This window comes from Copidosoma floridanum, unplaced genomic scaffold (assembly GCF_036245765.1).
Source record: "Copidosoma floridanum isolate Cflo_tuat_1 unplaced genomic scaffold, Cflo_Japanese_pri ptg000030l, whole genome shotgun sequence".
In the NCBI taxonomy this organism is placed as follows: domain Eukaryota; kingdom Metazoa; phylum Arthropoda; class Insecta; order Hymenoptera; family Encyrtidae; genus Copidosoma; species Copidosoma floridanum.
The window spans coordinates 3,229,303-3,354,561 of NW_028321907.1; the positions used below are offsets into that span (position 1 = coordinate 3,229,303).

Genomic DNA, 125,259 nt, shown 5'->3' on the forward strand with positions numbered 1-125,259 from the left:
GTCCAACCAGTTGTTAATTTTTAAGACTTTGATGTGAATTTTGTGAATTTTTTCATAATATTCGTTGTATGAAATAGTTAAAGATTCTTTAGGCTAAAGTATAAAAGTTCAGAGCAATAAAATAAAACACAATCAAACGGTAGATAAGAATTTCCTTTCAATCCTACAAGTCGCAATTAAGTGATGTGAAGTAAATGTGCATAAAAGCTCAGCGTGAAATTCCGTGCTCCTCTACTCTCTCACACCTGATTTTACAAATTCCGAAACTCTGAGTCTGGAAAATTCCGCAAAAAAAAAAAAAAAAAAGCTTCTTATCGAACAGCTACGGGCAACACGCGAGTGTGTGCTGTTGGACAGCCGAGCGTCTCCCCTCGTATTCTTCGAGTCCTCCCATGTCACGTTACCAAGTCTGATCAGCAAAGTTGGCCAAAGTGCACACGCGCGGGGAGGTACATGTATATGGTGTAAGGTGGAAGTTACAGTCCAGCGGCTATAGCCACCCCTTAGCCACTGGCCAACTTTGCCCCACTGCCTCTTTCTCTCTCTCTCATGTTTTCTTCTTCCCGCCGCTCCTCCGAAGATGGGCCAACTTTGATAAGATACTGCTTGACTCTTGTCGCGATTGATTATCTTCCTTCGAGAGGAGGAGCCTCCCTCGTCCACCCATAAGTACATATATACATGTCCTTCTTTGTTATCTCTCGCTTCTCGTCTTACTTATTACCCTATTTTCATCCTTACCTATATGGATTCCGAATATCTTGACAATGTCCCGGAATGTCAAGTGGAGGATGAGACGTCTGTAGTACCTATTTGAAATTTTTCTTTTTTTTTCCCTCTTGATTTATAGTTGTGTATAAGTGTGTTGCTATTGACGTGAGAAAATCAAAGTTAATATAGTCATTCAAATTTTTCAGCGACTTGTAATCGAAAAAAGTTTCATTAAGGACTAAATCTTCCGTAGCGCAAAATCTCTGCATCGACGCAAATTGGCTCGATTACCTGGACAAATTTTTCACGGGTCAAGCAAAAGTGGTAACCAAATAGATCGAGAGAAAGGCTACATAATTACATACAAACACACGTGTGTAATGTATGTAGTTATATGCAGAGAAGCCGAGGAGTCACGAGCGGCGGGGGAGGAAAGGGTCGGGGCATCAGAAAGCCGCGAGGCTTGGCGGTGAGTTTGCGATTAAACGCGATTATAATCACTAATGATGGTGCTTGCAATATGCGAGAGTATTATGCTGGCATGCGAGGGACCTGTACTGTAAGTAATCGTACGTTTTTTTTTTTAATCACTATAGGTTTATTCCAAGTGGTGGATGCTCCTAGCCGTTTTTGCTGGAACTTAACAGCTTTTTAATGGGATGTTGATACAAGTTGCTGTAAAAATAATGCTATTTTTCGAAACTGTATACTTTTAGCTCGAGATTTTCGGGGTTTGTAAAAAATTTCCGAGAAGATTATCTACATTTTTCCTTAAAAAAAATCTCATATCCTGATACCATCTCATAAAATTGACGATGTTATTAAAGTATGAAAATTGAAAATCTAAAAGGCTCGAAACATGCATGTCACACGTGTTTTTACGTTTTTTTAGTTCTCATTTAGAGGACAAAAATTGATTTTTTTTTCAATTTCGGAGTACTGTTTAACGAGTACTTTCTTGAAAGTACTCACATCCTGTACAACTTTATTTTCCACCTGATGGCCATACGTTATTTTCAAACCATTAAATATATTGTGTTATCCTACAACAGACAACATTATCCACGAGTAGCGATAAATTTTTTTTCAATTCTCAGTTTTGACAACATCCGTGCACGGCACCCTTTCCAAAGGACGTAATGCACATTTATATGATGAATGATTGGCACGCGCATTCGCCAAAATTCAACAAAAGTACTGCAACAGTCAATTAATACTTTTGTTCGGCGGGTTTCTCTCGAAAATAACATGAAACGAAGCTCGAGGATCCGTGCAATGTAGTTCGCTTTGATAAATTACGAGCACTAATAACAATCGAGTCGGGAAATGGAATGAGGAATTGCGCAACTGCAGCAAGTGCCACGAAAAATAGTAGCCCTTAATTAACGAATGCGCTACGGGAGCGCGACCACGATGTTGATGGAAAAAATTAATTTTAATGCATTTCGTTTTGTTTGCGTTTGATAAATTGTCGTTGTATTTTTTGAGCTTTTTTTTTTTTTTTTTTTCAAGTTCATTCTAAAAACAGATGGTTAAAAATAGCGGTTTTCAGAGTGTTGCGAGAGCTTATCAAGCCACGCCAAGGATTTTAAATTTCAATTTTAATTTCACCGACTAATTGAGCTACCCGCCTCTTTCTCATTATTTCCCCCTGTTGGACGTAGTATACAGCAGGAAAGTGAATTTCGTTGGCTGGAAACATTAGGCTACATTTACAGGAGACGGGCAGAGCGAAGGAAAACAACAAAATCCCGTTATTTCCTTAAAAGTAGTAATATTCGAGTTTGGTCGGACGCAAAAGTTATACATATACATTCTGTTGATGGAAATTATGTGCTAGTTGTAAACAGTTTTAAACATGTGTTTAATAACCCTGATTTCCCTCCTAAAAAAGAACAAAAAAAAAAGAAAAAAAAAACAATTTTCCAGTAAAATATTTCAGTATTATTGTAAGTATGCCATCGGCGAATCAGCAAATGTTTTAATGATTATTTCCTTCCACTTATCGCCAAACTTAAAACACACAAACATACACGATTTCTAAAAGGAACAGAAAAAAAAAAAAAAAAAAAAAAATGAAAAAACCGTACTAAACCAGAATTTGAGCCTCTACTTATTTTCCATTATTTTTATCTGCCCTTTTATTTTCATTGTTTGGAGGGGAACTTTGCATCAAAAAAATAGCCCATTGTACTTTTAACGAGGATGTCCTACTCTTGGCTCCTCCTTGCTAACATCAGCCCTGATAAAATTTGCTGTAACGAGACAGCCCATCCACGTGGGAAGGCACTCGTGGGAGGCGTCGATCGATTATAACTGTCCGTGCACTGGTAACGCTCATTTGCAGTCTGATCGTGTATCCAGTGTAGCCGAAGTACGAACCTTTTTCTATTATACGGTGCCAAGTCTCCGACCACCGAGGAGGGAGGGAGAGACAAATATTTTTACTTAGTTCATTAAATTACTACGGCAATGAAACGGTGTTTTAGCAACGCCGCGTCCCCCCAATGCTTGCTCTTATCCTCTTGGAGTGGTGTGGTTGACACACCTCTGGAATGAATTTCTTCGTATGTAAAAAAAAAAAAAAAAAAAAAAAAAAAAAAAGAGTTGGGTGAGCTGATGAACTTTTTGGCTGTCGTTGCTGGCACGGGCCCTGAACGCTCCTTTTTAAAAATTTAGACGCCGTACTGCAGTTTGTCCTCTTTATTTATTGGACTCATTGGTATATAGTACTTGAGCATTCCTTGACGTTCCCTTTGTTTTTGTTTTTTTCTATTTGTTAATGGATATACCACAGAGAACAGAGATGTTTTTAATTCAAGTCATTGTTGCTTTCTCGTGAGGGCACATGAAAATAATTAAAAAATCGTCAATGACTTTTACTAACAAATTAATACTTTTATATGAGAATTATTTTGTTTTAGTATAATGAAATGTAATAATTTCTAAATGTAGCTTATTTATTTGTACAATTTTTCATATAATTTATTACATAAAGTAAATAAAAAATAAATGCCGGCAGTAAATTTCAAATTACACGGCAATACAATTACTTAAATTAGCATGTGTTTACATTTATCGTACAAAATTATCACTATCCTATGACATAGAAAAGAAAAAAAAAAAAAAAATTACATCTCACGCGCAAGTTGCAATTACGTTAGTCGTTGTCTGTTGATCAAACAGATCCGACTGCACAGCATTGAGGAACATTGGTACGCTGTGCTGAAGTTTCAAGTGACGTTCAATGAACGTGGTTAAAGTGGAGGAAAATGGCGTTTCAATCATGTTGACGCCATCCTCGTTGACTATAAAGAACAAGTAATCATCCGGTGATTCTGCATACTGGCTTGACAATTTGTATTGGCCTTCCTTCGTCCTGTCGACTCGCCATCCGAACAACTGATAACAGGCTTGCCGGTACTCGTGCGAGGAAGCCTTGAACGCCTCTTTCAGACGTTGTATTTTGAGGTCGTGTTTTTGCTGAAGTTCCGCGATTTCTATAATTAAAATAAAACAAACGTATTATTCGGTCAGCGGAGGCTTGAGGATTTGTAATCCTAAGTTTTCACCTTGAGCTTGGAGGGAGGAAGTAGGAGCTGTACCAGAGTAGGATCCGGAAGACACGATTATGCGAAGACGCTCGACTTCCTCCAGCAGGGCTTTTTGTTTTTCCTCGGCTTGTTGCATGGCTATGGCTGCTGGATTCATTTTGAAGTGTAAGATTTTCGAGTTTATATTGAAATCGCCTTTCAGTGCACGGTACTCGAGTTCGCCTTTAAGTTTGTCGATCTCGTCTTTCAACTTTTTAATTTCATCCTTTTGACTCCTTCCTTCTAGGGCTTCCAAATCAGCTTCATACTTTGACACCAATTCCTTGTAGCCTTCTATCGCGCGTTCCAGAGCTGGAATCCTCTCGGTTGATATATTGGGAGCAACTTCAGTGTTTTGGTATGCAGTTATTTCCTTTTCATATGTGTCCAGCTGCTGCCTATAGCTGTCTCTTTCTCTGGTTACTAGTGACGTTTTTTTCTGGAGCCTGCTGATGAATCTTGACAATCTTTCATTAGAGCCGACTGTTTCTGCGAGTTGTTTTTTTGTTTCTTCAATCTTTCTCTGGGCGTCTTGCAATTCTCTTTTGAGGGAATCCACTTTTGACCTCAATTGGCCTTCTTCAGCGGTTAAAGTGAGTTCGGCTAACTGCAACCGGTTAATTTCTCGTTTGACTGCAGTTGGTCCCCCCGAAATTCCAATAGCTTCGTAATCAGAAATTTTCGCAAGAAGTTCACCTCGCGTGACTTCCAATTGGGTTATTTGTCTTTCAAGATTCTCAGTGCGCTGCAGTCTATGCTCTATCGTTGCCATTTGTTCTTCTAAAAGCAGCTTTCCTTTGACAGATTCGTTCAGTGATCGTATGATTTCTTTTGCGTGCTGAAGCTCCTTCTCAAGTTCAGATGCTCTGGCTGCTCTGTTTATGAATTTTTTACTCTCTTCAAAGATGGTTTTTTCGGACTCCAGAGTCTCAACTTTTACTTTCAAAGATTGTATTTCGGCATTCTGCACTTCGATTGTTTGTAAATTCTTACCAGCTTCCCTGAGCTTCACTTCGAGTTCAGAAACTCTCTGCTGAGTGGCTTTTAGTTGCTCCTCCAGAGCCAAAGTCTTATTTTCTGTTCTTAAAACATTGAAATCAGGTTTGACATCATTATTTGCACATTTTTTGAGTTCCTCTGAAAGTTTTGAATTATCCTCCATCAGTGTCAATATTTTTTTTTCCATTTTCATTTTCATCTGAAACAACCATTTAAATCATGAAAAATGTATTATCATCAAATATGTTGGCAAATGATGAAAATCTAAAAACCTCGGATAAATTTTTTTCAGCATGTGCATGTGCGACTTTGGCTTCTTGAGCCGACTTTCTGCTGAAGTCGAGCCTCAGCTCCAACTGCTTTATCGTGTCCTTATCCCTTGCAATTTCTATTTCCAGCAGCCGCTTTTCTTTGTGGCAAACCTCTTCCACTTCACGACGGACTTTGTGCAAATGCTCAATAGTGTCCTCTAGGTGAGACACTTTAGTTTTCAATGCAATAACCTGAAACAAATTTCATTATTTTAATGATCATTAATTAAAGTAAGTACACATTTCAACGTACTTCTCCTTTCATTCGTCTGATCTCCCAAGGACTGCACGGTATGGAGTCCACATCACTGGCAACAGAAAGCCCATCGCACGAATTGTCGACCTTCTGACGTTTCGGAGTTTCATTTACATTATCTTCTGTATCCAAACCTGTGAACGGAGATCTGCAACTTCGACTACTTTCAACACTCGACAAGCTGATTTTTCTTTTGCCATTCCGGAATGTTTGACTGACATTTGACATATTCTGTCCTTCCATCTCAATTGAGGAAAAAGAGATTTATCAATGTTATCCTAAAGCTAACCTATTTGATACAAGTATGAACTTAATTTCACCAAACAATATGAAATATTTCATTTTTTGCAAGAGCACAAACCTTGTTGAACGGACGAGACGAGACTTGATGAGTTAAACTGTTTTAGGCAATAAAAAACAATCAATACGGTACACTATTAAATAAATAAACAAAAACAACATTTGTTTGGCCATCAACTTTACATGGGGATTCGTGAATGCATGGGAAAAGGGGAAAGAAAGACTGAAGAAGAGAATTCAAAATCCGTCGTCTGCGCTGCGCACACATACATATATACAGTACGTGCAGTCGTGCACTCAGTATATATATATATACTCACTGTAAATAATGCACTGCTGCAGACTACAGTACCGCCGTAATTTTACGTCGTCCCGAATTGTTTAATTCAAAGTAATAAAAGCTATAACCTTAAAACATGTTAAAAAGAACCAGCAGAGATTAGACAAAAAAGTGAGAGAGATCGCCTTCGTGAATCGTTCTAGTGTAAAGTTATGTTTCTAATTTGTTAGTAAATATTTTAGTTCAAACGTCAGAATATCCTAGTCTTATTAGTCGACATGTCTCCGTACTACCAGTCAGTGTTATTATTCCTTAGTTCATTTTTACTGGCATCAGCTGTGAGTATTAAAAATTTTACAGTCAATGTTATCATAGTATTTTTTACCTATATCGTTGTTAATTTTTTTCAGAGCGAGTTAGATTACGATGGTTGGCTGCAAATTAGACTGTCCCATGCTCTGAGTTCCAAAACACAATCAGATTTCACAGAGAGGGGTAACATTACAGTTTCCAGTATACGCAGTGGATCTTTTGTAATAACCCAGCCAGCGTTGACTGCCGTTGACCAGAACAAATTATTGAAACTTGCTGCTAACAATCACAAGTATTTATTACGAGCAACAATTAAGACATCAACTGGAAGTGAAACTTCTTTCTTGGCTTCTATTTTAGCTGTAAGTGTAAATTTACAATTTTACAAGTAGCAAATCGAATGATTCATTGATTTGTATTAATATGAAACTATTTTAGTGTAATTTAGTTGGCTCTGATCTTCAAGACTCCATTCATGTGTGGTTGGACAGCACAGGTGAACCTGTAGCAGTTAATATATTGGCTAAGGGTCCTTGTGTACAAGATTCAAAAGGTTCTATTAATAATAAATTTATGACTGATGTTGAAATCAGATATCCCGATGGTGGCCCAGCACCTGACACATTTTCTTATATACAAAAAATTGAAAAGGAAAAGCAGGCTAGGGAAAGCGGAGATGCAAAATACAATAATAAGACTTTCTTTGCTAAATATGTAAGTACCTAATTTGACATTGATGTATCAAGCATGTATTGTGTACTGAGCATTTTCAATAGCAATTTTTTCTCTTTTCAGTGGATGTACATAGTACCAGCAGTCATATTCTTTGTGTTGTCATCTGCTACCAACCCAGATGCTGCAGGTGGTGGTAATGGTGGTGGTGGTGCTGCTGCTGCTATTCAAAGACAGTAATCATTTACAACTTGTTTAACTTGTGTTTGGCAAGTCTTTATTTTGTACATTTTCGTGCACTTTGTGAAAAAGAGAGCAAGGCCACTAAAATGGCCATTATCAACAATTACAAGACTATTCAAAGAGTCAAGGAATATTCATTGTATTTATTTTTATTTCACCATCACAATAATGCAAGGAAAATCTGAGCTCAATTATGACTATAAACGAAATAAAGTTTATACTGTTTAATTTCGTACTTTCTTCAATGCTGTCTTTGACTTAAAAATACGTTTTATCTTTTATTGACTTGTTATTTTTTTAATTGTATGAATTACTGAGGCTTATTTTTCATTCAATTAAAATACGAATGTAATATATTTGTTCATTGCTACTGAACATGTACTTCAAATTTTGTTTTGTATGACATAAGGTCAATCACTACCTTACCGATCTATTATAATCGCGATCCAGTTTATTTTTGTGAGTTGACGACGCCACTGAAACTCAATGTTTTTTGTAAATTTTTTAACTTAAAATATTTTTTTGTTAATCAAACAAAATGTTAAAATCAGTAGTGTGCATTTTTCTATTATTTTTTACATTCGTACAAAAAGGTGAGTATATATATCATCGTAAAACGTTAATTGTTTTACTCCGATTTTCCTTAACCTAACATGGGGGCGTGGTTTTTCCGCAAAAAACTTTTATTCAATTAACAAATAACAATAGCAAGTGTTTTCAATTTTACTTTAAGTATCCAACTATCATCGTCAATTTCAATTTTTTCTCACAGAACTTCTAGTTTTTATTGTTTTTTATTCACCAATATCAACAAGTGTCATCTTATTGTTGATTCATTACAAGTCGATTTTATTTAACGTTATCTGTCAATGAATTTTATAAGAGTTATATTGAAAGAAATAATTTACAGGTGATGCCCTGAATTGTTATCGATGCACTAGTAATCAACCAGGATGTGGAACTGACTTCAACTGGCTTTGGTATGATTGGTGGGGTGAAACATGTCCAGAGCACGACGACGAATGCGTAAAAATTGTCGAAAGAAAAGGAGGTAATTTCATTTCTGTAATGCAAACGTAATCATGTTTTGATTAATACAAAAATTACTTTTTAGCCGAATCTGTCATCACAAGGGAGTGCCTTAGTGCGGTCAAAGGATTCAGAACAGACATCCCAGCAGACAAGTTTGAAGGCTGCAGACCAGCAGCTGTTGATGTTCATTTGGGCCATTACGTCAACAATTCAATTGCTGAATTGGATATTCGCAGGCAATACTACGATGAAGTGACATGGTGTTTCTGTTACTTCCACCACAGATGTAATTCCGCCACCAGCTTAACAATATCCTCTTTAGCGATAGCAAGTGTAGCAGTATTGAAAACACTCTTTTAACAAAAGTGTGGCTCAAAACACCAGTCCGTCCATTATTTATAGAGAATTTTATATATGAAGTATTTTAATGCTAGCAATAAAGACAATGCGCTTAAAATCGCATTAGACTTGGACAGCTTAAGTATAAAACAAATAAAGAGACAATTTTTTTGTATCTACTTAGGAAGTAACGAGCTTTTATACAATGACATTTACGCAGTTTGTTCGATTGTCGTAACGTACGAGATCTGACTTTTATATTTTTCTAACACTTAACATGTTAAAAAAAAAAAAAAAAAAAAAAAAAAAATACGCCTCAAGAACAAAATGAACGAATGAAATTCTTCAACGACACGCGAGCGGCCTTGTAAAGAAAAAGTACAATAAATTCGTATTTAAAGAACTCGAAACGTTTGACTTTTTTCCCCCACACCCTCCGCAAACGCTTCCCCGTACAAAAAAAAAAAAAAAAAACCACGCGATCGATAATACACAAGACCCCATATTATGTGTAAAAAACACCAAACCGGCTCACCGATCGATAAACAAAGCAAAGACCACCGCGAGTTTATTGTTGTCGCGACCACGGCGTCGCGTTGCCACGTAGCCGATGAGCCATGGCGACGTTCTCCCTGAACCTCCAGCGCCGGGTCGAAGCTGGACTAGCAGCCAGCGGTAAGTTCGACGGTAGTCACGCCTGCCTGGCCGTCGCCACGTCAGCTGGTAACGTCCTCGTGCACAGTCCCCATCGCGAGGCCCCCACCTCGAACGGGCTCAACACCGAGGCCAGGCTCACCTGGACCGGAGAGATCGCCGAACTCCAGATCGGTAGGCAGGTGCGTTTCATTTTTTTTTTTTTTTTTTTTTTTCTGTTTCAATGTAATTATATGTACACCTACTTTGGACCACAACATCGCAGGTGACGGCACTGTGCGCCGGACGCTTTGGAGACGAGGAGAGGGACGTGCTGCTCATCGGGACGTCGACCCACGTTCTCGCTTACCAGGTCGAGGACAACGCGGACTTGTTCTACAAAGAGGTATACATACTCTCGATATATCGTGCACATGGTGAATACGTGTGGCCCGTCACCTTTTATTTTTTTTTTTTTTTCCAGCTACCGGACGGTGCCTACTGCATAACGATAGGCAAACTGGGCTGGCTTCCGGGCCAGGTGGCCATCATCGGCGGGAACTGCTCGATCATCGCCCTCGACTGCCAAGGCGAGGAGGTCTACTGGACGGTGGCCAGGGACAGGGTCACCGCTCTCGCGCTCGTCGACTTCAACGGCGACGATGACAACGAAGTATGCATAATGCACCACGACTAATATATATATATATTTATGGTATAACTATGGGGTTTTCAACGTTGTGGTTTTTGTTATTTCAACAGCTGCTCTCGGGGACCTCGGATTTCACGATCATGGCCCAAAAGGCAGACGCGATCCTGTGGAAGACGACGGAGAACGCGCCGATCGTGGCGCTGCTCGCGCTGGCCAGCAGGAGATTCGCGTACGCGACTCGCATCGAGGGCAACGGGACTCTCGGTGTCTACGACTCCGGGCACATACAGTGGCGCATCAAAGTATAATTTACCCAATTTTCCTCGTGACCATATACATATATTTGTACTAGCCGAATCTGCCCATGTATATAGTCCAAGCACAAGGTGGTGGCGACGCGAACCTTCGACCTGAACGGCGACGGTACAATGGAGCTGCTGACCGGCTGGAGCAGCGGCAAAGTGGACGCCCGGTCGTGCTCCAACGGCCAGGTGATATTCAAGGTGCAGATGAACGCCCCGATCGCGGGGCTCGCCGAGGCAGACTACCGGAAAACCGGTCGATCGGACCTCATCGTGCTGACCGTTGCCGGGGAAAGTGCGTCTATACTTGGATAACTTGCTTCCACTGTTTTTCTCCCCATACATCATGGATGATGGTGAATACACGGTTGTTCTGATGCAGTTAGGGGATACGCGACGGGGACGTCGATCGAGCCGCCGGAGCCGGGGGACGTGTACCGGGAGCTATTGTTGAAAAAACACTCCTTGCAGATGGAGCTGCGCCAGCGAACTGCCTCCGAGTCCAACTACTACCTGGGCTCCAAGCTCGCGGTCAGCATAGCTTCGGCTCGCGGCGCGGTGCGCCTTGGTCTGGCTTCCGGGCCCGGATTGTTCGTGAGTGGATTTCGCTCGGAAATCGGAACGGTTTTTTCCCCGTTGTCAAAAGTACACGCACGGTTGCAGATATACTACGCGATGGTGTTCGCCGAGGGGATATTCGAGGGCGAGAGCATGGTAGCCCACCCCACCAAGCCCCAGGGCGAGCTCGAGATCCCCCTGCGCTTTCCAAAGAACGGACCGATCAACGTCCACGTGAAAACTTGCCTCGGAGCTCCAAATTCCGAGCTCCTCATGGTCCTCGAGTTGACCCACCAGTTGCCCGAGTTTTGCATGTACGAGGCCACACCCCGGCCATACAACGTCCCGGAAACCCTCCTGGAGTGCGGTCTCGTGGCTGAAGTACGTAATAATTAATTACATATATATATATATACAGGTACATCAATATATTACATATGTGAATGTATATTATACTATAACAACGTGAGATACCAGATAGCCGAGAGAGCTCAACGAGTGGCGCTGTGGCTGAACCAGTGCCTGGTCATCTCGAGCGACATACAAGTGCTGGAGATCGGCCCGGAAGCCGGGAGTTTGGAGATCTGGTTGCGTGGCTTACGGGATGAAAAGCCCCACTGTATCGAGGTCGACTCCTCTGGCAAGCTGACCTTACGCACCGAGGACCCAACCTTCGCCGGGGACGTCGTTCAGTCGCTCGCTTCGTACCTCGGGCTCCGGGAACTCGGCTCCGAGGCGAAATTCCCCCGCGAGGAGGAGTGCATGCTCGACGCCCTCCACAAGCTCAAGGGTCCGTTACGCGCTCTCGTTCCCACCCACGGGAAGTATATATGTATAACAAGTTTCTTTGTCGCGTGGTTTCAGGGTACAAGGAGGCGGAGGCGCGACTACAGGCCGAGACCGCGGGCAGCTCGAACGTGGTCAAGAGCCTGGTGCTGCAGCTGGAGGACGCGAGGATACGGGAGAACTTTGGGAGCATGAGGGCGAGGCTGGCCGAGCTGAGGGAGGTCAATGGCGACCTGTTGCGCGACCACGAGATACGCTCCGGGAGCTTTGCCGATCTCGTCGCGGCGCTTAGGGAGCTCAACGTTGGCGTGCAGAGCGCCTCGCGTCTACGAGGTTTGCCCTTTGTTTTTTTTTGTTTTTTTTTTGCCTGTTTCCTACTTACCGAGGGGAGTTTGCGGGACTTGTGGGATTTTTGGTTTCAGTGGGAAAAGCAGCGACCAACGCCGTTCAGCGCTGCAGAGCGGCCATCAAGGAAGGAGACGGGAGAGCCCTCGTCGCGGCACTCAGGCACGGCTGATGATGCCCGGTTTCGAGTGACTGTCAAAGCTATGTTATATATATACGAGCTGATAAGTGTTTTTTTTTTTTTTTTTTTTTTTTTTTTTTTAACACGAGTTGTTCATTTGTTTGTTTGTTTGTTTGTTTTTAATCGCCCTCGCGACGGAGATACGGACTAGCTTGTATTATCTTTGTGATGTGTTAACGATGTTTTGGGATCAATTTATGTATAGAAAATAACAAATAATGGTCATAAACGAATGAATAAAATGAAAATTGTACAATACACAGTGTACCTTTGGTAATCAGCCGGCGTGGAATTTCCGTAGTTAGATGGGGGGCAAGAATGTATATATTATGTACGAACAGTGAAAGTTGTTTTTCTTGTTATCAAAAGAGTAGAGAAAACAATATATATATATACTAGTAGGGCTAACGCCCCCCTGCGCGCTCAGTGCGCCAACCTCCCACTAACGGATTGAGTAGACAAAATAACGACATTACTCGTGTATTTATCAATACAGGCAGAAAATTAGTTCACAACAGCAGAATACGTGACTCACAAAGGAGTTGATAAAACATATGATTAACTTAACATAATTAAATTAACATAAATATTAATTTTCCAATAGTATTTTAAAATAATGTTAGAGAGGGTCTTCTATTACACGAATTAAAATTAAAAATAAATGATAGTAGTGTTAATAAGAACTTCAAGTATATCAGACGGTCTCTGTAGAGGCACAAGATTAAAAATAACAAAATTATTTAAGTTTAATATAGAAGCAGAAATAATTATGGGAGAAAAAAAAGCAAAGTTTATATTCCTGGAATAACATTGAATACTGGCACCTTATTATCATTACCTTTTGTCTGCTATAGAAAACAGTTTCCCTTTGTATTAGCATGTTCTATATTTATTAAAAAATCAGAAAAACAGAGTTTTGATTCTTTAGGATTGTATATTAAAAAACAACTCTTACGGACAATTATACGTTGCTTTATTAAGATGTAAGAATCCAAAAAGAATTTTTATTCAAATTGCATCCGAGAATAAATCAGAAATTAAAAATTTTGTTTAGCTATAAATTTTTCAGTAATAAAAACCATGAAAAACAAATATGTGAAAAATGTGGAAAGGGTTTTAAAAGAACAGATGGGTTAAAATGACACATAAAATGTCACAACATTAAGCTATCAGAAGGAAGTATTGTTTTAAAAGCTTAATTGTGTTTGTCTATTTAATAATACCTCCTCCTGAATTCTGTCTTTTACTTAATAAAGTCCTCAAGTAATCAAGAATTTTATATTTGGGTAAAGTAGACATGGACCAGAAAGAGATTTCAATCAAGTTAAACAAATAATGGTACTTCAGAGACACATAGTGAGTAAGGGGAAGCAAATAGATAGAGGGAGACCTATGATCAGTGACTTAAAAAACCCTAAAAACGAGGTATGACTTAGATACTAAATATTTTTTAACATTTATGATGGTAAAACATTAGATAAATATTTTATTGGGGGGGAGGTGGAGGGGGAGCGGGGGGGAGCTCACTCAAATATAATTTGATTAAAAATGACATTAAAACAAGCAAATAACTACGTAAATCGATGGGGTGCTGAGACTCACTTTCGTCAATACAACTATATAATATAGGGATATATATATAGATATATATATATATATATATATATATATATATATATATATATATATATACACACGTCTAATTAAGCTTTTCGGGACTGTACACGGGTAATGGTACCAACGCGTTCAGGGACGGTATTAACGCAGTGGAAAATCCCGGATGAAAGTCGATTGTTATCCCCTTCTGGGAGTTTCAACGATTCTCGGTACATGTCATATAGGGACTCTGCGGGGTTTGTCAATAAAATAATTATCCATACCGAGTTTTTAATATCACCGTAGGAGTCTGGTTAAGGATAAAGAGCATGTATTATATATATATACCCATACACACCGATCGTCTAGTGCAGCACGCCTTTGGACGATATGCTCGAACGGCGCTTGAACAAGGAGTGCTGGGGTCGTCTCCTGGCGTCGATACTGCCGTCGGTCGAAGCTCGCAGTCGAAATGCTGACGATGAAGGGTCCTCGGCCGAAGACGTTGGCGTAGCTGGTGATGCTCTAGGTAGCATGAGCTGCACGAGTCTTGCCGTGCTCGCGAAAACGGCCATGACCTGCGATCACAGACATTCTTACGATCACTTTTATTGGTTTTGCTTGGTTTTTTCAGAGGCGCGTTTGTTCAACGCGTTGGCTCGGGTCTTTTACCTGTTCGTATGGATATTTTTTTTTTTTTTTCGCATCAGTATACCACACAAAAATAAAATTACGCAGGCAACCATACGCTACTCTATATTACGTACTCTTTGTTATTTTTCTTGGGTATGGCATCCATACGCAAATTGTTGAGAGTCAGTTGACAACTATGCGAGAAAAATACTGCGGACCCCAGGGGCAGGCGATCGATTCATCTCTCACTTATAAGCCTTTAGAAGTGTGCCATTATGGTAAGGTTTTAATGTTGAGCCAATGAAAAATTGTAAAAAGAAATTCAACTAATTTTATAAAGTGTAATAATCAATTCTATTATGAATTTCTATGAGATAAAGAATACACACTTGCGAAAACGTGAGAGTAAAAAATATAAGTTTCTGCTCCTCTGAGTCTGTCAACATGACATAAAGATAAAACATCATACGATAATTGCCATTATTTGTATAATGATAAAGTCAATTAATTACAAGAACGCGCTACGTCTAAACCAAAAAAAAAAAAAAGAAAAAAAAGTGCTGACACGCGCGGTAACCAAGACACGTGATTTTTCACAGCCGTGTGCAAATACTTGGTGGTGAGCTATTGCTTTATCTACGCCAACGTGAACAAAGTTTAAATTGAGAGTGTTAGGAAAAAACTGATTTTCATCAAATGGACATTTTATTTTCGCATGTTTGGATTCTCTCTTTTTTTTCTATTTTTTATCATAATTATAAATAAATTTGAATCTATTAAAACTAAATAAAAATTATGAACTGTATTACATAATTTACATGAATTTACAATTTAAAAAAAAAAAAAAAAAATTTGAATTTCAAGCTCACGTACGGGCAAATTTTTCTAAACGATGAAGGCCTGAAAAATTTCAGCTGCTTCTTTCCCTGGAAAAATCGAAGTATATTTCACAAAATCTGCTCAAATATCAATACGTTTGAACAATATGCCAAGGTTCGTCAAACCCGCTACTGTAGCATTTCGTTAAAATTCTATAATTTCTTTTTGAGTTGTAGGTACGTCATCGTGTTACATAACTGGATAAGCATATCATAAATAAGTTGGAATGAAATATGCCTTTGAGTTTCACTGTAGTGGTCCGGGCTTCTTGTGATTATTTACTTGAATTCCACTAAGCGTCATTCTTACAAAAAAAATAGTGATGTACAAATTACGATTACGACCTTACTCTTTTAATCTCTGATCACACGAGTAGTTACTTCCAGTAGGCGATATCAACTATTTCAAATGCTGTTTATCTAATTTTTTTTTTTTTTTTTTTTTTTTTTTTTTATATACTCAAGTTATACCAGAGGACACAATTTATAGGCATATTTGTCTGACCTATTTGATAGAATTTTCGTGTACGCTTGTTTGCTTCTGAAATTTGTTGAAGAGATGGTAAACAAGTATGTATCGACTCACATTTTACGAAAGGGTACAAGTAGCGTAACGAAATGTTACGTTTATGAAATATTTTTCGTCAATTTTCCGAATTTTTTATAAATTTTAATTTCACGAAGACAGAGTTTTACATTTACGGAAAAAAATTGTCGTAACATTTGTTTATCAATATTTATTAACATTTTCTTTTTAGCTTCGCAGTTGTAATATTTGGATTTTTCTATTTCTCACTTGTTTAATATCTCATAAATTTATAATCAACGAAACTTTTGAAGTTTAATTTTAAGAGCGCGTCAAAATTCATGCGCATATTAACTATTTTTTCGAAAGATCTTTTGAAACTTGAATACAAAATAATAATATATGCTAAAATTATTTTGAGATATAATGAGATGAGGGTCCACATGGCGATGAACTAATCATAAAAAATTCTTATTATTGTAATTTCACAAGTATTGAACTTTAGCTTGAAAAATAAATATTGATCGGAAGCAAATTACGTATAGAACATAAGAAAAAGTATGAATATGTTTCACTGCGTAAGTGTGTGGCACCTGGTTACTTCAAATGAAACAAGTTTATTGACCCAATAGTGAATTCGCAGCTCTTTACCGATATCACAATTTTATCTTTACCCCAAGTAATTCACTGAATGAAGCCATTTATAAAACCGACATTTAGAGGTGTATCCCATGAAATTTATTTTTTGAAAGAATAAAAAAAAATTGAAATTTTTTTTTGCAAAGAAGGCCATGTGGATAAGGTGTCGAAAAAAAAGATGATATTTTTATCCAAACTCAGATAACTTCAGTTTACTGTACTGGTAGTAGCAACCCTACGACCTCTCCTTCAGATAAATTTAAAAGGTCTAACTTGGACATGTCGTATCTTTTATGGCCCTTGACATGTGCAGGTAAAAGTTCCAGAAAACTTTCATCGATTTTTGTTTCTGCGAACGATCGACTTTGTTAAAAAAAGCTACTTTTGTAAGACATTGTTTTTTTTTTTTTTTTTTCTTTTTTTTTAGGATTGGCTTGAGAAACAAAACTAAAGAGAACTGTTGAACTAAAGTGTTTTGGCCAAGCTGTAATTTTTTACATCCAAAGTAAAAGAACTCGAAAGTAATTAAACACTTGATTAAACGATAACCAAATGATTTCCATCACGAGGTCTACTCATGGCTCCTAATTATTAACAAGTGGCTTGTGCGTCCCGTTATGAATTTTTATCTTAATAAATATTCCAGAATATTGTTTGACGAGTAATTATCAATTTCAAAAATAAAAAATTAATAATACTGGCAAATCGGGGATATAAATACAGCTGCCTAGTGAGAATCGAACATTGAGTATCGTCAACATGTTCCTTAAGGCATTACTTTTCGCGATTCTTGGCGTCAGTTTGGTCTTGTCTTTTCCTGCCCCGGAGCCCAATGAAATTTCCAATGAGGTAAATAAACCACACGAAAACCATTTCCACGCGTGTAACATTAATCGTAAAAATTCAAAGTCTAAAAAAATAATAATAATTTGTTCAAGATCCTTCATCCAGATGGGAGCCCTCCAGTCATAAACATAGATAACAAATCAAACGTGCAAAAAAAAAAGTGTCCAGTCAAGCCCAAGAAAGACGATACTGCACTCCCGGAAAAACACTCTCGCTGGCAGAGAGCCAAGGAAAAGTTTTTATCGCTGAAGCAGCACTGCCACAACTTCTACGAGAAGGTGATCAACGAGTTGCATGATATCAAGGAGGGCACTCATACAATCAAGAAGAACCTCTCGAAGGCCAAAAACGAAACATTGAAACTGGTGAACGATGTCGAGGCAGTCTACAAGCGAATAATCGTCGACGGGGAGTACGCTTTTCACGAATTCGACAGGATCTACAAAGATTTGAAATTGTCGATTGAAACTTTGAAGACCGATGGTGAAGAGTTTTATCACGAGATCAAAAAGCTGCTCGATGAACTCAAACTGGAAATCATTGAAGCTAAGGTTGCTAATTTTTTATTTTTTTTATTTTTTCTTTCAAATCGTCTACATTTAAATGGTACGTTGTTTTTTTTTTTTTTTTTTTTGTGAAATGACTTTGTGACGTTTGGTCACCTTTACAGGATGCAATTGTGAGCGGCGAACTGGAAAAATTGCACAACAGTTGGCACAATATGAAAAAAAAATGGGGGCTGGTCAAAACGAAGTTCGACAGTATGTACGAGAAAGCATTAGAAATGCGCGATAAAACAAAGACAGATTATCACGTGGTTGTCAACGGTGTCCGCAAAAGTATGAGGGACGTGAAGATAGAGGCAGACGAGATCATGCTCAAAGCCAAGAGGACCTACAAGGACATTGTCGTTAATGGGAAAAATTCTTACGCGGAGTTTAACAAGTCATACGAAAGCTTGATGAATATTTTACAGGCGGTAGAGCCTGGCGCTGACAAGATCGACCAGGAATTGAAGGGCTTATTATTCGAGCTTAGTGTTAACATACTAGCACACGAACAGTTTGTCAAGCTAAAGGCGGCGCCCATTGCCATTGACAACGACGAAGAGCCGCATGTGAATCTTGTTTTGCTATCTACTGAAAATAATAACCATGGACAGTACTCGGTAGATCATTAAGATGAGATAATTACATCTGTAGAACTTTTTGCGTCGTTTCTCAATTTATAGTTTGTAAAATATGATGGTGTGATAATTTTATTTAAAAATATACTTGCACTACTAGTATATAACTGTATTAGATGATATTTATAGAAAAATAAAATATGTTCGAATGATTAATAATGCATTACTAGTAAGGTACTTTATCAATTTATGTGTGTGTAAGTATGTAACTGCTTTTAATAATTAAATACTTCACGACATTATTGGAATCGAAATTCTAAAATTCAATGCCTATTACTTTACATTATTATTCTTCAAGTGGTCGATGTTAAGAGAATTAAGTCACGTTATGTCCTTTATTTACCAGTTTTTGCATAGTTTAATATCGGCGACTCGTGTGGAAAGTTTTAGTTGTTCCAAAAAAATTATTTCGATGGAAATAATTTCAATAAAAATTGTCTCTAAGCGAGTTGTTAAAATGACTTTTGCATAATATTTAAACAACAGGGGTCTGGGCGTCTTCTTTTAATAAACCGCGTACGAGTGATATCAGTTTTGTTGACGGACTCGGCGCTCACACGAGTAAACACCATGCCCAAGTGCAATCGAGTGCAACGAGTGAACGAAAAAACACACCGATCGACTGGCAACGTAAATATTTGGCAAAGTGAATCCCTCACTAAAATACCCCCCTACCACCACCCCTAAAGTCTTTCTCACCTCGTCCAAGGACTCCCGGGCGGAAACTTCGTGAAAGTCCTGAGCCTCGATGTCCTCGCCTCGCTTCCTGCCCTCGGCCGTCGTGACCATCCTGTCCCCACCAGGTGGAGCCCCGAGATCGGTCTTGTTCCCCAAAAGCACGACAACGGGTGGTGGTACTTTTCTGCTGGACTTGCGGGCCTGATTGAGAAGAAAGCGCAGTCGCCAGGTTTCGTCGAAGCTGACGCGATCGGTTACCGAGTAGACGAGTACGACAGCGTCCGCCCAGCGTAGCCGTGACTCGGTGGGTGCCCGCGTCAGCTCGCCCGGTGGGTCGACTATCTCCCAGCTGGCCAGGTGATCCTCCACCCGGTACATCCGCTCCGCGCCACGCTCGTATTCGCCGATGAAGCGCCGGCTGGCGAAGCGCACCGCTATGGCTGTCGTTGCGTGTATGGTTCAAACGATCACTACTTTGCGTATAGGTATTTTTTTGGTTTTTCACGATTACGATGACCCTTGCATTTTTACCAGGGCAAAAAGGGTATCTTTGAAACTTTACATCCGATTGGGCTAAAAATTTTATTTGTAGCTTCATTTTCAATGACATACGACTTGACAGTTTTTCATCTAGAAAATTTTATCGCTCCCAAGACTGCACAAGTCAGAAAAAGCTATTATCAGTTGTTTGACTTTTCGAGCGGTTATTTTATTTTACATCCATACGTGGTCAAGAAAGATGTGGGACTCGAAATAATCAAACTTCTGACTGAAAAACAGTTTTTTGGGTGTATCTTAAAAAGTGAAAGACTCTAGCACATTTGGTGTCACGAAATAAAATTGTAAATTAAAAAAAAAAAAAACATTTTTTCCACATTTGCAAATTCTCTACGGTTTAATCGTGCCCATTTATATTTAAAATGTGATTATTATGGTCTTAATAACGATTATCTGTAAGAATAGCTAGAAAACTGATATAATGGTGCTAATATCAGTTAATTGAATTTTGCAGATTTATAAAAACGTGTGGTTGTACTTTTTGCTATGGTAAAAAATTTAGCAGCCACGCTTTAGATGAAAAAATTTGTTTTTTTGCATAAATTTAGCCGCTTAATTTCTATTATTATCAACATTTTAAAACTTTGATTCAGATTGCTGCCGTATACAAAACTAATAGTAATAGAATATTGTCAGACTTAAGCATGGGTACTTGTTCAAATACTTTGCATTACTCTTTTTTTAGTATGTAATGCTTTAATGTTTGCTGAATATATTTTTTTTTTCTTGTTTTACCACTTTTAACACGATTTGCTGAACTAAATTTTTCTTAGCCAGAATAAGAAATTATATTTTTTAAGAGTACGAAATTTATAAAATAAAAAGTATGTAAGTATTTGTTCAAGTGTTTTATAATAAGTTTTTATTTATCTAGATACATCACACAACCTTTTTCTAGACAGATTTTGATTGAGTAGTGATGAAAAAAAACAACTTTTTTTCTAGTATTAAAATTAAAAAAAAAAAAAAAAAAAACGGTACTTCAAAGTATTGAAAAGTCTATGTAACAATTATGCCTACTTATATCTAAACAATGGATGAACGGGTGTCACGAGTATAATGTGGTGTATGTCCAATGAGAAATACTAAAAATTATTGATCACAATCATGCAGAAGCATCATAACTTCTCCTGGTACTCTAGTTTTCATGATACAGGCAAAATCAATGCTAAGTAAGCCAATACTTGGAAATGAATATTATTAGCACTTCTCCCCATTGTCTTGTACGGAAATGAAAACATATGCCATTTCGTAAAATTGAATCACTCGTGTGCTTGAACGACAATCGAAGTATTAATATTAGACTCCTCGGATCAAGTATCTCTGAGCCTCAAAAATATGTGCTGTTGATACCTATTGTGCAATCCACAGCTAATAAAAACATTGTACAACTGCATTTCGACATCAACAGTTTATTTGCGCCATTTGTCCGATGCTCATTGTATTCCGATCTAAGAGCCCAGTGATTCATTAATTTAGAAATAAATCGACATTGATTCGCATAATACTATGCGTAATCGCGAGCAAACACGTTTCCTCGATCAAGCATTTCCGACTGTCACTTATAATTGTAAATATTATTGTTGCTCCTCACCAACTTTCAATATCATAATTCACACAGCTTTAATTCCTTCCCCTTTGCTTCTATTGTTAAAAATAAAATGAAAACTTTTATCTACGAACTACACATGTCAAAGAAAAAAAAAAAGAAAAAAAAAAAGAAAGAAAGAAAAAAGAAAACACAAAACTCGAGAGAAATCAGTTTTCAAGTACACATATTATTCAAAGAGTAAATTAATTTATCTCTCGCGTGCTGTAAGATTATTTGTTTCAGCGGTTATAATCAATTAACGAAAAGAAACATTTCTCGAAGAAGAACGCAATTGTCGCACAACAACAACAAGAGCGACTGGAATCCAATCAACACTTGTATTTATACTCGTGACAACAACGAACGCCACACACTTTTTTTTTTTTTTTTTTTTTTTTCACCCCCTTGGGATGCTGACAATACAATTACGCGCTATCATTATTTACAGTACTTCAAATCTCGCGCAGTCAGGAGTTCGTAAGTCCACTAGTCAACACAAACATTGCATGGATTTGCAACACGTGCGGATCGTCATGAAATCACAATGAAAAATCTCTCACCAGTTTTGCCGACTCCGGGGTGGCCCAAGAGCAACACGCGAATCGGTCGAGTGCGAGGGTTGGAGTCCCTGGCGCTGCCAAAATTGAACTGCCAGCTACCAAAGCTCTGCATCTTTTCGAGTAAAAGTCTTTTCCCAGCTTCCTTATATATACCCTTGTGGTTGTTGATCGATTCGTGCGTAATTATATGCAAGATTTGTCTGCCCGTTGTTGTTATTGTTGTGTGCCCACTCGAGGGGAAGACAAAGCTTACGAGGGTGCAAAAATACAGAGTAGAGCAGGTTCGCGATGATCAACATTACGTTTTATATGCTTGTATTTTTAGACTTTTCCGGAAACCTTACAATAATATGTGGTATTTTTTAAACTCATTTTCAGTATACATTACAATAGCATCTAATTAATTACTATGGTAACAAAAGTGGTGTGCACGTGTGCGCCCACAATTTAAATGTACAAATAATTAAACGTGTTATGTAGTGATTTAACAGAGACGATACCATTTCGTTTGAAATTCATTTACTTTACGTACTTAAAAATTTATTGTTCATCGATACTTCGATAGCAAAGATTTTTTCGAGGCCTACACAAATAAAGGTAACCCAGATATATCTAGGAAATTGAAATTTTTGTTTCTACCACAATGTGTTCAGTGTTACTCTGATTAAAATTTTATGCGGTTAATGGAACACAAAAAATTAGTCTGAAATACGTTGCGAGTAATATAATTATATTATACATTAAATTAAGTTATTAAATCTAGTAGACACACCTAATAGATAACTATTGTTCTGTTTGTTGGGTTGTTGACATTAAAGTGCATTGATTTGAAAATCTGTATTTTTAAATGAATAGCTTGAGTTCTTGAAACGTTTAAAGCTGCTTGAAAGCAAGTTTCAAGATAAATAGGTAAAAGCATATGTTATTGGTATGGACGAAAAATTATATAGGTAAAAAAAGCTTCAGTATTCCTTTGATTTTCCGGTTCGAACGACCAGGAATATTATTATAGTAGTTCTTACCACATCCTTCAGAACATAAGCTACAATAAAAAATTTTTTATTTTTTTTCATTGCAGTGGATTGCACGAGTGTGATAGTGTGGCACGAGCTACCGCGGACATCGGCTATACGAGTACGAGTCAGTCACACGAGTGTGGCTGGAGTTGTCGGGAACAAGGGCCAGTTATGGTCACACGAGTATGATAATATGCATATGGCACGAGCTACCGGCATCAGCCACAAGTGTAACGTTTATCATACGAGTATTGGAATCTGCGGAGTGGATGTTTCGCCGTACACTATGCGGAAAATTTAATTTCTCAAACTAAAAACAGTAAGAAAAAGTACCGCTGTACTAGATGCAAATCATTGTTTTAGTTTTTACCTCAATTTTTACTACAGCCTTTCGAACAGTCGCTAGATTAATACATTTTTATAGAATCTTTTTTCTCCACACTATGACAAAAAAAAAAAAAATTAAATAAGTAAATAAAAATTAGGTACAAAATATTTACTTCCTGTCATTAATAATAAAAAAAACATAACAAGTTTAAAAAAAGTAAGTCGATTAAACTTCAATTATTAAGTAATTTACTTTAAATCATGTAAGAATTTTTTTCTTGCAGCGTAAATTACTTTCTCTTTTAAATACTACTAAATACTAACAAACACAAATAAATTGATATTTGTCATCGAGAGCAATATTTTATAATCATCTAATTTCGTATACGTATAATTTTTATAATCTTCTAATTTTAATTTAATTTTGCACGTATGCATCCAAAGCCAATTAATGGGTACATTTTCGAAAACGTATGTACAGCACTATCCAACACTGCTACATATCGATGTATACGAATTAAATTTTGAAACAGGTGTTAGCGATCACAAATCATCTTCCGTTTAGCTTTGAAAGCTCAATATTTTTCGTTTGAAATAAATTCATAGGTAAGTCATTACTTATGGCGGTACAACTTTCTTGATGTGCGACACAAAAATATGGCAAAAAACCTTGGTATCGTTAAAACAACTCACAAACAAGTGAAAATCACGCACCACTGTTGTTTCCACAGTAAAAATTGCGTAGTACCTGTGCATATATTTATACACTTGTACATTTATATCATATATATCGTGTTTACGTTCATGTGCGCGGTCGCCGACTCATTTGTCTCAGACTTTGTCCATAACCAAGTCATAAAGTATACCTATACATAAAAGCACCGGCTCCAGGCGCTTATCCCACGGTTCGATGCGCCGACCCTGTCTCTCTGAATTATCTCTCTCGTATATACGGCGCTTTATGCTGCTGCTGTTGCTGCTTGTACTCGCTCTCCAAGCACAAGTTCGGTGCTGCCCTCGTTTAATTGAAAACTCCATGTTAAATCGTACCAAGTAAAACTAAATGAAGTTGCCACCGTCGCCGTTACTGTCGGGAATTCCCATAAGATTACGTATTTAAGTGACAGTCAATGCCGATCCTCCTCTCCAAACGAGTCTACGTACTTATACGGGAGAGACTTTTCTCTACTTTATCTAAGTAGGAAGTGTAAGTATGACTTCATAGGACAGCACAAACGTTTCATTTCCTCCGCTAACAATTTATTTTTCCCGGCATTCGGAAACTTCATGCGACTTCCTTTATTGATTACAATTATTGTCGTTCCAGTGTTCAATTGCTACTTCAGTCGTACACACACGTTTTCTTCATTTTGCGAGGATTCATAGAGCTTTTATTAAGACAGTAGAAAATTTCATCACCAATATTTGTACTTTCGTCGTTTATCATCAATTTTTTATGTAGTACCTACTCAAAGGTTGTAAAATCAACAAATTAGGCAGAAATTATTTTTAACCGTGATTAAATAACCCAAGGTTTTAGAATTGTCAAAAAATATATATATATATATATATACGTACTCTCGTTAGATGTCATGTTATTGTGCTTACAATGTAATCATATTATTGTGATATTTATAAAGTAGATTCTCAGTCCTTTGGGGTTCGTTCTCGTTTGTTCATCAATGCGTTATCTATATGGGACAGTAGCTTTCTTACATAATTTTTTTTCATTCAGTCGATTTAAATAAATCAAAAATAGTTGTCTTTGTACGCATGCAACACGTAAAATTACGCTTGTTTTACGATGCGTAATAAAACATACACAAGTGTATGTTTTTTTGGTGAAAATTTTTTTTCAATTTTTGATTCCTATTCTATTAAAAATTTAACCTACCATGTTTTTATAGCTGACGTCCCTTTTTGCTTACATAGTTTAGACTCTCTTTAATTCTAGTGAAAATTTTCCAGATGAAATATAATCGGTAGTACCTGTATTGAATCATTGTATGATTAATTTATAGGACCACAAGTGGTACAGTGAACTTTTTGGATATTCAAATAAAAAGTAGCATATGCACACGTGCGTATAGGTGGTTCTTAATACTTGACTCTCGTTTAACGTCCCCCTCGTTTCGCTCGAGGCAAAATATTGACATTATATACAGTATATTATATCAAGTATGACTCCGTTTACGCACTCGTTACCCAAAGTACTATTCAATCACAGTTACGACGAAGTAATCCAATCTCGCACTATCAACATATTAGCTTATTGCCATATCAGATCCCACGAAGATATCTTTCATAGATAAAATGTATGAGTTTAAACAATTGGTATTCCACGCGTGTTTTCAAGGTCGATGATACAGCTTTTACATTCAAGATAATATTTACCGCGACAAACCTCCCAATTGTATGTATGGCAGCACATATCTGTGATGACACGATTCCAATGTAATCAAACAAATATTACTTGCTATTCAAAAATTACCTATTCTAAAAAATTTTTACCGAAAAGTGAGAGCTTGTGTTGAAGCAAAAAGCTTTCTATCGTGATTTTAAAACACGTGGCTCCCTTTTCCAATCTCTTCTCCAATGTAACGAGCACGTGGCAGAGTTTTCTTACCAAGTGCTGGCCAAGCAATATAGCTCGTCCGATTTACGTAAAAACCATTTCTACTGGCATTTTTCGAAAATAATTTTTCAACTATTAACCGACGATGTTGGAAGAAGAGTTTTTACAAATTCATGTTTAACTTGTGCGGCTACACTTTGCCATGCATTGTGCCTTGCGATTCTTTTTTACTCCCCGCTTGTTCATTAATCTTCACTGCTGCAACGTATCATTTTTACTGTTGTACAGTTTTCTTGATAATTCTCGGTCTAATTTTAGAAATCCCAAGAGAGAAAATTAAAAAAAAAAATGAGCTACTTTGCGACTGTAAAACACTTATATAAAGAGGGGAGTGTGCTACAAGAGCGATGGGAGGAGAAAATTCTCCATGCTTGTTTGTTAAGTGTTTGCTAGGATGCATAACGAGCGCCGATAACGCCAATGGGCGGCCCGTGTTGTGTTTATTAAGCAAATATTTATATAAGCTGTTCGTGTGCTACACTCACTTGCTTACTGAAAGCCTCACATTGAAAGACTTTCGTGTTGTATTGACTTATTTTTCAACCTAGAGATGGTCCAAGGATAAAAGAAGAATAATAAGATTACAGATATGTTAAATTGTGTAAAAACTTGTCTTGTGGTGAAAAAAAAAAAAAAAAAGATAAACAAAATAAAATGATAAGTTCGATTGCATAACATGGATTTCTACGCTACAATATCGCGTCGGAAAACACATATCCATTCGAATAATATATTTTTTTGCAATTTTCTTCTTTTCTTGTTTATAAACAACTCCTTTCACGGTTGATAAATTCAGTTGAATGAATTCATTAGCTGTACAATACCATGCTTTTGTGCCACATGATAATAGTAGGCGATAAAAAAGATCTAGGTGTGAAGATAAAGTGAACGATAAAATTATCTAGTTCAATAGGTACGATTTTAGTTGCAAGTTAATTACTTTAACAGTTTTGTTTGTTGAATGAAACGGCTGACGGTATAGTTGCTCCCGGCAATGAAGTTAATCGATACTATAGACAGGGATGTTACTTATAGGATTCTTAATCGATACAATGCCATGCCTGTCGGCAGATTTAGTATACACACTTTACCGATAACGTGATAATAATGCTCTTAGGTAAAGCTATGGATGCAAACTCCTCGTACCATCAACCACAAACTTTGATGGACTTTGATCTTTTCTTACTTTTTTGCTTCGCACCATTTAAAATAAAGTATCGTACCGATCGTACATATGGGAGGTGCTCGAGTAATATTTGCAGCTTTTTAAGTAATACATTACCATCAATAATGTCATTTATCCATCCCACGTTTGTCCTTTTTGGATTGCTTGGTTTTCATACAATTTATAATTGTGCTATATACTTACATCTTGTCCTTTTCCACTAAACTTATGATACATGATATGTATATATTTATCTTCTATTAGTATGATCATGTAGGTGAGTAACAAAAAAGCCGCTATTACAGCTCGATTTAATATGATTTCTACTAATATGATATAAATATATAAATGATTTGTGCAAACTTGGTAAATAGTTTGTGTACCCTGTGTGCTCTGTTTGTAAATACCCAACACGCTAGCTGTTTCGATCGTTCAAAAGCAAATAAAAAATTGCACTTAGATATCCTTTTATGAGAGTAGAATAGATGTAAATCCTTAATGGCGAAAAAAGATCCCGACACCTAATCCTTGGGCGCAATGGGACATAAAATGTAGCAATCAGTGGGCGCAATATATACCTACTTTTTTTTTTACTCAAATAAGAGCAATCGGTTTTCTTCCAATGCAACGAAACAGTAGTTTAACGATTTATCGGTCAACCAGCCAGAGGCAAAGTGCAATTTACTCCGTCGTCGCCTGCTTAAAAAGTTGTTTACTACATGTACTTGAACGATGCGATGAGAAATGCCGATGCGTAATTGAAAATAAGATGATTTTTTTTTCCGTTGTGGCTTATCGAATCGCATTCACGTGATATCAGTGATACGTCCTGCAATGAGGGATGATTATGGAAAAATTAAAATTTTTTTATCTAACATGAAAGCTATTGAGGCTTAAACTATGCTCACCCATGTGCATGTGTGTACTAATCAAAACCATTAGTATGGCAAGTCAAACAAAATAATAATTTTTTATTGTAACTATTAATAAGTACTTCGAACATTAAAAACACAAATACTTTTAAACGCGAATTCATTCATCATCGATGTATTACTAACTATTAGTAAGAATAGCTTGTGCACATGTACAGCGATCATTGTTATTTGGAAATGAGTGGTAAATACATATAATGTATTGTTACCGGGAAATATCACAGCATATTTACTTAGATTTTTTGTACAAGAATGTCAACATCATTGTCTAGTAGTCTTACTACGATGAACGTTTAATGTAGTTTCGTGTTATACTACCAAAAACCAACAACCTTTGAGAATACAATAGTATGGATACATTGGTAGCGATGATACATGGTCACCTAACTACATTTCGCATCTAAAAGCTTTCGGTGCCTTCTATTTCAACTACAATCGTACTTAAATGTGACACAAAAATCGGATTTATGAAAATTCTGTACGTGTTGAGGAATCATGTCACATTTAGAACATTGAGAGTGCCAAAAGTTTATAGTGGTATGGTAGTATGATTTAAAAGTCATATTAAAAAAAAAAAAAAAATTTAACATGCAAAATACAATTATTGGGCAGTACATTGTTATTTATAACGAGCGTCCGTAAGTGGTGTAGTTTTGATTAGTATAACACAAAACTGTAGTATATTTACGACGTAGCGAGAACAAGTTATAATAAGTTACTAATACTAACAATATTGCAAACAAGTAAGATTATAAATGTAAAAAGTATTAAACTTAAGCAATCAACAATATACATGTTAATTTAAGCGATTTTATTTCAACCAACATACGATGGAAAATTAATCAAGTAACATATCAATCGAATCAATACACGTGATCTGTACGCACAGATCACTAGTGTCAAACAAGATTTTCACGTGTAATACTTCAGTGTAAGCGTATTTCAGAGTCTCATTTTATTATTAAAAGTTCTATCAAGATAATTATTACGAGTATGCTGACAACATATCCCTATCGGTAACTAATACCCGTATCGAAGATTACAGATCTATCGTTGAACCTTACACAGCCACGATTTTTTTTTACCTCTAGTGTGGCTAAGCGTTTGCTAATGAATGCTTCATATATTTCTTAGAACCCATATATTATATTATAGGAACGTACTTTCGTAAAATTTATGTAAAATTTGTTTAAATCATACGATTTATCAAACATTATCGAAAAACTTAAGTTGAACTGAGATAGCTGCTATGCAGCTCGAAATAAGCTTAAAAAAGTGCTGATATTAATACCGTTTAATTTATTCCCCAGTGAATTCTTAAAATAATTAATCTGGAAAAATTCTCAAGGGCTCAAAGTGTAAATTATGGAGAGTTCTTAGTAGTCGAATGCCATGAATACATTTCAAGTACATGAAAGTTTAAAAAAATATATGGGAATTTTACTCAGTTGCATAGTTGCACATAATAATTATTAATGCGAGTGTTGTCGCGTGGTACTAAGTAGTATTTAATTCGTAATTGAAGTGCTTTTGAAAATGTGTACGATAAACTTGTACTTAGTGGGAGATGGTAAGGGAGTGTAAAGTCGATTATTTTGACTAAAAGGAAGGGAGAAAAGCTGATAAAGCGATAAAGAGCTTACTTAATATTTTTAGACCCACGTTTAAGTATTTGAAGGAGATATTTTGTGTACACTTAAAAATGATTCTATTTTTTTTTTTTTTTGTAAAAAGTGTTACAATATTACTTTATCTAGACAAGCAACAGGGGAAGATGTCGTTCATCTTAAAGAGCTGCGAAAACATTACTGATTTGTTATCTAATATGTTATGCATGAATTAGAAAAAAAAAAAAAAAAAAAAAAAAAAAAAAAAAAAAGAGAAAACCGTTGGTTAGGTGATAAGAAAATCGTGACGTGTGGAAAAATCGATATGCTAATCCAGAATAGTTGAACTCTATATATTTATGGTTCGAAAGTAAAAAAAAAAAAAAAGGTATTTAACCGCTTGCGATTGTATAACTTGAGTGATGAAGTGTTTTTGATGAAAGAAATTTGGATAGTAAGATGATATAATGAATCTTTTTTTAGAACAGTGAACGTACTGTCCACTTAGTATCCAATTTGGTCAGCTTACGAATGACAAATTCTTCTGTCATGAGGAAATCAGCAAAAAGCTAAATGAACCAATGATTACTGTAATAGGTAAATCGATCATACCTTATTATCTCATTAGACGTACGAAAGTCAGATCTATACTTTCTAGTTTGCGTTTGGCACGAAAAATCGCTAAATACGTAGTAACACACACATAGGTGTATCTAAAACCGCATCATCTATAGAAATTTGGGATTACAGCAACGTTCGATTATGTTTAGCGCAAGCTAATATTTACCTTATGATATTTTTATGTCATCAGCACGCCTACATTTCTACACACTCATCAATACAAAAACAATTTTCTTATTTTTTAATTGACTAATGTGTGCTTATCTCAAGTAAATATTTTTACGTAATTTTTTTTTTACTAACATTACTTTCGCAACATTTTTTAATTTATAATGTAATAAATACGACCAGTTAATAAAACTTTTTGTGAAAGTGCGTATAAAAGATTTCAGGCATTAAATAATACATCTCTTTATGGTTGATCAAATTCATGAGAACAGCACTATGATATCTGCTGTGGTTAACATAACTTATGTCTATTGAAAAAACTTCCACGCAAGCTTTCGTCTATAATTTTAGGCATTTAATTATGTCTCTTACGTAGTATTCCACAAATATTCAGAGATGCACTTAACACTAACAAGTAATACCAGGTACAAAATTTTTTACCACTGGATTCCTTCAAAAATGTTTCTGTGGGTTGAAAAAAAAAAAAAAAAAATTATTTGTAAAAGATTTTAATTTAAAGTTTTTGAAAAAAATTTCTTATCAATTGGAACGCTGTATATTTCTCAGCGTATGAGTTTTTAATAACTTGAATATCATATAATCAATAATAAACGTGATCTTTTATGTATTTTTTTTTTTTTTTTTTATTATACTTTTTAGTTTATTATAGTAAAATTATTCTTATTTTAAAATTGGCTTAAGTAAAAAAAATTTCAACCAAGTACCCCAAAAATCATGGTACAACGGATTTTTTAAAACTTCGTACCGTCAGGTATACTATACTGCATCAATAATACGTTAGGACACAAAAAAAAAAGAAGAATCGTTATATTGGTTACTTTTTCTTTACAGATTTGCTTAGTTTTTATTAAATCCATCTAATCACATAATATGCTTACAGATTAAAACCACTTTTGCATATAAAATGTAAAAACAAAAAATCTCCAAAAATTAAGACAACTATAGGGTTAAAAAAAACAGTTCAAAATCAGCTCAATCTTGCCCCACATGCATACGTATGTATAAAAGATGACCTCCACAGTGATGACGAGCCGGTGGAAAAAACGAGACGAGACGAAAAATTCGTTGCCGAAGTAGAGATCAGAGGTACAAGAGAGATCGTGTAATCAGTGCCCTGCACCGCTCTTCGCTACGTATTTGTGTGTGTGTGTGTGTGTGTGCACAGATTACAGACATCCGCGTCAAAATTCCGTTGTAGTCACACATCGACGACGGCAACTCAAATAACTGTCCCCCGAAGCGCTATTTTCAAGGCGATTACGGATTTGTGTACCAGAATGCAACCGTGACTTATCGCAAGGGCTTAATCTTCTTTTTTTTTTGCTGCTGCTCTGATGCAACGAGGCAGAACGAAAAAAAGTTCCGAAACCCATGCCTCGATTAGGGAACCGAAGATTTCCAAATTTTTCGTTGCACGTGATCTTGCGATAGGTCAGTTCACTGCTATCAAAATTGATTTCAAAAGCGTGTTCTAGCCGAGCTAGTAGAAACGTATTTGTATTATTTTTAATTTAATTTATTTAAATTTTTTGGTTACTTCATCGCTTTTCGATACCCCCGACAAATAAATAAATTTGCTTGTTCATGCAGAGGGCACCAGACAATACTCCAAGATTTTAATCAAAGTATCAAATGTTTTCTTTCTTAGAACGATACTTTTTATTAACACAAATGTGTGCCAATATTTTTTAACACCAAGACGGCGCTATCGTATTTTGATTTTGCTATAATTAAATACAAGCCTCATAAATCACGATCTTTAATTTGTTGCGATAACCGAGGCCTTTGATGATTATTAAAATAAAATAACATTAGCGCAATGCATGGGGAATCTCGTTATCGGCCGTTTTATGGGTGCATTAACTTTTTAGAGTAATCTGAAAGAAAAACTTCGTGATTCACTACAGGACACGAATGAGAGCAGAAAAAAAAGAGGTCACGCGCGAACAGATTATTTTGGCTGAAATAAGTGATAAATTTTAATTAGCTTACGCGTACATGACAATCAACCCCCGAGACAGGAACACCATGTTTTCTCTATACGATGGTTGATGCTTTTTACGTTAATTTATAATCATCTTTTTAAATATCCCCACAAGCGATCAACATATAATATGTAAGTACTGCATAACATTACATACCAAATCGTAAAATTTATTATTGTTATTGCACACTTGCGTGTAATTGACCATCGTGTTTATTCCTTAAGGCCACAAGGTCAATTCGTATTGTTACGATGGTTTTTGCTACTTGTATGTACTTACAAAGCGATAATCACTCCGTCGCTCGTGATCAATCAATTAATACATTTGAGTCAATATTTACTTGTAAACTTGTTTTGTTATATATACATATATATATGTATGTATTTTAATCACCTATTTGCTCGTTTTGTTTTTCTTTTCCTTGTCAAATAAGTATCAGCGTATAAGCACCGCGCATCTCTCACGGACACGAGCGAAGAAGAGAAAAGAAAAGAAAAAAAGAAAAGAAAAGAAAAGAGAAGCGTCCGTATGGCAACAGTGTTGGAATACTTGGATACGTAAATGTTCGTGCACATCTTCGGGGGAGCAGCGATAAGTACATTGTAAGTAAAGCTGTGGCATATTGTTTGTCTGATGCACTCGTCTGCAGGGTAACGTGCAGGTCCCACCAACCCGAGATCTGCGAGTGTGGCGCACAGTCACGTTATCTTCTTCGGATTATACATATGTATGTATGTATGTATGTATGTGTGTATTTGCATAAAATTGTGTATACCAGGGAAATATGCTGCGGGCGGTGCAACGAGTGGCCTATGCCAATATAAGTAATATTGAAACCGAGACGGCGGAATGTCATTGCGCTCGCCGATTATACATATATATATGCCGAGCGCTTATAGTGTTATTCCTGGCGCGCGGCGCGCCGAGTTCATTCGACTCGCACATGCATTTTAAACACAATTGTGTTAAACACGTACGGTTTGTTGGTGTGCGCGCGCGTGTAATTGTATTCTATTTACAGCAGCAGCGAATCAATAAAAATTGCACGAGAAATTAATTATCACGAGAGAGAAAAAAAGAGAGAGAGAGAGAGGAGCTGTTGATTGTTTGTGGTAGAGTGAACGATCTAATCTCCCTCAGCGGTCTCTGATGCCAGCATGGGCCGTGTGTTGTGTGTGCCCGGGCCGTTCACGTGACGACGACGCTTGGGAACGACTCTCGAGTGCCATGTACCTATACGTACATTGTATGCATTAGAGGGAGGGTTCTTGTTTTCAAATGACTCGGTTCTTATATTTAAGGTGTCTTGTTTGCCCAAGCGTGCGCACACCGCGGCTTAACTCCGCTCAACACTTTGGCCGTTTGGGACCATATAAGCTGGATTTTTCCGATAAAAGGCCTAAGACGATGAAAGATATGCTCGAACCACATGAAAAACACATACTTATACCTTTCCTTCCCCCTGTTTTTCCTCCTTACGTTGTTTTTGTGCTTATGCCGTGAGATTTCTCGACTTAAGATCCGAAAACTGTACGGGCGAAAGAAAGAGTTTGCCTTGTCTGTCGGCGCGTCTGAACGTCTCTGATGTATTGTTTACTTTTGCGGGACTCCGTGTATTTGCGATGATTTTTCAGAGAAATTTCTCAACTTAACATGTTGGAGTACACATTTCACTGAGCTATTGGCATTACCAACGAGGCACACGTACTCGTACCCTCTATTGTTCTATCGATATGTCTAAAGAAAATGGCTAATAATAAAGCGTATTTTTTATTATTACTTTTTTTTTATCCTTCAAGTGAAAATTATTTGAAAATTTCTTTAATCTAATGGTTACGTATTTCGATATTTTTTTATAAATTATTTTACACTTACGGTAAAATAAGTCTAATGCAAAATGTAAAAATTCTCAGAAGATTTTAAATCAACTACCCTGGTAGTCCCGTATAAGCAAAAGTGTTTGAAATTAGTTGTACCAGTAAACATTTTGTAAAAAAAATACTATTGAAAAAATTAATCAAAAATTAGTTCTGAATTAGGAGCAAAAAAAAACTATTCATGAATTCATTACACGGAATAAAATCTTTTGAAAAATTGATAAAAAAAATCATCGAAATCAACCTTTTTGGTTTTATTATGCTATAACATACTATTATAACTTGTGCAAATTTCTATCAGATCGGGTTCGTATAATTTAAGTTGCTATCCCTTCAAATTCCTTCAAAACCCCGTGATAAAAAATTGTACCCACGCAGCTACATTTCACGATGAAAAAATTCTCACATAAAACTACGAAAAGACGCTCCAAAAAATAAACCCATATGCCTTGCGTATCCCTTATAACTAATGCAACAATCATTAGCCCGTTGTAGGAAAAATATAACCACCTAAAATGACCACCGCAGCCACAAACTTTTCGTCACACGCGGCGTACAGCATTCCCCGAGTTTTTCGTCTCCCGCTCTTTGCCACTGCGGAGAACGCAATCGGGGTTAAGTTCGCGATTTATTATACATGATGAACAGTCCAAGCGTTACATGCAAAGTACGTGTATGTGTATATATGTAACAATAAAAATAATAATAATAATAATAATAATAATAATAATAATACACGTGCGTATAGCCAGGCGTACACTGTAATCGCTGAGACAGAGACGAGAGATGTCTAGGCCGATCAAGATGATAATATCTCGGTGGCCCATTCATGCGCGAGCCTATAGCCATCAGTGTCAAAGGTTAGGCCTCCGCTCGGGGGCGCTTGTCTATTTAATGTTTATCGACCAGCTCCAACTTAATTGGCTCTCGTTCCTCCTTTTCCTTATTGTCGATGGTTTTTGTTATTGCGTTGTGTACACTCGGCGGCGAAAACCCGCCTCTCTCTCTATTGTTATTCATGTTTTCGACATCTCAATATTAAAATGTTTGTACTTAGGCCACTTCATTTTTTTTTGTTATTGATTATCATCGTCGTCCGCACCATAAGGTAAAGTACCCTGTATTCGGACAAAAGTGTTGTTCGGACCTATATCCGGACAGCAGCGATAATTACATGATTTTTTTACAATTTCTGAATGAAAAAAATTTATTTGTAATCTACAGTATCGAATTGATTTAGGATAGTTACAACATACGTCGAATTAATTTGATAATTCATTAAAAAAAATGTTTTTTCTTGCAAATCGAGGTTTTTTGTGTTTGGCTGCTGTCCGGAAATTAGATACTACGGTTGAAACTGTACCCCATATTCGGACACACAAAATCCAGCAATTCACTTGCTTACAAGTGCAAAGAAATGGTTATACTATGTAGTAAAATACAACAATAATTTGTTTTTTGCATTTGTTTAACAAATTAAAGCCATTAAAGTAAAATATAACTGTATATAAAGATCTGCCATAACCTCATTTTCTCAATGTTCACGACTGTCCGGATTATGGTCCCTACGTCGTAACAGGACCTATATTCGGACTATTTAGAAATGCATTGTCCGAATATAGGGGTTTTGAGACTGAATCTTTATAATTATTTTAAACAATGATCACACGGTCACAAAGAACTTTTTTTTTTTTTTAAGTGACAGAAAAACTACTTTATTATCTATATGTCAACCGTCTTTTTCGCAAAAACAGCTAATTTCTTTGTGAATTTAGAAATAGTGGATTACCTAAAATTATGTGTCCGAATAGAGGGTACTTTACATTATCGTTATCGTCACCCTTTCTCTCGTGCTCTCGCTTTCTCGGTGCTCTTTTTTTCCCCCGATAATTTCCGCCGCTCCAACGACTGATCTAAAAATACCCTGCTTACAGCTAACTTAAGAACGTAGTTTGTTGTTGGAAACAAAATATAGATTATTTAATCGATGTCTATGAGCTGTGCAGTCCCCAGTATGTTTGAAAACAATTATTATTGGAAGTTTACCATTTTTTTACGATTTCGTCAAACAACGCGTAGCAAACAAAATTGGACCAAGCAACGATACATTCGCAGCACCGCCGATTCAATCATCCTACATACGACGACCATCACATTATTACTATGGTGGGTTAACAAATTAATGTCTCATTTAATGCGAAGCCTTACAGAAACTCTTCGCTACCGTGTAATATGTAAAAAAAAAAAAAAAAAAAAAATGTGCATGAATAATTTATACACAACTTACTATTAGTCGTTCTTGTGCAAACTATTGAAGCTGACGAAAGTTTAATAAACGTATATCTTTTTACTTTAGAGAAACACGTGCCGTTTGTTACTTCAGCTGAAGAAGCTCGAGGAGAGCGCAAGTTGCGGAAGGTGTTTGAACGTTGGAGATTAAAACATTACATGATTTTTTTGATTATTCAGTCAAATTTTTATACAAATTTATGTGGGTAAACTCAACGAGAAATTTAATGTAGTCGGGATTCCGGTAATACATATTTTAATTATATTTTTTAAGGCTATATTATACTGTATTGCACTTTCAGCGATTTACACCTCACGTAGACACATATTTAATTATGCTCTACCGAGTGTGAACAATAAATCGTTACTAAAAGTCCCTGGCTGCAGTAAGATTTCGTGTAAGGCAAGAAAAAATACAAACAGCCATATTTACGATACTTTGAAACCTCATAATGACCAGTTCTCCAAGTTTATCTTTATTTATTAGACACCTCGAAAAAGAGGCTCGTCATTAAATTCGCACTCGACAAACAATACATTATTCCTTCGTTAAGTACTTTATGGCATGTATGTATACGTATACATACGTATATACTCTTCCACCTCGCACCATTACCCCGACAAAGTATTGTGTCTTACCAAGCAGGGGTTCCACTTCACCTTTGTGTACGAGTCGTGCCAAGACCTGTTTTACACCTGATTTATTATATTGTTGTACCTATTCTTCCTTTGCCTTTTTAAGAAAAACCGATACATTGTAGTGCCTCGCATTTCTGACAGAGGGGAGAGCGCGACCCCTTATAAAATTACTATTTCGGGTACAAACATATTTATTACTTGATTATTAGTATGGCATAAAGGTTTTCGAAACAAAATACATGATTATCATACGATGAAACGAAAATCGAACCTGATAGTTATATACGGGCTGCATTATAAGTATACATTGGTAAAAACGCTGGAACGTACGTAATTTTTTTATTATTTTAAATTATTTTCAGGTATCCAAAATAATGGTTTTACGCAACTACTCGGAGCAGATGATCCTAGATACGTCACGATACATTTTAAGGTTGTAGGGAGTTACAATTGTGCATAAATTTTATCGACTGATCGGAAAAGAAGCAGAGGAGGAAAAATAATAAGGTAGATGTATAATCCATGAGAGTAAAAAAACTGCTAAAAAAAATAATAATATATGCTCTGAATTAATCAACATCCAAATCATAAATGAAGATCTTGACTACCATCGTGTTTCCTACATTACTTTGAGCAATGAAATATAAAAAAAAAAAAAAAAAACGTAATCTCAACTGATGTAAAGTTAATTCATTGCTTGTAAAACAACTATGCCTGATTCCTTAATAGCGTAACGGGACTATACTTGTTTGTTCTTTGGAAAAAATTTTTCCGTCCGACCTTCAGTGTGGCTGTACAAACAATAAGTTCTCGTTCGATTCTTACGATACTTACACAGGTAAATGTAACGAAGGAATCTCTATCAAGAAAAAAAAAAAAAAAAAAAAAAAAAAAAAAAAAAAAAAAAAAAAAAAAAAATGGAAGATTCTATTTGACATCTTTAATATACATGTGACGCTATCGCAATTTACTTATGATAAAATCACAAGTGTAGCTGTTTTGTAAACTGGAAACGAGGCCCGAGTGTGTTTAATGTCTGCACAGCAGTTATTGGAGAAAATTTTGTCAACTCACAGATTCAGGTGCTCGTGAAAAGCCGCCTACGGATGATTTACATTGCCTAGTTGGAGGTACCAGGAATAAGAAAAGAAAAAAATTAACGATCGCGGTTAGCGAGAAAACATTAGGAAATCATCACGAATTTCGGTCTACGCGAGTAATGATGCATTCATACGAGCGTCAAAGTCGTATCAAAGAGTGAAAATTTAATATTCGCGCTGAGCGAGAAGAAGGAGCTCCTATTGAGGTCTGTTTTTCGACCTAGAAATGCATTTTTTTTCGACTCGTCTTCGTTCGTCGTTGCATTACGCGCCGCGCATGTATGCGTATACAAACATTTATGCATGTGCACGTGTCGTGATTCTTGGTTTTGCATTTTTTTTTTCCACTTTTCGATTCGACCGACGATCCGCTCTTTTATTCGCACGTGTTGTCTTCTCAATGAATGTAAATAAGTATGCGATCCTTCAAGACTCGTTGGTTTTCTCTCTTGTCGTCACGTGATGGTGACGACCGTACATCATATATACTGCTTCACTTACGTAATTGTTCACGTGCTCCATCGCAATTTGATTAAAAATACCATTGTCATTTCGATACGATAAGTCGACGTTGAAATTTCGTTGCTCGGAAAACAACATTTCGACGTCTACGTGCATTAATTTCCTTAAACGAGATTTCGAGGGGATTGGAGCGAGTTTTCAAATTTTCATTGCAGTAATTGACAATCATCGAGGCGTACACCTCGACTGAAAAACCCAAAAAAGAAAAAAAAACACACGACACCCAAAGCCGTAAACACCACACGGGACAGTATAAATAAGCCGGGCTCTCTCGGCGGCCAATCTTATTGACACCTCCGATCTCGATAAAATTGTTTTTTTGTTTTTTTGTAGTTGTTGTTGTTTTTTCTCTCCTCAGTTTTCCAATCGTATCGACTTATCGACTCGTTTCCAAAGCATCACGTGCAACTGACGTGAGAAGAAACCCCCATGGTATAGGGGGGACGAAAGAAACCAGAGTTTTCCCTGGTAGAGCGCGAAATCCGTCCGGTGCGAGGGGCGATCTCGGGGCAACCGGTATCGGCGAAAAAAAAAAAAAATCGCGGAATCGGCCGGAAACTGCTGTTTGACTTGACGATGATCGGCACCGGCCCAACACGAGCTCGCGGCGCGAAACAATCGCGCAAGTATCGACGGACGGGCGTAAAAATCGATCTGAAATAGGTCGGCCGAGCCGTAACAGCCGCACGTTACGCACATCGCAATATGCATCCACGACGCTCGTACAATTACGCGTGTACAATAATACACACCACAACAACAACAACCGGCGAGAGACGAAGCGGGTGGGGGGCGGGAGGGACTGCAGAAAACGTCGCTCAATCGCTCGCAGCTCGGATTATTAATTGCACACCGAGATAGTCCGCGGGAAGAGAAATGAGGACAGGAGGTCGCCAGCGGCTGCACAACGCACGGGCACGTACTTCTATATACATATATATATATATCTCCGATCGGATCGGTAAAGTTCGCCCGAGGCTCTTGGCTCAAAGGTCGTTGGAAAAACAATGCCTTTGACTACATGTCCACGCCTTCTACGAAGCATCTGAGAACCGATGGCCAAGAGTTATTTGGACGAAAAATTTGACAAACAATAACACGGGGCGATTGGCGGCGAGATATAAAGAAAGGTAGAAAAACCCAGAGCACGTATCGATATTGTAGATGGAACCGGTTGCGGGAGAGAGACAGAGAGAGAGACCGGTATGTTATAATAACAGGAATCGGGGGTGGGCCCCGTGGTGATCGTAAAAAGAGACTATTGGTCTAGGCGCATCTCCCCTCCCTGGCTAAATGAGGGGAACGTGAAGATCCTCGGTAGCCGAGTCTTTTTGACCGAGCGATGGGCGTATGAGGAAAAAGCAGCGGCGAGTCACCGAGGACTGCGAGAAAGAGAGACAGATTGCAGAAGAGAGAGAGAGAGAGAGAGAGAGAAGGGAGCGTGTTTACATGCCGGGGCGCAGTATCATCTAAGTACCAACTCACTCGCGCTCCTCTCTCATCTTTCTGTCGGCCGTTGGCGCTTGCAGGGGCTCTAGCGGCTGCGGCGAGGCTCAATATATAAATATTCAGGGACGAGCCACGACAGCCGGCAGAAAGGCAGAGAGTCGCTTGCAAGCCGGCCGCTACACCGCGAGTCGACAGGAGCCTCCACGAGTTGCTTTTTTTTTTTTTTTACTTCTTCATTTTTAATTTTTAGTACAACCATTGTTCGTCCAACGTGTACAAGTGCACGCGAGCATATACTCGTACGTCCAAGTTTGTATACACCAGGAGCAATAAAAGTAGCTGATAAAAGAGAACAAGAGGCGAACCGTTGGAAACCGTGCTGTGAATAAAACGAATCCTTCGTAAAAAAAGAAAAAATTAGTGCGCGAGTGTTGCATGAAATTTTCATGATTTCATCATCGGCTGTGATTGTCTAACAAGTGAGTTTGGTCGGCCAACGTCCAGTGTTCGTTTTCATCAGGATCGGCAACTGCAGATCTGTGTAGGCCACAAAAATTGGATGCATCCGATCTTTGCCGGTCAATACCAATAGACAACAGTAAAAAATAATCAAACGAGGGGTCGTCTCTTCGTTTAGTTTCCTCGAGCAACGCGACAATCGTCAAAGGGAGCGATGCTGCGAACCGCAAGCTGGAGTTGTTCCTGGGGCCTCCTGTCTCTGGTGTCATTGCTGTTATTGCTGAGCCTCGCGAGGCACCACCAGACGGACGCGGCGAGCATGTACAGAACGGCCTCGGACTCGCACGTGCAGCGCTTGTGCTCGAGCAACCTCAGCGACGCGCTATTCCTGCTGTGCAAGGGCCGCGGCTTCAACGGGCCATTCGGCAACAGCGGCGAGGTCAGCTCCTCCGACTCAAAGTCGTCCTCCTCGACCTACTCCCAAGGGGATGGCTTCCCGAGCGGTGGCCTCGTCGACGAGTGCTGCATACAATCCTGCACCCTAGAGCAGATGGAGCAGTACTGCATGCCCCCGCCGCCCAGCAAAACCGATTAACACCATCCGCCCACGACTTTGCCCTCAACGCGATTATGTAAGTTGTTTGCCTTGTTGTGTACCACCCGTTGTTTTTTGCTTTTTTCATCGGGGGTTCTCAAAAGACCAATAAATTTTAATCGATGTTTTTTTTTTTTTTTGTTGTTGTTACAGGCCAACATTGCTTCGTAGTTGCTTTTGGCGATGGCGCTTCCCGTGGGTGCCGGCGTTACGTCGGTGGGGCCATTTTGCGATTGCCGATCGAGTGTGTGATAAAAACGTGACGTTTCGATGAACGATGGACACGACACGAGATGGTTTTTTTTTTTTTTTTTGTTTTTTTTTTGTTTTTTTTTCAAAGCGCAACGGCGGTCCAGACTGAAAGCAGCAACCGAGGATTGACTAGAGTCGCGGATACGTTGTTGTTAATTAGCACATAAGTATACATATACATAGTCGACGACGATGAGAGTGAGAGTTAAAACCGAATGATTTACTTTTTGTACGGATTAATATTTGTCTTTGCACACGCTTCAATCATGCCGTGATATTATACATTTTTGTGTTGTTGGTGTTGATGTTGTAACCCACGCCAAGCCACACGCTGAGGGCTAAAACGTTAACAAAATTAATTTCAAGATGAGCACGCGTTGTTCGTCTCAATTGTGTACATAGATGTGTTCGTATATGTATGTATATATACGAAACGAATGTAAAAAATTTAATGAGGAAGGAGGAAAAAATAGCGAGAGATCGACAAATTTTATGATCATCGTGTGATATGCGACCTGTTCTCGAGCGCATCAGCAGCCCACGAGAACTTATAATTTGTCTTTTGAGACACACTTTTATTTTCAACAAGATGTACTTAGTTCATTGACATCGTTCTTTTCTTGTGTTCATAGATTGTGTTTGTCAGAAATTGTATTAAAAACAAAATAATAACAATTATAACGAGTAGAAAGAAAGTACTGTTTCAACAAAATAACAGTATATAACATGTATAGTGCGATTCAACACGTGTGATGAGAAACAATGGCTGGTGATTAATACGCAAAACTAGAATTTTGTACTGTTTTCTTTCGTTCTTCTTTTTTTTTTTTTAATTTTTAATTTTTTTTATTTCTTAGTTTGCTGTAATTAAAAACTGAAGTAAAATTACATATCTTAAAAAAAAAAAACAAAAAAAAACAAAACCAAAAAAAAAAACAAAAAAAAAACAAAAAAAAAACAAAAAAAAACAACATCAGTAGCAGCAGCGGCACACGTCGATTACCATCATACTTTATAATTATGTAGGTAGCTGTTGGCTCATCTCTTTTTCTATCTCTCTCTCTCTCTCTACCCTCTCTTTCTCTTGTAATAACCAATGATCTCATTAGTATTAATTTACTGTTAATTTACAATTATTGTGTATATTTTGTGTAATCGAAAACAGTGATAAATAACTGCGGTGGAAAATGGCACAGAAAAAGGCAGAAAAAAAAAAAAAAAAACGGAAAAGCCTTATTTCGACACCGCCTTGTACATTTTAGCGACTGCCGGCTCTATTGCTCGTACAATGTGTGCGCATGCCGTGCGAGACTTTCGTTTCAATAAATAATTGTGAATTATTTCATACAACAAGTGGTTTGGTCATTTTTAACCCTCTCTGTTTTCTCCGTACCGCATGATCCTTGAATTAAAAAACAACAAGTATAAAATGACGAAAGTGAAAATGTATAAAAACAAAAAATTTACAGTTCAATGGGAGGGAAGCGAGATGAGTGAAGGAAAAAAGAAAATCAGAATCTCGAGGTTGTTGCTCTTTAAATCGAGATTCGAATTGGTCTAAAAATAACGCACCTCTCTCTTTTTCGCATTGCGCGCACCCATTCATCAATAACTTTATGTACGAGGGAATGTTTCCTTGACTTTGTTTGTTTGAATAAACTTCAAAACATGCCTTCCCAATAAACACACATTCAATATACATATTATATAAATAGATGTACATTGTATATTTATATACGTATCAACCGTCAGCCAACGCGAACTATCGCTGCGGCTCTCAAGATGCACACGTTTATATCGTGCGAACCAGATTATAAACATATAAATACATCCACACTAGTGCAAATACCGCGATGGTAAATACTTTTATCGTTTTCTCGCGTTGCATCTATTTTTCTCATTTTCCTCGCATTGATTACACTATATGCACGAGTGCTCGTATTTATAGCTGCCTCGAGCAAATATATATCAGCGGCACCAGCAGCAGCCGTGATCCAAAAAAACTCGCTCAACCAGCCGATTATATTATATTTCCAGTGATTTTTCGACTTTCACTCTCCTCCGGTTCAGCTTTGCATACCCGTTTTTCCGCAAAACCACGCCAAAAGTGCACAACGCGCGGTAATTGTCATTCTTGAGCTCTTTTTGTTTCCATACTCCTCGCGGTTCCGTCGCAAACTCGTTTTCCTCACCTCGTGGCTTTCGAATTTCCCAACAAAAGCCCCGACAAGCCCAACTCGAAAAGTGCGCCACCCCGCGCTTGCTCAACTTTCATCAGTCAACTTGCACCATCATCCACTGTATACCTATGTACATGAGGTTCGATACGAGCGTGGGGTGTCTTCAGCAAAATGTCACAACGTTTTTCAAGCACATGGCCTGGTCACGGCAGCACCTGGGAATCAGTGTCTTTAAAAACTCTTCCTGCGCTTGGGCCCGAGGTTTCCTCGACGTCCTCAGCCCGTAGTACTCGTTGAACAGCTCCATCCACTCGCTCGGATTTGCCTGAGAATCGCATTCGTCGTCGATTTTCAAATATTACAAATATAACAAATGTTTAATTCAAAAGATATTCGTGACAAAAATGTGCCTTACTTCGGGCAGGGAAATCGTATGGATTTCGGTCTCATCGGGCGGAACGTCTGGCAAGGACGACAGTGTCATTCCCCTTATCGTCGTCGAGTGTCTCGTCTTACTCTGGGGCTGGGGGTTGGAGCTGTCCTCGGTCGAATCGCCTGAAATGTAGCCTTGTTTTTGTCAAGAGCTTCGTGACCCAGAACTGTTTTATAATTTTTATTTTTATTTATCCACTCGAGTTATTGATATAAATCAGGAAGCTTTTTTTTCAGACAAGTGATAGCTTGCAGTACATGACTTTTTTTGTACAAGCACTTACTTATTAGCAGCGCTAATAACGTGAAAACTCAGAGATTATTAATAATTATTTGTATATGTATACGTAACAAGAGCGGAAAACACGGGTTTTCGCAAAAGTAGTGATAGGTTGGAGTTATTCACACGAGTTTGATGGTACAATGCACGAGATACACCGGTATAGGCCACGAGTGTGGTATTACAATACAAGAGTTGAACTCGTCCCGCACGACTTTCGTGAGCCTGAAAAATTTGTTGTAATTACAAAATAGTAGCTTTCGTCACTGGTGCGCTTCTCCCGCAAAACTTTTGTGATCGTCCTGGATGAATATTTTATCTTTGAGTGAGAAAAAAAAAAAAAAGAAAAAAAAAAAAAGATTGAGATATAGGAAATGGTATACGATATCTACTGTTTTTTAATCATCCATATTTGTTGCAGTACCTTGAGTATAAATCTATTTACAATGTTTGAAAAACACGATTTTTACACCGTTTAAAAAAAAATACTTTTATTCACACACGGTAAGTTTAAAATTTTTTTTTTTTTTAACTCGATCCCTCCAGGAGCGTAGAAATTTTTGTTGCAGTTAATGTTTTTATAAAAACTCAATTTTTAAAAACATATGTTATGTAACTAAAATATCAGCTCTTACTTAATTATTATTGCTTGATTTAATAAATTCTGAGTCATAATTGAAGTTGATGTTTCTATGTAACCTTCCAAAATTTGAGTGGTTATGGGAAAGCTACAGAAAAACAGTATTTTCATGGAACACATATATACGTAAAACGAAATGATGTATGAAAGAAATTCAAGCAGCTGTTATGAACCTTATTTTGCTCGCTAATTAAGACGATAACATTTGTAATACTTTCATTTCAATCGAGTAAGCGAAAAAAAAAAAAACTTTATCAACCAAACTTCCAATGAACTTACGAAAAAAAGGCATGATAAAGTTCAATGCTTCAATGTCATTATTTTTAGTTAATTTCACTACATAGTTTATAAACACGTGAACAAGATTCTATACAATACCTATCACTATGTATGGATTATTACCGTACATGCTACACAAATTGACTAGATATGAGAACTTGAGGATTTTATGATGTTCCTTAAAGTCAATTATTATAGTTTGTAAGTCATTACTAGCAATCAAGAAAAATTATTTATAAAAATTCAAATAAATCGAAATTTGTCAAATTCATATACATCGAACAAGATCTGACAGTGAAAAGTATCGAATTTTCAAGAACCCAGTACATAATAATACTCGTTTGCCAATTACAACTATTTTGTAGATTATTAAACATTTCAAAAGAAAATTTTTTTTCTTGTTAAAGTCCATTCTTTTTGATGAAAAAAATGTTTACTTGTCCCTATTCATAGTATAATTGTATAATGTAACAGGAAAAAAAAAATTTTCATGGCTGGCTGATAAGTGCATTACATTTCAAACATTAAATTTTATTCTAAAGAATTTGAAACCAAATATTTCAACACTATTTCGAATACTGTGGCCCTTTTTTTTCAAATTATTTTTCTTTTCCAGTTTGCAATGCACTGTTTTTGCTGGGAAAAATCCATATTGAATAAAATATTATGGCACTTTAGCAAAAAAAAAAAAAAAATAATAATAATAAATAAATAAATGAATAAAAAAAAAAAAAGAAATCATATCCGTATCCGAGCCTGCAAGTACCGAGCATGAAACTCTAGGATAGCTACTCGCAACCAAATATTAATCTTTGAACTTCAGGTCAGGAGTGCGGTATCTCCCCTGGCTGGGATAATAATACCGAACGGTCATCCGTGGCACGTGATATGAAAATGTTTTCATCAATAAAGTCGCTCTATCGGCAGACAGAAGAAAAAAAAAGCGAAACAAACCGAAAGAAATCAAGCAGGGCATTTTCACATAAACATAAAAATTTATAAAAAAAAAAAAAAAAAAAAAGAAAAAAAAGAAGCACGTGAATGTATAGAAAAAAAGTATCCTCTCGTCAGTACAAACTATGTATGGGTGATAATTTACTTGCTGTCACCAGCGACCGCAGGACTCGATCGTGCAGCAGAGCGGGCGCGTCGCGCCTACCCCTCGAGGAGTTGCAGTGGTCCAATACCTCGCGTATGGTCTTTTTGCAGGTCTGCAAGTGCGGGACAGCCGGCCTCGGGGCAACCAGAAACGTAACGCAAAAAAGGAGCACCGGGGGACTGGCGAAGGCCCGCATCTCGTCGACTTCCCTCGGCTCCTCGGGATCCCGGCCTTTTTATTTTACTCCGCGGTATTTCGTATACGTGCTCGGCTCGCGCGCGGACAATCTCCCGCGTTCCTCCGTTGTTATCGGCGCGCGTTACTGCAAATACTTGGTGCGGCCGCGATCCACCTGCTCGACTCTCCTTGGCTATGGACGTCACGAGGCAGGAATGCGCTCCCGAGGACGCTGCACTCGCGTAAGCCATGGGACGTGTTGTTTTTCATTCTTTTTTTTTTTTTTTTTTTTTTTTTTTTCTGCTCGTATGGATGATGAACTAGTTTCTCGGGGGGACCTTGTAGACTCTCCGTCTCCCTCGTCACGATGATGCAGCCTCGTTTCGTCTTTGCATCGAGACGCGACTGAAATGGGCCAAATTTCACTCGCTCATTCGGCAATGCACCTTTTTCCTTTTTTCCAACGACGTTTTGCAACAACAATAATTCGCCGGTCGTGCACGCGTCTAAAAATAGTCGTCTGTTATTGGCCGTATGGTTATTTTCGTGTCTCGTTTCTTTTCACACGGCCCGAAATACACATCGAAATCGTTTTGAAATCGGTTTTATCTCGCTATAATGGCTGCCCTACTTCTCGTCGTGTATACGAGACGCGCGAGAAGGGGAGAAAAAAAGTACCTTCTCGTATTTTATATCGAGAGCTGATAAAAAATGTGTTATTTTGAACGTTGCGTAACTTTGGTGGACGGGGAAAAAAAAAAAAAAAAGGTACAACCGATCGCGACTATAATGCGCGCGTTAACCGTGAAATTAAAGCGTTGCCCAACACGTATCCATACGTATGTGAGCGATCTCGCGAATTTTCTTGGTTAAACGCGTGATTTTTTGCTTTAATCGATATTTTTGTGTATTGTAAGAATATTGATAGTGAAAGAAAAAAAAAATGTATTTTCGAGCTTGTAGATAGTGAAATTTGTATAGGTACACAAGAACCTAAGAAAACACAAACATCTTGACGAAAATAAGAACTGTATATGTTTTGTCGCGGGCATCGATGCTCATCAGGTATAAAGTTTCGAGCGGCTCGAAAAAATGCTGATGCGGCTTCGAAATGGCTTGTGCCCCGTTTTCTCACAAAAACAAACAATGATGTTTCTTTTCTGGCATTTTTCCTTCGTTTTCTCTTCTTGTGGGAAAAATCTCGGGGCTCGGCGATTCAAGCGTGCCCCCAAATCAACAAGCCGCTCGGAAAAACCATTTGTCATTTTCATAGGTGATCCATTAAAAATTATCTCTCAGCATCTAAATTCAGCGGTCCCGGCTAATTTCACGGTAAAAATTCTGTTTCGAGATGAATCACGTGGAAAAGATGTTGTTTGTTGTTTTCTCGCTCGAGCCATCATATGGAGTAAAATTAATTATTTTTTTTCTCTTACTAATTAACCGCAAATGATTGAAAAAAAAAAAAAAAAAAAAGTACGCTTCTATTACCAAACTTGTTTACAGATACAAAAATGTTCTCACTTAGTTATTGCTCTAATCAACGGAACCTTTATGCACACGGGCCCTACAGTCTTATCTCTTCGTTCCTGTTTTTTTCAAGGGGAACCACTTCTCGTTCCTACTCCCAGACAATTTAGAATCTAAAATTTCAATGGGAGATAAATGGTTGCCGAAAGCGTGATACCATAGGGACAAAAAAAAAAAAAAAAAAAAAAAAACATGAAAAATACTTGCGACTCAATTATCAAGCGACAAAGTATCTATGAAATTTGTACTGTAATCAAGTATGACAAATATTTTAAACGTCGAGTCCACTATCTTTTCAAGAATGTCAGAGTATGAATAATAATCCCAATAATTTTCACATTTTTTTTTTTTTACGCATTTGACTCTTTGTGGAAAGTACTAATGCAAACCAAATTTATTTCATTTTCGCTAACAATTGTTACAATAAAATATTGTATACCGCCAAAGTTTCCATGGGCCACATTTAAGTCTAAACGAATGAATATCCGGTCACTCGGAAATGTGTGAAAAGTCACCGAAAGCGAAAGAAAAACATACATCTTACACGAGTGAAATTAATCTCTCGTGATAACGAGGGAAAAAATCATTCACCATACATGGTGAGGAAAAAATTTATCTTTGTTTTGGGAATAGTAACCTAAACAAAGAAAAGAAAAACAATCCAAATAGAGTTATGTGTTTCAGTCACCTCCCCCTCAAAAAAAAAGTACGAGATGCGTCGTTACACGTGTGGAGGACGATTTTTTCCCCTTGGATCGATTCTTTCGTTCCAATCGGAGGATATCTGGTCACTAGTAAACGATTGAGACGTCACTCGTGGAAATCGAAGGAGCAATTGGAATATAGTTCATAATTAGATCAGAATAAAAATGCATTAAATCACACTTTAGCGATTAGAACGATCGTGCCATTATATCTATAAATACGCATACCTCCACATAAACGTACTTAGGTATGTATCCGATTATGCGACTATTACATCCCCCCCTCTTTGCTTTCGTCTCTTCAGTATTCGTAAACAGAGAAAGTATATATGTAATATTGCGCACTTGCACTATCAGTAGAAAAACATGTGGTATAGAGGGACTCCTAGAAAATATGACTTTTCCATAATCACGAGTTTGAAAAATCGCATTGCGCAAAAGTCGTTATTACTTTCTCTCCGTGCGGGGCGGGGGAGGGCCTGTAATTGCAAATGTGCAACGTAACATTGATTCGCTTTACGTGTATATGTATACTATATACACACCGGCTCGTACGTGCAATTATACGATACTCGTCCGTTTGGTTGAACTTGCGAGTTTACCGCTTATGTAATGTATGTAATATTGACCCGACTGTACTTACACGTGAACTGATCTGCCTGTGAAATTCCATTATTTATAAACGGCAGCTTACGGAAACTTTCCGTTACCATTTTCACTGTGACGGGGGTATTGTTTGTTGTTGCGCGACAACAATGTACACGCGATGCATCACTTTGAATTTTTATTTAATTTATTTATTTTACACAATTTTAAGGTTTTTTTTCGTCGTTCTGACATAGCCAATCAAATTCTTCTTGGCCACTCGTCACTTGTGGATCGCAGTATTTTTGTACTTCGATGGCTCACCGCATACACGTAAGGGATGATTCGTAAACAAGTTGGTGATTTTTTTTTCTACTTTTAAACTTTTTTTTTTTGTTGTTGTTGTTGTTTTTTTCTAGAAAAAACTTTTATCGCCATATTTGGCGGCTTTAGTGGGCCAAACAACACATTTTTCCGGGTTGAATTGGCGCGGTGCAAATAAATGTGGCGACCTGTCCAACACTCCGATATTGTTCGTAACATCTGCTTCGTGTCTTGGGACTAGTCCAACTAATTGGAGTAGCAACAATTTTTCGTTTGCGTGCGCGTTATACCTTTGGGTTATTTAGTACGAAGGTGAATTTGTAATCTACGTAGATTACTCAATTAAGGTGGTTAAAAAATGCATAGTCTACAGCGTAGGACTCCCACACGCCTTAAAAGATAGAAAAATCACAGAACCTGATACTTACAAACGAAGAATTTTTTATGTCAACCGGATTGGGAGCGTTTGATGAATATTTTGTACACGTAACTGCTGCGAGCCCTCCAGATCTTCTGGAAGCTTCGAGCAGATTCGCTTGGAGTATGTTTCAAATAAACCTTATGTACGCGAGTCTGGATAGTTCGAAGATACATTCCAGTAAATTTTTAGATGAAAAAAAAAAAAAAATTATTAAAATCACTTGAATTTAGAATGAAATTTTTCAATCAAGACTAAAAATCAGTCGATAGAGATTTTGGCCAACTAAAACCAAATGTTTGATGGATTCAAAAGCTGTATAATTTATCTGGACTCATTACACATGCAGTACCCGATAAAACTGTGAATGACAGAAGTAGCCTTTATGAGAAAGAGTGTATTGCTGAGCTTTTAAGAATACATGGAGGAACATAATATGCGAGCCCATGGCATTCGAATAAAATACTGCCAATGATGATTGAAAATTCCAAAAGTCAGGAGTGCTAAGAATTCACGCCATCCCTTGCTGCGATTATCTGTGGTCAGAAACGTTAGAGTCGGGTTACTATCGCACCAAGTATGGGGAGAGAGCAGTCGCCCGGAAAATTTTCTTATCTTTAATTTAAGAAAACTCCTACGGTTCAAAACAATCAATCATACGTATGCATAGGTGATGGTATACATACAAACATCATCTCATTCTTGCGACGTAAGTTTGTTGTTACTATCTTTATATGACTGTGGCTTTGAACATACACTTACCAATAATTATTGTATGATTTACATTTCTATGTAAAAGAAAGTTTAGCTTGCATTGAGTAAGTAAATATAAATAAGTAAAAAAAAAATTAAGAACTTCATTTTATTGGGTTTCTTAAGTCGATTAATTAAATTGGAAATTTTTTTTTTTTTTTATTTGATATGTGTTACAAAGTGTTTTCTACTGAAAAAGTGTAGGCATTAAAAAGAATCTGCAAGGTGTAAGTCCGATTTGTTATTGGTTTTTTTTGCAACTCGGTAAGAAACAAAAAACAAAAATTATTAAAGGTGTTTATTAGAAATTTATTGCAGAAATAAAATTTTTCACTAAACAAAAGTTTTGCTGGAACGCAGCATTCTCGAATAAAATGTTTAATAAACAATTTTGAACTAAATCACTTTTGATCATTCACCGCAATAATAAATAATGAATCTCATAGAAAATATATCTAACCAACAATGAAGCGTTAAAAGATTTTCTTGTTTTATGCCGCTTTTGACTGGCCTAGTAATACCGATTTCCTGATTGATAATCATCACAGATCGTTAATTGAATTTGACCGATTTGTACCTAGTGTATACCTATAGTACCTACCATCGCACACATTCCTTTTTAAATATTTATATATACACACAATACACACATACACACACCAAGTAAAGGGGCATTAAAATAATTCAAGATGAAGATCGGCCAATTACTTTTTTCAAATTCTAATTTTCGATGCTGAGTTCGTGGTTTTAACGATAATAATTTTAACTTTCATATTTCACGGAAATACGAAATAAGTAGCACACTCTACAGCATTTCCAGAAAAACACATTGAAGACAGAATACCGAAATCGAAAATCGGTAATCGGCAAGCATGGCAGCAATTTATAGATTACGACGACAGCGCCACTTTCGTCGTCCCGCGGTCCCAGCACCCCCGCACTCGTCCCTCGTCATACAGGAGTGTCAGTAGCAGTAGAAATCGAGTACATTGGGAGAGTTAATGACACGTATGCCGTTTCGTCAGTGCAAAATATAATAGATGTCAATACCTGGTGACAGCTTGACACCGCGAGACTCGTCCGCCCTTTGATAACGAGGTACGTGAGCCCCATAGCTGCCTGACCTCCGATTCATTGCTTGATCACGACAGCTGTTATTATTTGGACGCGAACATAACCTTTCGCTCGCGTCTCTTACACCTACCTGCTTGCTTTAATAAGAATTTCTGCCAAGTAGCTCGTTGATTTCGCGACGCGATAGTGATAAAACAACAAAAACCACGAGTAGCGCGAGACCCAAGTGCTGTCTAATCAGCGTGCATGTTTAAGTACCTACTCACTGTCGACAGGATTCCAGCTGATCCTAACCGGTTCGAGAGCGAGTCCGCGGCGACGACGCCAAAATGAGCAGCATAGCCGACCAGCCATGCTACACCCTGATCAACATTCCGCTGGACACGGAGCCGGCTAACGAGCTCCAGTTGAAGCAGGATCTCGAGAAAGGTGACGTCAAAGTCAAGATCGAGGCCCTCAAGAAGACCATCAACATGATTATGAGCGGAGAACGACTGCCTGGTTTTCTCATGATCATCATAAGGTTCGTGCTGCCGCTGCAGGATCACACTATCAAGAAGCTGTTGCTCATCTTTTGGGAGATTGTGCCCAAGACGACGCCTGATGGCAAGCTTTTGCAAGAGATGATTTTGGTCTGCGATGCTTACAGAAAGGACTTACAGCATCCCAATGAGTTCATCAGGGGCTCGACTCTTAGGTGTGTAAACGATTCCAATACTATGGAGATAAAAAATAATGTATGGTAATTTTTGGTAGGTTTTTGTGTAAATTGAAAGAGCCGGAACTACTTGAGCCACTTATGCCAGCAATAACTGCTTGCTTGGAACACAGGCATTCCTATGTCAGGCGCAATGCTGTATTAGCAATATTCACAATTTATCGTAACTTTGAGTTTCTCATCCCCGATGCACCAGAATTGATTGCGAAATACTTGGAGAGCGAGGAAGATGTGTCTTGCAGGAGAAATGCTTTTCTCATGTTATTGCATGCCGATCAGAGCAGAGCTTTATCTTATTTGGCTGCCTGCTTGGATCAAGTTCCAAGATTTGGAGATATTCTACAACTCGTCATTGTCGAACTCATTTACAAGGTGGGGCAAGATCTTTTATTCTTCAAACAATATTCAAAAAATATTTATTTTATTAGAATGTTATTTCAGGTATGCCTTGCAAATCCAGCGGAACGAGCCCGTTTTATCAGATGTATCTACAGTTTACTTAACTCATCTAGTGCTGCAGTTCGCTATGAAGCAGCTGGTACTTTGGTTACACTTTCAAGTGCTCCAACTGCTATTAAAGCTGCATCCTCTTGTTACATTGAGTTAGTGGTTAAAGAAAGTGACAATAATGTTAAGTTGATAGTTCTTGATAGATTAATTTCTATGAAGGAGAATCCAAATCATGAAAAAGTTCTACAGGATCTTGTTATGGATATTTTGCGTGTATTGGGTAAGTAAAATAGAAATCATTTAAATTAAAAGTATCGACTTGAGTTGAATTGATATTATTCAACTTAATTGTGTAGGCTCACCAGCTCTAGAAGTCAGAACAAAAACTTTGGCCCTTGCTATGGATTTGGTCACTTTAAAAACCATCGAGGAAATGGTTCAGTTATTAAAGAAAGAGATCATCAGAACTGCTGGTGGTGAACAAGAGGATGCTGGAAAATATAGACAACTCCTTGTTAGAACGTTGCACTCTTGCTCTATCAAGTTCCCAAATGTCGCAGCAACGATTATTCCAGTATTAACCGATTTTCTATCTGAAAACAATAGTGAAGCTGCATCAAACGACGTGTTGGTGTTCATCCGCGAAGCCATTGAGAGATTTGATAACTTAAGACCTTTAATTATTGAAAAACTGCTTGAGGTAAACATTTTTTTTTTCTACTGTTTTCAATACAATTGATTTTTATACTTATTTTTTAACTTTTTTTTAGGTATTTTCACAAATTCGGTCTGCTAATATTCACAGAGGAGCTCTATGGATTCTTGGCGAATACGCAACTTCCAAGGATGATATTGACTCGGTGATGTCCCGCGTACGATCTGTCCTTGGCGAGTTACCTCTCGTAGAGGCAGAAAATAAGAGACAAGCTGGAGAAAAACCTCCCGAAGAATCTGAAGGTGGCCAATCTAATCCTGCGCAATTGGTTACGTCGGATGGAACGTACGCCTCGCAAAGTGCATTCAGTACGGCTTCAACCAAAAAAAAGGAAGAAAAACGTCCAACTTTGGTTCAGTATTTGATGGACGGCGACTTTTTCATTGCTGCAGCTTTAGCAACTACTTTATCGAAACTAGCTCTTCGCTACAAGGAGATGGAGAGCGATGAGAAGAAGAGCAAGAGGATGATTGCTGAATCTATGCTAATCATGTCGAGTCTACTTCAGCTCGGTCGGTCTGGTCTCCCTACTAAAGCCATGACACACGACGACGCAGAAAGAATTTCTCTATGCTTGCGGTCCTTGGCTTGTCCAACTCCACTTGTACAAAAAGTATTTACGGAAGGTTGTAGGGATGCTTTGAGCAAAATGCTGGCTGCCAAAGCTGAAGAAGATCAGCAAACGCAAAAGGTACTTTTAATTTTTATTGTATTGTATAAATAGTCACTCATTTGAATATTTCTTATTAACTTGAAAAAAAAAAAAAAAAAAATTTCAGGCTAAAGAAAAGCCAAGCAACATAGTGCAAGTAGATGATGCAATTCAATTCTTGCAACTGAATTGCAACTCTGATCTTACGGGTGGTGTTGGCGACATGTTTGAGCAGAGCTTGAGTGCTGCAGTAGCCGGAAAATCGGGCAGCGAGAAAGAGACACCTGCTCCGAGTGCACTCAGCAAGGTTACCCAACTGACTGGATTTTCAGACCCAGTGTATGCAGAGGCACTCGTTCATGTCAATCAATACGATATCGTGCTTGACGTGCTCATTGTCAATCAGACGGAAGACACGCTGCAAAACTGTACATTGGAATTGGCAACTATGGGCGATCTCAAGCTCGTGGAGAGGCCACAGCCGATTGTGCTCGCTCCCCGTGATTTTGCCAGCATAAAAGCTAACGTCAAGGTGGCATCAACAGAAAATGGAATTATTTTTGGCAATATTGGTAAGTATTGTTATCTTGAATCGGATACATAAAGTGTGCTAGATTAAAAAATTTATTATATTTTTTTTATTTTTTTATTCATCAGTATACGATGTTACTGGAGCCGCTTCGGACAGGAACGTCATAGTTCTCAATGACATACATATTGATATCATGGATTATATTGTTCCGGCCACGTGCACGGACCATGAATTCAGACAAATGTGGGCAGAGTTCGAATGGGAAAACAAAGTGTCAGTGAACACTACCCTTTCCGATCTCAGGGAATACCTCGCACACCTTCTCAAATCCACAAATATGCGGTGCCTAACTCCAGAAAAGGTAGGTCTTGACAGATCTTTTTTAACTCTTTACAGTGTTATTTGTTAACTAAATCATAAAATTGTCAGGCTCTCTCTGGACAATGTGGATTTATGGCTGCAAACATGTACGCCAAATCAATATTTGGCGAAGATGCGCTTGCGAATCTGTCGATCGAGAAACCACTGAACAAGCCTGATGCTCCGGTAGTTGGTCACATTCGCATACGTGCCAAGAGCCAAGGAATGGCTCTGTCTCTCGGCGACAAAATAAATTCCGCACAGAAGAGCACTCAAAATAAAGTTGTTCAGGCAGCCTAATTAAGCCCCAGGGTAATGTAAGTACTTGTGAGAATCTTCAAATACAGTGACTGGTATTTCAAAGAGAAATAAAAATTTATGTTAAAAAATAAAAACTTTTCGATGAACATTATTATCATCAACATCTGCAAAATGCATCGATCCATATTTTTACTGCGTGTACTTGCGTGAGTCGTGAGTCTCTATGTGTGTGTGCATGTGTGTGTGTGTCTGCGCGATAATAAAAAGAGGGGTAGGTAGTGATTTTGACTATTGCTAAGCAAGTTTTCGTCAAAGCTTATATTATAAAGTAAGTCCTTTGTTTTGTGCAAAGAGCTGGTTAATTGTTGATGAAATTCAGTAAAAAAAAAAAAAAAAAAAAAAAAAAAAATACATGTATGTTTACTTTGAAAAAAGAATTATGAAAATATACATTTACTTGTAACTATGTTTTATTTAAAAATTTTTTATGAATAAAAATTTACATAATCATGAAATTTTTGCTCCATTCATTATGAGACTGTAAAACCTTTGTCCCTTATCGTCATTTTTTATGATTAAATAAGTAATGTATGTGAAAGCTGCTATCCTAACCCGTTCTATGCCGAATTTTATTAGCACTACCTTACTCACCACAAGTTTTTACCGTAACCTTATTTGTAAAGATAAGTTACAAATAAATAATATTATCCAGCGTATTTTAATAATCAATAATCAGTAAATAGCCGTTGGAATTTTAAATAACAACATCAATCACAGGGCAAAACATTGTATCGAACATCTTCTCTGCCAAGTTCCGCTTCCACTTTCCAACGGAAAATCAATATAACTCATCATCATCTTCACACGAACAAATATGGCACACACCTTCAGTCGATAATCTCCATGTAGGTATAACAAAGCTTGAGGCCGAACGGACAGTTTCTCTAGAGCCATCCACCAGCTTTCCTCGGTGACCTTGCCGCGGACACCTTCGGCGACCTCTTGGGCTTCATCTCGGGAGTCACGAAGCTCGGGCTCTTTGGCCGCGGCCTGACGATACCACCAGCATCTCCGTGACCAAAGCTCGCCCTGACGCTCAAATTGTTCACCGACAGTATGTTACCGCTGCTGATGTTGCTTGGATGGCAAGGACGTGGAACTGCACTGCCAGGCGCTGGAGCCTTACGCTTGACGCGCGGAGACGACTTTTGGATCGACAACAGAGGCCGCGGCTGGACCAACGAGCTCTCGTTCTCATAGTTCACCGCCACTGGGTCGTTCATCTAACACATGTTCATTATTATACCAACTATACTTTTATTGGATGATGAGACATTTCCAACTATTACGCATAGTTCTGTACACGTGTGTGGTATAACATACCTTCGAGTGGTGGGCGTCCGGAGTGACGCAGCGAGGCGTCGGGGCGTCTCTGAACTCGTCAAACTCGTCGTCTTTCAGTACCCGCAGTATACCCGAGGATTTGACGGGATCGGGTAATCGAATCGGCGACAGCGGAGGCGGGCTCTTCAGAGACAGGCGCCTGGCTTCCTCCATCACGCGCTTCAGGTTCGCCTGCTGTTTCAACGATATGCGATCGTTGCTGCGACCTATTTGTGACTTTTTCACCGTACCGTCTATCACCTGGATCATTTTGGTTTATTTTTAAATATAATAATCATGGCAGATTCAATGTAGTTTTGTGAAAACAGACAGACCTGCGACCAGCGATGCTCGGCAGACTTGAGGACGGCGAGTCGAGCTACTCGCTTCCACTTGGCTGCCATGTCCTCGTTTTCCGGGGACTGCTCGAGACTGATTTCCTCGAGGGGAATTTGAAAATCCTTCAACAGCCTTCTTTCCCAACATTTTGACTTTCTGCCCAGTACCACTGCAATGGATTCATCAGAGTGAGGAATATCGCAACGATAAAATTGTATTTTGTTGTTAAACCCACTTGAACTAGCCGAGGTGTCCGCACTGCCGGTGTCCATCCCGTTTTTCTTCAAAATTTCGAGCAATTCGCATCTCCAGGCCGACACGTCGGATTTGAGCTCGTGAATGTCGTCTTCGGTCACCGGCTCGGTATCTTGTTCCGCGTGGGCGCTCACCACGTACCTCCATTTCAGGGCGTTCATCACTTCATTATATCTGTGGATTTTTATTATTATTATTATTATTTTTTTTTTTTGCCATTTTAAAAATTGGTCAAATCGTTTGCTCTCGTTGCAATAAATTTACCACGTACTTGTGCTCGCGGGCGCGCCTCCGAATACTATTGCGCTTGAACTCGCTCTTGTGTTGGATACCGCATACCCGCAGGAGCATCTTGGGGTGTGGCAGAACATTGAATGGCGGTGGCAAGGTACCACCAGCCTCGAAGTAGCTCATCCACAGCTTGGTACGGGCAAATTTCCACTCGGTGTCCGAGTGTTCCTACGTGGATTGTTGAAACATTTTTTTTGTTGCTAGTAAAAAAAAAAAAAAAAAAAAAAAAAAAATATTTTTAAATAGAGAGGTACGTGTACTCACCTCGATGATGGTGTAACTGTTGCTCATCATTGCGATCAAGAGGTTCAGGAGGACGATTATGTTGATCACGGAGTACGAGCCAAACATCAATAGGCCCCAAAATCGGGTGTAGCTCTTGATTCCTGCATAAATTGCCCGTGAGATGAAACATTTTTTCAATGAATATAATATAACACGTACCGGTCAGTTCAAAACTGTCGATCCCGACGCCGCCGAAACTCGCCCAAAACAGGCTCTGGCAGGATTCGAACAAATTGCTGAATCTGAGCGATACAAAAAAAAAAAAAAAAATGCACCGTCAGTCGATTTTTTTATTTCCATCAAAGTATCGTTACTGTTGATTTTTTTTATTTATTTTTTTTTTTCATCGCGATTTCACACACGACAGTTGCTCACCTCCTCCATCGTATGCAGGCGTCACTCGCCGCGTCCCACGAGGGATCGTTCACATCGCTATAACACTTTTTCCTCTCCAATTCGGCAAAATACCAGAGCAATTGGTTCAACCCACAGGCAAACGCAAACAGCACGAGGGTATAGATGAAGAAAAATTTGACTATGTCTATAACCATCCGCCCAAGAGAAATCTGAAAATGCACATATTTATTATACATTTGATTATTCTCGCCTCTCTTCTCTATATGATATGTACCAGTGCGCGGTGCACGTGCAGTGCAATCGAATAACTCGTGAGAAATTTTGTTGTTGTTGTTGTTGTTTTTAACACACACATTTGGCAAACGAAGAGTAGGCGTTTATATGTACCTGCAGAGGTCCAAGGTGCGGATTGATGCTGAACAGGTGGACGAGCTTGAGGGCACTGGCGACGTTGGCCGCGGCAAAGAAGCCCTCGGAAATGAGCTGGGGATCAAAGTCGGGCCAATTCTCGCGCGGCACCATCGCCGCCGACTCGTCCTGGCCGATCTCCCTCGCCTGCTCGACGTAAGCGTAGACGCGCAGCAGAGCCACGGACACGTACAGGGTATTGCGCGTGAAATCGATGAAATTCCAAAGGTCGCGAAAATACGCGCTCAACCCGTCGGTATATACTTCGCGCATCTCCTCGATTATAAAGCCCAGCACGTAGACCGCGACGATACCCTCGAGGAAGGACGGACCGAGGCCACGTTGTCTGGCCACGCCACTCTGATCCAACTTCTGCCCAGGGCCGGGGTCGTCGCCGAACCACACGACCAATTCTTCGTCAAAGCGCTGCGACACCAGGATCAGAATGACTGCAACAACAAAAAAAGGTTTGTTTCTCACTCAAGTGCCAGATGGTACAGGTACACATGATATCGCGCGTAGAGTATAATTGCACGGACGCAAGAAGAACAGATAAGAGGAGGCGTGAACGAGGAACTTCATGAACGGGCGCCTCATCGTCTGGCCGAGCCTCGAGCCGGGGAACAAGAAGTAGATGGTGCAGTACAAAGGGAACAGCAGAGCCGTCTTGATCAGGATGCAAGCTCGCCTGGTGTTGCTCATTTTTCGAAAACCCGGGACACCCTCGTACCTGTTGAGCGGGTAAAGGTTGGTTTATACACGAGTGCCAATATAGGTACAGGAGATGAGGTATAACCAACCATATGGACGCCAAAAGTTGTTGAACGTGCGAGTGAGCAACGAACTTTTTTTGCCTGTAGCGAATGGCCTCCTCGAGTCGCGCCAGCTGTTTGCTCGGCTCGGCCGAGTGGTCGTCCGGGTCGAAGTTGAGGACTGTGTTGAGCTCGGATGAGCTGCGCGTCTGTTGCAAGAGATCCACCGCGAATCTGCCGCAAACGCATACACATAATATCGTTTGGGTATGAAAATAAGCCATGAAATTGTTTTGATGTATGTAAAAAAGAAATGGTGTGGGCATATACAGACACGTACTTTTCCACCTGTTTCTGGAGCCTCAGGTACTCGGAGCAACTTTCGGGCTCGGAGGTGGCCAGTTCCCGCAGCTCCCAGCTCAGCTGAAAGGCGGTCATCAGGGGATCCGGTGAGCTGAGTGCTATCAGACTCGGGCTGGCGAGCGCCTGGTACTCGGCTATCCGAGTGCTCGACAGCCTCAGAGGATCACCTGTACGTTATATATATACATATATTATATACAAGCATCTCAGTGACGATGGTTATACGTGTACCATCTGAGGCGCGCAGGCAATCTTCGCATTCGCACTTGATGTCGTGGGGCATGGGCAGAGTGGCGCCTCGGTCGAGCAGCAGCTTCAGGATCTCGTAGTTGTTTTTCCGGGCGGCCAGCATGAGGGGCGTCATGTCCGGTGGATATCTCGCCAGCACCGGATCCACCGTCTGCCAGCTGTGCACGATCTCCTTGTCATCGACTTTGTGGACCAATTTTGTGACATTCGGTATTTTTACACCATACGACCGAGATGAGAAAAGTAATTTGATGATCAAGGGTAAAGAAAAGCGGAGCTTACACTTGCCGGTTGCCGTCACTTCGTTGTCGTTGCTGCACAAGAGTTCCTCGTGCTCGAGCAGCAGCTCGACGGCCTCGACAAACTCCTGGTTGATCGCGTGCAACAGGGCGTCCCGCGTCTCGACGCCCATCACGACGAGCAGCTCCAGCATTTCCAAATTTTCCGCCTCTATGGCCAATGTCAGGGCACCCCGGCCCAAACTGTCCACGCAATTTACGTCTATGCTCTTGTTCTGCACGATATATACAATCCAAAGTTGGCAAACATCATTCAAGGAATTTTATCGATAAAAGGGACATTATTGTTTTGTTGCAATCGTCATGTATATTTATTGCCGTGTTTTTTGTATTTTTAATTGAAATACTATAAAGAAGTGCAAGCAATCCATATATCCAAGCCGATGTGAAACAGTAAAAGCTCGGGTAATACACGCGAACGGGCTACCCTTAAAACCTTAGGAAACCATACAAAGCCGACACACTTTTCACCCTCCCTTCAAAGTGTATACATACACACTATGTGCGCAAATACGAAGCAAAAACAAAAGTACTGTTTGCCCTTTTTGCAGTAAATAAATAAACAATATTACCGTGCCCTTGTTGGCGGCAAGGAGGATTCTCCTGACGTTGGACAAGTCCCCTCTCTCGACCGACAGGAGGTACGACTTTTCGGCCAGACTAAGCGGCTTGGGCAGGTGGAAGGCATATTTGGCCTTTTTCTCCGGTGCCGATTCCAGCTCCTTTGGGCTTACCATTTTTGCCTTTCTTTTTTGAAATATCTACACCTTGTAGAGAAAAAAAAAATCTTCGATCCCCAAGCAATGATCCTCCACGGATGAACGATGATTATCAATTAATCGTCCATTCCATTGTAAAGTGTTTCTTCCTCGTCAGAGCTCCCTCGACGATGGTCCATACACACTGGGTCCCCGCAAGGGTCGAAAAGGAAAATCAAGACACACCCAGAAAAATATAGATCTAGTAAAAAGTCGGATGGATGTATGCGTTTGGTCGCGAATCGTCGACTGCCGATGCGAGCCTCGACTCACATTGTGCATACCTGCGCCCCGAGGGGGAGCGAAATCGAATTAGTCCGACTTAACCGAGACCCTATATTGTGGATAATGTTTGCGTATGTGGACGCCCTTGGGTAATTCCTGCATGTTTCATTCTTCTTTCTTTTTTTTTTTTTTGTTTGTTTTTTTACAACGTGACTTACACTCGCCCGCGCACCTGGTGCATCACAGCTTGGATAATACGGCTTTGAGTGACGGCAATGCACATCTTGTTAGCGCGGCCCGGTATGGATACGTGCACGTCCGGGCGTTCATCCCAGTTACTTTGGTGTCTTATTTTTATTTTACTTACTTTACAGTTGCGGTGAAGGACACGTTTTCCCGACGGCACGTGAACCGGAGAGACTTGTTTGGATCAGTAGTGTGCATATTATTATATAGTATCAGTATGAAGCTTATTGCTGGGCACGTTTTTCTTTCGCGCGTCTAAGTAAGGATTCCGCGATTGTCGTCGTTGTTACTTTTTTGCGCCTCTTGGCTAGGTTTTCGTCACCTCCTTGTGACAATTAAGACCCGTTGCCGTCATTTCGATCGATCGTTACGACTTTAGTCGTTTTCCATACGAGTGATTCTTACGTTTGAGGCTGGTGCCATTTTCAGACATACACCTTTCCTTTGATTATGGTATATATGCATGGCTACTGATGATGTGCAGTACCAACACGGTTATTTTTTAACCGATCCTTTGATTTACATCTTTTTACAATTGATAATGCCTTTGATCGTTGACACTCGACGTGCTACTGAGTGACTTTTTTCTACGTGCCCACGCTGCAAAGGTAATCAGAACCTTGATAGTTTCGTCAAGTTGGAGGAAAGAAGATTTGTCCGCGATTGGCATGGACTACCATCAATCTAAAAATAAACGTACGATGTGGATACAAAAGGAGTATCGGTATGTTAAAAAAATCGGTAATGTATAAATATTCGATCAAGATCAACAAACACAGCACAGTACACAGCGATTCGATTCTCCATCGTATGTTCCTTTCTCCACGCGATGTGCAAAAAACAGAATCAGAAAAGAAAGTAAAATAAAAGGAATCGGTCGAACCGTTCCTGCACAACACGGGACGAGGGCGATAATTTTGTTTTATTCTGTTTGCACTCGTAAACAAACGCAGCAGCAAAGTCAATATTGTACCAGCTCGAGCGGAACCGAGTCAACTCCTTCGGGTGCAGAAGGGAAAAAAAAAAAAAAAAAAAAAAGCACGACGAATCGTCCATCCTCCCGGATCATCCCGAGGTTATTTATTCTCGGAACGCTTTCTTCGGCTCGCAGTCGCCCGCTTTGCCGCTTCGAGTGGTTTATCGTCGATGATGGCGAAAGATCGTCTCGTCCTTGTCGTGGTCGCGGTCGCACTGGCGTCCGAGGGATGCGCCGCGGCAGTGGGAAAGTTGTACAGCCGACCCTTGAAGTTCAGGTTCACCGGCGACGACCAGGAGACATCCGCCACCAAACACAAAGGTAAGTTTTCACAAGAGCGACTGTATATAGGTACCTACTACTTGATTCAATGCGTTTTTCAGGTGAGCAGCATCTGCCCAACAACGATAGTGGGGAATTGAGACATTACGACGAGCACCATCATCACGACAGTGGAGAAAAGGACGATAAAGTGATGAAACAATTTTTAGCGCCTATACCTATACCTATGTTTGGAAAAACATTGGAATTACCTGATTACAGAGTTACGAGGATCATCACGAGCGCGATGAGGAAGAAAAAGGGCACTTGGATAAAACCAATCGCAAGCAGCACATTGCCAAGGAAAAAGGACACAGCGATCGGGAGCTCGATGAACACAAGCACGTTACGGACGAGCACGTCGGCGAAAAAAGTAAAAAATCGGAAAAGTACGACGAAAGCTCCAAGTACCACAAGGGCCACAGTACCAAGGGTGAGCACAACGTTGTTAAAAAGGTTGGTCGTTACCCTTGATTGTTTCAAATTTGGTTGTTGCTTGAGGTGAAACTTGTGTAGGATAACTACGAAAAGAAGCACGACTTTTACGACGAATTCCACGATGATGACGAGCACGAGAGACACGAGGAGCATCACGGAGATCACGGAGCTCGCCAAGAAGGTCACTGCGAAACCGAACGCGACAGTAAGGATGTACTCAAGGTAAACGATAAACGTGATGAGTCTTTGAAAATATTCCTGAAATGTCATGAATTTTCAGGAGCAAGGAGAGAAAAGGGGAAATCACCACCTCGGAAAACAGAGCCACCACGTCGAGAGCCACTACAACGATGGCGCGCACAAACATCGTAGCGACCACAGCGGCAAGTTCGCGGGAAAAGATGGGAGCGTTGGACTCGGGAAGATATGGATTTACCGGCTCTAGTAGAGCAAAAAGCAATTACTGCTTTCATGCAACAAAAAAGATCTCGAATGTTACTATTTGTTGATTATGTATACATGTATTTGGTTGAACACGATTTTGTTTACCCTTGAATCTCATTGTAGTTTTGCTTATCCTCGCCTGCATCGTCGTTACGTCGACGACTCCAACACCTCGCGAAGCGAAAAAAGCTTCGCGATTACGTGCACTTGGCTGCGTTTTGCAACGGGACGCGCGATCCGTGCAACTGTGAAATTACAAAATCTCGTCCAACAAAGTAATTTGCGATCGGCTCCGCGTGAACGGCAAAAACGACAGATCGCCTCCAGAGTTCGATGGTCCCGGGCATACTCGTATCTGTATACGTATACGTAAAAAGTCTTCGATTGACTCGTGAATCCGTAATTGGTCAATTCTTTCGGTAGAAAGTGAAAACAGTAGGCGTGAAATTGCCCTCCTTGGCGCTGTTGCGGTGTATCTGTTTTTTTTTTCCCCTCCTCGTCTCACCTCTTTTACCGCGTGAATCCTGCTACTCGAATAGCAAAGAAACTGTTATTGTTTGAGAGAAAAGAAATTTGATGTTTTAGATATTATGAGACAAAGAAATAAAATCACGCGCTTTTTCCGGTTATTCGTGTAACCGATGGAAATAACGAACCGATGACTAAAAAGTTCTGGAAAAAATCATCTCGTTTCTTCTGCATAATCGTCGTAATGACATAACTCGTAGCCGCACAATAGACACCACGAGTCTCCCTGTACACGTAAAATAAAAGGACATGAAATCGTCACGGTGTGCGACAAACCCCGTGTTTCCAGAAAGCTTCGCCGACACGTGGATTGTGCAACAAACCGAAGGAACTTGGGGGGAGAGAAAGGAGGAAACACCCAAAGTAGTCATGTAACTCCGAGGATCAAACCGTTCCGAGGGACAATAAAACTCACGGGACGTAGCCGCGAGCAAGCTCAGTCTCCCGTCGGATCCGAAAAGGGGACCATGGCGCACCGGCGGGTGCTTCTTTTCACCCTTTCGCTCCTTGCCCACACGGTACCTTATACGTACCATATATATACTCTCGTTACATGTACCCGATGACTTGTGTGCTTTTCACTCCGTCAGGTGTCGCAATGCTCGGGAAAAACAACGACCAATCCACACAACTCCAGCCAGAACCCGACGAGCGTCCACGTATTCTCGGATGGTGTACTTCACGACGCGGAAAGCCCCCAGGGAGAGTTGTCCATCGCTGCCTACGAGCCTCAGAAACTCAAAGCGAACGAGACTACGAAAAGAAATCCAGCACTTGCAGGTAAGCCGTACTTTGAATCGCCAAATTGTCGTTTGAACCACTCCTTCTCCCCAGAACCCTCGAACCTCGGGCCGAGAAGCGACCGAAGGTCCCGACCGATCGATAGACGCGAGCCATCACCAAAGCCGAAAGTAACAACGGTTCGACGCAAGAGCCGTGGTCCTTCGAAGGATGTTACAGCTGCGTTGCAGCCCGTGGTGAGCGTCAAAGCGCCTTCTTCCGACTCCGTTCCCGCGGGCCAAACTTTGGCTCATCGAACTTCGGCAATCAAACAGCGAAGCTACGGCACTACACTGACCGGTGACTCCGGGGAGCCTTGGGGCCGTTCCAAGACACCCCCAGCGGGGAGTACCAGGGTGGACATCCCGGAAACCGTGCCCTACTACTCGACGATTGCGCTCGGGCACAGTCCCCACCATCGTCAACTGTCGGATGAGCTACCAGCTGGGTTCGACGAAAGCCAGACGGCCCACTCGATATCGCCGAGGAGAGGCGTGAGGTACGAGCAGGCACGTGGTGCGTTATCACCACCCGTTACGACGACGCGAAAACAAGCTCCGGCCGAGTCGGCGACGGCTCCTCGGCGGAACCGGTTGGAACCGGTTGGGGAGACGGCTCGTGTCGTTGCGACAACCGAGAGGCCCGAGGAAACGAGTAGAGAAGAAAGCATCACCTACGAGGATGCCAGCGGTGGGAGGGAGCCGTTTAGGATAATGGTGGCGCCCCTCGACCAGCGGAGCCGCTCATCGTACCGGGTGATGGAGGACGTTTCCGATGAGGAGGAGGATGACGCGTCGCAGGGGGGAACGGAATGGTACTCGGATTCGGAGTCGACGGAGCAGGACTCGGATTATCACGAGGATCAGTCCCTGGAGCAAAACGTGCCGCTGGCGACGAAAGTCGAGCAGCCCGTGGATTTGGCCGAGGAGGCGGACCACAGGAACGAGGAACACCTGGAGGCCAAGGAGGAAGGAAGCGCCGGCGAGGGCGGAAAGGACGAGCACCATCGGGAAGGCGAGAAAGGCGAGAAGGTCGGTGGTGATGATAGTTGTTGTTTTTTTTTTTTTTTGCTTCTCTTTGGGATTTTTTTATATCTTAAAAAAAAACAAATTGCGGTGTTGTTTTGGCACCGCAGAGCTACAGGGAGCACCACGAGCACGAGGAGGGCGAGAAGGGCCACCACGACAAGGAGAAGCACGACAGCGAGTACGAGGAGAAAAAGGGGGCCAAGAAGAAGCACTTTGAGGAGGCCGAGGCTTCCGAGGAGCACAAAAAAGGGGAGGAGAGCGAGAAAAAGTTGGGGTACAGCGAAAAGGGCAAGCACAGCGAGGGCCACAACACCAAGGGCGAGCACTCGGTCCACAAAAAAGTACACACACGTGGCACGAATTAATGTATAACCGCTCTCGTGCTAAATAAAGCTAGTGACCAAGTTGTTTTTTCCTTTTACTCCGACGCAGGACGAGTACGAGAAAAAGACCGAGTTTTACGACGAGTTCCACGACAGCGGCGAGGAGGAGAAGAACGAGGGCCACCACGTGGAGCATCACCGGGAAAAGGGCGGACGGTACAAGACAGGCCATCGAAACGAGGCCTTTGACGAAGGGGAGCATGGGAAAAAGGGCAAGTACGAGAAGGGCCATAAACACCACGACAAAAAGGGGCACAAGGAGCACGAAGGACACGAGGAGATGCACCAGCACGAGGAGCGTCACGGGAAAAAGGGATCCAGCGGTGGTGGGAAGAAGTGGACGAGCCACGGCAAGCACTCGAGCTGAGATTCTCTCGTACTTGATCGGGCAGCCTTTGGCGTGCGCGCCTAGTGTATACTTTGACGGGGCAATATTTTGACTTTGCTCTGGCGAGTATATACACATATATATATATATTTTTTTAGTTATCGATACTAATTATTTGTTGCCAATTTGTTTGTTTGTTTTTCTTCGTGATGCATATGCGTGTGAATATGAGTATGAAAATTTTTTGCTGTTACTCGTTTAGTTGTTTCATGATAATTGTACATAAACACATCAAAAAAGATAGTACCCAACTTATTCATCTAGCGACGCGTGGTTTTCGCAGTTTCGATAATTCCCTCTATACGTACGAAAAAGAAAGAAAGAAAGAAGAAAAAACAAAAACAATTTTCTCTCAAACATCGTCCCACCGGTTTGTCCAACGTTGCGTGCAAGATAATTTCATTTCCCAACTCCCATGATGCCCCACGATGATAATATCACAGCGTTTACGGCTTGTTTACAGGAAACACGGTAATATTAATAAGGCAAGGAGATTACGCGAGCGGAGTTAATAGCAACGCGCATAATACCTACAACAGGTTGGAAAACGTCCCCATTAGCGAGGGGCGCTTACGTGCACGCAGTGCCGGACTTTAGGGACTTTAATACGCCCCGAGGCCTCCGCGAGGGATATATTAAATTCAGCAAGTCTTTAGTATACGTAAAAGGATGGAAAAAAAAAAAAGAAAAGATAGCCCGGCCTGTACACGCACGAATGTGATACGGTTGCGGTCTCGCGCGCGTAATCCTCTCCGCCTTCCATTGTTGTGTGTATATACGTAAGGATAGATAGTGCTGCGGGATCGAAAGCGTTCCCCGATTGCTCTGGGCTCTGGCGAGAGTGCCCAGGACCGTGACGACCGCTCTGTGTACACATCACTGCTTACGGTGTCGCGCAAGTGGATGGATGACGAAAGTTTGATGAATCATCATCGGCTCTCTGGTGTAGGTGTACTTTTTTTTTTTTTTTTTTTTTTTTTTTTTTTTTTTCCACCCGCAGTACAGTGATTCGATGCTATATAGGTTGATGGTAATTTGTACAATCTGTCCATTCGATGATGAACCCATGCACGATAAATATAAAGGAAATCAGTGCCCGAGGAGGATTTCATGCTATTTACGTCTGATGCAGTATACAATTAAACTCATCTGATTTGAATCTAATCGGTGATACCGATGCACGTAATTATCGTGTCAATTGTGAATTGATACTTCGTTTATATGAGTAGGCGGCGCGATGTGGCGGTAAAGTCGCGGTATGTTGATTTCGATTGGAAAAAAGAAGCTATGAGGAATAATCAAGACAACATCGTCGTATTCATCGCCGTCACCCTGGCAATCTTCCCCTCCCGTATTCTTGCAGGTATAGGTATATACAACTTCTCCCTTCGATAAATATATATCCTCGTCAATCCTCGTGGGACGAAACTTTTCCGAAATAATTTTTTTTTTTTTCTTTTTCTTTTCATCCTCTGTGCACACACGCATCGGCAATCATGTGTATACATTACGTCTACGTATCACCCCCTCCCTCGAAACGCATGACACGAGCGTGACCCGATTCCTCGATAAATTCCAACGGACGCGTGGCTCAAAAGGTAAAGATCGTATCTTCCGTTTCGTGGGGTGTACTCGCTGCAGCTTCTTCTTATGTTAGACTCGGCGCGACACCTTTTCATTTTTCGCGCTTCGATGGGTCCTTAACTCGCCACGCCTCCCTTCTTTTTGTTTCTTCCGTCCGTTCCTGCATGAAAGTCATTTACTACAAAAATCCATACAATACACCTTCGTTCATAGAAAACTCATTTATTACTTCTTTTTTTTTTTTTTTTTTTTTTTTTTTTTTTGCTGCTTTTGATGAATCAACGCTGATATATTTTCGATTACTGTATAAAAGTTAGGATATGGGGGGCACATCAGGGAATAACAAGAAAAAAGGCATGGATTATTTAGATGCAAAGTTTCATGGGTAAAGTACGTGTACCCTTGCGATCTTTTCTTTGAATTTACTTTTCATAGAGTTTTTCCCAAGTGTATTCTTACGAATAAACGCTTCTTACACGAATTCGTTTTCACTTTGTGATGAAGAAATAAAATTTAAAAAATAATAAAAATAATAGTCCTTGGATCTCTAAAAATTATTGCGAAGAATATTTTAGCTGGAGAAAATTATGTTACTCAACTGTCGCGTGTTTACTGTTCGGGTGTGTGTGTACCGGTACCTTGAAGATGACAATCAAAAAAAAGTCAGTCAAGAGAATGATTGATTCGGACACATTACTACGACCCGTAAATTGCATCTAAATATATATAAGTATGTGTTCGAAAAAAAAAAAAAAAAAGTAATAACAAAATATACTCCCTACCATCAACCATATAACACGTGGAGAAAGAAAAAAACAGAAACATGTCGTTCGAGTGAAAAAAACATTTTCCGGAGCATATGCTCGATTATATACGGGTGCACTCAGTCTGATTAAGCATAAAATGGCCCTTTTCGCCAAATCAACGCCTCGGATCGAGTTTGCCTACTTTGCGTGCAATTGCGCGTGTGCTTGCGACTTCCAATACTCCTCACGTTAGCCCACGTAGTATATATACAATTTCTATCCCTAATCGATTTTTACAGGGACTTTTATGAGTAGTAGGTACCGTTGCATTGCGCAACTTTTACGACCAGTTAGGGCTGGAAAAATATCGTCTGTGCACGCGTTTGTACTCGTTTTGTTGAAAAATTTTGTTACAACGTCGTTTATTACTTTCGAAGTTTACAAGCAAATGTTATTTCTAATTTGAAATCTGTCAAAAGTACGAGCGCGCGTTTATGTATTTAATAAGCTCAAGGGTCAAGAATAAATGTCGCTCATGGGGGTTAACTACCGATGTATATATACTTGTAAAAGTCATTGGGAAACCAATAACCGAAGCCGTAGGCTTTGATGGCGTTTTTTTAATTGGACGATCAAGTAATGACGGTGGAGGAACATTTTGTGAAATATTTTTTTTTTTAAACAAATTTTTTTTATTAGGGAAGCTAATGGTCCATTGTAATATACTGACACCTGATGTTTGTTGTTTTGACATATTTTTTGTAGATAGATTGAGTGAAGGACACAAAATTTGGACATAGCAACGAAAATTATTTGTGCTAATGTCTCCAAGTATATTTTGTTATTAAAATAAATCAAACAACTATTTATCACACTATATTTTATACACGAGTGTATACTTATAATAATTAAAAATATGAGATGACATGTTTGTACTGCAAATAGGAACTTGGCCAAGTCGAATTTAATTGAAATTTATTTGCAAATCAAACTAGCTATAGTTAGATAATCCTCGCAAAAGTAATCGAGCGTTCGAGTTTTGGTGTTGGATCGCACCACAAATGAAATTCAAACGCAACGCGAAACTAAACATAAATATATATATATATATATATATATATATATATATATATATATATATATATTGCATATACTGCTTATTGCATCTGATTTCACATCAATGTCGAAATTAAATTGAGCTTATCTCAATCGTGGCTTATAAAGTTATATGAAGAAAATGCAATGTGTAGATAATATAATTGTTTGGCAGTAAAACGAGATAATCTTTCAACTAAACCCGTTTTCTATCGCATCTTGTAGCCCATGATCCAGTAATATTGCAGAATAGTTTTACGCAGTTGTATAACATTTGCACGGGGAAAATGGCAAAAAATAACGGGATCAAGAAAAATTTATTCTTTAAATACTATACATTTTTTTTTTTTTCATTGAATGTAAGCAAATAAGTTTATTTGGAATTCAGAGGCGGAATTTACTAGTTCACATATTGTAGTTTGTGAAACGCGCGAGCAAACGACAAAATGTACCACATAACTTTTCACTCGTGGGTGAGGATTTTAATAACAGGCAGTGTAGCATTTCCTTTGCAAAATTTAATTTTTCCCGGAACTAATAAAAGCTGAAAGAAAATTGCCTTTTTAAAATAAATTTTCTACACCTCGATCAGCTGTGAATTAATCAAGTCCACGTCTTATTGCACTTTGAAAAAGACTCCCCACAGTGAAATGTTATAAGGGCCTTTGTAAAAGAATTATTTTGCGTTTACATCAAACTCCGTTTTGAGAAACGCAGCTCCACTGTAACGCGTTTTTCTTTAATCTAAATTATCCTTTGTTTGATTTTAAATCAAGAAGCTTTTGCCAATACCCATCTTTATTGAGTGACATTTTGCACGCGCAATTACAAAATTACGTGAAAGCATACGTACGAAAATCACCGAATTTCCCCGTAAACGTGTTAAAAACCAACGTGACTCCGAAAAAAAAAAAAATTTTAGACCCTTAAATTAGCAAACGAATCGCAATGGTTGACATCTGCACGGCTGCCCTTAATTACCCAAAACAGATCTTACTTCTCCATCCGAGTGTAAGTAAAAATATTAGCAGCCCCCAAAGACGCGGACACGCGCTTCTTTAGTATTCATTAGCCTCGTGCTCGAAAGGGTAACGCTACACGGCAAAAATTTCAAGAAACGAGCCATCCCCCTCCCCAATTACGCGTAAGTATTATTCATAGGGTTTTTGCGTGAGTATCTCCCCGGGTAAATTCTTGGCGCTGCGCGCTAACAGTGTTCTCATGTTAGTCGGGATAAATTATGTGTAAAAAGTCCACTTTGACGAAATTTACGAAACAAGTTAGGTGTGTCCTTTGAGTAGGGAGTCTTTTCTGGTGATGAACAGGCGAATAACCAACGCACGGACCGAAAATTTCCCACGTCAGTCATTCGAGGGAATGCAGGTCTGGCGTCACAAGAGAGGGTTGCCACGATGCATTCGTATTAGCGTGGAACAATACGCATACACGTGATGGATGGCCGAGAGCGTATAGGTGCGCGGATCTGAACAAGCCGAGGAGGAGTGGATTGCACTACCGTTGACTTAGCGTGCAGGGAGGTACAAGTTGGCTCGAATTTCGGAGATGTTCGAACCCTTCGAGTACAGGACTTGTAGTTTTACAAGAGAAAAAAAAAAAAAAAATACAGGATATATATACACGCTTAGGTGCACTCGCACAGTGTTCAGCTTTCGGGGGGGTCGTCTATGGCGGTCGGCACGCGTGTGCGGCAGGGGGGTGAGCCGAGATGGTATATAGGAGGTGGAAGCAACGTCGGCTCCGTCACTGTCGCGTCGTGAGCTGTACCACGCGCACGCACCGATACGGCTGTAGCTTCTTTAGCACCTGTATACCGCGGCAATCGTATACACGGAGGTGGACCTACTCGACCGGTGTCTCTTTGGAGTAGTATACAGTGTACCGTTTGGCGAAGGAGTGGTTTGCCGGGCTAGTTGCATCGACTGGAGGAGGAGATATCACGACGAGAGCACCGGGACTGAGAAGCCGCAGCAACAGGTGAGCTGCTTCCGCGCGCTCCGTTTCGCGGGGAAGGCTCGCTTTTTGTATTTTTCATTTGGCCCTTTTTCCTTTGCTGCACTGCAGTTTTGTTTTCCTTTTTCCTCTTTTTTTTTTTTTCTTTCCACAAACAGTCCGTCGAAGGCAGAGTTTTTTTTCTTTCTGTCTTCTTATCGGCAGGTGACAGTCTAGGCCTTCCGAGTTTTTAGCGGCTAATTTACGCTAATGAGATCGGCAAGTGTTGGATAGGGTTTCTTGGCGCTTTTCCTCGTGTTTTTCGATTTTTCCCGAAATTTTGTTTTTTTTTTCAATATTCCACATTGTTTCGCGAAAAGCTCAACATTTCCTCTTCAATTTTCCTTCGTGCGACACGTATAAACTCGAGTGCTCGCAGTAGCGGCAGTTTAACGAAAAATGGAGAGCGTCACTGTCTTTCCGGCACTGTAAGTGACACCGGAGGTCGAGGCTTCCTTCTCTATTAATGTTTGATGCTGATATAATGGCTCTTTCCGCAATTATTGTCGCTGCGCTGCGGTTTTCGTGGGCGAAAATTGGGTTTTGCCAGTGCGTATCTTTGTGGTACAATTTGCCACGGATTGAAATGACAATTCCATCAGATTCTTATTGTTTGATACAAATTGAAACATCCCGTTTGTAAGTGCAACATTTCACCGAGCCCCGTTACTTTGTTGCTTCAATGAATTAAAATTCATAAAATAATAGTTATACGGACAAATTAGTTGAAACCATAATTGTAGGTACATTAACTGTAACAACTAAACGTACTCAATTCGAGTGGTTATACTTTTTTGTTTCAAACAGTAATAAACCTAACTTAAAAAGTTACTAAAAGTCAAAATGATCAAAATTCTTGGTATAACTACGACTCGTAACTGGACGACTTACAAAACGAATCCTTTTACGTCGTCCCAGTAAAAATTATCAAAAAAAAAAAAAAAAAATTCCTGTCTTTTTAAAAAACCGTCCCTTGTAAAAGAATTGCTCACAGTCGGTCCGACGATATTAAACTTTGCGGCTGACCAGTTTGAGCGTTGCACTACTTGGGCTCCAAAGACCCATAGGGTCAGCATTGCTCCCCGACCGCGTGTCCCTCGCTTAATACTTTATTATTCGCGACAATCCGAAAGTTAAAGCGGCTTACCGAGCCAAAGAGCGAAAGACAAAAAGAATCAACTCTGGACTGACGGTTAAAAAAAAAAAAAAAAAAAAAAGAGATTGTAAAAATTAATGCCCACATCGGGACCTTCGCGTGCCCACGCACTTCTGTACACCGTCATGTGTACCTTTGCCCGTATACCGTCAATCTCGAGCTTAAAAATCCGTACCCACTATACCCATCGTAGCAATGAAAACACAAACACACGAAACGGGCCATACATATGGAAAGGGGAGGAGAAAAAACAAAAACAACGCCGTCAAAGAGGGCACGCAAACGCCCCGAGGGCTTCTCTTTGCGCACTACAACGCACGCTCGGCGATCGATAAACAGATTTTAGGCTTAGCTTTGTTTGCCCCATCGCGATTTCGTTTTATGCTAACGCACCTTTACCGCGCGTGCAACCACGTGTACGGGCAACTTTTCCGTTTTTTGTTTTTGTTTTGTGCCACCCGATCGCGCGGAAAATTAAAAAGAACGGCTTATATATACCCTTCTTGCCCCACCCTCCCCCGCGCGGGCGGTGTGTTTGGAAACGAAATGAAACGACAATCTTCTCGAAAGCGATTTGGTTTTACGAACACAACAGTCGTAGGTGGGAGGGGATCATCCTTTGCATTAATTTTTCCATTTGATCGGCACGGGAGCACTTACGATAATTCAGGGATATAACGGGGCGCTTTTACCGCGTGTCGTACAAAACACACGCGACGCTCGTAACGCAAAGGGGTTTTCTCTCCACAATGTTATACCACGCGTTTCTCGTAACTCTTCGAGTATGACGGATCGTGGTTTTGGTGGCGCGCGCGTGTAAATGTCTCATTTGGAGGGAAATTCCGGCTGAAGCGACGGGACGTATCAAAAATTCAATTTTTTTTTTTAATCCCCGCAGCAGCGAGTGCGGTTTCGCGAAACCGATCGTCTCCGGAGGCACTCCGGCGCTAATGACATTAAAAAGATAACGGGTGTCTGGTTGATGAAAAAATCGATACGTGATGTGGTTACCGGTACGTACGTGGCCCCTCCTCCCCTTCCAACGAAAATCAATATTCGCTCGACTCTCCACCGCCAACGGGTGGAAACACGGTATCTTCGACTCCTCATTCACTAGAAAAGACAGTCTCATCGTTGGAGGCTAATTAAACTCCCCTGTAAAACTCGAAATCCCGACTCGCCGTTGTGTACGCATTAGCATCGGTTAATTACTATTTCCGCCTACACCCACAAGCCAAATATAGTTCTCGGCCCTTCCGGGAACACCCGAGCCTCTGTTTCTCATTTCACGGAGCGCCGGCCCGAGCAAGAAGAAACGCTAATTCCGCCCGACTCCCAAGGACGGTGGCGATGATGATGACCAAGGCGCCCTGTAAATCGACGTTAATCGCTCCCGACTGATTCCCATCAGGAGCTCCCGGGCGCGCGCGTGCGTGAAAAATGCACCGCCAATTATACACGCGCCCCCGGAGTTGTGTATATAGCTCTTTTTGCTTTTTAATTTTTCTCGTTCGGTGCAAAGTTGAGCGTCGAGTGCCAGTCAAATGTTCGTCGCAACGTTGGCTTTGTTAAATTATTCGCGCTTAGCTTGAAAGAGAAAGAAAAAAGAGCCTCCATAAATATACGGAGATGCCAGTGGCTCAGTGGTAGAGCGTTTGCCTTTTACCCGGGAGGCTCGAGTTCGATTCCCCGCTCCGTCCACTCTCGGTACCTCTGAGGGGTTTTTTCTCCACATAAATATACTTGGGCTCCTCTTCGTTTAATCCTCAGCGTGAGCTCCTTGTCTCTGCTTGGCCGTCCATTGTACCCATTGTTTGCGGATATTGTCATCCTGCGAAAAAGAGTCCTTTTGTCTCGGCGACGGATTGTCTTTCGACTTATCCGCTTTATAATTCGAGTTGGGTGTGTATACGTGCAGCGGAGCTCGATCGCGTCGATCGATCTTTTGGGAAAAAAAAAAGTTTCAGTAAATTGTCGCCTCTCGGGCAATTCGAAGCTCCCTTACTTGGACCAGTAAGTTATATATAGGGATACTGTGCGTCATTGTTATGGAGATGAAATAAAAAAAACTATCGCCAAGACCATAAGTTCTCGATGGTTGTTTACGGCACCCGAGAGCTCGCGTAGGGTAATTTTTTTCCAAAAAGTTTGTTTCAACGTACACCCAAGTGTCGAAGATGCGGGAGAAAATACGTTTTGTCAAAGTTAACGCGTCCGCGAGGAAATATACGAGGCAGACGTCAGCGCATCCCGCATAAATCTGCGATCCGAAGGAATACATGAATATACATTATTCTCTTAGGATAAAAAGGACCTTCACTGCTCGGGGGCGCGGAGTTACTCTGAACTTTGCTCCCAAGTCCGGTGGCGCAAAGGACCCGAATCATGTTTCAAGCGTTACTTTTTCCAACGCGAGACAGACAGACCGGTTAACCCTTTCACAAGCGCCTCGGTCGTTAATTTCTCGCCGAAATAACCGAGCGAATTTAATCGTGGCTGCAAATTTTTTTTTCCTCCCCCCCTGCTCGTAAACTCGCGTTGTAACTTAACGGCGTCGCGGGACGAAGTGTACGGCCGTCTCGGGGTGTAATCCGAGCCCCTCTCGCACTTGTTTGCCGGCGGGGATACGTTTCGGTGTGATGATGACCGGTTCCCCCGTACACACGGTGAGTAGCAAATGTTATCGACTTACTCCTTGGCTACTGAAATATTTACACTATCGCTTACTCGCGCGGCGAGCCTTTTTCTTTCAAGTATTTATATCAATTTCCGAGTGGCGACCGGAAGTTATCTTGTAATGTAACGAGGTGATTTTTTTTTTTTTTTTGGTGGAAGGGGGGGTTCAACTACTGCTTGATGCGTTCACATTTATTTTAGATGATTTTTCCCACCCACGGCGCAACTTGGTAAAAGTTTTTTTTTTGTTTTTAATGAAGAGTAACAAAAAAAAAAAAAAAAAAAGACGGTAAAAGCCGGTCGATTCTGTAGCCCAAAAATATAAATGGAGCACTCATTGAAGCGATTAATATGTAAGAGAGAGAAAAAAACTCGATTGCGGAGTAAAAGTAACAGCGGTGGCCCAAAAAAAGGGATTCGCACGGTGTACGTATAAGACTCGAAGGGTTGTTTGTCCATCTCGGGCGAAAATACAGAGGCAAGGGCCAATTTCAGCGATACACTTACCGGTTGATTAGTTTACCGAGCAAACACTTCGAGTCCCGCGAGATAACGCACATACACCCAGCCTCTTTTTCCGTAATTCGCCAAATGTGAAAATCAAGTAGTACAGCCTCGGTTTGGTCAGCCAAGCGCGGCTCCCTACACCGCGGGTAAAAGTATTTCGTCGAAACCACGCAATGAGGTAATGATATCCCCAAGTGTGGGTGAAGCTACCCGAGGACAAGAGCATCTCAGCGGCAAAGTAATCAGGCGCGCAGCGCCGCGCCGACGGATGGACGGGTACCCAGCTGGGACGCAATTCCGAGAGACATACTCCCATCACCCTCTCTCTCCCCCCCATCTGCGGGAAAATTTGAAACATACCCCACCTTTGTACGCGTAAACTCGTTTCATGCGATCCCGTACCTGTACGTACACGTATATAGCTCCTTCTGATGTCGACTCGCTAAGTACTCGATTGTGTTTGTACGGGGAGGGGGTAGAGGTCCACGTAGACAATTTACCGGCCGGTAAACACCGGGACACTTTTTTCTTATGGCACGCGCGTACTCGTTCAAAGAGCTCCCGGAAAAAAGGAGACCTGGCCAAAAAAAAAGAGGCGACTTTCGGTGGCTTCCGCGGATAAATAGAACAAATACGGACCAGTACGTGCCGAGCCTCTATTTTCTCGGGACTCTGGCCCTTTTTTTTCTCTTTCGTTCGGTGTTTCTTGTAATTATATACGCCGCGAGCACCTCCAAGTTCCTTCTTTTCAGAGGCCGAGTGATTTCTCCCTTTTGTGTTTGCGTTACTACGGGTATTTTTGCAGCGCTTGTGTAACATACGGTGAAACTCGGGCGTACACGTGCGCTTTTCGGGCTCCCGGTTGCGGAGTGAAAAAAACGAAAACGAGAAAGGGAATAAAAAAAAACTTTTGATTGAAACGGAGAGAAGCGCCTTATAAAACGCATACGAGTAATGTAGATAACGGACGTTCGTATCGGTAAAATGCGAGTAATTCACCCGCGCTGGTGAGCAGCATGTCAGCACTGCCAGAAATTTTTCTTTTTGTTGCTTATCCCACGTGTACGCGTATATGCACAGTCTACCTAACCGTACAACCAAGACTTGGGCACCGTACCTTTTTCAATTTTTATTTGCACTTTACATTGTTCGTGCTGAAAAAATTTTACTTCCCATTACCATTTACTACACAATTGTGTTACCAAAAATAATGCATTACAATTTAAAGTATCTAAATATTTGCTTTAAGGTAATTTACAATCAATTTCAATGAATAAAACGTACGTAGGTATGTGCTAGAAGAAAAAAAAAGTTTCTCTTCAAAGGGTTGAAAAAAATCTACAAATCAACAGTGCCCCAGTCCGGCGCCTATTTTTTATCCGTGACGTCAAGCCGAGATCGTCATCCGACGGAAATCGTCCGTGAGTTGCGCGCGTGGAAAAAATAATTTTTTTTTCCTCCTCCCTCGCCTTGCCCAAAAAATAAAAACAAATGACAAACGACACACCTGTCAGATGGATATTATCTCGTTTGACTACTCGCTGTAACCAAGAAGTAGAGAGACCGTCGCCCAGACGATTGTTTCGCGTCTCTGCACGACGGCCCGCTTAAACGGCCAAAGTTCGGTAATGTATGTAACAACGTATATATGTAGAGCGGAGAAAAAAAAAGTTCGATGACAGTGCCATTAGTTTCGGCCCGTGTCACCTACTTTATGTTCTCGCTCTGGGACCATTTCGCCGGTGGATCATACATACCTTGAGACTCGAAATCCAACGAAACTCACCCCCGACCTTATTCCCCCCCTTTTTATTATTCTAAGCAGTCCGGATACTCTCGATACACCCTCCACTTTCAATCGGCAAGAAATCAAGCACCCATAAAATACACCCCCCCCCCCTTTTGACCCGATGCTTCTTTATCCATACGAGTGGGGGGCGTCCAAAAAACCTCTATGAATTACTTATGATATTAGCATCGAAATAAGACGCGCCACGGTATTATATGGGCTGCGACTCGTGGCACGTGCACGTAACAGCGAGAACCCTCGTACTACTTCCCTGGAATAAAAATTTCGATCCGCTAAAATTGACGGTACAAAACTCGCTTCCGCTCCCTCATTCTTTTTTTTTTTTTTTTTTGCGCCACCGATCCTCTCCCACGTATCCAATTTTCCCGCAACGGGCATATTGTATATAAGTATCGTTGTTTGTTCGTCAAGATATCAAGATGAGCCCGAAGGTCCTGGCAACGAGAGTCCTGTGCCTCTGGCTGTTGAGCCTCGTGGGTGGCACGCCGTTGGACGACTCGGCGTCGTTGAAGGAGTCAGAGTCACCTGCATCGCCGGTGGCCCCAAACTCGCTGATGCCGTCGGCCGGGTCGCAGCACAAGCAGTACTACTACGCGCCCGAGGAAAAGCGGGCCTTTACCTACCGCTCGGAGGGTAAGAGGCTGCCGGTGTTCTCGTTCGGCCTCGGCAAGCGGGGAGAGGAGGAGGCCTTCCGGGCGGACGACTACCTCAGGGAGGACGCGGGACTCGTGGGAGATAAGGTTTGGACTTTTTTTAGCTTTTTCTCTCTCTCTCAGCTTATCTTGGGCGTTAAAAGTATATTCGTTATCTTTGATTTGACTGATGAATGGAGCGGATAGCCCAATGGGAGTTTTTTTTTATAGCAATAATTCAAAGCTCATTTTACCCCTTGGGAGAGATTTCCTTGACAATCGCTCGATCCGAGGCTCACTTCAGCTTTTGGTTCATGGAGAGAATGCAATGATATTCAAGTTGATTTGTCGCATGCAATTTTTAATTTATTTTAAAAGAGATGTAGAAAAAAAAAAAAAAAAAAAATTTTCCAAAATGAACAACAGCGAGGCCAGCCTTTCTCGTTCGGGCTGGGCAAACGCGCCAAGCCGTACACCTTCGGACTGGGCAAGCGTAGCAGCTACGACGAGGCGACGCGCTTCTCGCCAAAGTACCAAAACCTCATGTCCAACGTGTACACCCAGAAGCTCCTGGAAAATTATCTGGAATCCAAGCGCGCGAGCGCCGGTGGCTTCAACTTTGGCCTGGGTAAGCTCACGCAATTAACGCGATTGAAATCTCCCCCCCCCTTCCCCTTCGGTCTCTTATCTCGTGTACTCTATGATATCACGTGGCTAAGTGTGATTCGCGATACACACTCGCGTTAAGTGAAAGCCCCAATCCGCGGGATTATTCAATCCAATTATATTACGAGAATCGCGATTTTATCATCACCTTTCGTCGACAGTTGTCCCTTCGCGTGAAAAAAGCGCGCTTCTACGAAATACGCAGTGTATATATGGATAAAAATATGTGTATTGAATAAACGCAGGCAAACGAGACGTGGACTACGACATGCCGGACAGGCTAACGGTGAAGCACTCGAGGGACAACCGGTACGGGTTCGGTCTCGGCAAGAGGGACGGCATGAACCCGGAGGAGTACTACGACGAGGACGACGCCTCCGTCAACTCGGCGCAGTTCGTCTAAGGGACCGCACCATCCGATGCACGAAAGAGTTACCGCGAAACATTGTACAACTTGTTTCTTTGCTCCGCCAAACAAAGTGCGTGTTTTATTTGCATCAAGGCACACGACGAGCAGTCGTATATCTATATACATGTGTTTGTTAATTCGTGAACATTAACTCATGGCCTACGTTTTTTTTAATATGCACGGAAATTAAAATCTCACGTACACAGACACACGCACTTTGGTTGGCAGTTTATCTCGGATCGTTTGGACGCGCGAGCGAAAGTTTTTTTTTTTTTTTTTTTTTCGTTTCAACATTAAGTATACGCGAGATGCGCATTGTTTGTATAGACCCTAAGAATTTCAAGCATATTTATCTATCATATATTGTACGTTATGAAAAAAAAAAGAAAAAAGAAAAAAGAAAAATAACGAAATCTAGTCTTGGTGTCCTCCGACTGTATCGACTCGTGTGTACTATTAAATACACATACATATATATATATATATGCTACTGCTACCTATATATACGTGATGTTCAATCTTGTGCACAAATCGTGTAATTTTGCGTTCCTTGATTGTTTGTTTGTATACCCCGTGGTTTGCGCGAGGCAAAAGAAGCTGTGCGTTATTAATCATCCCTCTCTTGAATTCGCCAACTATGTACTGCACACACACTTGTCAATTTACCGACTATATTTGTACGAGCACAAAAGTAAAGACGACGAATATAGTAAGATGGGGAAAGATTACAGGAGATAAAAAAGAAAAAAAAAAAAAAAAAAAAAAAAAAAAAAAGTTGGCTCGACGAGGCTAAGGAAAGACTGAGCTGTAGGGAGATGAAAGAGCGAGTGAATGCTGCAGTGTATACACGAGGGCGATGAGTCGCTGGTTGTAAGAGAAAAAAAACTACGTTGCGCGTGGATTATATATATATATATACATCTCTGCTCTGTGTGTTTTACAATCCATATAACTACTGTACGATTCACGCGATATGTATACATGTGTATGCCCTGCGAGACGCCACGAGCTCTGTAATACGAAGGAAAATAAATTAATCTCGAGTCAAAGTGTATACCGTACAAACGTCTCTGTGAAAGCAAACAAATAAAAGAAAAAAACAATTGTGATTGTAAGCGACTCTCTTTTCTTCCCTATACATACACCTTGTATAATTTACGCGTGTGAGGTACATAATACGCACTCGGATGTCTATATAGAAGAAAAAAAAAAAAAAAAAAAAAAAAAAAAAAAAAAAAAAGCGTGCCAGATACAACCGACACTCCACGTATCACGTTCCCATAAACGCCCCCTCGTTCACGCGTCAAAAAAAAACAGCATCCCGCTCAGTCGTGCTTTTCAACCTCTTCGTGACGGTTGGAAGCCAAGAAAAAAAAAATGCCCAAGCCCTCCCTGGCCCTTCTGACCCTGGCCCTCGGCCTAGGGGCCGGCCTGGAAAAACACTGGCTGGCCGACGTCGAGTGGCAGACCTCCAGTAACTGGCTCAACAACCTACCACCCGGGCCCGACAGCCTCGTGGCTTTCCCCCTGGAAGCGAGGCACGCCGTCGGGATGCCACGCACCGCCGGGACCATTGGACTCGCGGGCCTCCGGCTCTCGAGGGACGGCCTACTCGCGCTCCCCGAAAACGGCCGCATCACCGTGAGTACGCGAAATTGATGGAAAAACCTCGTTCTTCCCCTTCCTTGCCCATGGTTGACGTTTGGCGAGGGTGCAGGTGAGCGACCACGGCACCGGCGAGTCCCACTGGCTCCGCGAGAGCCCCTACTACTGGGTGGACCCCCTCAACTGGAACGCGTCCTCGGAGGCTGTGCCCCACCTCGAGCGCGTGCCCTGCCAGTCCGACGTGGTCGTCCTCCCCGGGAGCTCGAGGACCTTCAGCGCGAGGCTGCCCTACAGCCGTGGCGTCGAGGTGCGGGGTGTCAGACTCGAAGACAGCGACGAGGCAATGTCCCGTTGGACGTGGAGGGACGCGAGGGACCGGTCCGAGTTTGTTGGTGGCCCCTTCAGCGTCGAGTATACACTCTTATTTTTTCTTTTGCTTTTCTTCCTGTGCTCTGGTCGTTTGAATGTTTGGCTCGACGTTTCGGCGACAGGTACAGTCCCGCCGAGTGCAAGGACTGCCCGTGCCAGGAGGGAGACGTGTCGGCCTACTGGGAGGAGGTGTGCAGCGTCCAGCGCCCGAGGTGTGGTCTACTCGCCTGTGATCGCCCGCTCAAGGTATCTCTCTCTCTCTCTCTCTTTGCTCATTAGACTTTAGTTCACGGTCGTTGAGCAGCACATTTTTGTCAAAGCCCTCGGCATCGAATTTTCGTGTACATCATCATATTACACAGTGGACTGCTCCGACTGTGGTTTATTTATTTTTTTTTTTTTTCATTTTGCGATGTAATCGTGAGTGCGTGAAATTGTAATCGTCAGGTGGAGGGGCACTGCTGCTTCTACTGCGGCGGTCGAGTGAGAGTTTCGGGGAAAACACTGCCGAGCACGATGGAGCGGGTGGTCGGTGAGGCTCTGAGGAAGTACGGGGACGGTCTGTTTTGGCACTCGAGGCCGACGTGGGACGGCGAGAGGGAGATCCTCATAACGGAGAGGGGCGCCTACGAGGGAACCAGCACTGTGATTGCCGTTGCCGATCTCGAGGCTGCTCTGAGAGGTAATTTTGACTCTCTTTGGACGGGGAGGGAAGGTGGAAAACTCCACCCCCGATATTGCGCTCGTTGCATCCGTGCTATGTGCACAAATGTTTACCACTTCAGTTTGATGAAACATTTTTTTGGGGTCTTTTTCCATCCGAAATTTTAGTTCTTTCAAAAAACTGCTCGATAACTTTTACTCCCATTTCCTTCCCCAAGGGCAAATCGAACGGATGATTTTCAATCTTTGAAAAAATGTTGTTCTTACAGTGTGTTTGGCCTCCCAAAAAAAAAAGGCTTCGTCACTCATAAGCAGAGTTTTTCCCGTGTTCTCCAACATTTTTCAATACACACTCAGTGATTGTTACGATCAATTCGACCGGCACTAGCTTTACGACGTGCCTTTTTGTACACACACATACATATATGTATGTATTGATAAGGTTAAAGTAATAAGAGGTACATATAAAAGAAAAAAAAAAAAAAAAACCACCTTAGGATTACGAGCAGCGTCCCTCGGAAAGGTTCCCGCCGACATAAAGTTCGTCTCGATGCCATCCCTTCTTTATACGCATTTCACCGCCGAGAGAACATATAAAAATAGCTCGCGGCCACGACAAGGGCAATCTTTGCTTTTAACACCTACACATTTTGCTCTAACGGCCTATCGAGTGGCCCCGTTAAACAACAAAAGTCAAGGAGGACGTATGATATACTCTTTTTTTTTTTCCTTGCATGTGCGATTGATCGATGCGACCCAAGAGGAGCGCGTGGAGGTGCTCTACAGCGAGACCTCGGGTGGAGCTCTCCGGGACAACCGCATCCTGTCCGCCTTGGGCCCTCTGTTCGGAGGACTCTTTGCTCTACTCCCGCTAACTCTCTTGCTCTGCCTCCTGTCCGGCTACACGATTTCTCAGTAAGTACATAATATGCTTTGCTCAAAAAAAAGAATTCCAATCAAACCCACGGGGTCAACAAGGAGGGCGCGTACAAAGTTCGCTCGGTCGACTACGAGCGCACAGGTGCGCGAGAGCGCGGTACAATAAACAAGGGCGTCTGGTGTAACTTATACGCACCGGGTGAAATGAAACTCCGACAGGAGTATACATGGTTGGGGCTCGCGTGAGACATTGTTTTTCAAAAGCTCGCGGGGCTAATTCATCCTCGGGCGCGACTGAATTTTTAATCCTTCAATCCCGCGAATTGTGCAAGTATCTACGCGCGGCGTGAGTGTGGGGAATTTTTTTTTTTTTTTTGCCGATAAGTAATGAGAACTCTCGAGTTATTAAAAATTACGTGTGCGCGCGAGTACGTTAAGTCGCGTGGTACGCCTGGGGGGGGTGACGTTCCCGTAAAAATAGCACTCCCTGCATGCGCGTGCATGGAAATTGAGTTTTGTTTTTCCACCCCCTTGTTCTTTCCTCACTCGCGTCGAGTCCTCCTATTGGTATGCGCACGCAAATCCCAAATGATCAACACTATGGGAAGAAGAAGTAGGGGTGGTCGTATACACCCGGCAATCAATTTCAATTTGCAGGGAAAAAAAAGAGTGTCGTCGGCGCGGGTGACAATAATTTTCCCGTGGCTGCAGTTTCTTGCCGGTGGTATAGGCCGGAGGGGGGTGGGGACTCTCGAGTTTCCGAATCGGCTGCGAGAGCTTTTAATTAGTTCAACTTCCCAGCGAGGGCAGTTTGTTATTTCATTCCCGGCCATCTTGCCCCCCTTATTGCCCCCATTAAACTCGATTTCTCATCTCCCCGAGTTATATATCAGATATATATATATATACGCCGTTTCTCCTCTGGATGCCTCCACCGGGGTATATACCAGCGCACCTGCGCCGCGCGACAAAACTTTACTCTCCGTCGCTTACTCTGCACTTGTAATGCGCAATATCAAGTGTATGTTTATGTATAACGTATACGAATTTGCGAGTCGACTAAACGGATGATTGTTGCCGGGGAAAATTCGATCAGTTTGGCGGGAGAGAAGACCGACCAACTCTAGAGTATTTTACAACTCTCCCCGTGGGCAGAATTTTTCGGCCAAACTTTCGCCGGCAATCCGATTTACGAGCGCTACGCCCCTCCCTGCCTGTTATGATTCTTGTGTAACAATTTGCATTAAAAAAAAAAAAAAAAAAAAAAAAAAAAAATACTAAAGCACTCTTTGGGTCAACAGGGTATGGGAGGCGTTCCGAGAGACGATCGAAGCCGTGTCCGGAAGGGACCAAGGAGTCGGGTCGCGGAAAAAATGGTCCTTCGGCTTCGCCAGGTTCGAAAACGTCTCGGAGGGTGGGAGCGTCCAGTTGGCGGACACCGCCAAGCCATCGTCGGACTTGGAAGGGACGGAGAACCCCCTGTACGATGCTGGTGGTCGAGGGCAGCGCAGGGGACTGGTAGCCGAGGAACCGGTAAGCCTCGCGGCGCTCGAGAAGGACATCGAGCTCGACCGTATGGAGGACGTCGACATGGACATTGAGGATATGTAGCGAATACAAGGAGAATTCATAATATCGTTTGTTTTATTTACTTCTGTATAAGTTGATGCTCATTGGAAATTCGTGGGTTTTTCTATACGAGCTGCCCGATGCAAAAAGATGCTTTTTCCATTCAATACTCGTTGACGATGATTCACGCTTTTTTTTTTCTTTGTTTCTTGTCGCGAAATGTATATTTTTAGCACGTTTTTGCGAAGGCTTTCCAATTTAAGCTAATGGAGCGTCGATTGGCGCCCATGTATTTTTATTGCCGCAGTTATAAAGCGTGTAAGCTCGTGATGTCTCATCGGTTTGAGGGGCTCTCGGTTTGTCAACAGGAACAATGATTTGTTGATAGGAATTTTTTTTCACTCGCGATCAGTTTGGTATTTGGGAATACTTGTAGCTTTTTTTTTGTTATTTTTTATAGGAGAACAGGCAAATGGGAAGAGTAGATGAAAATAAAAATCGAACAACGTTATATCAATGAGCCACACATTTTTTTTTTATTTTACCTTTCGTCTTATTATTGTCATACAACACTCAGTCGATCTATCCATCTAGGTATACATACTATACGCGAGAAAAAAAAAATATATAGTAGCACACGTTGGTGTGACAATTCTGGCTGCGATGCCGTTTTTATTCTCTCTCATTCTACATTCGCATTTATATACAGCAGAAAAATATGTATTCTCGCGGACGATAGATTCAATTAGTTTTTTATCGGATAAATTTGCGCTAAATTTATGCGATTTTTCCCATATAAATATATATATAAATTAATTTTTTTTTCATCATTCATCATCGCCCTTAGGCGATATGGCTTTTTTCACATAAAAATAGTGTTTTTCAGCCATCGGTGCAAACCTGAGTTATGACCAGATGTTTATACGCATAAACACGTATAAACACCAGGAAAAACCCAATCACACCTATGATCACCTTAACGAAGCGTATAAATGTGTATATATATATTATTAGCAACTCTCGGAGCAGCTCTGTCCGCTCTCTATAAAATATTTAAAATATTTGCACTCATTCGTATTTAAATATAGTATCTTTTTGGAATACTTCGATGCATTTTAAATTGAAAATGTACAATGAAGTATCTTCCGTCGATTTACCTGCTGCCTACTCATTAACGTTTGAGATATTTAATTTTAATTATTTTGTAGAGTTCAACGAAAAATTTTAGGCATAAGAAAAAATCTCGAGCATTTTTGAGGAAGGGTGTGTTAATACTATCGGTCAACGACCGACATTGCCAATTTTGCTCACCATTGGAATTATGATATAATAGGTCTGATGCTCCATGCATCTAGTAAATATCAAGTTTATTGACAGCACGAAAATATTTAGAAATAATTATCAACCTTCTGGCAATTGGTATAACACTGGATTAGTAACTTTTGCAATTTTTGTGAACAGACAATCAAATAAGATTAGAAATTTCTTAATTTAAGTTTTCATCCCATCACTCGAGAACATTATCATTATTTATTCAGGTCTACCAGAGATTAGTTAAACTACCATACGTATTCAACCTGTATGCTAATGAAAATGTATTGCATGTCATTGAAAAGTATGAAAACTTTTACTTATGAACGAGTAACGTCATCAAATGAGTGCAGCTCTCTTGACGTTAAAAATATAAAATTAACATTAAAAAACATAACCACTCGCCCTAACCATAAGTTACAGCTTAGTTTAATAGCCTATGACACATTAGAACTTGTCAATAATCTTCTGTCAAAATTCTTGATCGATTGGTTTCAGTGGTTATTAAAAATTTTTACGAACTAGCAAACAAACAAACGCTAAGACACATTTATTTATCAATCAATATATTTATATAAATTTACTCTGTATTTTTCATTTATTAATAAAAATATATTTTGCATACAAAATTATCTTATACATATCGATGGTATATATGTAATTGTTTTGAACAAGTAACAAAAACAACACGATTACAATTTTTTTTGTTTTTTTTTTTTTCCCCGTACAGCGTATCGTATTTCCAATCAAGTCTATTCCCTCTTTTGGTCCAATCGCCAGTTGCAGAAGGAGCTGCAACGTCACTATGGCATTTTCAAACAAAAGTCTTCCTAAAATTTGTCGTACTCCTTAACCAGTTTATTTTTCTTCTTCTTTAGGTGTTGATCAATTTTTTTATAATATTACTTCTACCATCAAATTCTTGCTCAATCGATGTTCGCTACATTTTTTCTCTTTTTTTCCAAAACGCTCGAGATTTTTTCCTACGCCTACAATTTTTCGTTGAACGCTACGAATAGTAAATCATACAGAACATAATAAAAATTAAATATCTGAAACATTAACGAGTAGGCAGCCGGTAAATCGACGGAAGATACTTTGTTGTACATTTTGATATTATTTCAAATGAGAAGGGTCCAATCCTATACTCGCGAAAACTGTTCACGCCTACATTAACCAATACGTATCTAATATGTATTGGTGTATAGTAGTAGTATGGTGTGTAGAGTTGTCACGGGTAGACTAGGACCGTTGCCATTTAAAATGCATTGAATTTTTGCAAAAAGGATGCTTTATTCTCAATAATGCTCAAAGAAAAAAATAGACTTATTGATAAAAACAACAATTTTTATAAGGACTGTATTTTGAACATGGCCTGGAATCGCTGCAGTTCCTTTTGCAACTGGCGATTTGAGTTCTCCAGGCAGCTCAGCCTATCCTGATAGTTGGCGTTCTCTTTCGACAAATGCGCCACCCGCCTCTCGAGCCCGTCCACGTACTCCTTTTTCTTCCTGCGGGACTCTTGGGCGGATATCTGTAAAAATAACATACACCAGGTGTTGGGAAAAAAGAAAGAAAGAAACAACAAAAGGAAAAATCATCTTGGTGATAATATTGCTGCCTACCTTGTTCTTGATTTTCCTGCGCACTTTCTTCAACGATTTCTCCTCGTGCTTGGTAAGGGGGAGCTTAGTCGGCACTGGGTAACCCTCGGCGATCAACGTCTTCTTTTCCTCCTCCGTGAGGACGAGGTCACCCGTGGATCCCTTCTGCAAAGGGGCATCGCGGTAAGACACTCGCAATAAATAATGTACCTATATACAAGGGTATATGCGCATCATGTGTATATGCACACACATACCGGCTGGCAGGATATGAGGGGGGTGTGGATGGGCTGGCGCGTGGTGGTGCTGTGCTGGCCGGCGGTGGCGCCCGTCGTCACGTACAATCTCGGCTGTAGGCAGCCTCGGAGATTCTGGTGGTGGATGGCGTGGACCGAGCCGTGCGAGTCCCTGCGCTCGGGCGAGCACGAGGCCGAGACGGTGCTTTCGCTGTCGGAGCACGAGGTGCTCGGTGGCGTCGGAGGTAGCAACTCCTGGCTCTCCTCCGTTGGCTTGTGCTCTATCGTCTCGTACTCACACGGCAAATCCACGGCCTCGACCTTCAACTCCAGCTGGAATCAACGTTTTCATGCTTCACACAGGCACATACATCGGCTTTTTTCATTTACTTCGTTTTTCCAATTGGTTCGACGGGCTATACCCACTCGTCGAGACTTTTGCATTTTTTTTTTTTTTTTTTTTTTTTAATCACCTTTAAGCTACTCGGGTTTGTTGAACCTCGAGATATTCATCATAAAACAAAAAAGCGACGCTCTTTATCGGCCCAGAAAAGAAAAAAAACTGGGGGGACTCGAGAGATCGGTCCTGTGTATACACCTCGATTTACGACGGCTTACACGCGTGGCTCAGCGAATAATCCCCAGCGTCAATAACAGCCAAATAAAAGCGTTTACTTTTTTTCCCCCCTCATTTTTAAAATACACGAAATTTTTTATCTCGAGGCGAGGAAACCGGCGAGATTCTATATATACAAATCGGCGCGTTCGCGCACCGGGCGATTAAAAATCAATCGGCGAACGATAAGATGCTTCGGTTCTGTCGTCACGTATACACAAAGATTAGATAAAGCGAAGAAAGAAAAAAAAAAAACGGAAGGAGAAACCAACAGGTGCAGAAAAGGGTGTAACGTACCTCGTTGAGCAGCTCCTCGTCGTCGTACTCGCTGTCGGTGTTTTGCTGGGCAGCAAACCTTGCGACGTGGATGTTGTGGGGCGAGATGGCGGAGATGGCGCTCTTGTCGTCGAGGAAGAAACCCGCGTCCTCGGCTGCGCAGGAGGAACTCCCGGGACTGAGGGGCTCGCCCTTCATGACCTTGGCCAGGCAGCAATTGTCGTCGTCATCGTCGTACTCGGTGACTCGCGGCCTTTTTTTGGGGTTGGTTGTGGACGCGAGCGTCGGCTCGGGGCTCGAGCGGGACGAATCCCTGCCGGATGCTCTGCTCATCGAGATCAACGCGTAACACTCTTCCTCCATGCCCGTCACTGTACACGGGCAGAACAAGCCAAACATACAAGTTGGGGGGGGGGGGAAATTCCAAATTTTTTTTTTTTTTTTTTGTCGCGTATATGTTTCACAAAACCTATGTATATTTTAACACGTAAGTACCGAGACCTTGTTTTACTTTAATTTTTTTTTTTTTTTTTTTTTTGCCCACCCGACACGTGCAGCCCTCGCATCCCTGACATTTAAGTATGAGCATACGTTTACGGTGTATGTAAACGAATCTATAAACATACACCACTCCCGTGCACACAGATATACGATAATCAATCGAGGACGGCGTACTTAAATGTGTGCACTTATAACAATATGGTAGAAAGTTGTTGATTAACACTTACGTGGATAGGAGAGTTTGTGTCTCGGAAATATTGTCAAAATGCAGCTTTTTTTACAGGTTTCGAACCGATTTTTAAATACATTTCACTGTAACGATACAACTTGGAGTACATATAGCAAAACACGCCGTGTGTATAGTACGTGCGAAAACGTGGAGGCACTTTCTGTATCGTGTATCGGCAATTAAGCAACTCCGTCAGGGCCGTAGGGCTTACGTATCGGTATGGGATGCAAACGAGACGATCATCACCGTCATTCGAAATGTTTAATAATTAGACAATTTTTAATGTTTAGCTTCGGTCACGGATTTTTAATTTTTCATCGTATTTGTCAAAAAAACGCATATAGGTGTTTGAATTTCGAGCGCTCAATGAATCAATGTGCTAAATGAGTTAACAAGTTTAAAACGCAGTACAAGTGCAGGAGAAAATAGTGTTTTTAATACACATAATTTTTTTTTCTACCTCTCGAAAGAAAAAAAAAAAAGAAAAAAAAAACAAAGTCTTGTGCGTCCTTGAACCCGTACAACCGTACAGCCCTGGAGGTGTCTGATGAGAGTTGAAAACGCGTGCGAAAGGACGTATACGAAGAAAATAAGACAGAGCCAGGTAAAGTCACGTGCATAATATTATATTCTCACGCGTGCAGTGCTGTTGCGCCACCTGTAAACATGACCGGTGGTGCGCATATTTTCGCACGATTTCTCACGAAAGTTTAAAAGTAAAGAAAATTTTTTGTTTGATTTGCGAAAAAACCACGCGCTGACGATGATACGAAAAATGTAATTGCGTAAAATTGTTACCGATTTCAAGAGATTCTATGTATAGTAAGTACACGTGAAGTAAGTATTGTTTTTTTGAAATATAACTCACCATCGAGGGTGTGGGAGTCGGTGGGACAGGTAACGTGGAGATGCCCGTCAAAGACATCAGAAGCGACGTCACCGGCTTGGCGAAGTAGCCGATGGTGATGATGATTGTGATCCTGTTGGTGCATATGGTGTAGGCTGTGGTGGCGGTGGTGGTGTTGTTGTTGGTGGTGGTGGTCGCAGTGGTCGTCGAGACGGTGCTGGTGGTCGAGGGTCCTGTCCTGCGGCCTCGTGGCGTCGGAGGTCGCGTCGCAGGTACCGGAGTAGGAAGTGAGACTGGGGTCGCGCGCCGGCGAGGGTGGACCGCAAGCGAGGAGGCTGTAGCTGTGCTCGGTCTTGATCGGCTTGGGCCCCCCGAGGGCCGCGTCTGTCATCAGACGGTCGCGCAGCACGACGTTCGTCGAGCACACACTGTCCACGTCGGTGCGCAAACTACTCGGCATGTCCTGCACCATGCCCCAGTCGTCCTCTTTGCCGCTGCACACCAACAGTGTGTCGTGGCACAGCCCCTGGAACGAGGAAAAGAGAAATTTGTTTTTTTTTTTTTTTTTTTTTTTTCTTTTGTGGTTGCGGTTACTTTCGAGCCAAGTCGCGACGACTACTTCGTGCGCGTAGCTTTTCATTTGGACCCCTTTCTTTGTAATCATCTCGGCCGTGGGACCGGCTGTTGTTAGATTTCTCAAGTCTATAAACACTTTTGCGCTATTCATCCGTGAAAATCATTAGTAACGATACTTTTCTCGCGATTACCTATACAAATGCGCGATGTGTACCGATAAGCGCTTGAAAGTAATGACGATTCTAAAAACGAACGATCGTTAAATGCGTCAGAGGTGCAATTTGTGTCTTACAATAAAATAAAACAAATTGCGAGTTGGCGAAACTCTCGAGTTTTGTCGCATCTTGGGCTTGGTAATTAACGCTAACGAACGTTTCAAATAAGTGGGTCCTTTGGAAGATGATCATTTTGACGTGCGCATCGATCGTCTCCTTCAAACAAGTAATGTACTCCCACAATTGTGGACAACTCCATTCGCTACAAAAAAATAGCGGTAAATTTATAGTAGTACCCAGTAATGTATAAACGCAATGATTGTAAACAAAACCACAAAACTATTTTCAAACAAATATGAAGGAAAAAAAAGAAAAAAAAGTAGTTGTAGGAAATATGGTGTAATTTCGTCACGTATCGCCGCTCTCTCTTTGATAATAAGTTACTCGTACACTCAAGGACAGTAGGTACCTATATGTATATACGTAAACATGTAAGGTTTGCACGTTGCGCAATAAATTTATATAGTTATGCCCGACGAGTCGCGGCGATTAACTTTTTCCTTTCCTTATCGAAACGGTGTAGCGTCAGGTAAACGTAAAAATCGAGTCCTCTCTAAAAATAGAACGCCTCTGATCCCTATACATACCAGAGTTGGGAGGAGGAGGAGGAGGGTGGCGAGAAAAGTAAACTCTCCGCAGCATCACTATATGTAACTATACTCCCTTAACCCAAAAGAGTATAGCTACAGATAGGGGGTACACCCTAGATGCAATATGTATATCATTGAGTATGTATACACTTTAACGATGACGATTCGCGCTCTGAGTGCAATACATAGACGTAATGTATATATGGCTATATGCGGAAAGTGAGGTCAAGGACCTGTGCGCCGACGGTCAAGTTGAAGGTCGGCAGCACTACCTACCCGGCTCTCCTCCTCCTCGCGAGCTCGCGCTCCTCGCCGCGTGCCTTACTCTTACATGTGTATACATATATACATATTATACACACGCCTCTTAGACATACACATTTATATATATATAGTGGCTTTACATTCGCAATTCACGGCCGAACGCCGCAAAAAACTTTTTCCAAGTCGAGCCGCGCTCGCTTGTACGGTATAATGTATACCTATATGATACATAAGCGCGTGTGTTATATCACAGCGTGTACGTATTATACACAGGTATACACGTCGTCATCGGGTTTGATGACCATATATTATATACACCTATTACGAAAATGGCCTCTCCTTGCGCGCGAGCTCCTTCCACATAACGTGTATGTAGGTGCCTCGACTCCAGTGATGCTGGGATGCCGGTTCTATATACACACGTGAGTGAATGAAATACCGGCGCGGCCGGCTGCAGCCGGGGCTGAGATTACACGGCTTGGCGGACCAGCAGGTTACGCATATATAATATATAGGCATGCATGTGCGAGTCACGAGGAAACGAATAATCCGCGCGTGAGTATATATATATATATATATTATATTATGTATCGGAAAATGTCCCCGATACCGATCTAATTGAATACTTGTGTGCTTTAAAAAAAAAAAAAAAAAAAAGCACTTGACGAAAATTAGTGCAACTCCGCGTCTCAAGCTGTACCGGTGACGATGTGTCTACACACATACACCTATACTTACGAAAGTCGCAGCGGCATTCCATTTAATTGGACGATCTCTTATCTCTCCTCTGTCATCTCGGTCTAATAGTCACGTGGAGGGGGGAAAGAGAAATATAGCATAGAGCAGACTGTTGTATACAGTCAACTTCCTGCGCGGGGCGCTTCCGCCGGAAGCTCTATCCTCCGATGTGTATGAGCACGCGAGCGATTCCTCCTTATATATACAAAGTTTTCAGTTTCGCGGCGCGCTCCGGCGCATTTTATTAAAGGTGCACCGTGTATCGGCACCGAGAGGCTAAAAAAAGCACATCGCGGGTGTATCATGGGTAACGAAAGAGGAGAGAAAAAAAAAAAAAAAAAAATAGACGGAGGCGCCGAGAACGCGTATATACAGGTACACCTGTGTTGCATCGTATGTGCACGCGCAGGTGAGCACACGCGGAACTCGGCAATTTTACGCGAGCGCGGCGAGTTACTCTTGTATTATTAGGTACTTGTTTCTTTCTCGCTGTCTCAGCGGTGTATGTATAATATAATATACCTGCACACGGTCGAGCTCTCCGCTTGTGGTTCGTCTTCGCTGGAAACCGAGCGCATCGCGAATCGGCACGCGGGGGGGGGGAAACTTTTGCGCAAACTGCACAAGTCGCGCGGTTTCTGGTGTATATATACCCGTGTATAAAAGTACACACACTCGGTGCTACGCAAGCGAAATAAAAGACGAGATTCTCATAAGCAGTTGACGGCGCGAAATGAGCACGAAAATTGAGATGTTTCCCCCCCCCCGCACACCCCAACCGCCAAGCGCGCGATTGCTCGTTTACTCGTTGTTTTTGTTATTGTTCGCGCGCCTCTATACGTTTGTGGATGTATTGTTGCACGTAACGCCAATTAAGCTTGAGCAACGCAACAACGGCAAGAGCAACTGTAAGTGCGAGTATAATTGCGCGTGTAATACGGTTAGGATGATTCAAATTGCCCCGATGCGCGGTGTATAGTGTCGCTTGAAATTTGTCATTCCGTAAACGTTAACGAGCGAAAAGTGTGAGGTCGCTCTCTGTTTTAACAGTACGATGTAATGGTTTGAGCTTTGCTGTGACCGACGCCAAGTTTTTCAAACATAATTGAGGATGATTTCGTAATAATCTTTACAGTAATAAGCGTAAACGATCCACGTGTTGCAGTCATCAAAAGAGAGAGAAAGACGACGAAACCTTTGTTAACCGCCAATAATGGATGCACTAACACGTGGATGTAGAAGTAATAATTAATCTCTGGCTATTATTAGTTGTGAAATGCAGGTAACATTTGCCCAATAGTTGGCCGTCACGTGTTTAACGACAAGCCGTTGGGTCGTTTACCTCTCACTGAGTGTCGTCTCGATTTCAACCGCGGCAGGTAGAAATTGAAAACGAAGGAGCTAACGAACCAAACGCGGCAAAGTATGTAGCGCATCAGCAATAAGTACCCGTATACATATACAATCTAAGACGCTGTGTATTCGATACAGTGTTCTGCTGACGAAAGAGTTCCTTGGCCTCCAAAGAAGAAAAAAAAAAAAAAAAAAAAAGAAAAAAAAAAAAAAAGAAAAAAGAAATCAGCTTCGACTTTAAAAGGCTGCAAAGGCGGGTGTATAGGTGCTCGTAAATACATATAGTCAGGTGAGGGAGAGAGAGAAGGACCCCCATTCAGGTGGAAGGACGCTATAACGAGTCCAAAGGAAGAGCGAGAAGGGGCCTCGAATGAAAGTCGCACGAGCAGGTGGATGCCATCATCGGGAGCCAAGTCGAGAGGAGAGTATATTATATATGTATGTGTATATATATAGGTATGAGCGCGTCGGCGACGAAGTTACGAAAAAAGGTGAACGTCCTCCTCCCGACTCGTGCGCACCGACGACGCCGCGACGACCGACCCAAGGAGAGGCCCATTCCCAAACCTCCGTACCTGTTTGGGTGTACGTTTTTTTTTCTTTTTTTTTTTCACTTCTCTCACCATATAAGCTGTGTCCTGCACCGTTTATAAGCTCAGAGACGAGAGTGTTGTATACTGGTATTCGTTTCCCCTCCCAATAACTCAGAGATCAGGCCCCTCCCCTCCTTGCTTTTCCAATGGCACTCAGTGTGGGCCTGCATACACAGCCTTTAAAAGCCGAATATCGCGCCCGGTTTATCCTATATATACCTCCCGCGTGCGTCTGTGTATGTATATGTATATGGCGCGTACAGAGGGAGAGGCTCCCCTCGACATTCCTTCCTTCCAAGAAGGCCCTTCCTTTCATCTCTCTCTTCCTTTTTTGCACCTTTGACGTTTTCATTTTCGGTTTTTTTTTTTTTTTTTTTTTTTTTTTTTTTTCTTTCTGGAAAGCGTTTTCTGGAACCTCTTTTTTTGGGTTTTCTTTTTCTTTTTTTTTTCGACTCTCCGCCCGAGACGTCGTAGGATTCTCTTTTACTTGCAACATAATGAACGAGTGCCAGTAGAGATAAGAAAACTTTTACGTCTCTCATTAAGAACAAAAAAAATTTCGAGTCAGGAGAAAAGGAAAACGAAGCGGGTGAACAACTGCTATGACGATTTGAGCGCACTATACTCTTACGGGACAATTGATCCTTATGGATCCTTTTTTTTTTTTTTTTTTTTTTTTACAGCCCATGGCGAGTTTGCAAAATCTGACTAGACGCTACGTCCTCGTTGAACTTAAACATGCGGCTGCGACGCTTTTCTATCTATATGCCTTTACACCGGTTCTCCGTGAGAGAATGTAAGAGTACTTGTACAGGCTGTATGGACATTATATAGGTACACGTGAGAAGTTCACGTAAGTACCGTGCCAGACGTCGCGGTCTTTCGAACAAAAAGGGACCGGATTTTTTGGAGGCCACCAAATTGTAGGTAATTTCACTCCGTGATAACAATAATTGTAATACGTAATAACAGGTAGCCTTTATATGACTTCGAGAAATTTATTTTCATCAGCCAAGGTCGCGTTGATGATTGATTGGGAAAAAGAGAGTGTGCATCGTTTTTTTTTTTCAGAAAATTTCGCGCGACGAGCGGGCACGAGAGCAAGCCTAGAGAAATAAATGAAACTGAGAGTCCCCTGAGATTGAAGACATTCTTTTCGGGAGCTAGTCTCTACCAACGAAGGATTTTTGTCTCCTGGAACACGGGAAAGTTCATGAATACGAAGCGATGTACAATTTTTTTATTGTTTCGCAATTTTTATCATGTATACAGGTACGGTAATTTAAGCTTGGCAATGGTTCGTGACTCGCGGTCAAATTTTTCCAGGTTTCGTTTCTCGTTTTTAGTAGTTTTTACGTACACGCCGAAATGTTTTATTGCTCTGAAACAAAAAAATGTATACAGTGCCATTGGCTCGAAAAAGTATGTCACGCCTTGTTTATCAGAAAATTACGACTTATTCCGTATATCTTTGTAGAAGATAAAAAAAATCTTTATCCCCGCGGATGTGCTTCAAAAACGATTCTCGTAACACCAGGGAATCCCTAATTCCGTTTTTTCAAGAGTAATTCACGTACATATAGCTGTGAGAGCGGAAAAACAATGCGTTGTGGATACAATACTTTCCTCTCCAACGCGTTTGTATACGTTTATTACAAGTCAACACCCCCAAGAGCCAACCCACAGCGGAATGTATCTCAATGGCAGGGCTATGACACAACCGGCGGTGCTTGTTCTTCGAGTGCCATCGGCACACCTGAAAAAAGTTCCCAGCATAATAATTGCTTGTAGCCAATAACGCCTCGCAAACGCGATGTAAACATTAACGCGTCATCCAGCTGAGCAAACATCAGATAATGCGGTAACAGTAGCGGTGGCAGAAGCTGCACTCATCAAACTCGATTGGCACATTTTTTTTTTTTTTTTTTTTTTGCCAAAGTACGCAAACACGAGGAAGGGAAAGAGAGATACCCATATGTGCCTTTGGAGGCTCATTACTTGCACTCAAGGCCGCGACGACTCTCCCCCTTTTTACGCGTATATGTAACTGTATACCTTCGATGTAACTGTAATTTACCCCTCCCGTCCTCCTGTATTGCGGCAAGAAATCGCGCGCACTCACCGAAACAACTCTCGCATTGTTAAACAAATATATATGTATATATGTGTACTCTTTTTTTTTTTCATACCAACTTTTTGTTTCGGATGGTAATTTTTATTTTCGTTCTCTTGTTTCGGGCAAAAAAAAATAAAAAACAAAACAAAACTGCGCTCGCGCATTAATCCGTTCTATTTTTAGCTCTAGCGGGTCTTATCGCTAGCTCTGCACTACATTTATGTATCACGGAGGACGACAAAAAGTTACGCGCGCTCAGACGCGGCACGGTCTATTATGTTGTGTGTACTTGTACTATTGAGCTTTTACCATGCAACATTTGACACGTTTGCAATGTTGTATTGTAATTTTTTTTTTCTTTTTTCCATTGTTATTGAAAATAAATTGGTGACAAGAATAGCGAATTGTAACAATACAAAAATGGTACAAGCCCAAAACAAATGTACAAAAAAAGGTAATTTTCAGCAGCTGGTGATATAGTATAAGGTGCAAAAATATAAATATGTAAATAAAGTTGGATACGACACCTCCCAACACCTACTGTGCATCTGATAAGCTCGTAATTACGTAACAATCCGATTAGCAGTTACTTTTCGATGTACACATAATACGTGACTCCTCGAAACCGCACGCATTCGTGTATGTATATGGAGAAAATTTAATTTTAGAACGACGACTACTCACATATATATACATATACATGTGTATACGTTCAATCGCGACGCGATTACGCTTACGCAATTCAATTTCGTTCGGTTTACGACTGATTGCCGCTGTACCGTAGATCTTACTTTTTTACGACTCCTATTGGGTCCCAAACTATACGCACCGAAATAGAAATTAAAAACCAAATCGACGATACCGAGATGTAGTAAAAAAAAAAAAAAATATCTATAATAATATGAATTCATTCTTGCTTTCATACGTGACCCGAACAAACGAAGTTAACGTTTGGGGTTTTTGCACGTTCCTATATGGCACTCGATAACGCGTACACGGCACGAAGGTTATATATAAAAGAAGGGCCGAAAGCACGTGGACACGGAAAATCGGGAGTCGAAACGCAAGCGCCGCGTACTTACTAAAAATACAATGCTCCCATCGTAAGTCGCACGCGGATAATCCCGCGGTGCATAATAAGCGTGTACTTTCCAAGAAGGTAAGTACGGCATGTGTACCCAAACGGCGCCGTACGGAGCAAACAGAGAGCCAAAGCTCGTATACCTAAATACAGGCCGAGGAGGAAAATGTACTCGCAAGCTTATAACGACAAAAACACTCGAATGAAGGAAAAACAAAAAAAAAAGAGAAGGAAGCACGAGCAAAAGGAACTGTATAGTTGCACTTACCTGTTGCAACGGAAGCGAGAAAGAGAGAGAGAAAATGCGTGTCTCTCTGTATATAATGTAACAGTAAGTGTATAGTGGTGGTGGTGGAGGTCCGACGAAGCGAGTCGTTCTGCACGACAATGCCCCGCTATACGCGTCTATTATCGCGAATCGCGACCTTATCCGCGTCGTGCACAAGTACACGTACATGTATTGGTGTGCTTGAAAATACGCCGCGTGCACATATTATATGGATGGCTCAGCCAATTGTAGATTACAACTGGCCATTGCGATATCGCTTGGGGGAATATGTGTGTGTGTGTGGATCGGCAATGGCTTTCGAGTGTATAGGTGTCGCTCAAGCCGAGGGATTTTTCCAAATTTTTTTGGTACCGATGGGAGCAGAGAGTATACTTTTCTCTTTCCAACCCTATATCAATGGATCATCCGTAATATCGCCTTTTCTTTCTCTCGCTCTATCTGTTTTCGGCGCGTGTCTTCGTCAATACAAGTTTACTTCAAGTGAGAGAGAGAGAGAGACCAAATTCTGCGGGGGGAGGAAACATTTCGTCGATCGCACGCTTACACATCGCGCATTGGCATCGATAAATATATTATATCCCAGCACGTACATATATGTGTATGTACCTCCGTATAATGGTATATAGATTCGACAAAGAATTGATATCGCGTTCGCGCCCTGAGTACATATTATGTTAAGTGTGTTGTTTCTCGAGCTAACGAATCGCACTTGCGATCGAACGCGAAAGTACTTATATGCCGGCGAAGGTCAGATAACGCGTTGTATGGTCTTTTTGGTTGTAAATTGGAGGAGGAAAACGCGGGCTCTCATGGCTTTTGTATATTTTTAATCTTTGCGTTTATTTTTTATAAAGCCAAAAAAAAAAAAAATAAATAAATACATCAACAAACAAGTACGGACTGATGCAAGCGCGTGTTATTTTGGTCGTATACGAAAAATGTAATCGTCCCAAGTTTGGTTTAGTCAGTTAGCACACACCCACACACAGACAGACAGAGATTGAGAGAGAGAGAGGCAGTCGAGACGCTCATGTGCTATACGCGGGTTTATCTCGCTTCATTTCCTTCGATAAGCGCGACGCACGCCCGTCTCCGTACACATATATCCACTTCTGAATGTACACATATACATCGATGAGATAAGAAGGGATGCGTATATATATGAAACTCGCATTGAGAGGCACGCTAGAGATGAGTTCTAAATATTCCAAAGATCATGACTATACGTAACAGCTTTTGTGATAAATATATAATGATATGTATATATATCCTACGCGTATAGTGTAAAAAGACACCGAAAAGCAGATACTTATTACATGAGTTGAGCGTTTACAGACAGAGCTGTTCCATTACGAATCGGTGGCCATTTCTTTACTGATATTCAACAATGACTTTGCACGTCCATATTGAAATGTTTTATCGTATCGATTATCCGTGGTATGAACAACATTTTTTAAGTAATAAATTTACATCCAACGGCGCAGATGCGCTCGGCCAATTGGGACCAATGTGTATATATAACTACAACGGCGAATCGCAAGAACAGGGAGTTTGCAATGCGCCGAGAAGCTGTAGACTCAATATTTCAAAGAAGACGAGAGATAAAAGATAACGCAAGGACGGCATCCCTTACCATAACATTTCATTGTACGCGTGACAGTCCGCAGCTCTGTTTACATACACTGGGATGGACTTTGAATATATGTATACAAATAGCCTGATGGTTATGGCACATTTTATAAATATATCTTCGTCTTGGGATAATATATATACCGGAAGCGGATGGCAGAAAAAAATGAGGACGGTGCTGCCGTTGCCGGTACAATACATACATATACGACGGAAACTGTATATGCAGGCGAACGAACTCCTTCCCGAACGCGAGTATATTTATATATTGTTAAAAAAAAAAAAAAAAAAAAAAGGAGGAGCAGCTGATAAGATCGAAACAGTTATTGCTTGTATCTATGCTCCTAGATTGTTGCTCGTACCCTTTTTTTCCGTTCATACTCGTCTAATCGGTCATAGGATTGTAGTTAACAGTTATACTGTTGTACTTTAAACTTGCGGAACGAGGATTGTTGAGGTGAGGCTATCTTGGCCAAATCGCGGGTTACGTTACTTGTAGTAAAAAAAATGCAACTTCAGGAACTTTTTGGACCAATTTTTTTTGGGATTTTTTTGTTTTGGTAATTCAATAAATATTCGTACTTTTATGCGTATGGCATCCTAATAGGTTGAGTCATCAGGCCTCGGGCACCGGTTTCTGTAAATAAACACGTTCATGGCAAATTTATCGTGTTCCGGCATTGATGATATTTACAAACAAAACTATAAAAACACTATCGTCGGGCACATAACGATCACGTGACGAAAACTGGACACCGAAAATAAATTAATGATTCTCCCCTGTGTGTTGTAACACCCATGCGATTAAATATGGGTCACGCTTCGCGTATCGTCATTGTCACAGCGCAGTTCGGCGTAGGTACATTGTATCCGAGCATAACATAGCGGAGAAAATTACGCTATTTTGATGAGCTAAACATACACAGACGACTCGGCAAAAGGTATAACCTTACGAAGCACATACGAAAACACACATTGTAACCACGCGCGGTTATTTCGTAAGAGGAAATTCGTGTGTCATGTTAAAATCGTTATCGCGCGTGGGTGCGCACACGAGTGCCGCTTTTTTTTTCTCTTTTTTTTTTTTTAGATATAATTTGTTTTCAAAAGCCAAGTATACTCTATCGAGAACCCCGGCGATTGCGATTGGAGATAAAGAACGAAAAACTGGAGCACGTATATACATATATGTGAACTCCCTGTACCTGCGCTGTACCTATAAAGTCAATGCCAGCACCTGTACCCACAAGCTGATAATCATGTGCTAAGAAAAAAAAAATGTTCTTCTCCTTTTTTTTAAGTCTTGTAAGAGTGCGTTCGTGTTATCGCTTATATCCTTCGATTTGTTGCTTGGAATTGTCGGCCCCGAGCAGGTAGTTTTCAAAATGTAAAGAAAAAAAAATTATTTTCTGCTCAAAGGTAAAAATGAGAGATAGTGCCGCGAAGGTCACGAGTGCAGGTAAATTTAGAACGCATGTCGCGTTTCGAATAGTCGTTATTTAGAACAAAGAATTTTCTAGCTCTCACGATGCAAAGGATACCTACACTATATATGTACGTGCAGTAATGTTGAAACGGCACTAATCGCGTGTACGTACCTACATAATTTTTTTTTTTTTCATTTTTCGATAATTACTTTTTAAACTCCAGCTTGGAATTCAATGCGATAAAATAAGTACGATTAAACTGTATACGGTAAACGAATTTTCGTATCTTTGTCTCATGATAAAGTATATAAAATTGTAAAATTGCTTTTTTTTTCATTATTTTTAATGTGGACTGTACAATTTGTGAATCCACGCAACAATAGATTAGTTGGAAATAAATAACGAATAATCTGATCCAAGTCTATTTTTATCCGATGAACTATAAAAACTTTTTATCCCCGATAAGACGAGAGCCTCTAATTGCAATTCCAGGTATACAAATTAACTCCCGATGGGCAACAATGACTTTATTGTTATTACTTGGAACGAGAAATCGAGAAAAACATGCGTACAAATTAGACTCTCTTTCCATACGACCTGTTTTCGATTCAAAAAAGAAAAGAAAAAATTGTCTCGAAACGCGGAATAATAATAGTTTGTTTGTCATTACTCGTTTTGTACACTTCAATTTTTTCGTAAGCCAATAATAATCTTGATAAAAGCGTACTACGTTATATTGTACATACGTTTGGGTGTCAACAAAAAAAGAGAGAGAAAAAAGAAAAAAGTCGAATCCATAAAAGAGGTAAGGCTGTAAGTAAGTCCCTTTTTTTTTATTGCAACAATTACTCTTTTCGACGCCAAACGTGCTTAACACCGCGACGTTTGGCTAATGTCGCGACTTTCCGGATCCTCAGCGCTGCGCTCGCACATGATTTATACTCGAGAATCGGGAGTATGCGCACAAGTTACGGGCATCGATCAAATTAACCCACGTCCTCCTCCTTGGGATAATCGAGTCGTTAGTTCATTTGTATTTTATTAACATAATTCGCCTACACTATATGATTCGCGAAAATAGCTACTCTATAACATTTGCTCGACAATCACCCTCGATTCTCGGGATATCAAAACAACACGGTATAATACTTTAAAGAAGTAGATAAGAAGAAGAAGAAAAAAAAGAAGAAATTCAATCGTTCGGCGAGCGCGTGTGTATATGTACAGCGAATCGACTATGCCAACACTTGACAGGCCGACTAATGCCTTTTTTTTTTTTGCATTTACGAGCGCTTATTCCAAAGTTAATATAATTTATTCATTCGGGCCGCGGGGAATCGATGATAAAATTTTTCGAGCCACTCGTGCTCCGTATATTATATACAGACGCGTGTGCTCGAACGAGCGATGCCGCTAATTGCAGGTCGAATCGACAATTGGCGTGTGTATCGCCAAGAGACAATTAGAGTACAAATCCATCGCGATTGTGGAATCGGTGAAAAGTAAAAAAAAAAAAAAAAAAAACTTGTTGAACATACGGCGAAATCGCTCTATAGTGGTGGTTTTTACAAAGTAAAGCAACGCATTGTCAGTATTATTGTTGCTAAAATGTACTTACCGATTCGAGGAGCAACGGATTGTCCCACAGGTCTCCCATGTCGCTTGATCCCACGTCGTACAGGTTCATCGTGTGCAGGATCCTCGTGGACTACGGTGCTTTGGCTGCGGTAAGGTATATATGTATAAATGGTCACTTGGATACTCGAGGCCAAAACTTCCTTTGAGCTTCGACGTTTGTAGGTATCAGTGGTAAGTATATGCAGACTTTGACTGAGCCAGTGAACGGTTCTGTCGTTACTAACGCATCGCGCCTTTCTTCTTCACGCTTCTTTAACTGTAATCAGAGAGGGGGGGCCTCGTTAATTAGCCGTTAACACGATTCGGGGAACATTTATTTGTCTGCGTTTAAGTATACCCCGAGGCTAATCACGACCAAGTCGTTATATTTTCACCCACACGAGATAAATATGAGAGCGTGTATGTATGTCTATACTTATACGTACATGCAATAGTTAATGGATGACCGATCGTCCTTCCAGGGAAGGTGAGTAAGGGAGAAATTATTTTGCTCGAGGCGTGCGATGGAAAACGTACAGTCCTTCGACGATTTCATCGATCGAGCTCATAACGACAACACAAATCCTCTTCTGCGTAAATGTACACGAGAGTTTTCATATAATGCATACATATGTGTGTGTGTGTGTGTACTGTAATGGGTAATGGGCACTGATGTATAACGCTTCGATGTGACTAATCAGTGATGTATGTACAGACGACGTGAATCACGTACGTACGAGCAAATCCACAAAAAATATATTCCACTTTCTTCCCCAAAGGGTTTTTGGTAAACAAATTTGTTTTCGAGCCACACCCTTAAAATTTCATCTTCATATGGATGATACGTATGCATATAACAATTAACATGTTAATTGAGAAAAAATGGTATCAACTCCATCGAAGCCTTATTTGTCCTTTAAACATGCACGTAGAAAAAAAAAGGTTTTTATTTCAAAATCGGGGACATTTTTTTGTAGATTTGCTCACGTATGCAGTACTTTTGAATCATGTACGTATTACTCGCGTGCAGGCTGCTGCAATAATGCGAGTCTGTGTAAGTATATATACGTAACAAAAAAAAAACCCTTGAATTGCTTAATACACCGCCACACGGCTCTTGAAAGCTCTCTCGGGTTTGAGCGTTTCGTTTCCAAACGCGTGATCGGCTGTGCCGTAAAAAAAAAAAAAAAGGACCCCAACAGCAGCAACACGAAAGCATCGTAATGATCATCATGTCGCGTTATACCCCGACGACCCCCGTCGTGCGGATACACATTTGTTATACCATGGCGCGTAACCGCAAAACGGAAAAACCACGGAGTAAATCCGCGTTAAGGAGAGAGAGGCCTACTTCTCGAGCCGTGAGATCATCCTTCCGCGGGAGAGAACGAAGCCCTGCTCGAGCTCGGGGTACATCTATCGCGATCATAAATGCACGCGCCGACACTCTCTCCCACGTGCGTCTCTCGCGCCGGCGCGCTCACACGTACGTGTGTATACACGTATATACACCTACGTGGAATTTAAACGGGGCCCCTCGCGACTTTCGTGTCAATGGACCTTTTGCGCTATACGAAAGGCTACACGTATACACACGTATATACCTACGGAGGTGAGGGGGGGGGGGTTATTTAAATTTCGCGTGACTTGTGCTTGGTACCCTATGAGTATTATACACGCGGTAGACTGTTGTTTCTAGGCGGAAGGAAACTTGAGCGCCGACTCCTGCCGAGGCTGCGGACGTAAACCTCGAATCGGAGTGGAAACATATAGACGGTCACAACAACCCCTTTGCACCTGAGTATATGAATAATTGTGATTTATTTTTCTTTTATAGGATTCCAAGTCGAAGCCATACTGTTTCCCGAGTCAAGAAAAGTTTACGCAAATTACGGATTGTACAGGAAACTATGCGAGTATACTCGATACGTTGACGTATGAATGTACGGGGCCTCATACGCGTATAGCAGTAATGATTCATCGTGCGAGGTTCGGGTGGGAAAATTTGTTTTCAAACACCAAAGGGTCGATAAACTCGGTGACAATAAGTTATATACTCGTACAGTGAAATAAAAAATCGACAGAGAGAGAGACAAAAACACTCCGTCGCTCGATCGGATCGAGGCTGCGGGAGTCCTCGATTCGCTGGGAGGGTTCGACTAAAAACACTAGACGAAAGCCTATCTATCCCCCCCCTGAGGCTCACGGTGCAAGTGAAATCTCAATCGGCGCTCGTATACTATAATCCCGATGAAGGGGGAGCGCGACGGAGCGGTATCGGGCAAGTGTGAGTTTACGGCTCTGAAAATAGACCGCGAGCCGGAAGTGCGCGACTATGGCTTATTGTGTCGCGGCTGTGTATACATACACACACAAACGTTTGTACACCGGGGGCCTGTGTGTTATACGTATACACGAGTAGGTGTACAAGAGATAGAGCAGGCACCTCGCATCTTTTCCTCTCACTTGTAGGTGTATACGTGTAACCTAATGCTCTAATGAAAGTATCACCGTGTAACTATAATACTGCAGCCATCAGCGAGTGGAATGGAACAACCGCGGAAGAGATGGAGGAAGGGGAATGGAAAAAGACACAAGGCGAAGAAATGCGCGGCGAACCGGTTTGCGGATACCTCCGGAGCTCTTTTTTTTTTTTCGCGAGAGACGCCGGCAACGTGCATGCAGCAGCTTCTATACACAATGTACAGTCACGTCCGAAGGATGAAGGAACTGCTGTACTTTTCGGGGGCCGAAGATGTACATTGATACGTGCTCTCGATCGTCGATATGTATACCTACACACGTACAAGTGATGTGCATACCGATCTTCCCCCCCCCCCCATATATCCTCTGCCCCGAAAAGTACAGCAGAGAGAACTCCGTTGGCCTAGTTCGCGCTCTGATGCTTTTTTTATTACGGCTCGAAAAGTGAAGGGCTGGATTCTTCGAGCTGCGGTGTATATCACACCGATTCGGCAACTGCACGTAAACTTTGGCAGGTAAGGCACAACATAAATGTACATAAATTACGTGTGGCGCTATGGCGAGTGCATATAATAGGTACCATATGCAGATGAAAGTAAACAGCTTGTAATCTGGGCCAGGGGATTTCATGATGCACAGAGTCGATGAAATATCACGCGGAAGGAGAGCTCTTCGTTGCGCAAGACCGAGTGGCTTCTTGTCAATTTTCGTCGTCGATTAAAATATTTTCCCGTCCGAAATCGTTGCGAAATACAATACCGATCTTTCCACGTTGGGTGTCTTTTTGCCTCATCGCGCGTCAACGCGTGCCAAGATACTCGGAGCGCGAAATAAAAACGCTGATGCGCGTAATGTAGTCAAAAAGAAAAGAAAAATATCCATCCGATTCAAGTGGCCCGGCCGAGCGGTGAAGGGAATGAGAATGAAAAAAAAAAAAAAAAAAAAAAAAAAACCCAAGCCGCGAGAGAGAAACGACTCGCATACCATCAGGAGTTACCCGCAAGTACAACAGAGCCGGCTCTGGCATCCGTATAAGTACCTGTGTGTACAGGCAGTCATACCGGTGAGCCGGACTCTGCGCTATAATACACGCTCGCGCGTACTTTCCCAAAGTCCCGTTCTTTACCTCGTCGGCGTCTCGTCCCCGATGTGCTCGGCCTTTTCCACCAAAGGGCACCAACACCGGCACGATCCTTCAAACCGAATGTCCAAAAATCGGCCGTCCTGAGATAAATTTTCATTCAAAAACCGTCGACGCAAGTGCCGATCACAGCGTTGAAATCGGTATGGACGCGAGCGCGCCGAACCATCTGTTAGGGCCCGTGCGGCGTCAAAATAAATAAGAGGATCAAGGGAGAGTCGGTTACGTCGAATCACTTAAACGTCGGAGCTGGGCGTACAAGTGTACAGTTTGTCGACGAAAAATAACGATCGTCACTTATATCGGCGACAAATCACAGGGAGCGCGCGTGAACCGCTAATGGCCTTTAAATCCAACAACCGTATAGTATCACCACAGAGATAGTACAGAAGAGGAGGAGGATAAGATCGTGCACGAAGTAAGGCTGTACACGTGATTCTGCGCGAGCTCCATCATCAAACCGTCGTCATCCTCCTCGTCTATCTCTTGCACAGCTCTTGGGCGCACTTGAACGCATCGGCCATGTATACATGTACATATTTAATACACCCGTCGATCGACTGGCTGTATGTACATATCAAGCTAACCGGCTAAAAATAAATTTCGGTATCAATACCAATGATATTAGCTCCGCGGAAAATCGATTTACACCTACATACATTGGGATAACGTTGTAATGCACCTATGTGTACAGACAGACCTCACGTGTGTGGGTATAAACCAGAGATTTGTGTAGATATCGTGTATATGAAATATGTATATAGGAGATGAGCGGAGGCGCGCACGAGAGACAAGCATATGCGTGTGTATGTTTGGAGCGCGGAGAGCACGCGGCTCGCGGTTAAAACATATGGCGCTGCCGAAGTGGTGGAAAATCGGCACGGCGATCGGCAAATATTAGCCAACCCCCCGAATTTACGGATCACAGGACACCTTACCTCGACTCGCGCTTTGTCCCTCACGGAGCAGCTGGTTTGGCCTATTTGCGGGTATATTAATGTTTTCCTTTCCTCTTCCCGTACGTTTGTACTTATATTGCGGCACTGACACTCGCCACGGGGCCCTTTAACAATCCGGCTTGCCTTGTTTATTTTTTACAGGTAAGTACACACGTTACCGGTACAGACCCAACGTATGGAGCACCGCACAGCACTTTGGTTATCCTTTAATCCCTAACTTACGAATTTCTTCTTATTCTTTTAACCGGCAATACACACCTCCGAATGTTCGATCGCGATTATTGTGACAACAGTACGTACAATTTGAGCGCTTCGCTCGACCAGTGGGCACACAATAAATATTTTACCACATTTATCTAGTTCAACGTACGAGAGCCCGAGGGGGTGGAGTTGTGTGATAAAAACAGCGGTCGGGTGGACGAGGGAGGGGTGAAAAAAAAAAAAAAAAAAAAAGTGTACCACAGGGCCAAGGGGCAACCGATCGATGAGCAACAAGCGGCGAACAACGATGGAATAGCGGCACACTCGCGCACACACTGCGCGCTACTGACTCTCCCTGATGCTTCCCAAGACACGATGCGCGCCTCACGCTCTCTCTCTCTCTGTCTTCTTTTCCTCGGGGGGACGCCGGTTCGTGTATATGTATATACACTCGTGTACGTATACACCCAGGGCGTGTCCTTTCGAATTTTTCGCGGCCACACTTGGGTATATCACATACCCACCCAGCTGTAAGCACGGGTGTATATGTGGACCCGCAGTGAGTCGCCGATAACGGACTGCAGTCTCTCTGTTTTGCTCCGAAACGAGAGCACAGGAGGATATAGGAAAGAAAAAGAAAAAAAAAAAAAAAAAAAACGGCTTATAGGTATATACATCAAAGTTCGTTTGCCTGAGCGTGAGACTTAAAAATGGTTTAAATTATACTCAGGGCTGTCGAACTCGAGTACATCTTATATACGCATGTAATACATGTGACATGTACACTGTGACCTGCAAGTAAATCTGTTGAGCTTTTATGTATATATGTAAAAGGAGGCGCATATATGATGGCCAATCGTAAAATTTTATCTATATGGTATATACGTAGAGTTGAGGGTATAAATAATAATAATAATTAATGTACTTAGTGTACCGTGAGTAGGTATACAAGTCCAGTGAAATCACTACGATGAGGCGAACTGCGAACGGCAGCTTATAACAACTATAAGTGCGGTAGCCCAAGCCCGTACGGCGTTATATATGTATATACATCTGCATCTGGGGGAGTTGAAGCCGGTGGGGGGGGGGGCGCGAGAGAGGAACTGACTCTCCCGCCGCCGTAGAGCCGACCAACCAACGTTAACCACCTGTTACTACCGGACCGGGTTTGCGTCGCGTCTGCCGACAGCGCTCTGGGATTCCCCGGCGGCTGACTCGGGAACTTTTGTACTCTCCTCTTCTCGGCCCCCTGATTCACCCGGTCGGCTGCACGCGTGTATATACCTATATAATGGGCGTAGAGAGAAGAGCATCGCATAGCGATCAACGCCCGCATCATTGTATATGTATATACACATGCATATGAAATGAAGCGCACCGATTTTTGGGGAAGAAAACAGAAACACCGCCCTTTTTTTTCATAAGGAATTTGGGTTGTACAGGAAGGCGCCCCCCCCCCCCACTGACGCCGAGTGGGTATAACAGTCGCTGCGGAATGCGGGTTTCTTCTCTCGAGCGCCTATAACGTATAGCACCTATATACATAAGAAGAGGTTTTTCACACGCGTTTAGTATAGAGGGTGTTTCGATGATTCCGTACGCGCTAGGGGTTGCAGGGATCATTGAGCCCTTGGCGCTTTGGGCGTGGGTCGTTGAAAAGTAGTGTATAGATGCGCGTATCGCTATGAATGTATTTATATATATTTTTTCGAGCTTTTAGACGAAACGAACAGGAATGTACCGTTGTTATCTGAAATTGGATTCAAGACGCGCCACACTCTCACGCTTGGGTGTAGATAAATTGTATATGTACACCTCGATGATTAGTATAGGTGCCAGCTTATTAACTAAACAAAGACATCATAACGACGCCCAATACCCAAAAGAGAAAAATTCATCACTAGTGTTGGTAAACTTAATTGGAATCATTTTGATAAAAGTAACGAGGAACAAAAGATATAAGAGTTTTTCGAATAGTTTTCGAAATGTACATGTTCTCGGAAAGCAATCGAAGAAGATATCTTGAGTTACGGACGATTTAACGGGGGATTCGAGAAAACACGAAATTTTCCTATAGTCTGGGTGTACGTGTACATCGACGTTTTTCCAATCCAAGCTCATCTGACCCAACTCTATTAGTTCTACCGGGGATCAAATTAACTATACAATACTTGAGCGTCCCACAGTACGAGATGTGCAACCGAATAAGTAATCGACTCCAAAAGATGCGAGACGCAAAAAAAAAGGTTTCTCGGTTCACGCTTTGACATGTACCTATTTACAATGGCGCTAATAACCCGGGGGGAGGGGGGCGTTAACGGAAAGCGCAGTCTGTCGCTGTACGCGCACATGGGGTCCGCTTACAATTCGTTTGTCAAAAGCCATCCGTATATATATATATAGGTTGCAGAGCCGGGTGAGTAAGACGAGCGGGGAAAAGGATATACATGGAGATGCGCGTTTTATGCGGGCGTGTAGCGCAAAGAGTGCAAAGTAACGAAATGCATGCGGGCGAGAAAAAGGCCCAGTTGTCGTGGGTGTGGGATGGCTTTGTGATTTAATTTTCACTCTCCTCGGCCATTTGGTCATTTTTCTGGAGATAACGAAAAGAGGGCCGATGACGAAATTGACGGGAACGGAGGCGGGCTATAGGCGTTGCTAAGTGAAAGTTACAAACGGACTTTTCCAACGAGATTTCGGTTGCCATCGGCTCTAGCTTTGTTTCGGGCATTCGTGTTGAAATATTTTAATATCTTCTTCTTCCGATGACGTTATAGCTTTTGAACGCGGAGTTAACGACTTTGTAATTGCGATTCGGTTAACTGTACGAGGCATATCTCGGTGTAACTTGGATAAGGTAGAATAGCTACATCTTATCACTACCGATTTCATTTCTGTAATTGGCCGTTGCACGCTTTGTTTATTTGTTTTTTTTTTTTTTTTTCTTTTTCCTTTCTTCACAAAGAATTTTCGGAATTTAAAATTATTTCTATTAACGGCTGTTTTTTTTTTTTCTATTCTTTTCAAAGAACTCCGGAGATTAAGAATTTTTTTCCAATAACGGCTGTTGATAAGAATCAAGCGTTTCGTTTAATGAGCTTTGGAGGGAGTGAACAGCAGAACACGGGACAGCTGCTGATTGGCTGTCACGATGCATCGATTAATTAACACGGGATATTTCATCCGTCTTTGTTGCAAAGTACACATAACTGTATTTGATTATGTTTTGAAGTAAACAATCAACTAATTGCTTAATGCATACGGCCAACGCAATCGGTTGATGCAATGTAAGGTTTTGTTCAATATGATAAGATAAAGTCGATATTAATAGTTTAATTTTTCGGAGGAGAGTCTAAAAAGTTTGAATATCGTGATATTTATCAGATAAAAATTTAACGTAAAATTTATCGACTGACGTGATTTTCGTGTTTTTAATAAAATATATGAAATTGGTTTTCACATGATTCTTTATTGTCGTATAATGACTAAAATGACGTTGGATAATAGTTGGATAACTAGTAGGCATGTATAATTCAATTTTGAATCGATGTGTAGGAATAGTGAAAAATACGTGTTAAAAATAAAAGTACAATAGTAAAATTTTTATACAAAGATTGCTTCTTTTGCTTTTTTGTGTATCAGCTGTTTGCGTTTTCTTTTTGTTTGGGATCGCATATTTCAGTTTGTATTTCGACAACTACTGTTACAATATACTACGCGTTTGAGGGGCATATTTATAATTATATTTACATATACAGAATGCTTGTAACTGTATGAATTTGAAGCGAAATTCTTAAACGTAAGAATTAATTAGTTGGCAAAACTAATGAAGCGGAGCAATACAGTTTACAGGTCGTGTTAAATCTTTATGCTTGTAAAGTTAAAAAGTATCATAAAAAAAAGAAAATTTACATGTATAAGACATTCTGTACACAGTTTATTATTTGAATTTTCAACTCTCCTCAACTCACATCACAGTCACTCTCATCACGATTTTTTTTATTTATTCATTTTTTTGTTTTTTTTTACTTTCATTATGTAGGAGACAATTTTCTGTTCAACTGAATTAAAAGCAAAGAAACATCAAAATACCTCATGAAGTTTCTTTTTATGGTTCGTCAACATTGATTTTTTACAAAAATTATATCGAATTTTTGTTGTCTTGACAATTTGAGAGTATTGGCAATGATTAAAAAAAAGATCTGGGCTAAGAAAAAGACCAACATCTTTATTATAGGGAATAAAATAGCGTTCATTTGCTCAATTCAAAGCATACCAAAGCCCTTTGAATAATTAATTGCCTTTAATAATCGATCCTGCAATTTTTCTAATGTACTGTAGTCTGGTAACAGTAAGACATTAAAACACGTGTGGGCAATTGGTAATCTGTAATTATATTTAATAATCAGTAGAATATATTAACTTTGAAAGAGAATAATCAATTTTAAGACAATGCATTTTATCAATATTGCCTTAAAAATGCAATTTAAGTTGAGCAAATACCTTACCTATCGGAATCTGGACCGTGTCTGGCTATCACCATTTTAAGGCGTGAAAGACCTCCGACAGGCACTCTATCACTACCTGTGGTAAATTGCAAGAGTTTCCTTTGACTTTCTGGTTGTAGCGAATGAGCAACTTGCCAGAAATTACGTATCGCGTCACTTTCCACTGTGTATCCACCTTCGTATTCTGTGGCTGCCTCCAACTCGGCAAAATCAAAAATTTTACTTCCACAGACCAATTGCTCAATTTCCTCGGGTCTGAACAACAAGGCAAGAGGACTTTCATCTGTCACCATTTGGAAGCCATTTTTAAATGCCTCAAATTGCCTTTCTACGGATTTAACTAGTAAAAAATCCGTATACAAATCTACAAATTCTTTTTTGTTTGTTTGCGTTACGTAAACTTCGTCACCCTTGTCGCTTAGTTCATGATATAGCAAATTACCAAATACATCTCTAATGAAAACAAAAAAAAAAATTTATCAGATTATTTTTCTCAATCACGAAGTATATCAAAAACATTTCAAAAACTCACTTATATCCAATTTTGAATGTTTGCATAAATACATCCGCCATGTCATCTTCTGCGTATTCTAGCATATCTAATAGAGTACGATAAAGTGTTGGATTCCAATCTTCCAAATCTGCAAATGTCCCTTTCCTACCAAGTAACTTTCGATAAACGACCATTGGAAAACGCACGTCAAGTATAACGTTATTGTAAATAGCTAATCCAAGAACTATGCCAATAAGAGTGAATTGTGCATCACTTTCAAATGACGTGGGATTAAACCAGGTCGTCTGTGTATCTTCCTGTGAGTTGTAAAACATTAACAAATCATAGATAAGCATATAACAAAGTTAGATGATCTAAATCTCTTACCTGTGTCGTGAACATTCCATAATCTGGATTAAAAATTTCTTCCACTACTAATTGAAAAAATTCTTTAGAAACTCCTCCTTCATCGACACCTTGCTCACCTTCAAACTCTACAACTAGTTGTTTTTTAAAGTCACTAGGATTTTCCATTGCTACTACCTCCAGTTCAACAAGAGCATCCTCAATAAGGTGATCTCTCCTTACCTACAGCAACATCAAATTGTACATGTAACTTTTTTCAAAGTCACTTAATTAAAATCAGGAAGAAAAAGTTACTTTTAATCTCAGGTACGGATTAGAAGGCCTTCCAACTACTGCTTGGAAGAAACTCATCCTACGTTCACTGTACATTCGTATACGATTATCATAGTATAAACCTAAAGTTTTTGTAGCCGGTGTAAGAATGAATGCATAATTCATGAAACTAAATTTTTTGGGCTGTTCACTCTTATAATACGCAAAATCTTTGTCCATCTCAACTGCATCACTCAATGGTTCGTTGTAAAAGTCAACAAAAGGTATGAGAGGATTGCGAGAGTCCAAAAATGAAACACCTAATTCTTCAGCCAAGTCCTAGATTTCGTTAATAAATCACAGTAAAATAAAGTCTATAAACCACCGTTTTATTACAATGAGTACGTACTGAGGAAGTTACTTCACTTGGCTTTGATTTTTCAGAATTATTTGCTTCATTGGTTCCTTCGGCGACTTCTGAAGGGTCAAGCTCGCCAGCTAAGATACTAGCATAGTATATTATTTGCATTACTTTTGTTGGTGCTGTGATGGTATCAGCATCTTGCACGCAGTAATCCCGAGTGAAGGCACCACCAATGACCTGGAACAAAATTATTAGGTTCGTGAAATATTGATCAAACGCGAGAAAAAAAAAATTTTTTTTTCCAACAGCTGTACCAACCTTAACAGTAATGAGTTGTTGCAAAGCTTGGAGTAAACTAGGTAATCGAGATTTGCAATGTCTTGCCCATATCCGAGCGAGCTTTGCTTGAGCCGAGATAGGCAGGCAGCTGGCTGCTTTACAGAGCATATGTAAAGCCATGTCTAAATATTCACTGCTTCCCAGCACAGGTATTTCAAAGACGATTAAAAACACACTTAACAGGCTGTCGGTACTTTCCGCTTCGTTCACACCAAATACTCGCAAATCTAATTCTATTTGATCAGCCAACGTGACTAGAGCATGAACCAATGCAGATTCAAATGCTTCTCCTGGGTAAACGTTTACAAATCGATGGGTTATTGATGAAGAATATTTTAAAAATTAATTTTCTCATAAATCAAGGTCTTACCTGGCAAAGACCATAGTGCTTCAAAAGCACGGCGAACAGCTGGTAAATCTACACTAGTGTCATCGGGCTGAGGAACTTTGGGTGCAGAGTCACAGCTGTCTTCTTCTTTGTCATCTCCCTGTAGGGATCTCACAGCTTCTTTGCTCATTTCCTTTGAAGAACACAGCAATGATGTAGGAGCCTTATCAAGTAGGGCTGCCAGTGCTGAATCATTTTTTTCTGACTTTTGAAAACTTTTGATTAAAGCTTGGGAGGAAGAAAAAACTTCTCCTAGTGTCCTTATAAGGAGACTGTAAGAACTTTCTGCTTTGCATTTTTCTATGATATCCACTAGTTTGGCTTCTGTAAGGTATGGCACAGATTTTCCTAAAACAAAAACAGTTTTCAAAACTTCATCTACATTGCCTTTGTAAATCTAAACAAGCTGATAAATATAATAATACAGCTCATACAGCAGTTTTTGTTGTAAAAATATTTATTTAAAACAGTACAAAACGTAACAGAGAATTTAGTTTACTTTAATGAAAATTTTTTTATCACAGAAAATTTGAATTGCGAAAAAACTGTCTAAACTTTTGACTCATTGATGGAATTTTTAGCATCAACATATTTCAAGTACAGAGCCAGCAGAATTAATTTATGAATCAGTGAGCGCTGATCGTCAGAAGATTCAGAATCATTCTCCGACTTATCGGTTTTTCTTGATTTTCTCTGATCTTTCTTTTTGCGAATAGCGGACTTTGATTTCTTATTTTTGCTTTTGGTATCTAAAATTGGCATGAAAATTGATAATATGGATAAAAATTTACTAACTGATAGTATCAATGATAAACAAATAACGAACTTTTAGCGATAACAGGCTTGACATAATCAATAATAATATCTTTATCGTCAGTCTCGCTCGAATAATCCAGATTCCGAGCCTCTGGCAAAGTGCTACTTGTTATTTCTAGATGTAAATAACAATTTTCTATTTTTATCAGCTTCCCTTGTAGCTTTTCACAAAACTATTCAAATTACTCACCTTCCACAGAGCATGTTGGATTAATGTTTTTGTTCGGTAAGCTTTTGGCCAAAGAAGCAGGGCCCGACTCCAGTGTTGTTTTTGCAACCTTGCTGGGTTGGGTGCCATCGCATAGTCTGGCGTCTTGTGAAAACAAATTGATCGCTTGAGCTGCAGCTTCGTTTGCAGTCAAATTTGCCAACTGTAAAAAATCAACCAACACTCTTTTTAGTGCTGAAAATTATCATCTTTCGTAGAAGATAGTAAAAATATCTAATTAAGAGGAATAAAAATACTCGATTTGAGAAAATTATTACGTGATGTTGGTATGGAACGCCATAAAAAGTAATTAATTATTATTGTTAATTATTGAGGCAACGTCAATTGAATCTGACATAACGCGGACAACAGAATAATGAGAGAGCATAACTGCAGCAGAGTCAAGCAATTAAATTCTTAGTACTTACCTTGCCACTGGACGCGCAATACTGATTGTCGCAGCTCGGATTGCCACATCCATCTATCAGCTGGTAAAAGTACCGCTCGATCAATTTCTTGGTCGCTGCGCGCTTCATATCACTGCAAGGGCTCTCTGCTTCTACCCTGCAAGCACGCGTGATAACGAAATAATTATTATGTGTAAATCACTCATCAACATGACAATCTTTGTGTGTTTTGCAAATTCATCCGGGATTTCAATTATAGCTGCGCCGTTATTGTTCAGTGAAAAAGAAAAAGAGATGGAGAGGGACGAAATTCGATTTTTTGGCGTTTCCCAGATGAGAGACAAAAATAACGCGCTTTGATGATACAGATACGTGACGTGTATAGGCGTGTGGGAGCGTGTAGTGTACGTACACATTCATGCAAAAGTATCGCGAAAGACAAAGAAAAGAGAGCTTATAACAAGTCGTAAGGTCGGAAATGGCCGAGTGTATTCACACAGGGGGAGGAAAAATTAATTTTGCGAACGTTGAAATTTTCATGTTTCGTATACTTTTATAAAAAATACTTAAACACAAACTGTCATCCCTCCGTTCGACAGTTGTTATTTTGTAATTGCAAGAATTCAATACTCACACTTGACGAATTAATGGGCCAACACAGTATTTTTCTTTTAACTTTATGGCAAAAATTGAAATGTATTTGAATGCGTAACGCGTGGGTGGACCTGCAGGTGTGCGTAAATTTAATATGTTGGGGGGAAAAAAAAATAAGCGACAGCCGCGCTGCGCTATAAAGATAACATAAAGAGCCAAAATGTAAACATTGGAAACGACGACGCAGAAAACGAAACTCTGCAGCATCATCGTGAATCGCGATCGCTTGGCAGAGCCGTCGTCGTTGTTGTATCAATAAATTGCAGGAAGGAAAGACAAGAAAACGATTGGCGTATGTTTCTTCAAATTTTGGGATTTGATAAATGTTATCACCACAGTCTCGAGAGATAAGTATTTACGTACGAAAAGGGTAAAAAAATACAAAGTCACGGCGTTACATAATTATATGGAAAAAAAAAAAAATACCTAGTGCACGCCAAAAACTAAGCAGTAGAAATGGGTACATGTATAAAGAAGAATATAAGTACCTGGATGCGAGAGGGCCCTCTTGGCCCTTGGCACTCATGAAATGTTGGCCGTCGTGCAAATGGTAAACACCACGACTTTACTGTCGCAGATGCTGTAGCCTCCACGGAAAGGGTTCCTCCAGGCTCCGAAGATTTCCTCGGACGGCTTTACAGGAATGTTCACCGTCAGTTCGTTTCCTTCAGTGCATTCGGGTAACACGCACACACAGTCACACACACACACGTCACCCACTAGGTGCTGTCACTTCTGATGTTCACTTCCTCAGTTCCTCGTCGTTGGTTGAGACTGTGAGAGAGAGGTTGTGTGTATACATACACAATCACGGCGACCGAGGACCGACGACTCCGCTGCGCTGAGAACGTATGAAAACTCCAAAATTTATGATAGGAATTCCAAAATAAGTGATATAACATATGTATACACACGTACGTCGATTCGAAGAAGACGACTCTGTTGGTGGACCGCTGTTGCATGGACGCCGAAAAGTATCGTCGGCATCAGCAACGTTAGCTGATGTGAACTGCGACACTACTAAAAGCACTAAATTTCCAACTAAACTAAACTAGCATCAGCAACAGCAGCATGCACGCGCACACACACAGAGCACTTACTACGTGGGTATATGAAAGCGTACTACACATCAAACATGTGGCGCAGGCGTATTTTTATACACCTATAGTCCTATACCTAGTAGATTTTTTTTTTTTAAGTCAAAGTAAGTAAAGCCAACTAAAGAAGAGAGCGTAAGAGTTGCAGCTTTTAACAGCTCAACAGAGTCTAACTTTTTGTACCACTATATGTCATGCATGTTATCGTATATCCCGCATATGCATATGTAATATTATATGTGCACATTCACACGCACGTATCACTATGTTCTTTGAAGCTTCGGTTGGACACTTGGGTACAGCTTTTCCTAACCTTTTTCTAAAATGAAGCTTTATTTTTATCGTGGGTAAATTTAAAGCATGTCGTTTCGTCGAAAGATATAGACTGCAGCCAAATTGCTGGAAAGTTTGCTATTTTGTTCCTTACAAATGTCGGAAAAATATGCAGAGATAACAAATGACTTGCGGTCCGCTTTTCTTATTTCCACCAATAAAGTTTATAAAGAAAAAAAAATATATATACACATGTACATATATATATATGTTTGATGTTTACGTGTACTTCGTTAGCAATCCATGGTAAAAAGATTTTCTATTTTACCCGACAATGCTAAAGACTAAAAGAGGACTGTCAAAAATTATATAGGCGTTTGCAAATATGTATCAATAATTAAATATTGTCCTGAGTTGGTTATCTTATTTAACTGTATTATTTTTTAAGTACATATATGTATATATATATATATATATGTTTACTCGAAAAACATCGAACTTTAAACTTCGCGCCACTGATGTGATTGAGAGCTTTTTTGCTCTCCTCCCTCTCTCTCCACACCCCTCATCATCTCAATGGTCTCGTTTTTTGCGTGCTTTGTATACTTATTCGTAAGTATATATATTCAAGAAGTTCGATTAGCATAATGACTGACTCGTGATTGCAGTTTCGCAAAAGATGCTTCATTATTTCAAGTATAAAAAAAAAAGACTCGAGATACGTGCAGATGTTTAATCGATAAAACGCTATATACTCATTAGGGAGTCCACGAAAGAATAGAACAGACACTTGGCACAAGAGCACCGCTTTAGGTACGTATAAAAATCAAAAATAACGTGTCTAACGAAAAAAAAAAAAAAAAGAAAGAAAGAAAGAAAACAATGAAACATACTTACGTATCGAGTTAATGGTAATAATATGAGCGTCTGACATACCTATGCGTGTAATCCCTGAGTTTTGAGCACATAACATGTGAAAAGAAAGATAAAGAGAAGCTGTAAACTGATCGAATAACGCAATTTAGAAAATTGTTTCGCGCTAATGGAAGGAGAGACATGAAACAAAAGAGGGATGTTTTTTTGCATTATATGTATAGATGCACGAATTTTAATACAAAGAGAGAGGGGGTATGTAGTGGTGCTCGTCGGACCAAAGAATCCGTTGTACTTGTACAGAATTGCGCTGATAAGACAGAAGCGAGTAGATACCTCTCGGTCATGAGTACGAGTGCTTCTTCTGCACCATACATATACATATATACATATTTACTACACGTGTGCTGGCCGAGGCTGGCCTTCGAATGTAGAGAGATGCCGAGGAGGGTACTCATGATATACGTCTGTGTGTGTGGGTGAAAAAAATTAGATAATGCCTCGATCGGTCCGAAAAGTGGCACGCGCGGCCTATGTACATACAGCGAGATCGATTATTTTTGATCTTTTCACTTTCGCGATTATGAATCTCGTCTCAACGACTTTTTTTTTGTTCGCAGCACGAGCAGGTACACTTTGATTGCTCCATTAATCCTCGATCTCTTAAATAAAAGACTTTGCGAACAAAAAAAAAAAAAAACAAAAACAAAGGGTTGTTCAGTCAAACAAAAGCGTCCCAATATTTTCTGCCGTAAATCACGATACGGTGGTTGCTCTGTGTTTACGCGTATGTACATATATACGCAACGTAAAAGCTCATTTGGACGATGTCTTGCTCCACAAAACTTAATATATATGAATTTCCCACTCGCCACGTCCGCCCCATCACCATTTGAGCTGATGTATTATATAACCACAGCAGTTTTTCCTGCATATGTATATATATATATATATATATATATATATATATATATATATATATATATATATATATATATATATATATGTATACGCATGTCATTAGGTGCGGATGAAAAACAGCATGGGAATAAATTTCTCTTCTTCCCCTTCGACTCTCCAACGGGAAAAATAATGTCAGCCATTTGGATGATGTATGCGCGTATACGCTTTTCCTCACAACAACGTGTAACATGCATATAGAATACACAAGCCATGTACGCCGTAAACAGTGTTGAACGACATATTGGGTGCAGCAAATACAAATACACGAGATTTTGTACAGGTCCCTATAAATAATGTATAACAATCGAAAGTTTTCCTCCGTATGTATAATAAATACCCTTTACGTGTATACATATTATATTATACACAAATGTGTATGGGTACGTCTTGATCTTCCCGACCAGAGAGACCATATCAGATTAGCTTGGACTTAATGGGATGACTGTTCGTTCCAATAATTCAAATGTGTCGCTCTCGAACTGGGCCAACTCTCTTCTTATGTTATTCCGCGCGTGCACATCATGCACGCCGTATACATACGATTCCTCACTTTGAACACTTTTGCCGATCGATGAAGAGGAACTGGAAAAAAAAAAAAAAAAAAAAAAAAAAAAAAAAAACGTATTGTTCTCAACTCCGTTCCGTAAACAACAAAGGACTGGGATACCGAAAACAGCCCACCAATATTGAGTTAAATCAGCGTCTTACCGGTAAGTACAATTATATATTATATACATATACCTGTACTGTTTAGGGGTAAGTATAAAGTATCCCCAAGGCATGCAGTTAAACGCCCTCGCGTGACATATTTGAAGCGACCACGTGCTCGGTTATACATGTACATATGTATCGTATGCTTAGAAAATATGTAAGTTGTACACGCGACGCACGTAACAATGACGGTATAATATATTATATATACACAGGCTTTTCGCGCTGCGTGTCACACACGAGGGATCCGATGGGCAATTTTGCGACGCACAAGCGCCGACGACCTTCTCGCTCCACTGGTTATCGGGTGACCCGACGATCGGCACCCCCATGCCTATCTCTTGTACGAGAATTAAATTTTGCGAAGAATAAATAAAAAGCACACACACACACATGCTCCACCGTAATGAGGTGCCTTCTTCGTTTGACCCCCTTTTTGTATATATATACGTACAAGGCACTAGACGAACGAGTCGGGCACGCGATACCCCTGCTTGCAGCAGTAGTCATTGGTATATATACTCAACTGTGTGCCGATTCGTCGATGTTTCGCGCGTCAGAGGGTTGTTCGCGACCAATAAGTTACACATCCTCTTGAATGGGGGAAGCGCGCGTGTGGCGCTTTCGAACAATTTCCGCTCCGACTTGCAGGTACACTTACGGGCTTCGTGATTTTCTGTTCGGAGACTCATTGGTTTTGGAAAATCGAAGCCACGCGCGACCAACCGCGGCGGGTTGTATTGCGGGATCGGTCGATCGTGTACATATATACACGTATAGACTATTTTTTGCTTTTTCAATTTTTTCGCAGTACTCGAAATGCTTGGCTAAACAAAGTTGCGCCCAAGTCTGGTAGCGTAAATGTAGGTACGTGTGCTCTTTCACCGGAAAGAGCCTTCACGGTCGCGTGTTTTCAACTTGCTGCATTAAAATATGCCCACTATCCGCTCTAATTAAAAAGAGAAAAGAAAAAAAAAAACACGCGAAAGCTTAAATGTCGTGGAAATATACCGAAACGAGCTTTACACTCGTGTGGCTCGAATTTTTAAGTCGGCTCCCCGCATTTTTTTCCAAAAGTAAAAAAAAATAGAAAAAAAAAGCAAAGTATACTATACGTCTTTTTCTTGATTGTATATATATATATATATATATATGTATGCATGCAGTGAGCAAAAAGCTCCGCGCTCAATATGCAAGGTCTCTATAAGGTTGGCGCTCGAAAGGAAGGAGGATCGGACCCTACTTACACGACGTATATGTGCACTGGTGAGATCTTTGAAAAATCGCACGAGGTCTTTTCGCGAGATATCTTCGCCCTCTCTCTAAGCCCCTGTGTATTGCCACTCTCGTGGCAAATCAAAGAGCCAAGTGCAGACCATCGGAGATTTTTTTTCCTTTTTTTTTTTTTTCTTCGTCGTCCCCCGATGAAATGAAATGAAAAGCAAAGAAAAATCGACATACCCGAGGATACATATATATGTATAATTGAGAAAAACGAAATATGCAAATGTAACACGGAGATAAAAAAAAAAATCACGCTTGGATTCGTGGAAATCTCAAACTCCCTGCGCCCGACCCGTCCACCCAAGAGGCCTCCTCTGCGAATTACCAAACACACACCCACAATTGTACACTGCATTCGCGTACCTAATTTTCTGCGTCCCCTGTGAGAGACGTGATGGATTTTTCGTGGAGGAGGTTAAAAAAAAAAAAAAAAAAAAAAAAAAAATTAATTATCCCCGAGGCAGTCGATAAAGCATCAGCCGATGTATAGCCGAGTTATCCCAATTATCATCAATTACGTATAGATCCTGCGAGTGTTAATTTTCTCGTCTCCTGGAGAAAAAGAAAACAGTCATGATAAATAATAAACGTCCATTCGGATAATCTGGAGATCAACACTACACGGGTCCAACAGCCATCGGAGGGGGGGGGGGAGAGAGAGATTTGTTTTTTGCTCTCTCGCTCCCCGATTGCAGGCCGGCGTGCGGATGTAGGTATAATACATACACCCTCGTGTACATCCGAAAGTGATCAATACACCTTGGCCCAGCTGGCGCTGGCGGTGGCGTCGACGTTGAGTTGAATTCATCCCCCAACCCCCACCTCTTTTCCACCCTCGGCGAGAGAGAGGCTGATCGATGCCACCATCCCCTCCTCACCAACACCACCCACTGTACTGTACACGTACATTTGTAGCTTTCTCTCGTTACTCCCTTGTATGATACATGTATGTATACTTTATGTGTAGTGTGAGAAGTTGCATACAAATATACACCACTACCCTATACATCACATGAAAAAAAAAAAAAAAAAAAAGTACGTGCAACGTGCCATTGCGACTTTTAACGTGTTATGTACCTTTTTTCCTTCCTCGCACACATCTATGTACACGCTGACTGCACAGAGACGCTGACTCGCGCGTTTAGAGCTTTTCCTCCCTGCCTCGACCTCCAACCAGTTTCTTTTATCGCTCTTCAAGTCGAGTCGTGGAGTGTTCTTTTGACATTAGGAGCGTGCTTTTTTTTTTTTTTTTTTCCCCCCCCCCCGCTTTGAAGCCGAAGGAGCACTCAAACGTATTCGTATAATTAAACTACCTACCCTTGATTTTTCACCCCCGACAATCATGGCCAAATGGATCTCGTGCTCTTTTTTTTTTTTTTTTTTTTTGTCCCTCTTGCGCATAAATCTGATGGTCGTCGAGATTTTTTGCCATCCAAGCTGACGTGCGACCAATGCAAGTTTCAACGAAGCGCGTATAGTACCGGATATGCTTTTTGAAAATAACAAAAAAAAAATTATAATCTCACATTGCAGGTGCCTGTGATCATCATTATCATCATGTTATTCATAACATCCCAGTTAGATACAACACGAAAAGGATCGTTCTCCACCTCAGCGTGGGATTGTTTGAGAATAATCAAAATCGCCTCTCCTGTACACAACGAAGCATTTATTATTCCTCCGTTTCCAGTATTGGCACGCGCGCACCGTATCTGCGATGCATTATATACATTTAATACATTTTTATATATTTATGTACCCGACATTGCATCGCGGGGAGAAAAAAAGAGAGGGTAGAAGAAAAAAAAAGCAAGAGCAAAACAAAAGACAAAAAAAAAAACGAACCCCTACTTTTACACACACACATATACATGTAGGTATAGATTTGTGCAACGCGCGACTTGTCAATGAAACTACCCCCTATATGTGTGTACACCAGTGCGATACACTAGCGAGTTTTCCTGCTTTTCCGGGTGAATCTTTATCTCGTGTCCGAAAAAGCCGTAAGGGGGGGGGGGCAAAAGAAAAGCTCCAAAGGACGAACAGAAGAAAAGAAGAAGTGCGAGGTGTGTACAGGGTGGCGCGAGTATAGCCGAGAAACTCAAACGGGGGGAGAAACGACCGAGGGAGAATAGCAGGGGAGCCGCGTTATTCGTAGCGATTTTTCCGGCTCTGTCTGGTACTCGCCGGCTTCCAGCATCCACACACGCACACACTCACGAAAGGGAGGCCGCCACCTCTCCGTGTAGCGATGGCGTCTATAGTTTTACGTAGAGGCTGAGCTTTCGTGGGTGGGAGGGAGGCCAACGGCAACACGTACACACACACACAGAGGATATATTGTATAGAGGAGTATAGGGGGTGGGTGCAAGGTTTTGCAGGAGCCGCGATATCGATCGAGGCGCTGCTTCTACTGCCGC

The 125,259-nt window shown here is 40.8% G+C and overlaps 13 protein-coding genes across 17 annotated transcripts; 7 read left to right on the plus strand and 6 right to left on the minus strand.

Moving 5' to 3' along the window:
* Positions 1–3,661: 3,661 nt before the first annotated feature.
* Mad1 (Mitotic arrest-deficient 1) lies at positions 3,662–6,358 on the minus strand. 2 transcript variants are annotated; one of them, XM_014352090.2, is made up of 5 exons: positions 6,232–6,358; positions 5,868–6,113; positions 5,576–5,806; positions 4,284–5,502; positions 3,662–4,211 (listed from the first exon to the last, which is right to left on the minus strand). In XM_014352090.2, the coding sequence occupies exons 2-5, from the start codon at positions 6,111–6,113 to the stop codon at positions 3,850–3,852; spliced, it is 2,058 nt and encodes a 685-aa protein (XP_014207576.2). In that variant the 5' UTR covers positions 6,232–6,358; the 3' UTR covers positions 3,662–3,849. The 2 variants fall into 2 exon arrangements, with proteins under 2 accessions (XP_014207576.2, XP_014207577.2); XM_014352091.2 differs by having other exon boundaries at positions 5,868–6,159.
* Positions 6,359–6,520: 162 nt separating this feature from the next.
* Positions 6,521–7,905, plus strand: EMC10 (ER membrane protein complex subunit 10). Its single transcript, XM_014352098.2, has 4 exons — positions 6,521–6,788; positions 6,861–7,124; positions 7,201–7,476; positions 7,558–7,905. Exons 1-4 carry the CDS (start codon positions 6,729–6,731, stop codon positions 7,672–7,674), a joined length of 717 nt encoding a protein of 238 aa, XP_014207584.2. The 5' UTR covers positions 6,521–6,728; the 3' UTR covers positions 7,675–7,905.
* Positions 7,906–8,151: 246 nt separating this feature from the next.
* On the plus strand, positions 8,152–9,352 carry crim (QVR superfamily protein crim). Its single transcript, XM_014352100.3, has 3 exons — positions 8,152–8,270; positions 8,588–8,728; positions 8,792–9,352. The coding sequence occupies exons 1-3, from the start codon at positions 8,216–8,218 to the stop codon at positions 9,067–9,069; spliced, it is 474 nt and encodes a 157-aa protein (XP_014207586.2). The 5' UTR covers positions 8,152–8,215; the 3' UTR covers positions 9,070–9,352.
* A 313-nt stretch (positions 9,353–9,665) lies between these two features.
* Positions 9,666–12,505, plus strand: LOC106638766 (BBSome complex member BBS2). Its single transcript, XM_014352103.2, has 10 exons — positions 9,666–9,884; positions 9,968–10,087; positions 10,166–10,354; positions 10,444–10,635; positions 10,708–10,930; positions 11,018–11,229; positions 11,299–11,574; positions 11,671–11,983; positions 12,058–12,312; positions 12,402–12,505. Exons 1-10 carry the CDS (start codon positions 9,666–9,668, stop codon positions 12,494–12,496), a joined length of 2,094 nt encoding a protein of 697 aa, XP_014207589.2. The 3' UTR covers positions 12,497–12,505.
* Positions 11,450–22,308, minus strand: LOC106638707 (ras-related and estrogen-regulated growth inhibitor). The gene is made up of 4 exons (XM_014352028.2): positions 22,197–22,308; positions 19,509–19,927; positions 14,460–14,679; positions 11,450–11,569 (listed from the first exon to the last, which is right to left on the minus strand). The coding sequence occupies exons 1-3, from the start codon at positions 22,306–22,308 to the stop codon at positions 14,467–14,469; spliced, it is 744 nt and encodes a 247-aa protein (XP_014207514.2). The 3' UTR covers positions 11,450–11,569; positions 14,460–14,466.
* Positions 22,309–40,603: 18,295 nt separating this feature from the next.
* LOC106638708 (insulin-like growth factor 1) lies at positions 40,604–41,936 on the plus strand. Its single transcript, XM_089596510.1, has 2 exons — positions 40,604–41,640; positions 41,757–41,936. The coding sequence occupies exon 1, from the start codon at positions 41,223–41,225 to the stop codon at positions 41,601–41,603; it is 381 nt and encodes a 126-aa protein (XP_089452636.1). The 5' UTR covers positions 40,604–41,222; the 3' UTR covers positions 41,604–41,640; positions 41,757–41,936.
* Positions 41,937–44,172: 2,236 nt separating this feature from the next.
* Positions 44,173–46,961, minus strand: LOC106638709 (uncharacterized). Its single transcript, XM_014352030.2, has 3 exons — positions 46,766–46,961; positions 44,451–44,590; positions 44,173–44,360 (listed from the first exon to the last, which is right to left on the minus strand). The coding sequence occupies exons 1-3, from the start codon at positions 46,959–46,961 to the stop codon at positions 44,199–44,201; spliced, it is 498 nt and encodes a 165-aa protein (XP_014207516.2). The 3' UTR covers positions 44,173–44,198.
* A 5,257-nt stretch (positions 46,962–52,218) lies between these two features.
* betaCOP (coatomer subunit beta) lies at positions 52,219–56,482 on the plus strand. 2 transcript variants are annotated; one of them, XM_089597137.1, is made up of 9 exons: positions 52,219–52,354; positions 52,586–53,027; positions 53,087–53,420; positions 53,490–53,778; positions 53,855–54,198; positions 54,269–54,904; positions 54,993–55,437; positions 55,523–55,758; positions 55,827–56,482. In XM_089597137.1, the coding sequence occupies exons 2-9, from the start codon at positions 52,660–52,662 to the stop codon at positions 56,055–56,057; spliced, it is 2,883 nt and encodes a 960-aa protein (XP_089453263.1). In that variant the 5' UTR covers positions 52,219–52,354; positions 52,586–52,659; the 3' UTR covers positions 56,058–56,482. The 2 variants fall into 2 exon arrangements, with proteins under 2 accessions (XP_089453263.1, XP_014207629.2); XM_014352143.2 differs by having other exon boundaries at positions 52,606–53,027.
* Positions 56,481–61,990, minus strand: trpl (transient receptor potential-like). Its single transcript, XM_014352144.2, has 15 exons — positions 61,572–61,990; positions 60,983–61,214; positions 60,683–60,883; positions 60,429–60,618; positions 60,137–60,322; positions 59,876–60,066; positions 59,316–59,785; positions 58,947–59,137; positions 58,731–58,813; positions 58,551–58,672; positions 58,267–58,454; positions 57,976–58,169; positions 57,737–57,909; positions 57,402–57,662; positions 56,481–57,301 (listed from the first exon to the last, which is right to left on the minus strand). Exons 1-15 carry the CDS (start codon positions 61,734–61,736, stop codon positions 56,963–56,965), a joined length of 3,186 nt encoding a protein of 1,061 aa, XP_014207630.2. The 5' UTR covers positions 61,737–61,990; the 3' UTR covers positions 56,481–56,962.
* A 10,726-nt stretch (positions 61,991–72,716) lies between these two features.
* Positions 72,717–81,279, plus strand: Apime-ASTA (allatostatin A). Its single transcript, XM_089596738.1, has 4 exons — positions 72,717–72,934; positions 79,510–79,780; positions 80,141–80,358; positions 80,642–81,279. The coding sequence occupies exons 2-4, from the start codon at positions 79,518–79,520 to the stop codon at positions 80,797–80,799; spliced, it is 639 nt and encodes a 212-aa protein (XP_089452864.1). The 5' UTR covers positions 72,717–72,934; positions 79,510–79,517; the 3' UTR covers positions 80,800–81,279.
* An 875-nt stretch (positions 81,280–82,154) lies between these two features.
* LOC106638793 (protein amnionless) lies at positions 82,155–86,000 on the plus strand. Its single transcript, XM_089596299.1, is given in 6 exon segments — positions 82,155–82,476; positions 82,547–82,821; positions 82,902–83,025; positions 83,227–83,461; positions 84,204–84,357; positions 85,623–86,000. Coding segments are annotated over 6 exon segments (1,392 nt in total). The 5' UTR covers positions 82,155–82,182; the 3' UTR covers positions 85,933–86,000.
* A 1,038-nt stretch (positions 86,001–87,038) lies between these two features.
* CrebA (Cyclic-AMP response element binding protein A) lies at positions 87,039–109,825 on the minus strand. 3 transcript variants are annotated; one of them, XM_089596819.1, is made up of 7 exons: positions 109,778–109,825; positions 104,060–104,335; positions 91,532–92,036; positions 89,955–90,304; positions 89,063–89,374; positions 88,827–88,970; positions 87,039–88,735 (listed from the first exon to the last, which is right to left on the minus strand). In XM_089596819.1, the coding sequence occupies exons 2-7, from the start codon at positions 104,126–104,128 to the stop codon at positions 88,550–88,552; spliced, it is 1,566 nt and encodes a 521-aa protein (XP_089452945.1). In that variant the 5' UTR covers positions 104,129–104,335; positions 109,778–109,825; the 3' UTR covers positions 87,039–88,549. The 3 variants fall into 3 exon arrangements, with proteins under 3 accessions (XP_089452945.1, XP_089452943.1, XP_089452944.1); XM_089596817.1 differs by lacking the exon at positions 109,778–109,825 and adding an exon at positions 108,622–109,082; XM_089596818.1 differs by lacking the exon at positions 109,778–109,825 and adding an exon at positions 104,505–104,568.
* A 2,467-nt stretch (positions 109,826–112,292) lies between these two features.
* On the minus strand, positions 112,293–118,730 carry Ube3a (ubiquitin protein ligase E3A). The gene is made up of 12 exons (XM_014352064.2): positions 118,557–118,730; positions 118,127–118,479; positions 117,006–117,141; positions 116,560–116,740; positions 115,536–115,901; positions 115,145–115,455; positions 114,872–115,063; positions 114,505–114,801; positions 114,232–114,432; positions 113,884–114,161; positions 113,352–113,804; positions 112,293–113,229 (listed from the first exon to the last, which is right to left on the minus strand). The coding sequence occupies exons 2-12, from the start codon at positions 118,162–118,164 to the stop codon at positions 113,109–113,111; spliced, it is 2,574 nt and encodes an 857-aa protein (XP_014207550.1). The 5' UTR covers positions 118,165–118,479; positions 118,557–118,730; the 3' UTR covers positions 112,293–113,108.
* Positions 118,731–125,259: the final 6,529 nt, after the last annotated feature.

Excerpts from the sequence above, each read along its gene's own strand:
- trpl (XM_014352144.2), bottom strand. The coding sequence starts at position 61,736 with ATGGTAAGCCCAAAGGAGCTGGAATCGGCACCGGAGAAAAAGGCCAAA. Across the intron at positions 60,884-60,982 it reads AGTGACGGCAACCGGCAAGT|TCGATGACAAGGAGATCGTG; the intron begins GTAAGCTCCGCT and ends TGGTCCACAAAG. Across the intron at positions 58,170-58,266 it reads AGGCGCGCCCGCGAGCACAA|ATATAATGAAGTGATGAACG; the intron begins GTACGTGGTAAA and ends AAAAATCCACAG.
- EMC10 (XM_014352098.2), top strand. The coding sequence starts at position 6,729 with ATGTCTCCGTACTACCAGTCAGTGTTATTATTCCTTAGTTCATTTTTA. Across the intron at positions 6,789-6,860 it reads CATTTTTACTGGCATCAGCT|AGCGAGTTAGATTACGATGG; the intron begins GTGAGTATTAAA and ends AATTTTTTTCAG. Across the intron at positions 7,125-7,200 it reads TCTTGGCTTCTATTTTAGCT|TGTAATTTAGTTGGCTCTGA; the intron begins GTAAGTGTAAAT and ends AAACTATTTTAG.
- Ube3a (XM_014352064.2), bottom strand. The coding sequence starts at position 118,164 with ATGAGTGCCAAGGGCCAAGAGGGCCCTCTCGCATCCAG. Across the intron at positions 115,064-115,144 it reads AACAACTCATTACTGTTAAG|GTCATTGGTGGTGCCTTCAC; the intron begins GTTGGTACAGCT and ends ATTTTGTTCCAG. Across the intron at positions 114,433-114,504 it reads ATCCGTACCTGAGATTAAAA|GTAAGGAGAGATCACCTTAT; the intron begins GTAACTTTTTCT and ends ATGTTGCTGTAG.
- betaCOP (XM_089597137.1), top strand. The coding sequence starts at position 52,660 with ATGAGCAGCATAGCCGACCAGCCATGCTACACCCTGATCAACATTCCG. Across the intron at positions 53,779-53,854 it reads GGATATTTTGCGTGTATTGG|GCTCACCAGCTCTAGAAGTC; the intron begins GTAAGTAAAATA and ends TTAATTGTGTAG. Across the intron at positions 54,199-54,268 it reads TTATTGAAAAACTGCTTGAG|GTATTTTCACAAATTCGGTC; the intron begins GTAAACATTTTT and ends ACTTTTTTTTAG.
- LOC106638708 (XM_089596510.1), top strand. The coding sequence starts at position 41,223 with ATGCTGCGAACCGCAAGCTGGAGTTGTTCCTGGGGCCTCCTGTCTCTG.
- LOC106638766 (XM_014352103.2), top strand. The coding sequence starts at position 9,666 with ATGGCGACGTTCTCCCTGAACCTCCAGCGCCGGGTCGAAGCTGGACTA. Across the intron at positions 10,636-10,707 it reads ACATACAGTGGCGCATCAAA|TCCAAGCACAAGGTGGTGGC; the intron begins GTATAATTTACC and ends CCATGTATATAG. Across the intron at positions 11,230-11,298 it reads CTTCCGGGCCCGGATTGTTC|ATATACTACGCGATGGTGTT; the intron begins GTGAGTGGATTT and ends GCACGGTTGCAG.
- Apime-ASTA (XM_089596738.1), top strand. The coding sequence starts at position 79,518 with ATGAGCCCGAAGGTCCTGGCAACGAGAGTCCTGTGCCTCTGGCTGTTG. Across the intron at positions 79,781-80,140 it reads CTCGGCAAGCGGGGAGAGGA|CCAAAATGAACAACAGCGAG; the intron begins GGAGGCCTTCCG and ends AAAAAAAATTTT. Across the intron at positions 80,359-80,641 it reads TGGCTTCAACTTTGGCCTGG|GCAAACGAGACGTGGACTAC; the intron begins GTAAGCTCACGC and ends GAATAAACGCAG.
- LOC106638709 (XM_014352030.2), bottom strand. The coding sequence starts at position 46,961 with ATGCGGGCCTTCGCCAGTCCCCCGGTGCTCCTTTTTTGCGTTACGTTT. Across the intron at positions 44,591-46,765 it reads GCGGTCGCTGGTGACAGCAA|GCGATTCGACCGAGGACAGC; the intron begins GTAAATTATCAC and ends GCTACATTTCAG. Across the intron at positions 44,361-44,450 it reads ATACGATTTCCCTGCCCGAA|GCAAATCCGAGCGAGTGGAT; the intron begins GTAAGGCACATT and ends TGCGATTCTCAG.
- CrebA (XM_089596819.1), bottom strand. The coding sequence starts at position 104,128 with ATGAACCTGTACGACGTGGGATCAAGCGACATGGGAGACCTGTGGGAC. Across the intron at positions 92,037-104,059 it reads ATCCGTTGCTCCTCGAATCG|GGGCTGTGCCACGACACACT; the intron begins GTAAGTACATTT and ends TCCTCGTTCCAG. Across the intron at positions 88,736-88,826 it reads GCAGGAAAATCAAGAACAAG|ATATCCGCCCAAGAGTCCCG; the intron begins GTAGGCAGCAAT and ends TTATTTTTACAG.
- LOC106638707 (XM_014352028.2), bottom strand. The coding sequence starts at position 22,308 with ATGCAGAGCTTTGGTAGCTGGCAGTTCAATTTTGGCAGCGCCAGGGAC. Across the intron at positions 19,928-22,196 it reads CCCCGGAGTCGGCAAAACTG|CCATAGCGGTGCGCTTCGCC; the intron begins GTGAGAGATTTT and ends ACGCAACGACAG. Across the intron at positions 14,680-19,508 it reads CCCGGGAGTCCTTGGACGAG|GTCATGGCCGTTTTCGCGAG; the intron begins GTGAGAAAGACT and ends CTGTGATCGCAG.
- crim (XM_014352100.3), top strand. The coding sequence starts at position 8,216 with ATGTTAAAATCAGTAGTGTGCATTTTTCTATTATTTTTTACATTCGTA. Across the intron at positions 8,271-8,587 it reads TTTTACATTCGTACAAAAAG|GTGATGCCCTGAATTGTTAT; the intron begins GTGAGTATATAT and ends AATAATTTACAG. Across the intron at positions 8,729-8,791 it reads AATTGTCGAAAGAAAAGGAG|CCGAATCTGTCATCACAAGG; the intron begins GTAATTTCATTT and ends ATTACTTTTTAG.
- Mad1 (XM_014352090.2), bottom strand. The coding sequence starts at position 6,113 with ATGGAAGGACAGAATATGTCAAATGTCAGTCAAACATTCCGGAATGGC. Across the intron at positions 5,807-5,867 it reads TCAGACGAATGAAAGGAGAA|GTTATTGCATTGAAAACTAA; the intron begins GTACGTTGAAAT and ends AATTTGTTTCAG. Across the intron at positions 5,503-5,575 it reads CTGAAAAAAATTTATCCGAG|ATGAAAATGAAAATGGAAAA; the intron begins GTTTTTAGATTT and ends TGGTTGTTTCAG.